The sequence below is a fragment of the Desmodus rotundus genome, chromosome 7 (assembly GCF_022682495.2).
Source record: "Desmodus rotundus isolate HL8 chromosome 7, HLdesRot8A.1, whole genome shotgun sequence".
In the NCBI taxonomy this organism is placed as follows: domain Eukaryota; kingdom Metazoa; phylum Chordata; class Mammalia; order Chiroptera; family Phyllostomidae; genus Desmodus; species Desmodus rotundus.
In genome coordinates this window covers 79,969,571-80,113,749 of record NC_071393.1, presented here as the reverse complement: position 1 = coordinate 80,113,749, position 144,179 = coordinate 79,969,571, and positions in this window count along the sequence as shown.

Below are 144,179 nucleotides of genomic sequence, written 5' to 3'. Positions count from 1 at the left end.
TGTTCAGGCTGAGAGAAACCCCTGGAAGTCCCTCCTCCCTCTTGAACTTAGCAAGAGACCTCGTTCCCCAGGAGACTTTTAGAATTTCAGCAATGGACAACTTTGACTTTGGGGGGTGAGTGGAGATTGTCAAACTTCCAACCAACACTTAGAGTCAATAATATGACCTGCTGCATTTGACGGCTAAATCATCTAAAGAGACTTTGGACTGCCAAGTTTTTAAATTCCTAATACGAGTGAGTTTGGGTTGTCTTCTTAATCCATTGATCATCGACTGTCATCAAGAAAGCACGTTGGAGGTGAGTGAAGAGAAGGTTTCTCTTGTGTTAAGGAAAAATGTTATTTCCCAGTGGGTAAAGGAGAGAATGAAACATGTATACATACATGCACTGTTGTGAATGTGCATGTTCCTTCTTGCAACAAATGCTAGAAAATGTGTCCTAAACGGTCAGTGACCTTATTGTAACAATACCTTACTGAAACCTATGCTTACTGGATATACTGGATATACTGATGACTTACTGGTTACAAAACTGTCAGCTTAGTTTATCACAGATCAATAACTCATTACATGTTCCAGAATATATAGGATCCAATACAAGTCAACTTGCTGTCACATCCAGGCATTCAAATCCCACACCAATATGGACCTTCAGTCATGTGACTCTTTATTTTTACTAGCTTTGGGAATTAAAATACATTTTATATGTTGTTAGGTAGGAAAATAATATATACTAAGTTCAGATTTCATTTGGAAATGTTGACAGGTGAAGGGAAGGCATCGGATGAAGATAAGAATTATGAACTTTATTTAACAAGCCCTATACATTTGTGCGGGGGATTGGGGGTGCAATTGCACGTGTACTCAACTCCTCTCTTTCCTCGTTAGAAGTCATCAGGGCTTCCATAATTCAAATTAGCAAGTCTTTTCCAGCTGATTTTAGCTGAGACCATTCCTGGCATCTGTCAAGGGAATGAAGATATCCAAATTGTCTCTAGATTGTTTACACCATAAGCTATCAGAGGCTGAAGCACAGCTTCGTTGAAGGGAACATGATTTACATGGCTATGGTAGCAAGATTCTTAAAGGCAAACAGGAACGGGAGCATATTACCTTTTTTGTTTCCTTTTCTGCACTTGAAAAAGTAGAATTTGGGTTTGGCCACAGCTTGAGTCCACAGAAGTTTGATTTACAGTTGGATACAGATGAGGACCTTCATTAAGCTGTGCCCACTGAACAAGCATTGACCACCTAGTGGTTAGGCAATCTGCTTGTCTGGGTAACTTAGGTTTTAAGTCCTGAGGGCTTATGCCAGGCACAATGTTGCCATTTAATGAATAAGTAATCTTCATCAATATTAACTTTAATTTTTACCTAAGGCAATGCCCTGTTCAAAAGTCTATCGAGTTCTGGGGCCGTGGATCCTCTCTCTGGTACTGACATACATTACTGCTATCTCAGTAACTGTAACACATACTCTAACCGAATACAGATGTATTTGAATCACCAACCTTATCTGCCATGACTTTTTGTCTTTGTTACTTTCATACAGAAATGACTCCGACTTGAGAAAAGCTGCCGTACTCTTCTCCGGCCCTGCTGACAAACATAACTTGCAGTTGACTGGCCACAACAGACACATGCATTGATCTTTTCACAGCTGGGTTGTTTGTATTCATGTGAGCCTAGGAAAAAATATTGCCATTTGTATCAGGTGAGTGAATGCACAGCTCCACCTCAGGCCTGTAAACCACTACAGGGAAATTGATGGCGACAGCAGGAGGCTTGGGCTTCACCCAAGCAGCCCCTGACTTAGCTGGACAGGCACATGTGAGCAGGACAGGGGAGAGGCCTTCCTTGGAAGTCTGCTTATTTTGTAGTTAAGAAAGGGCAAAAAGCTCTCTTCTAAGTCCATGGTCTTTTGGACTGGAGAGAGACTGGTGTCTTACGTTCTTAAACTGGGATCTTTAGACCCCGAGAGACATGTCCATAGAACAAGGTATAGGCCTTGAACTCCCTGATAGTAAATAAAAAATGTTGTATACATACACTTTTTTTTCAGATTCTGTGAGCTGCCATCGTGTAAAACACCAGTGTACTAGACCAATCTATTTCAAATGTGAGCCTGTGTCAGCGTGATTTGGGGGGCTTGTGACAACACTGACTCCTGAACCCGCCCCAAGAGTTTCTGACTCAGCAGGGCTGATGTGGGGCCCGGGAATTTGCATTTCTAACAAGTTCCCGAGTGACTCAGATGCAGCTGGTCTGGGAACCACAGGTTGTGAAGCACTGACCTAAAATTAGTGCCAGGTTTCCAAACCTATTTTCACCATGGAATCGCTTGAAGAACTTTTAAAAAACACCAGAGGAAAGTGTCTGTTCTAGGTCTTTCTCCTCGGCTTGTAAAGAGCAGTCTTCTTTGTGTGTCTTTCCTCCATGTGAATTTCCCTCTGTGGACATCGCTGTGTCCAAATTTCCCTTTTTTAGAAAGATACCAATCATATTGGACTAGGGCCCACGGTAATGACCTCATTTTAACTTGATTACCTCTGTGAATATCCTGTCTCCGTATAAGTAATATTCTAAGGTTAGGACTTCAACATATGAATTTGGAGGTGGTTGGAGAACAGAATTCAACCTCTAAAACTGCAAATATCTGCGGGTTGGGGAGGGATACTCTCTACTCCTTTCTGCAGATTTCTTATTCAAATGAAAGCCTTTTATAATTACAGAGAATCAATCTTTTGTAAATATTATCTTTTCAGTCTATGATTGCAGATTCCAAGCTTTTCATACGATGCTTTGAGGCAGAACAGCGAGACACCAGAATGAATTCCAGGGTCACTGCTACACAAGTAGAAAATAGATGGTCATTGGTATACACTGAGATAAGCTCATCCAGTTGACACCTGGGTCACATCGAAGACTCCAAGAAAACTTGAACAGCCTTTCCAGTTCAGCTGGCCAAGATTTTTCCAACAGGTTTACATGAGTCTGCTTTGCTCTGAGCATCAGAGAATCAGGTATAATGTGTTTTTAATGTAATATGACAATATTTAAGGTGCTAGACAACCTTGTTTTCACAGTTTAACTCTCTGTGCTGAAGGGGTGCTATGTTTGCAGCATGCTTAGGGATTTTTGAAAGCAGAGCAAATTGTACAATCAGCAAGTGGACCTTAGCAAGATCATTACCAGGGTGGCAGAACAGCAGTTGGCATCGGAGAGTGGGAAAGCACACTGTAAATGGATGCACATTCAATATTCTGATATGTTCACAGGAGAGGAAGGAAAACTGTGGAATAAACAGCACTTTTAACTATGAGCAGAATTGAGATAAGGGCTAGTGGTGGGGTGGAGGGGTGAGAAATCCATTTCTAACACCACCAGTGACTTAGAAAATTGCCTAAAACCGAGCAGGACTCTAGATGGTATTAGTCAAGAGAAGAAAAAATATGTGAATAAGCTCTCCGAAGAGCTTTGGGTATTAAGTACAGGTAGCTCTTAAATTCTTCTCCGTGTTGCAGCCACTTTGCCGTCTTCCATTTCCTCAAACATCTCAAGCTCTTTTTCACTTCAGAGTCTTTGTCTTTGCTATTCCTTCTGCTAGAAACACTTTTCCTTTGGCTCTTTGTATTCAGCAATTCTTGCCATCCTTTGGGTCTCATCATGAATGTCACCTCGTAGGAAAGTTTTCTTTTACCAGCATCTAAATATGTTTCTTCTCCCATTTTTCTTTTATGAGACTTTCACATTTTATATGTTTTCCATGTACTTGTTGGCTTTTCTTTTATTGGAGCATAAGTCCCATAAAGGCAGAGACTATACAACCAGCCTCTGACTTCTGGTAGGCACTCAACCTCATTCACAGAGTTTTTGAATGAGTAAGTGAAACAAGCTAAGAAAAGTTTTATGAACATGGGCAGCTGACACATGTTACACTGGGACAGAAACACCTACCCCATCTCCTATCAGACATGCTTAATACTTGTTATTAAGCAACAATGATGAACCTGGCCCTACATGGAAACCTTATATTTATAGTCTCAAATATTCAAACCAATCCTGCAAGATAGATACCATTATCATTATTTTGTAGAAGAGCAGATTAGTAACCTGTTCAAGACCACAGACTTATGATTCAAACCGAGGATGATCTGACTCATTCATTCTCATTTTATCACGAGCGTAACAATTGTTCCTTCAGTCACTGTAGTCCCCTGCTACCATAGACTAAAGCAGCTGGTGACAGTGGAAAGATGGGAGAAGTATTTACACTGCCTACCACTGCAGTAAATATAGATACAGAAGAGAAAGAGCATGTTTCAGCTCTTTATTTCAAGCACCCTGAGGTGCACAGTGATAACTATAATGGGTTATGGGCTATGTGGGCTACAGGGTATCATCTTGAAACCTTGTCTTTTAAAAATAACAGTTTCAAAGGGAAAAATAGTAACTTTTACAGTGAAGAAACCTGGGAGACACCATCATTGGTAATAAGACGTTGACGTAAGTACCTTCTGATACGCTGCTTTGAGATGGGTTCAGTATTGCTTCTTTGTTACTTTTGAAAAAAATGTATAGACATCCTCACTTTAATCACAACATCGGTAACTCCAAACTGAGGCACACGCTAACATATAACTAGCTGGCACTCTTCAAAAGTTTCATATGGCCGTGAGAAACAGTCCCAATTACAGGGCATGAAAACAATGTGACAACTAACAGCCAGGTGGGTCCTGGGTTGACCCCTGAGCTGGGGGAAGGACACTGGTGGGACAAGTGCTGACACTCAAATGAAGCCTACAGATGGGTTAATATTATGGTATCTATGTCAATTATTGTTCTATGATCATGCAAAATGTTGACATGAGGGGGAACGTTGGGCCAAAGCTGTAATAGAACTGTGTATACTTTTGTAAGTTTTTAAAGTTTAAAATTAATACAAAATGAAATGTCAAAAAGCCTAGTTTCTACAAAAAATATTTCAATTTCTAAGTATTAAAACAAAACAATAATGTACCAGAGTGAGTTTAGAGCAGAGTTTGTTTGTAAGGTGGGAAATCTAAGCCGGGGGTCACGGGGCACCACTGTGCGGTGCCCAAGTTGTTCAGTGAATTCTGAAGGTACGAGGTGGTAATTCTTTCCTATTCTGTGTCTCCTAGAGGGGGAATCAAGAAAAAAACGTGTGGAGTCTACAGGCTTAGGCCCATACCCCGTTGCTTGAGAAAATGAGGACTTCCTTTTGGAAAATTCGGATTAAGTCTGAAATCAAGAAAGGATATGGATACTAATTGCCTATATATAACTATAACCTCTCTTAAGATTTATGGTTCCTTCTTTCTCCATCTTTCATTAAAGATTAATTCAAATGGGACCCCTTCCCTGTCTTTACCATACATATTATACCTGAGACAGACCAGGAAAAGGTTCACAGTAATTTAATTATGAGCCAGCCTCTGGGAGCAGTGACTTCTTAAAGCCACAAGGGAGAGTCACTAGGTTTTGAGGCTTCTGAGCTTTGCAGTTGCTCCAAGTTGGTTCCTATTGTAGCTGACCTATAACTTCAAAAATGGGCAAAACTCCGTGCCTCAAAAGGGCAGCACTGGGTATAATTGATGGAGGGAGCCAGTGCCTCTGTCTTTATGACAGTAACACTCCACTTAATAAAGGAATGGAGACATATGGCCATGGAGGAGCTTTTAAACAGCAGAACGGGCCAGCCTAGGCAGTGTGTTTTGGGGAAATACTTTGCTCTAAATCCCTGCTTTCCCCGCCCCATAGCAAATCTGCTGCTGCCCAGGAAACCCCTGAGGAGCTGTGAATAGGAGAGATGATGATGAGCAAATTCATGCATAGAGAAAAGCCGTGTGACCCAGCAAGCTCATTTCGTCAGACTATTGTGGAAGCTGATGCTTTGAGGAAAGGCATGCCAAGGAGGAGCCAGAATGGAGTCAGGAGCTTGTGCTAAACCCTACCGGCCAGTTCATTTCCCAAGTAAGTTGGCAGTACAGCTGCAGGAGGTGGCAGAGCCAGTAGAAATTCGGCTTTATAGAGGCCAAATATCCCCTTTGCTAGTGCTGTTAGGCTGCCTGGGACTCTACATTAAAGGTTCTGAAGGGAGGAGAGGAGCTTTTTCATTTTATCTGATGCCCAGGGCCAGCCATGACACAGTGACATTCTGGGAAATACACTGCACAAAGCAATGCTAGAGACTACTTATTTTATTATTTTTTAAAATCCTCACCCGAGGACATGTTTTTATTGCTTTTTAGAGAGAGAGGAAGTGGGGGGAGGGTAGAAGAGAGAGAGAGAAACATCCCTGTGAGAAAGAAACATGGATTGGCTGGCTTCTGTTAGTGCCCCAACAGGGGATTGAACCTGCAATGTAGGTATGTGCCCTGACTCGGGATCAAACCTGCGACCTTCTGGTGTTTGGGCCAGCACTCCAACCAACTGAGCCACTTGGCCAGGGCCAGAGACCACTTATTTTCTAATGTTCTTTCCTGTTACCGCTGAACTGGACGCTGACTTTACAAGGCCAGAATCCTTACTCTAAGGTACAACCAATTGGCTAAGCGTGACAGAGTTCTCTGGGAATTGCCATCCGATTGGCGTAATTTTATATGGACTCATTCATGAAGGAACCAAACCAACTTTGACTAGGATTTCAGTTCCATGCTGTCTGTAACTGCCTTCCTATAGCAACTCTTAGGATTTTAGTCCTCTCTGAACAGGTCATCAAAAGCTAGAGATGTTCCAACTATCCATATTAAAATGAAATTCAAAGGAGTTACTAAAATTAGAAGCATACATTTTAAACATCTGAATATAAGTATAATTGTTCAGCTTGACGAGTGTGAACAAGTATCACTGGCATGCACTCTAATGTAAGATCTAAGCTGATATCTGCCCCTGGCCTCCGGACCCTCCTTTCCCTGGGTGGGTCTCGGAGCAATATTAAATCTGTTAAACTCATCATGATTCAAAGTGGCTTATTCATGACGCAGACTTGGCTTACCCTGTCTGCCAACTTGCACAATGAGCCAAGGTTTATTTCCTTTACCTCCCCAGTCCTCTTTTTTTTTTTTTTTAAAGTCCTTCCATCCAACCACAATAGGCATGTGATAAATTTGCATAGTTAAAGTGTATTGGCTATATGTGGGAAATGTGGGAAGAAAGTCTAGCCAGAAATACTAATTAGACAGTATGAAATTTGCCAGAATTTCAGGACCTTAGCAAACATCCTGTCAATCCCTCATCTTTCAGTGAGGGGACTGAAGCAGTCTGTTGAGATCGCCAGGTTATGCTGTTAAAGGGTCAGCTCAGAACCATGAAACAAGTGCCCTTCTGGGTAGTCCACTAAAATTATGTTGCCTCACACATGTTCCTTTCTCATCCGTAGTCAGTGTGAATCGTAGAATCTCAAGGTTGGAAAGTACATTAAAGGTTTGTTAACCTTACCATCTGTCTGATCTTATCACTCTATAAAAAATTTACCAGCTTATGCTTAAATAAATATCTCTGTGGCAAGAAATGTACTACCTTTTTGACTTTAATAAATAATTGTGGATAAGTGAATGCGTAATAATTATAAAGTTTTTTTTTTTTTTTTACTTATTTAGTTTTAGAGAGAGGGAAAGGGAGGAGGAGGGTGAGAGAAACATAGGTGTGAGAGAGAAACATTGATCAGTTGCCTCTTGGACGTGTCCTGACCAGGGACCAAACCTGCAACCCAGGCATGTGTCCTCAACAGGAAGTGGATCAGCGACCCTTTGCTGTGTGACGACACCAGACCAACTGAGCCGCACCAGCCAGGGCAATGCATAACAGTTTTAATATGGCTTCCGACTGCCTTTTTACTATTGGATGAAAAATCATCTTTTATTTAGACTGGACGTTTATGCTTGCTTTAGTAATTCTTAAGCTTCATTTTGATTTTCAGTTTCTTTAACACCTGCACCCTGCCCTGAATCTGCTTCTAGTATCACGTCCAATATGATGCTTAGCATGGTCGATGAGCTCCAAGGAGAACAGGGCTCTCTGCTACCTTATTCAGAGCCAAAAACTCTATTAATACGCACTCTCATCACTTTGCCTTTTCGGTAGTCACATCGTGTTGTTGCCTCCACAAACCTAGTGTATATTCAAATCGTATTTCCTACATAGTCTACCTCTAATTCACTGGATGTATTTACTTTCATGGCTTTAGTTATCACATATATGTTGATTTACAAATATGTGCCTTAACATCTAGATTCTTATGTCCAACTACACCCTGGTTGTCTGTACTTGGATAGCTCATAGATAGGTCAAATTCCACATGACCCAATTTTAGTCCTTTTTTTTTTTTCTCTCCTTAAACCCTCAGTCTGTCCCCTCAACATTTTCTTCTCAGTGAATAGCTTAATCATATAATCAGGTACCTCGCTGGAAATGTTGGAATCATCAGTGAGTTTCCCCATCCCCTCACCTCTCATGTCCAATAACTCACCACACTGAGTTGAGTCAGCCTCGTGACCTCCCCCCACCTCTTTCCATTCTCACTGTTACTGGCTATCAGCCTGGGTTTCTCCTACACATGCTTACACCCCAAATGCTTCCAGGCTAATACTTCAAGACTCATATCTAACCATGTTACTTCCCTGCTTAAAAGTGTTCATTGGGCTTCTGTAGCTTTAATAATAAAACCTAATCACTGAATGTGGCTTTCATGATCTGGCTTTTGCTACATTTTCCAACTCTTTGAATAAGCCATGCCACATAACTGTTCCTTTCTGAAACAGCTCTGCCTCACCTGCCTAACTTCTGACCTTTCTTTAGATTCCAGCCTAAAGGTCACTTCTTGGGGCTAGAAAGACATCCTCCAGGGAGCTTAGGTACCCCAACACTATTGCTACTATCACAGCACGTGGCCACGCATCCTCATTCTGCTAGCTAATGACTTTCCTTCTCTGCTTAGAGGCCCTGCTGAACTCTACATGCTTGGAGGGCAGGGCAGCATCTCAAGGTTGCCCATGACTGTATCTGCGGTGCCTGGCACAGAGGCAGGTGTATAGCAGGTACTCAAAATTATTAATATTTGTAGAAGGTTGAAAGTGCAGGAACTTCTATGTATCTCTGTAAAAGCTTCATTTTCCTAGCCCTGTTCCATTGCTTAAGTCTTTCAAATTCCTTTAGGGTATTCTGTCTGTCATAAGGCATTTGGAGTTTTGATAAGACTATCTTTTGTGTGTTTATTCAAGGAATTTGACACACATGTTGGACTGGTGGTGAGCTCGTATGCTGAAAGATGGCTGTGGCTGGAGAGGTGGAGCAGCTGCAAGCATGGCTGACCAGAAGGATGGGAAAAACAACAGTGGAGCTACCCTAGGGCCTCACCAAGTTTGGCAACAGGGAATTTGTATGATACCTCTTCACGGTTTTGCTCGTCCAAAATGTGAGCAACTTAGGTAAATGTATCATCACTGAGAACATCTTAACCTCTTTGAGACAGCTTGTTCTGCAGAATCTCATTCCATGGAAGCATGTGTATCTTTTCTCTAAACAGTTTTTGAGTCTGTGTAATCATGGTTATATGCCTAACCCTTTATGTCTTGGGGATAAAACTACCATTGAAGCACTTTTAGGAAGTTTCAGAAGGTTGGAACTTAGTTAAATGACATGTCTAAGATGTAAATGCTGAAAACTTTTCCTTTTTGCCCCCAGTTCATGACTTAATTTTAATTTTACTTTTGAACCATTTCAAATGATTTTATAATATAGCTTTTCCTCCTAGAAAAACTGTATTATAGCTTTAACAGGTAGGTTATAAATGAGTGAAGTCTTCTTAACAATATATCTTGCCACTGTGCAAGAAGTCATCACCCACTTCTCCTACCTGGACAGCAGCTCAGAGTAAATGTTCACATTTTCATTTAAATAAATGATACCCAATATTTTCATGTCTCTTTCTCTCTCTCTCAGTCCCTCCCCCATCTCTACCTTGAAGGAGAGGGAGAGGGAGCGAAACATCAACGTGAAACAAACATCGATGGGTTGCTTTCAATAAGCCCCTACTGGCATGAACTCGAAACCTAGGCAAGTGACCTGGCCGGAACCAAACTGTGAGCTTTCCTTTCTTGGAAAAGGCACCACCAATGGAGCCACACCTGTCAGAGCTACTTCTGTTTTTCCCTGTATATCAGACCCAACTGCTGCTAAGTGGACTCTCTCTGCCAGTAATCATACACTGCTCCACTGGCCGATTTCTCAGATTTTCTTTTTTTTTCTCTTTTCAGGAACACTGGAATTTTAATTTTGTAAACCATATATTAAGTAATCAACAACAGACCATTGCCCATAAATAACTGGGGCTTGGGCTGAGACCTAACATTTTTCTTTTACCAAATGCAAGATCATGCTGCACTTCAACAGCTATGGAGAGATCTGGATTCTTCCAGATGACTCAGTGGTAAAAACTGAGGTGCAGCAGCTGCTGGGGTGGGTGCAGGAGCAGGGCAGGGCGGATTGCTCAGCAGGTTGCTCAGCAGCCTGTGGGAGCCTTGGCCTCAGAATGACTTCCTGAAGGTGATCCCTGGCCACACTGTTGCTGCTTCATCATCTCCCCAGCCCCGCCAAAGAGGTGATGGAACTGGGCAGCCCCAAAATGCCAGAAGAGGAAGTCAAGAGCTGGTTCAATAGCTTCTGGAGAAGTCTGATATCATGGCAACTTTTTGCCACAACCTCACAGATATGTTTTATAAAATCAGGCTGTGTCCCGCTCTGTTACAAGTTCTCCTATAGGTGTTGAGTGGAGTTGAAAGGAGATGAAAAGCCACAATAGGAATGTGGTACATCTGGTACATTTGGTGCTCCAGCTCAGGGCCTCAGGAACCTCCCCTCACTTCTGGTCTCAGACAAAGAACTATCTCACCTGTGAGAGTTGTGACTTGCTCTGGGTTCTCGAAAGGTTCATGTGGTCCAAGCCAGAATGTAGGGGAGATAACTCCCTGGGGGGGAGGGGATTTGATAAATATGGAACAGAATCAGCAGATAAATTGCTGCATCTCTTCTCCCATCCCCTCCAATGAATTGTTCAGCAACACAGTGCTCCCCACATGGCCTTCAAAAAGACTTCCGACCAGACCAGACCAGGCAATCAGCCCTGTTTGTTGATGCCCCTCATAGTCCCTGTCCTTCTCTGCCTCCTCCCCTTCTTCCTCCTTCTTACCTGCCTCCCTGGGGTTGTGCTAACCAATGAAGTGTTAGAGTGAGAGCATTTGAGTCAGGCTGGGTTTTCTAGGGATCCTAGGGAAGCTTATTAGATGGTATTGCACAAGAACTTCATGAATGTTATGATAAAACATGACTCTCCAAAGTTATTTAATGCTCACAGGGGGCCCTTTGTGCCATACAACCAGCCTCCTTGGAAAGACAGGCTTGTTCTATTCTTAGGACTTCTTCATCGGGAGCATTTGAGAAGGATTGGAATTAGGTGTCAGTTTTTCAATGTATTATTTAATCTTACATATTAGCCCTCTTTATCTTCCTCTCTTGCTTCTTCTTTCTTTACACTTCATTATTTCACTTTGTTTATCATTGGTTTTTGAATTAAGTTTCCTTATATCTCTGATTTTGGTATTGAGTGTGGCATAGAGAATCCATCCAATGAATATTTTAAAAGTCAATATTTAAGTGTATGAATGTATGAATAAGTGGATGAGTGGAATAACTTTCATTTCTCTATTATGATTAGATTGAATAATTGAAACTGATTATAGTTGGAACAAATCTGCCAGTGCAAATTTTTAAAAACAAAATTCCCACGTTAAAAAGTCTTACAATTTGCTAAATATTTAACTTTCAAGTATAATTGGATAACTCTTGGCATAGTAACCTTAGACAAGTTACAGTCATTCATATATTCAATAGATAATAATAGAGCCCCTGGTATGTGCCAGGCATCATTAGAGAGAGACGCGGGGAAACACAGAATTGCACCAGTGGTCAATGACTGCTGCCTTTGTAGAGTCCATTCTGTGCCACGTCTCTGTGCTTTCATGTTAATTGTAAAATGCATATAGTTCTTACCTCAAACTGTTTAAAAAGAGAAAATGGTGATACAGGATATGGTTTGAAATATATGTTTTTAAGACAGTACTGAACATGGAGTCACCACTCAATAAATACTAGTTTGTTGTTATTGTTGTTTTTTGTTATTAGATCTGGGAATATTCCATAGAAGTGCATAAACCACATAAAAATAGTGAAGCATGACTGCCCTTTAGTGCAGCAGTATTTGATGTAACCTTAGAAAAGCATTAGCATCTTTTAGGGGTAAGGCAATGGACCTAGAATGCTTTTCTCTCTACAAAAACTGCTTAGTGTGAAGACCATTGACTGCCATTCTGAAGAGGACTCTATATTGCTACAACTCATATCCGTCCCTTTAAAGAATCCTGCCTGTTTGTCTGGTTTCAGCACCTCCTGGATTTTGCTATTGCTGGGTATTAAACTTGAGGAAGGTCACTTAATGAATGTCGATAGAGAGAAGTAACCTTAGTTAGACATTGTCAGAACTGAACTCAGTGAAGATTCAATGCATTCTTTTGTGCAGTTGATATTTCATTCAGCCACAGCCTCAATGCCTCGACTCCCAGGGAAGAATGAGTCATTCATGTGCCAGCACAGCCACACTAACTCTTAGGTGCATGATACTAGCACTAGCAATACTTAAGTAACCATTTTGGGCATGCTCGGGTATATGACGCCCCTTTATAAAAATGGAGCAAGTAAGTAACAAAACAAAAATAAAAACAAAACATAAATTAGAAAACAAAACAAATAAAATATTCAAGGTTGACTTTTTTCCTTAGAAGAATACAGACAAGATATACAACTAAACATGTTGCATTCTGCTAAATGGTAAATACTCAACACAAAAAGTGCTGTGCTTTCCAAGTGCAGAATTTATAATATAATTCAAATGTAAGGATTTTGAGATTTTTATAAACTACTAGCTTTTCCATTTTTGGAACTTGGATATCAGTGCTTTTAGGTGATAATCCTGACATAAATATGTGCACAAATTTGTCTCCATGCTCTCCCGTTTGGACTCTCCATGCAGCCATGGGAATTAAACCCAAGCATGTTCACTTGTGCAGGAAATCAGTCAACAACATTTTTAAGCTCTTTTGCTAGGGAAATCTGTCCCCCTCCTCTCACTTGGTGTTTCTGTGGTGCCCAGGGTTTCTATTTTCATTTTTCTCAGTGGACGTTTGTGAGCAGTTTTACGTACTGCTCAGGCAAATGAACTCACATAAAATTGATTGAATTTTCAGCTTAACTAGGATATTATATTATTACTTGGCAGAGTTGTGTTATTCTTAGAGTATAATACCAATTGATTTGCAATCTATTTTAATTTGTCTTGTGGTTGTGCCGGATGGCACGGCTAAGCCATCCTGGTGAAGAAGACTCAACTGCTTAGTCTGTAGGGCGGGCAAACCTAGCCCTGGAATTAGGGGAATCAAGAGAGAAGCCAGTCACTGGAAGACCCCAAGTTTTTACATATTTTCTTTGATATTGGAAGATGTGATTCAGAATGACGTACGTACCGCAGACGTAACTGACACAAAAGTGCATGATTGGGTCAGGCAGTGGCACCTTTGCTTCCTGACATGTTAACTGGTCCTAAGAGACCTAGGAGCTAACTTTACCCTTTGGGGGTCTGTCTGTGTTTCCTAAATCTCTCCTCACTCAGTGACAGCAAGATTAGCTTTGGCTTTTACAAAAATTGAATATTATTTAAAATAACTATGCCATTAGACTCAAAAGCTTTTTGTTAGAGAGTAATTTTTATGGCACATGCATTTAGTACTGATTACACTTGAGAAATTTCACCAACATCAACCTCATATCCCTGTGATGATCTCTTCTCTGAGTGGAGAAGTACTAATACAATTTCTGATAACAATTATAAAGCCGTATTTCATTTCACATGCTTTACAATTAAGGCCACCTTTATGCATTAGAATGCTTTACAGTTAATTATGTCATTGCAATCTCACATTGCCACTGTATAGAAGACATTACTATCTAAAGATTGGACAGGTAAGTATCATGTCCAATGTCATACAGTGATTGAATGATAGAGATTGGTCTGAAGCAGAAATTCATTCATCCATTTGTCCATTCATTCCTCTTTTCTTTTTTGTTGTGATAAATAAAACATAGTAGGGGATCTGCCCAGTACCAAATTTTAAGTGCAGTATTGTTATCTATACATGTAATGTTGTATAGCGGATCTATAGAATTTTTTCATCTTGCATGACTAAAACTCTATACTCATTGATCAGCAAAACCTCATTTCCTCCTCCCCTGACCACTGGCAACCACCATTCTGCTTTTCGCTTCTATGACTTTGACTGCTTTAGATACTTTTTATAAGTGGAATCATGCAGCATCTGTCCATCTGTGACTGGCTTAGTTCACTTAGCTACATGGCCTCAAGGTTCATCCATGTTGTAACATGTCTAAGGCTTTCATTCTTTTTTGTTGCTGAAGGGTATTCTGTCATGTGTAAGTATCATGTTTTTAAAGTTCATTTATTTGTCAATGGGCATTTAGGTTCTTTTTTGTTTGTTACCTCTTGGCTATTGTGAATAATGCTGCAATAAATATGGAAATGCAAAGATATCTCTTTGAGAAGCTGATTTTAATTCTTTGTGATAAATACCCAGACTTGGGATTTCTAGCTCATATGATTATTCTATTTTTAATTTTTAGGAGGTTCCATACTATTTTTCATAGATGCTGCACCATTTTATATTCTCAGTGATATTGTACAAGGATTTTCATCTCTCCATTTCTTTGCCAACACTTATCTTCTTTTCTCTCTCTTTTTTAAAGTAATGGGCATTCTAACAGGCACAAGGTGACATTTCATTGTAATTTTGGTTTGCATTCCTTGATTATTAGGGATGTTGAGCATCTTTTCATACACCTTTTCACCATTGGTATATCCTCTTTGGAGAAATATCTATCAAATTCTTTGTCAATTTTTTAACCATTAGGTTATTTGGGGTTTTTTTTGGTTACTGAGTCATAGGAATTCTTAAGATACTTTAGATATTAACCCCTTGTCAGACATATGGTTTGTGTATATTTTCACTTTATATTATACCATCTAGTAGCTGTCTATATCGACCCATTTGAGCAGTGAGCATGGCTCTACTTTGCATATATATATATATATATATATATATGACTTTTTGATGTGTCAAGGTAACTACTTTCATGTCATTGGCCTCATTTTTTTAAGGGTAAGGACAGAAAGTCCTTTAAATGCGTGAATGTTATCTGGAAGAAGCAATATATTAACCAATCAGTACCCATGCTTTCATATAAAAGTGAATTCATTCTGTGGTCAGAGCAGAATTTGGAAATAATATGACACTGAGTATAAGAACTCCTGTGAGTAGAGAGTGCCAATCAGTTGAAGAGAGAAGCTATATCTAGGAGAGCAGATTTTGGAATGTGGGGATGCACTTCAGGGAGCACCTCTGAATCACAAGAATTAGTATGAAGAACAGTGTGAAGATTCTGGGTATATGCCAGTTGCTGCCACAGGCATTTGGTGAAAAGGGCAACAGAAGCAAATTTTTGCTGTTTTGTCATGGAGAGAGAGCTAATGCCCATCATCTTACCTGTGTGGGCAACACAGGGAGGGGCCTATTTACACTCTGCTGCATTTTATCCAGGGTCTCATGTAGGTGAATTGGGGCAATTCCATGTTGGGCGTATGTCTGGTGATTCTTGGACCCAGGATCCTTGGCATAAACTGAGGCTGAATTCAAGGATGCTATAGGGTCCATTTCTGCCACTTAACAGCTTGGAGACAGAAGACAATCCAGGTAGCCATTCAGGAAAGTCACTTAAACCACCTACATTTTCAGCTCTGTGAATGAAAACCAGGATTGGTTTGAGCCCAAATGAGCCAAGAATTGAGAAAGTGATTTAATATATGCAGAATGTTACAGACATATTATTTGTGATTATTACAATTATTTTTCCTCCAGGTGTTTTATATCTGCGAAATTTGTCAAGGGGAAAATTATTTTAGTTTTTGTAAATTAAAAAATATATATAGCCCATAAAGCACTTTGAGAGAAAGTTTTGAGGCCAAAACAAAAAAGATAGGGTGTTGCCTCTGGCGAGATTGAGAATCAGCAGGATTCTTACATGGGCTTCATTTCCCTCAGTTATAAAATGTGGACGATAGTCTTGGATATATTTAGCAGTGTTATAGGGTTGATGTAAGGGTCAAATAAAATAACTTAGATAGCACTTTCTGATATATAACCTACCCATAAAAAAGAATTGAGAAAGACAGGAAGAATGACAGGAGAGAGGAAGGGAGGAAGGATATGAAAACATTTGAAAATCACAAAGCATTTTTTTGACTGTCAGGAACTAAAAAGGGACTTCTGCTATTCTGTGGCTGAAAGTTGAGAATTTTACCTCCTTGCCACAGCTCAGCTACTAACTCATTGTTTGGTGCTCAGGGCATCATTTAATCTCCAGATTACAATCTCTGTGGGTATATATAATTTATACTCTTCTGCTCTATATTACTGCACCGGATAAGATGACCTTGAGATCCCTTTCAGCTCTAATTTTCTATGATAAAATTATGTTTTCTGTGTCAGTTGTACCTCTTCAATAAAAAAAAAAAGTGAGACCTCAGGCTGGTGAATGTGCCAAATGCTTTGAGATTTGCAGGCAAAAAGCAATGTTCACAGGGCGGTTCTCATTGAGAAGGGATACTCCTTATTTTCACACTCCCTTTTTCTATTGAGGCTTTTTAATTTAGTGGAATGATAATGCTTCTTTGCTGCTCTACAGCTTTCAAATATTGTGTGCTTTTGCAAAAAGTCTTTAATCATCTAATTTCTTACATTCTCTGTCTAAAAGCTACATCATGAGAATTGCTGGCCATTTAAGCTTTTCTTTTGCTACTACTTGGTTTTCAGGACCTATATAACTACATAGATACAGATGTCATTGATCACAAAGGGCCAAACACCAAATGTTTGCAGTGTGAATATACTGTAAAAATAACCTTATTCAATTCTTTCACTTGAGAATTTAATATCCTGTAGCTCAGAGAGGGAAGGCCTCCAAACCAAGGCCACACAGGAGTGGACCTCAATCTCCTGGTTCTTGGTAACTATTTCAAATTGCATTTTCTAAAGGCGATTGTAATATTATTTCCTGTTCCCACGTTTGTCGGCAATGTGATGTTTGCCACTCTCCTATTTAGATATAGAGGCTAATTCTTTTCCCCTTGAAACTGCCTGACCCATAGAATGTGAAAAAGTAACGTCAGAACGTTGTAGGGCTAGGTCATGAGAGACCTCAGCAGCTCTTGCCTGGACCTTTTGGGACACTCTCTTTTAGAACCCAGCCCCTGCGCTGGGAGAGGCCCAGTCCACATGGAGAGGCTACAACACACTCAACAGCCCCAGCTGAGCTCCCAGCCCCTAACCAGCACCTGCTCCTAGCCAAGCATGTGTTTTCTTGGACATCCAGGTGAGCAAACCCTTCAGAAGACTGAAGTCCAGCCACCATCTGTGACCTCACGAGACACCCCAAGAGAGAACTCCCCATCTGAATCTAGCCTATCCACAGAACCATGAGAGATAATGAATATGTTTCAAGATATATGTCTTGGGGCTGCTTTGCAATAAATAACCTGGAGAGTATACGACACTTCGTGGGCTCTCAGAGTCGACCCTACTTCGTTTTGGTACCACACTACTTCTCAGACTATTTGGGATTAGGAGGATAATGTAATTACTGCTCTGGTCTCAGTTGCTGCACAGAATTGAAATTGACAGCCATTAATCTGAGTTTGACTGGAAGAATTTTGAATGTCAGAATTCCTGACGTTGCCCAAATAGTAACTTGCCATCTTTTGCCTGGATGCACACCTTGCCTTGGCCTCTCAGACTGCCGACATTGGAATAGTTGCCTTTAAAAGCATCAGACTTCATAGAGTTTAATATGAAAGGAGTCAGGCATAGAGATATGCAAATCCTTTTTAAAGAAACAGTGGCAGAAACAGATATTTGCCACCCAATATCCTCTTTCCCCATCTTCTTTGAATCCTAATTTATTTATGTCAGTGGACCCAATTAGTAGACTACATTTCTCAGCTTCCTTTGTTGTTAGGAGTAGCCATGTGACTAAATTTTGGCCAATGAGGTACAGGCAAAAATGTTGGATGAAAATTTCAGAAAGATTACTTAAAAGATCTGACTTAGTAGCCAAGAGGCAAGACCTTTTCATTTTTTCTTCCGTTCCCTTCTTCTTTCCTAGAACTAGACATGATGGAGGGAGCTCCTGCAGCTAACTTGGACAATGGGGTGATGCTGAGAATAGAAATTTCATCAGTCAGGGTCCAACCAGGGAGACAAAACCACACTTTATATTTAGCACTAATTGAATTCAAAGCAGGGAATTAGTTGCAGAGATATTGGACTAGCTGAGAAGCCAAAGAGAATGGTGAGAAGACCTATAGATTAGCAACAGTAGGTTGGCACTACCAGCGTCATGCCAGGAGGCAGCGGGAGGGGGCAGTGTTGCTGGAGCCCAAGTGCAGAGTCACCCAATACAAGCTGTGCATAGTGGACCTGTCCTGCTGGAGCTAGAGCCCCAGAGAGACACAGCTGCACCAGAGTGGGGACTCAAGGTCGTTCCTCCTGTCCCCTCAACTCTGGCCATAAACCTCCTACTAGCTTAACTCATTTGGAAGCCAATGATCTCAGGAATTAGGGAAATACAAATGGCAGAGGCCAGTTTCCCGGCATACGGGGCAGATCGGGGGGAAAACGTTAAAAATGATTTTGAGGAGCTAATGATCCAAAGACCACCACAAAAGCCAGTGCTCAGATGGTGAGCCAGAAAGACAGAAGGAGGCTGAGCCCTGATGATCATGGATTGACATACAAGATGAAGACCAACCGTCTGCAAGTAGTCATTATTTTGGATTTTCTCTTATATACAGCAAAGCACAGTACTGATTCATATTAATGCCTCTTAGGGAGGAGAATGTAGTAGTTTGCTAAGGTTACCATAACAAAATAACACAGACTGGGGCGGCTTTAACAACAGAAATTTATTTTCTCACATTTAGGAGGCCGGAAGGCCAACATGAAGGTGTAGGTGGGTTTGGTTTCCTCTGAGACTCTCCCCTTGGCTTGTAGATGGAGAGAGGCTCAGAGGAAACCAAACCTGCCTACACCTTCCTCTTGGCCATGTCCTTCCTGCCATGTCCTTCCATATTCTTTCCTAAGTGTGGGCATGCCCTGCTCTTCCTCTGCGCGTCCATATTTCCTCTTCCTATAAGGACATTTCAATTTAATGACCTCTTAAAAGGCCCTGTCTCCAAATATGGCCACTTTCTGAGGTACTGGGGGTTAGGGCTTAAATATAAATTTTGGGGAGACAATTAAGCTTGTAACACATGGTGAAAAGAAAAATCAGAAAATTAGAAAATTAAGTCAATCTAAATTGTATATGCTAACTAGGAAATACTAGTGTTGATAATGCCAAAAGCAAATAATCTAAGAGACACTTTTATGTGGCTTTATAATACTGTGGTCACGCCTTGATTAGACACCTCTTTATCCTGCTCTGTATTTTACATTGTTGATATTCTGTTGTGTAATCCAGTCTATTTTATTTGCTCATGTACAGGCCCCACCATTAGTTTTTACTTAGCTCACTGAGCCAGGAGTCTTCCAAGAGACCTAGAATTGGCAGGTGCTAATTATTCGCTAACCCCTCAACTAATAGGAATTCCCACTTCTGCTGGGGAAAAGAGGCAGATGCTTTGTGAATCCTCAATAAAGCAGCAGCTGCAAAAAAGGGTGTCACTTCCATAGTTTGCTCCTATAATTAGCTCCACCTTAATCCTCATGTACACAATGCCTTCTGAGATTACAAAAGCCCCAGCCTTGTCCAGCTGCCATCCATCTCCTCTAAGATTGCTTTTGGCTGAACTGGGCTGCTTCTGAAGGTGTCATTTAGTATTTAAAAGGCAAAGTCTAGCTCATCTGGTTAGAGCATTGTCCCAATGTGCCAAGGTTGCGGGTTCGATCCCTCATCAGGGCACCTATAAGAATCAACCAACGAATGCATAAATAAGTGGAACAAGTTAATGTTTCTCTCTCTCTCTCAAAAAAAATCAGTAAATAAAAAAAATTTTAAAAAGAAAAGTCTAATAAGTAATCTTGAGCGGTGATAACAGACTTCTCACCCTTCTTAACAAAATAGCTACAAATAGGAGAAGAGAGTGCAGAGGTGGCAGCGAAGGGGTCAAAAGTGACGCAGTAGGTGGGAACTTCAACTTATCTTCTTAATCAGAGAATAGCTAACTGGTGTTTTCAACATGCATCAGGCTTTCTCAGAACTGTGCTTTATTCAGGTAGAATCACAAGGGTTTAACATGGCCCCGATAGCTTCGGATGACAGTGGTGATGGTGCCTGAAAAATCAGACACTACTGTTTCCACAGTCTGCTTCTTCCATCCCAAATCTTCCTTGCCACTCCTTATTCTACTAGGAGAAAAAGCCAGACTTGAGGATATTTCAGAGATTTGAAAATTACCCCCAAGATGATTTTTGAAATAGACACTGAGTTCTTATTTGGAGATGATTCCGCTACCAACAGCATATTTTCCATATTTCACGTTCTACAGGTTCAAACCAATAGGCTTCTGGGGCACTTTACCCCATGGGGTCCCAGGAACCAGGGCTTCTCCTCCATAGTTTGCACAGTGTGAAGGGAGATCTACAGAGAGTATCTGGGGACAAAGTTAGACGTAACTACCAATAGGACAGGATGCAGCAGATGGGAGACAATAAGATAAGAAGCAGAGGTAGCAAGACACAGAAAAACTAGCTTGAGAAAGTAGTGGGCAGAGGGCACAGCCTGAAGACACATCCTAAGGAATGGAAGCATAGCATTACTCCTCCCATGGAGACTTGTATTAGGCATACATTTCTGTTTTCCTGTGTGGGCAGAGGGGCACTTCTGCAGGCATCAGCATAGTTGGGAAATTAACTCCTTGGTTTCTTTTCATTATTTTTCTTCTCTCAATTATCCCTGTGTGCATCTGGCCCTCTGATTCCCACATGACAGCTCCCTCCTTCTTCCTTTTCCTACCTCACCACAAGTTCCTGAGAAGAACTGGCTTTGCCCCATAGACTGGGCTGGTTTTTGGCTGATTATGAAGCTTACGGTGTTGCCACTGCATTAAAACAACAAGCTTTCCCTGCAAAACTTATCCCCCGGATTGGACATGGCATCTCCCGTGCATACTCTCGGTCCGGCCCAGTCACTGTGTGACAGCCCTGCAGGCAGCATTCCCAGACGTGGGTTCTGGTAGACAGCCGTTTGAAAGCAGGGGTTAAGCTGGAGAGGGAAAGGGGAGGGGAAGAGTGTTCTCGACTCCTGTTGATTTCTGTCAGCTTTCAGTTGCGGTTTGTGAAGAGATAATTGTGTTATATTTTCTCATCCTTCACAGCCCGGTGGTTCCTGTATAATTATATATGCTTGAGCTTAATATTATTTCAGAAGAAGAAAAGTATACAACAGATTTTTAGCCTCAGGCTCCTTATGATTGGGTACAGATTTTTCGCTTGCAAATAATTTAGTTCTTTTTCCCTTTGCAAAGAGTATTTGTAGGGATGCGGCTCAAGTGGATAGTTGGCCAGTGGGGGATTCCCTAGGGGTGAGAAAGATTGCCAGGCTAGGAGCACGTGTCATTCAGGACCCAGTGAAGCGTGCAGAAGTGGTTCTCGCGTGTTTTCGACAGCAGCCAAGGAGATGACGGATCTTTCTGCCTCTGGCCTCAGAAGCGAAAGAAGACGGCTCGCAATAAAAATCCCATTTGAAAAAGTTCCTTGTCGTCCTGATAGCCCAACCAATTCGTTAAAATTGTGGGAACATTTCTGAATATCATTTAATTTTTGCCACTTACAATATTAATATGATTAAGTATTATTAAGTTATATTTATTTGGTTGCACTGAATTATTCTGATCATTATTAATATATTGCCTAGAGTGGGAAAATAAAAAGAAGCAACTGAAGTTGAGTGTAATTTTCATATTGATGTTATATAATTATCATATTTAACCAGAAAGAGAAGCTGATGCAATTAGGAAAATAAAACCTAGTACAAGCATTTTTATTGATGTTATTAATACATGTTCTCAGGATTGGCAATAAACATTTTAATACAACTTGGTGATAGAATAAATTACATCAGTGATATATTTATTTCAAGTTAATTAAAATATTACTGGCATATATTTTTCTTAAAACTCAGGATTTAACCCTATGTTCCTCACTGTTTAAACCATTTTCAGGGTTTGTCTCCATGACTTTTACATATAACTTTGGTTTTGCCTTTTTTCGTAAGCTTTTGTGGTCAATAGTCAAGACAGTAGTTGGCATTTTCCCAAAAATGTCAGTTTCTAAGAGTCGGTTTTCTATACATCAAAGGAGGATAATCAGGAGAGTCGCTTCTCACAACTGTCGCGACCTATTGCGCCGTGATTAGTTAAGGCAGGTTACATGCTCAGCCGCACAGCGTAGCCCTTTAGAGTTCAGACCCTGGAGCCAGGCTACCCAGTTTTTGCATCCTGGCTTTGCATGTGAACTTTGGCAACTCACTTAGCCTCTCCGTGCCTCAGCTGCCTCCCGTGTAAAGTGGAGATGAACATATCACATAAGGGTACTCGAAGAATTATATGTGGTGATAATAATATCAAATACAGATGCTAAAAGTCTTCTATGGGTTCACATGGGTCATGTTTTAAGACTAGTGTCTGACGAATAGTACCCACAAATCCAATGTTTGCTTTTATTATTAGCAGACTACCTGTCATGCAGTACACGATCAATAAATAGGGGTAGCTGTCATTTTTACAAACATACCTACGCACCCTTGTCCTCAGAGCAGGGTGGTCCAACTTCCCATTCTACTATATGCATTGGTACCATATTCCTTCCTGTCATTTAAGTCCTTTCTCTCTTACTTGTCCTTGTACTGATGCAGATACCAAGCCTTAGAGCTTCTTCTTTCACATCTCTTTGATTCCACTTTATTGCTACCGCCACCAGGTTTTCAAACTGGAAATACGGTGACAGCCTCTGAACTGCTATCCCTGCCTCCAGTCTTCTCCCATTCCAACCCATCTTTTGTGGTATTAAAAGGTGTTTTTCCTGCTTAGTTACTACTTGGATCTCCACTGTCTGGACTCCTTACTTTGTCAGCCTAAGCTTTTCATCTCTGGGCCCCAAATATATTATTGCCTTCCATTACCCAGTACTCCAGCCAGGCTTATTTATTCCTAATGCTTTCAAAAAGCTATGGTCAGGATCACTTTTCTTTCGTCTGAAGTCCTCCTACCTATTCAAACCCTGCTTGCTTTCCTGCTTACGTTTCTCTTCCTGAGTCTCAGACATTTCTTATTAAGTCAATTCCTGTAGGTCTCATCTATACCTTTTATCCACTTGCCACAGGAACAAATACTATATTGTATTATTTTGTAGTTTGAACTGTGTCCACATTTTCTGTATACCTTTGAGGGCACAAGCTACACCTGACAGTCCTCTCATACACCCTGCATTGTCTTGTACAGTGACAAGCAAATAATAGGTATTTCAAATATTCTTAGAATAAGCATTGTAGTTGAAACTACTCAGTTTCATTTTTCAACTCAATTCAGCATCATTTTCCAGTTTATATTCACTGTGTATAATGAGATTTGCTTTGAGTTATCAACACTGCAGGGAAATGTTTAAATTAAAAGGAAAAAACCCACCACCAATTTCTCTGAAAATAGAATAAAAGTATGAAGATATTTTTCTATATTCTATTATCAAAATATAATCTAAATCCAAAGCTATCATCTTCACACTATCATTGTTTTCTCCAGAACACAAACTTGATTTACAAAATGTTCTTACTGAAAGTAAACAAATGGAAACCCAAGCCCTTACAAAACACTACTGTGTAACATTTCTTGCTACCAGAGATGGAACTGGCTAACACCTGGTAACCAACAGAGCAGGATGAAGACACAGATGGCAAAAAGGAAGTTACTGGACTGGAGAGTTTAATAGCAGCTCCTCAGAAATGGGTGAGAAAAGAGGGAGGTGAGCCGGCTCAGAAATGTAAAAGTGTCTGTGTGCATACAGGAGGGAGACACAGGGGACCCCTTTTCTTCAACCTTCAGTCTCTTAACTATTTTAATCCCGTAGAGGACTTTTCTGGCACACACGGAAGAGGAAATGTACTAAGCCTTCTTCCAAGGGCGTCCACAATGCGAGGAAGTGTCATCAAAGCAGTGCTTCCCCATGTGCCTTTGTCCCCAGGTCTCCCTGGCTTTTCGCTGTGAGATGACCGAACCCAGAGTCTTTGCTCCGGTTCCCTAGGCAAGCACACCACTAAGCAAGGAAGGACAGACACATGGACACCTGCCCTTCTCACTCAAGACATCTGTGAGGCATAACGGTGTATCGGACAATGCACCACGTCCTCGGTGGCAGATCTGGCACATGAGTGTGTAAGACAAATGAAGACACCGCAGCTCACAGAGTAGTGAGCATGACGGCCCCTCAGCAGGTGTTCGCAATCCTACACAATGAATATTTTGTCACGAGGTGTATTGAGAGTTAAGGGAGCATCGAAAAGGGATTGACTCATTCTGTTTTTTGTTTGTGGGTTCAAGTGGAGAAGGTGATACTGCAGGAATGTGTCACAGTTAGCATGTCGTTTGAACATGATCTTGAAAGATGTGCAAAATTTCTCCATCTGGAGAGCTGCTGGGGACTTTTCAGGCAGGGGCAACCTGCCCAAAGGCACTGAATGAGTGACAGAACTTGATTTCCTTCAGGGAACTGAACAAGGATGGGGACAAATAAAAACTGTCATAGAGTAGTAGTTGCACAAATGCTGAAACTTACAATTGCCTATGATAACAATATGTTTCCCACATTCTGGAAGAAGAGAGGCTGGTAAGAGTAGCAAAATTTTAGAGCAAGGATTCAAGTCCAGGTCAGTTTGTTCTACATCTGATAGAACCGGATGTGATGAATACCAGATGCAAAGGAAGAAAGACATTTCTTTCTCTGAAACAGCTGAGAAAGAATGACAGAGACAGGTGTGGGGAGAAGGACGTTGATGGAGAAAGTGATAGATATGGGCAAAGAGACGGGCGGGTCATCTTTGGATGGTGGAAGGAGCAAGGTTGGGTGAGAGAGTGGTAAGAGTTCTGAACAGTAGCTCTGAAGCATGAGAGAGAAGGGGCACCTGCACAGGGCAGAGGGAGAAGTCTCTGGATTGCCAAGGCAGGCATGGCAGACGGCCAAGGAGCTTCGGAGTTCAGGGACGGGGAAACCACGAGAAGACTAACCTTGTTCAACAATTCATTAATTTGCTTATCAGTTAATAAATATGCATCACCTGCCAGCCACTGGGCCACGCACTGATGACACAGAGAAAAAAAAAGCAAAGGAGCTCTATCCTTAGGTGCTTACAGCCGACCCAGAAGATATAGCCTTATAAACAACTCCATGCACGTATGAGTCACAGACCCTGACTGACGTGTGTACATGAGAAACAGGGGCGGGGAGGCTCCAAGGAAGAGGTAAGGATTCCATTCATGTTCAGGGAAAGGACTGTGAAGGTGGAGCTTTAAACCTGGCCTTGTTCTGAGGAGCTCTGTGCCCGCATAGTCAGCGGGGGAGTGGTCTGATGGCCCTTCCCAACTTACAGTCAAGCCACCCAGCTAAGGGGAAGGGAGACAGAAAGATCTGGATAAAGCCAAAGGCAGCAAAATAATAACTGGTGAATCTATACAGGTGTTCCTTATAATTGTTCCCAATTTTTCTGTAACGTTGAATTTTTAAAAAATAAAAAGTGGTGGAGAACAAAAGGAAATACCCTACCATGAGAATTGAACCATAATTTACTTTCCTGCTAGTGGGGGAGGGCCGAAGTGGAGGAAGAGCTCGAAGATAGAAAGGGATTCCAGCAGCAGAAGTTACCACAGCCCAGAGGCAAGGGAGCCCGGAAGGGAACTTCACACAGAAAGGTCAGAGCTTAGCTGCAAAGGCGGTGGTGGGGCGAGACAGTGGCAGACAGGCCAGTCATGGTCAGGGAAAGGAATTTATCCACTAGGTCAAGAAGCAGTGACATTGAAGTGTTGGAAGGGACTGTTCCTTCCCCATCTGCAGAGGGTCTCACTCTGTAGGTTCAAATAAGTTTTCGGTTTCTTGAAGTGGAGCCTGCAGAGAGAGGTGGATGGAAGGCAGGGTGGCATTTATCTCATTGATTTTGTAATTTCTGAGATGTATGAAACCAGAGCAAGCAGCTTGGAGCAGAATCGAGCCCATATATTACCCAACTCTTTATACACGAGATGTTGAAATAGTGTAAACGTTATGAACGGCAGTGTGGAAATGAGTTGGCCAAGACCAGGCTGGCACAGGTCAGATTTCATTTCAGTCTTAACGCTTGCCGGTGTCAGACCAACTAGGTGTTGAGAGCAGGACACAGAATACACTGACTCCAGTTATTTCAGAGCCATTAATACTGGGCATTGTTTTAGATTATTGTTTTAACAAAATATTTTCGAGCCTACAAAGAGGAAATGTAGTCAGTGGAGTTCAGGATCAGGGATACATCTCGGAGATAAAGAAATATACCACAGTTGTAATGCTAAGGCGTTAACTTCTTTGAAAGAAATTTCAAAAAAATTCTAGTTAATTATGTTTGCTTAAGAGGATTTTAAAACAAAAGATTAAAATGCTCTTATGTAACAATAGAAACAGAGAATAAGCAGCGATGGGAATAAATACAGAGGGAAACACTCTCTTCATCTTGGCATCTGCCCAGGTGTCACCTGGCCACCCCCCCTCAGTGTCGCAGTCCATGGAGCTGTCTGGGCTCCGTGGGGCCCCCCCAGCCTGAGGAATTAGGCCTCTTCATGTGGCTTTGTGTGAAGCGCAAGGTTGGATGTGCTAGGGAATACTGTAGCTCACAGCAAATTAGACTGCATTGCGCTTGAATTGTGTTTTTAAATACCCTTCGTGTTTCGCACAACCATCTAGGGTTTCAGAAAATCCAGACTTCAGAACGACCAGTTCATGAGTGATGATGATGGTGATTGCTCCAGCTGTTCTCGCTTTGTAACAAACCGCCCCAGAACTCAGTGACATAAGATGGCAGACTATGCTCGCAGATCCTGTGGGTCAGGAATTTGGACGGGCACAGTGCGGGTGGCTGCGGGCCATGATTTTTGGTGCTTCAGCTGCAAAGACACGAAGGCTGGGGGTGATGAGACAACTGGATGCTGGGATCATCTGGAAGCTTCTTCGCCCTGTGTTGGACGACTGGGCTGTGGTGACTCCAAGGCTGAGCTCGGTTAGGACTGTTGATTGGATCCCGATTAGTGGCCTCTCCGTGTGGCCTGGGCTCTCTCCCAGCATGACAGCCGCAGGGTAGCTCGCCATCCTTTATTGTGGCTGGTTTAGGGCCACTCAAGGGCCGTGATGACAATGACAGCAATTTAGAAAGCACGTTCCCCCCCCAAACACTTAAAATGCATCACATTGAGAAGCTTCATTTGCTGTTCATGATGGATGAGCACACATTCCCTAAATGCAGATGATGGGGAAGAGGAGCCAAAGGCGCAGGGGATTCTCACAGGTGGCTCCTAGTGGGAGCGATTTAGCTGTGTTTGGAAAACTCTGAGAGTAAAGAATTCTGCAAGGGCCGGGAAATGAGGCGCTGTACTCCGCACACAGCGGGCACAGACTTACGGTCTCTGTCTCTGTTTTACGGCCTCTACACGGTGTCGGTTTCAGAAAGATGCCACTTGCTTTGCTCAAAAGCATTCGCCTTCCCACTTCTCCGTTTAAATAAAAGTAAAGCAGTTGGTTGGGAAGCATGGGATTATCCCTTGAACGTCCCAATTTTGCCCCAGCGAGGCTGGTGTTAAATATCATTGCTGGCACAGTTACTCGGCAGGGGTAGAGTAGGGGTTTTTCTTGGGGTGCCGGCCTTGCCATTACACACAGAGACATGTCTGGGCCCAACTTCCCGAAGCGGGAAGACAGTTCTTTCCTCTCACAGCCTTCTTACGACACAGTGAAGATGCAAACGCTGTTAGAGAAGGACATTTGAGTGCGGATCTGTAGACAAAAGCATTTTTGTAAGTTCACAGAAAGGTGTCATGTCATCCAAAATTTAACCGTGAAATCTAGATTCTCATGCTGCTGGGACCATCCACATATTATTGACAAGGTCCTAATTTTAGGACAGAAGGAGTTTACAATCTAAGAATTGGGAGACATGATCTAACCATAGGAAGAACCCTGAAACTCTGAGTTTATTCTGGATGCTCTTTGCTGTATTGTAGCCGAATGTAATTCCCTAAGGTTGCTTGTTCATCTGTAAAATGTGGTTGCTGAAACCAATCTAATGCTGATGAGCTCTTCTAGGTTAGTCACTAAGGGCGGGAGTTTCTTAAAAAGGGTCTGAATGAATTTTCCCTAGGCAACATCTGTCCACACGCTCTCTGCAGCCATGACCTTACTCTGTGTCCATCTGCTGTCCTGGCTTTCTGAAAAGGACAGAGGATGGGAAAAGAATGGAAGGAAAAATGCAGAAAATAAACACAAAAACTTGAATGAGACAGAAAAAGGGAAAAAAGGCAGGAAGACTGGAAGAAGTAGATAAAAATGTTCCTTCAAAAATTTATAACACTTAACAGTAGAGTAGATGATCTAACGCTGCAAAAAGAATGATGAATTGTTTTCCTTTGACCCTGTTCCTTCCTACTCAAGGACTGAGAATACCAAAAATCATTCAAAACCATGATTTAAATTAAAAAGTTAAATAACAAGCCCCACCACATCAACATGCATTTACTCTGGCTGAGGTGGGGGCTCCTTGACAGAGAAAGACACTATGGTTTGGAGCACAAAGGGCTTCTGAGACGAGAGAGGGTTTTCTAGGTGATGCTCAGACTGGGGGTTTTCACCTACTTCCCCCAGCCAGCGATCTGATACAGTCTTTCCACCACACTTGCAGCAGCAGTTCTGTCTGGATGGTTGCGGAGGTTGACCGCTGATCCTGCCCAACATTTGCATCTGTCTGTCCAGTTGGTGCAAATTCTGTGAACAGCATACAGAGTTGATTGGTGCAATTCAACTCTAAAGATGAGCTTTGAACAACTACAAAAAGAACGCTTGAAAACTTTGCAATTAGGTGTTTAGTTCTGATACTAAGGAGTGGCTAATCACCCCAGATCAACGTGGTTCTAGGACAAGACGTGCCTACTGAGCACAAAGGGTAAGGGACACCAAAAGCAGAACCAAGGAAGGGATCTCATTCCTGCTGAGAAAGTGTCTTCACAGAGATGCCGAATGATCTGCTCAGGGTCACTCTTCCTGAGGAGGAACTGTTCCTGACGTGCTACAAATTGCAATTACTCCTATAATTGTATGCTACTTGTTTTTGAATATTTTATAGCTGGGATACATGATAAATGATACAGTGAATATTTTTTAACTGAGATACATATACTCCCATGACAGTATAGATTTGTGTCTACATAATTATTTTATTGTCTTTCTGAGTTCAGCAGACTTCTTAAGTGAAATTACCGATACCTAACATTTTGCCTGGCACATGTGGTAAGAGCTCACTAAATATAGTATAAACAGGACTTGACTTTCACCAAGGTGTGGAATCTTAAAAAATAACTCAATCAGAGCAAATTCACCTGTGGCTGTGCCTGCATTTGCAAAGCATTAGGTGGGCACCTGTCAATGTTGCAGAAGTGTTGCCGTTCTGTGTGTGTATATGTGGGAATAGTTGTGTGTTGGCAGTAACTGTAAACGAATGGTCCCTGCAGTAGATATAGTACCACGGGCTGAAAATTAGTTTGCTTTGAGGCTCTATTAATAAATCCAGTGTCATTTGTCTTCAGATTTCTTCTAACACTTATCTCTAGATTTTTATTCATAAGAAATATCTACACTGTCAAAATGAAGAAGTTTGACACAGGAAGGTACAGACAGACCCAGAAATTAAAAGACGCAAGTTCTGATCCAGCGAGTACTCCTTACAGTCTGGGCGTCCGTGGCCAACCACTTTGCATTTCCGGAGCTGCATTTCTGCATCTCCAAACAAGAGAGCTGGGTCAGAGGAGGTTAAGTATCATATCCAACGGCCTGAATTCTCAAACATTCTTTCTCTTCTCCCATTCAAACCACTAGAACCTCTTGGAAATCCTAGCAGTTCAGTTTTCAAGTTACACAGGCTGCCCTGACCTTGGAAAAGCACTGAAATCTTCTGGTCAGTTTCATTTCCAGAATTTTGGTGAAGAACTGTGATCACTGTATTCCAGGTGTTCTCTTCCTATGACACTAAATTTCACGGGTTTTTATTTCTGGGCATTAGAAGGTCTAGCACCAGTTTATATGTTAATGTCTCTTTTCAAAGCTCCCAACTACTGTGAAAATGAAACAAAGCAAAATCCTGAATTTGCTATTTCAGGATTAATTCAGGATCTGGAAATAAGATAATTCAGTTCTAGTGACACTGAATTGAATCAGAATGAACAGTTTACTAGCCCTAGTAAACCCTAGGGAGTGAAAGATTTCAATAGCCTTACTAGTTGGAAAAAGGAAGTTTCCATGGCTGCACACGGCTGACCTTTTCCACAGTGAGCAATGGGCTCAGAGCATTCTCTCTGGACATTGTCGGTGGCTGAGTAATCTCTACAAGATCCCACTGCCCACAAAATGAAAAAAACCTTGATGTTTATCAGGCACTTACACTGTACTGGCACTATTACCTGCCTTATGTATATTTCATGTGATGATCGAAATGGCTTTAAATTATGAGCACTTGACTCTGATCTTCAGTGGTTTCTGGAGTGTGGTCTGAACTTACCTTTTGAGCCCACTTCTCCCAGCATGTAGCGTGGCGCTGTTTCATTGCCACTAAGCTATTTGCTATGCCCCAAACACACCCTTGATCTGCTATAGCTATGACTTTTATCATTCCATATGAGTCCATCCTCTTTTTTTGTAAACAATAACTACTTACTTTGAGCTCCAGGTAAAATGCCGTCTGCTTAAAAACAGTCTTTTGTGCTCTACTCAACAAAAAGTTAGCACACAGTGGTACTCAAAATATATGTATTGTGTTGAATTGAAGACCTTTATTCTTTGATTAAAATACAAGTGTAAAAAAATTAAGTGCAAGAAGTGATGTAGATATGTGTGCATAGATAGTGCCTAATGAGGCAGTTACTGCTGAAATGTATTTGGACACATTTAGGGCTCAAATAGAGACAAAGGGAGATAAATTCTAAGAAGGGCAAATAAAGAGTGATGAGCTAGTAACAGAATTTTCTGGCCTTTCCAATTTTACAACACTGTCATCAGCAGATAAAATGGAGATGAATGCTATTTCATAAAGATGTGGCTAATTTTAAGTTTCAGTGGTGCATCCAGACAGAGCGGCGGAAGCACAGCAATGGATCGCTGTCACAGTGCTGCTCCTGCAGAGGTTGGTCAGGCCTGCGGGGACACACGGTCACACGCACGCTCCTCTGATTGCCTGTGTGGGGTAGTGGAAACGCTCCTGGTCCGACACTGCATCTCTTTTGTATTTGTAGCCCACTGGACACTTTGCAAGCTGCCACCTTCTCAAACACTGCAGACGCACCCTGATGCCCTCTAACGCGCAACACTGCTAGCTCTCGAAGGGGCAGTCACCCCAAAATGTACCTTCTGGGATATTGATTTTAAGCTATTTATTAACAGGGGAGGAAGAAGAAACTTTCTTATACCCTCACGGTTCTTTCAGCTGGTGTAATAATCAAATAGACGTGAGATAGGTTAACAAGAGAAAATAACCAAATTTAATACATATGTTTGTATGGGAACCCCCCGCATACATGAGAGTCAGTGACTGCACTTGCACGAGACAATCAGAGACGGAGAGGGAGGGTGAGGTACAGAAAACGTTCTGAGCTGGGGATAAGGTAATACACTTTATGGCTTCAGAAGGTAATTGTGTAACGGTGGGAAATCGTAACCCACCCAACCATTCTTTTGACATTGTTTCCGTAAGTGCTGACTCTGAAAAATACGTGCCTTGTAGATAAACAGCATGCTTGTGTAAGAATCCTAGGAACTAATTTCAAAAGATACAGACTCCAACCTTCAAGCATCCCAGTTCTAGGGGATTTTCTGACCTTTAACTGTGGAGTCAGAATGACGTGAATCCAGGATGACTAAACCAGGATGATGCACACGGGACCATCACCTGCCTTATGAGAATGGACTGTGCTCGTCTGCACGTAGAGAATTTGTCAACCCCCTCCCTAGATCTCTTTGTTCTGTTTCCCCTCTCCTTCCTTATGAAAACCTCTGCCTCATCTGAGATGTGGAGATCGGCTTTGAGACGTGACCCTCCCCAACTTCCAAGGAGATGGGCTTCGTGACAGAAGTCCTCCCACCTTCCAGATGGGGGTGGGCATCTGAATAAGACACTTCCCTTTTCATCAGTACCTGCATCTTGAGTATTGTGCTTTGCAGTGGCAGGCAGTGGGACCTGCTCTCGGTTGCAATTGCAGGGAGAGCATGTAGTCAGTAATTACGGGTGTGTTTTGCCACGTGGATAGCTACAAAGTCATTTCTGTTTTGAACTCTTATCCTAGGCCAGGCTCCTAATTTAAATTCTTCTAGACAGTTAAAGAGAAAAAGCAAAAATTTCTCTTGAGCCCGAAGGGTCTTGCTTGCCTTTAGCTCAAAATAATCCACATACTACTGAGACACATCTTGGGGTGGCTCTTTTCGGGGTCCTACATTAAGAAACAGAAGACTCAGAAGGAAAGTTTGACCCTCTTCCCCCTGCACCGCCTAAGCAGATTCAGATAGGAAACCCTGCTTCACGAAGGGAAGCGCCTATGAATGAGCACATGTTTGACGGGACTGGGAGAAATCCGGCAAAGCCAGTTCCCCTCTGTCCCACTGTTTCTGGAGGGCCCAGCTAGAATTTGCTTACCAGGTGGCTGCTCTTTATCTTACCTGGGAATTGCCTAAGTCCCCTTTGGAATCCCAGACCTTTGTCTCCCGTCTCCTTTGTCCCCAGAGCATAAAGCCTCAGCTGCCCCAAGCGTTTTTGGTTTGTATTCTGAGAGCACTCCGCAACTAGTAAACTCTGGACATTCCCCCCTGGGAATCGTTTCTGTTCTTTTGGTCACTGGCCAGCTAGCACTTAGAAGGTGAGACGAAAGTTATCGGGTCTTTTTTTGCACTCCCACACTGTACTTGTGCTTCCAAGGTGAGGCAAATCACTTACACACCTGGGCTTCGCCTACTCCATTTGTGGTAGGCAGTGACGGGCTGGGAAGGGGCCTAGGGCGAACGCATTGCTGGTGTTAGGAAGACCAGAAGTGAAACGAGCGACTGAGCCGTTTTAACTGAGATTTGTGCGAGGTATGGGGACTGATTGTTTGGCTGGGACAAAAGTGTGTTTGAATTACAAAGTTCTCTATTGGCATCCCTTTTTAAATTTTTGCTTTATTTTAGAGATGCGGGTTCTAATTCTACTCCTGCCTGCAGTTTGGACATTTAGAGCAAAATCTCTCTGTAACCAGGCAACGTGGTTTTGCTTGGAACAAAAGGACTTCAGCATCACCTTCTCAGGACACAAGCTGGTCATTATTCTTCTTGGAAGCACAAACATTATTATCTTCAAAGTCTCCATTTTCCCACAGAGTCAGTTCCTCTGTTCACTTCCTGGAATGAGCTTTTCACTAATGCTGTTTTTCTCTGTGAGTTCCTCCCTTCAGGAGAGAATGCGAAGCCAGCTCTTCATGCAGTTTCCATAGCTTCACCCCTCACCCAGAAAATCGTAAAGGACTGTAGATTTAGCCGGGCAGTGCCAAGGTGTTGACGCCAAAATAGATTTAAAAAATTTTAATTCAGCCTGGTAGGCAGAGATTAGTATGTCATCAGTATTTTCAATATCCATTTTTCTTTTTCTTTTTTTTGTGTTCAAGTAAGAAAAAAAGATGTAAAAGTATACAAGAAGGAGGAATTTAAACAGCCGATCTCAAAAAAAGTCAGGTTTAATCTTCATACACATGCCTTATGAAACAGTTTCTAGGGGAAGCGCACACTGTCATGGAGGAGGGGGTGGGGAAGGGGACTGTCAGGGAGACACTCCTTAAAGAAATGTACAGGGGCGCAGGGAGCGCCTACAGCCGATCAAGAAAGGAAATCTACTCTTCTTTTACTTGGCTTCTTAAAAAAAATTAAATGATTATGAAAAAGAGCTGATATCTGCAACTGAGAGTCCAAACCTGACAGGTTCTTTTTCACTCTAAGGAGATGTTTGGCAAATGTGGCTGTTTCTTTACCCCAGCGTAACTTTATTAGCAGATGAATGCGGCAGACTATGCTTGCTTTTCAAGTTCGTTAAACCAGCTTTTGAAAACATGAGTCTCTCAAACTCTCCAAACAAATGTAAGGAAATACAGTGAAAAATCAACTCTTCAAGATCTTCAGGAAACTTGTGAGTCATTCTGGATACAGAAAAACATCACTTGTAAAGTCAAAACTGTTTTTAAATAAACTAGACATTTTAATTAAAAAGCAGCATTGTAAATTTGGTTATAAAATAAAAAAAAATAACAAAGCAATACATATCTCTGACAAAACTTCAAATACTTCAAAAAGTGTTCACCAAACGGTATGTTTTCTCCTTACCCTGGTCACTGGGCCAACTAGCTCAGAGCAACTGTTAATATAGTTACTTGTTTATCCAGAAACAGGCAAGTAGAGCCCATGCAAGCATGTGTGTCTACATGTGTTTACATGTTACTTTTTCCCACAGCAAACATACATTTTTCTGTACTCTGCTACTATTATTTTTTAAGCTTAGAACAGACCATAGGTCTCTCTCTGTATTTACATGTAAATCCACCCCATTACAACAATAACAAATTATCATAGTGTGTTCATCTCCGTAATTTATTTATTCTGGCCTCCTATTCATACACAAATAGATTCTTTCCAGATGTTTCCTTCAACATTTCAAGAAATTTCTTCCCTTACAAGAAGCATGGCCGCAGGGAGGTTATTTAGTCTATGTCTCAGTTTCCTTCGTTGGGGACGGCGATAGTGCTTATCCACTTCAGATACTTTTGACTGCCCACCGGGCAACTGTATTCTCTCTGTAAAACTTTCTAAAGTTTTAGAATGGCGACTTTGTCTCTGAGGCTACACAACATGCGCAGGTAAGTTGAGTCCCCCTCCCCACCCTTCTGCATCCAGTCTTAGAGGATAAAAAATAATTTCTTAGCAAGATTGGAGATAATGTTCTGCTTTGTTAGTGATCAATTTGAGCACAAGATCTGGCAATATAGTTGATAATTTAAGAGTGTGACTTTGAAGTTAGCTGCCTGGGTCAGAATTCTGGGTCCTGCAGTTATTAGCTGTGTAAATTTGGGCAGGTTACTTAAACTCTTCGCTTCTCAGAGACTGTAATAGTACCTGGTGTGAAGGACATTTTGAAGACCAAATGAATGAATAGGTACAAAGGACTTAGAGTAACGTCTGCTAATTATTAAGTGCTCAATAAAGCTGCAATTAATATTATCTGTCCAATGAAACCTAAGAGAAAGCATGCTCTGGGTGCGGCTTCTGGTTAGATTTTCAATCCTGGACCTGAACTGGACTAAAGAGGCATCAATTGGCTGACTTCCGACTTCTGAGGCTCCACCTGAGTTGTGTGAGACTGTGGCCGCTGCCGCAGCCATCCTGCCACCTGGAGAAAGCTAAGAGGACTGCCAGCCAGCCCAAGCCCAGATCGCTACACACAAGCTTACACTGCAAATGTGCACAAAGGGTAACACCTCCAAACTTCTTGTTTCATTGGGTAACATACTTCTAAACGGCTTAGCCCACTTCAGCGGGCATTCGGTTATTTGCAGCTAAGAGCACTCTTAATCGATGCATAGTTTATAAGGTGTTTGTGTACATTAAATAAATTAATAGTATATGTAAAGCACTTAGAATAATGCTTGGTCTATAATGAATCTTCAATAAGTTATAATTATCATTATTACTTGTTTATTGTATTGGAGCATATATGTAATTACATACTTTACATAAATTGCTGAAAGAGCAACTTCTGGGTCACAGAGCACGTGCATTTCAAATTTTAATATGCATCATCAAGTTACTTTTTAAAGGAGCTTCATCAAATTAAAATGACAGTATCTGTTTCAACACAACCTTGCCAACAGTACAATCAAACTTCTCTAATTTTTAGGTTGAAATTTTACTTCAACTTATGTATTTTTAATTGTTGGTGAGTTTGAGTATCTTACATACATTTTATATATATATATATATACACACTAAATTTTCTACATATATTTGGAAGTGGACTCTCTATCTTATCTTGTTGTTTTACTGTGTATAATGTGCTAGTACCAAATTGCTTACTGTAGAAATATATTTATATAGCAATTAAGTTATATCTCATTATCTCTATTTGTATGAAATTTTCTGGCTATTCCCATGTAGTCATTTTTCCACAAGGACTTCAGATTCTGTTTTTCTAATTTAAACAATTCCATTGGCATTTTAATTTGGATTCCATCAAATTAATTCACTGATTGGAAAGCTGGCATCTCAACAACATTGAGGTCTGCTGTTCAAGGCTAAGGTATGTCCTTTTGTTCCCCAGTGGTTTTCTTCATAGAAGTCATGCTGACTTATTGTTCAGCTTATTCCTAGACTTCGTTGTTTTTGTTACTTAAAATGCTATTGTCTACTATTATATAATCAGAGCTATTGTGTCTATGAATTTAGAGAAGCTGAATGACAGTCCTTACGCCTTCTTGAACAGAATAAGCCTAATATAATTTAACTTTTTCTTTTAGCACAACTTGCTACTGTTATGTTCCTGGGGTGTCTAACCTTTTGGCATCTCTGGGTCTCATTGGAAAAAGAAGAGTTGTCTAAGGCCACACATTAAATACACAAACACTAATGAAAACTGATGAGCAAAAAAAAGGTTTTAAGTAAATTTACAGTTTTGTGTTGGGCCACATTCATAGCCATCCTGGGCTCCATATGGCCCGAAGGCTGCAGGTTGGACACCCCTTGCAGACTATTGTGACTCATGAGAAAAACATTACATGCAGCTGTGTACGACAGCACAACAGATGCCAGAAATGACGGCTCAAGCATTTAGAAGTATTGGGGGTACAGCCTGCATAAGCCAGCACCAAAACTGAGCAAAAATAGCTTTGTCTGGTGTCATTAAAGAATGTCATTGATAAAATTAAAAATAAATTTTTGAAATAAAGATTTAGGAGTCCTCTATCTTATTTATCTTATTTCTTTAAGCTATATATTTTGCACACTTTAATGTTTTTGAAATGGTGAAGCACCTTATAAACCATATATATATCTTACATAATAATGTTCCTTTTTACCATTGAGAAGTTCTTTACCATAATTGATGATGTTCAAGAATTGAGAAGATACTATGACAACACTATAACCATGTCTGTTCCCCTGGTCACTCCAGGAAAGCAAGGACAGTTTCGTGTACTTAGTAATATAATTAATTACATGTGATGTGTGCAGGACAACATCTATGAACTTTTTGAGAGATGTTGAAGGATTTGGATAAATTTAACATTTAATATTTTAAAACAGTCAATAACATTTTAGTTAAACAATAACACTTCTTTAGCATCGTAAAAATGTCTCAAATCAACTACCACCATCTTTCTTAAAATAAACACTACAACCGTTATGTTAAGGTGAGGATAAAGAAAGAAGTCCTCTGTCATTGACGGGATACAGTTCTCTATGAATTCTAAGTTTTGATGGATCAATACAAAAGGTATAAATGTTGCAAAGGAGGAGAATATGAATTGTTTAGACACATTCTTTCTCCTTCTGAATTAAAATTTAAAGTAAATCTAATAAAAATGCAAAAATCAATAACTTTCTTCTATACTTGTAACCCCCTAGTTCAAAATTAAAGTGGGAAAAATATTGTCCATGACAATCGTAATTATGGTAAGAACTTAGGAAATAACTAAGAATGAATAGGGACACATTGAAGAAAATCATAAAACACTGCTAACAGACACAAAAACAAACCCATGGGGAATCATATTGTCTGTTTACACAGAAATCCTAAGTATGTCACTATGTACAATTTCAAGAACTTACAAACATTTAACAGCTTTCCGTCTTTAATTTTGATTTTAGGGCTTAAAAGATTACTACTCAGTTGACTCATTATCATTTGTCTGTGCTCACCCAATTTTGTCTATAAATGTTAGCAATTACTTTTTTGCTTCAGTCTTTTGCCTTTCACTAGAGGACAAATCACACTGTAGTTTCCCCAGTGCTTTGCTCCACTGCAGGGATTGAGCACATTCTATTGTTAAGAAGAGCGTATTTAGGGGAGTTCTAGCATTCGATACAATAGATGACCTGGAGAATACACTTCCTTGGATGACCTGTTTTCAGCACGGCAGCCTGATATCCTCCAGGGTTGGAGGCATTCCACAGGGTATTCTTTGAGCCCTAAAAGTTGTCACTGTTTTCTTTTTTCTATTTTGTTACTCATTATTTTCTACTTTCAAAGTGTTTATTGGTTGCCATGCCTGTTTCTGTTACCAAATGATGTCAGCATGCTGTCCACCACCTTTTTTCTCTGCACGTTCTATAGTTTTTTGCACAAGTTGGGCTTACTCTTTCATCAATGGGCTCTTGCCATCCGTGCAGCAGCTTTTACCAGCTGCATTTGGTGCTGCACTGCCTCTTTGCTGCTAAAAAGTTTCACATGATTTTCCTAACTATTTATTAGTGTGAAGGTTTTCTGGCAGGTTGGCTATTCTAGAAGGCTCAATTCTGGAAAGCAGAGCTCACATGGAATTCTCCTTACTGATAAAGAAATAAGCAACCTTTATTACGAATGAAATCAATGTGTCCATTCACATCTGGATTTAATGAAAAATAATTTTATGATAAAAATTACTAATAATGGGTGACAAGATCATAAAAACTGATATTTTCTATCAAGAATTTTGTGCCAGACCTCATACTGTACACTTTACTCAGTCACTTCTTGCCCTGGCTGGTGTGGCTCAGTGGATTGAGTGCCAGTCTGCAAACCAAAGGGTCACCAGTTTATTTCCCAGTCAGGACACAGGCCTGGGTTGCGGGCCAGGTCCCCAGTAGGGGGTGCTCAAAAGGCAACCACACATTGATGTTTCTCTCTCCCTCTCTTTCTCCTTCCCTTGCCCTCTCTAAAAATTAAAAAGTAAAGTATTTTTAAAAATTCTAATTCATAGCTTTTTAAAACTTTTTAAATGAATTTATTGGGGTGACGGGTTAATAAAATTACACAGGTCTTAGGTTTACAATTCTGATACATCATCTGTATATTGTATTGTGTGTTCCCCACCCCAAGTCATAGTATTTATATTCCATAAAGTCACCACAAAGACTGAATGAGAGAATGCTGAATCATTGCTCCTGGGGAAATACAGGGTTACGTTCCTGTGAGCCTCTGTCACACTTTTTGTCAACTAATCTTCACGTAACTTTGTTTATGAGTCTTCTTATTTCGAGGCACCCTATTTGATACATGTTGTTCATTGATTCATTAGCACTGAACTCATGGCCAACAGCACTATAACTCATGCCTGAGTGAAGCTTGTCTGACACATGCATTTTTTTCTACAATACACATCACAGACTCTTGTCCTTAGAAACACCAGACAGCACTTCAGTTTTACATTGGGAAGCATTTTGTAAAAAAGTGAAATTACAAAAAGAAAAGAAAATGCAAAAAAAATAAAGGTGCTACAGAGGCCATGAAAAGACTAGCTGTTTACAGAAGCAATTTTCAACTGGTGTGCCACAAGAATTTTTAAAACATGTGATACCTGCCAGGGGCACTGGCCCCTTTTCCCTTAGATTGTCGAATAAAAAAAAAAAAATTACAACAGTCCACACAACAACAGTCGTCTGGTGTGAATGAATCAAAATTACATCTAATTCTTTTGTCAGATTGGCAAAAAACACATATCTTTTGGTGTGCTGCATAACTTTAGTAATGAGCTTATGTGAGATGAAAAGGTGGAAAACCGCTGGTTTGCCGTAGGAGGGCTGAAACAAGAAGGGACAGCGTAGCCGTGTTCCACTTCAGCTAGGAACGTGTGCCAAGATTCTCTCTGTTCCGTGCATGTCCACAAACGCCAAGGAAAGTGCCACAAATATTGATTTTGGAGTTACAAATAAATTTTGGCCAAGTAGGCTAATTGGTAATACTGAATCCATGAATAATGAGGATCACTTGTATTTGAATTTTCATGTAACATTTAAAGTAACTCTCAAAGATGAACTTTGGTATCTCCAACTTACAGAAGAGAAAGCTGAGGTAGAGAGCAGCTTTAAAATAGAGAAGCTTCAAACAAAATATAACCAGAGACATTGAAGTTAAGAACAAACAATAGCGGGGGGGGGGGAGTGGGAAGAGGGGATTACAGGAATTACTATAAAGGACACATGGACAAAATCAAGGGGGAGGGTGGAGGTGAGGGAGGGAGGTGGGTTCAGCTGGGGTGGGGTGGAGGGATGGGGAGAAAAGGCATACAACTGTAATTGAATAACAATAAAAATTTAAAAAAATAAAATAGAGAAGCTTCAATGTGTTCATTGGTAATTTGCGGAGCTTTGTTTGTTTAATTCTAAGACCTTCATTCTTTCCGTAACAGGTTTCCAAATATGAAGAATGATCTTTGAACTCATCTTCCTTGAAAAAAACCCTGAATATATTTGTGATATTTAAAATGAAGTGTATGCTCACTTAAAAACAATCGCATATTGATCCAGGTAATGTTTCTGGACTGCTTTTAATCTTTAAAAATATATTTGTAAATATTTATAGCAACAATATAGTGCACATATTATTCCCTCTTAGGTTCCTGACTTTTTGTGCAGAAAGATTTAAGAACATAATTACGGAGAGGCAGAAATTATGACAGTAGTTCTCAACCATAGCTTTATATCAGAATCACCTGGGAAGTTAAATAAGAAAATATGAACGCCCAGATCCCAACCTGGGCCAATTAATCAGCATCTCTGTGTGGGAAGATTTGGCATTTATAATGTATTTAAAGGCACCCGAGGTTATTTGAATGGGGAGCCAGATTGAGATCTATTGAGCTGGGGATATTGAAGCCATCCAACTCCATTCACTTCATCTTCCTCAATGAGGAGTCGTGAAAGGTGTGAAGAGAAGTATAAAGATACATCACATAACTTAAAAACTAGCTAAACAGTTGTAAATGATAATCTAACATCTTAAACTAAGAGGAAGAGTCTCCCAATTCGGGATGGAAAGGTTGTCCTCATCCCTTCTTTCTTCCTTATCTTAGGTTAAGAAATACACTAATCTCGTGGGACCTTGGTGGAAGATTTACGATTCCCTATCTCAATCACATTCAACATGGAAGATAAGATTTACTATCACTATAGATGCCTACAGGCAGGAACAATCCCTGTTTTGCTCATGTCTGAACTTCTAAGCCTAGTACAGTGTGCCTGGAACAATGTAACTCTTATTCAATATGTGACGAGCATATTAATGACAATCCTCACTCATTTGGGAATGTATGAGGCAGGGACTTTCAATCCTTGATTAATTCCCCATTCATTTATTCATGGACAAGCATGCCTTCTGTGCGGCTGTTTGCCGTGCAGCCCACAAATTTTTTTTTTCTTTTTTCTTACCATCAAAAACCGTATAATATGGTTGCATGGACAAGGCATGTGAAATATTAGTAATCCGTATGAAATAATTCTTTTGGGAGCACCTCACCGAATCGCAAAGACAGTAAGTATTGCTGTTGAGATGGTGTTAGGCAAGGTTTCCCAGAAGCTCTGGGTCACTCAGTGGCTCCTGCAGAACCTGCAGACTGTACAGGAAAGAGGAAGTCAGTCAAAGGAACATTCAGCACACGAAGTGGCATCACCTCTTTTCTGTGCAGGCCTGGCTCTGAAGGAGTTTGGGTTTGGAAAGTGTGTGAGTCCTAGGAATTAGCACCAGCAGTCGATTTTCTCTGCTTTTTGAGATTTTTATTTTCCTTGCATATATGAAGAGTCTCTATTATTTCCTGAGGAGTCAAGTTCCTTTTTATGTGCAGATTGCATTGCACATTAAGCATGCTTACATGAGAACAGCTTCAGGTTACAGTTCTATTTGAAGTTTTTCTATGTAAAGAGTGATTCATACTTGATTTAAGAATATTTCTCATCATCGTGCATTTTCCTTGCAAACTGATCTTCCCTCAATTATACTTTGCCAGGTGTATGTGCCCGTTTATCTGCTAAGAAGGCAGAAATATTTCTATCATGCCCTTTCCTAGCCAAGCAAATCTGGAGGAATAAGCATGCATGTAGAGTAAGTCTATCAATGTTCTTGGGTTCTTGGCACCACAAGCTCCATGTACAAGGCGCACCAATGAGCCAATTATAGCACCAGGCCAGTCTGGGAATCTTGGGGCCCTGTTTTCTTTTGAGATGTGTGAAGCAATAGTTTCATGCAAGGTCTTTAAATATTATTATTATTGTTATTATTATTTAAAAATGTATGCCACAGGGACATTGCCTGCACTTGGGAGTAGACCAAAGAATGCCTGGCAAGAACCTCTGTGGGTATATGACTCAAAATTACCCAGCATTATCTAGCTACGTAAGTCCAAAATTGCATTTTTAACACTCCCTGGAAAGCGGAGAGGGGTGTGGGTTTCGAAGAAGAGGAAGGGATAGTTGGGGTGTGGGGTGGGGACTGGGGAATTCCATAGACTTGCACAGACTTCAAAGTGCCATTCCTGCTAATCTCATAATGTCCTCAAGCTCCCCCACAAACAGCTGCAGACATTAATAAAACTTTTCTTAACCCCGAATGGACTAGTCCCATGCAAACCCAAAACCACACAAAGACCAGGTGGCATTTCTCATGAAAACAGTGGACTTGTTTTGTGCTTTTCTCTTTCATTATTTTGTATCTGAGTAAAGCTCCTATGTGCAAAACACTGTTTAAAGAGAGTAGGGAATTCCAAATATAAAGAATTATTTCTTGATCACCAGGAATGATCAGTTCCCAGGGGAGCAGAGCAATATATAATGTATGGCAAGAAATGATTCAAATAATCAGATTACGAATAACAAGAGTAGGATGAGATCACCACCAACTTGGGAAATTAGGGAAGTATCCAGGATTTAAGCAGGCCATTCCTGAAGGACACCCAGGCTTCTCATTGATCGAGGCATGCTCAGGTGGGGCCAGATGCAATGGTTTCAAAGCACAAGGGAGTGACTGGTACAGCTGGGTTCACAGAGGATGGCTGTGCTGAGAAAGCTGAACAGGGAGTTTGGGGCCCAATTGTGTACATGATGAAGCCGTTCTCATTAACAAGCACATAATTGAGGGGATGCTTCAGGAAAACGATCGCCTTGCTGGTGTGTGCTACCGTTTGGAGACAAAAAATGGGCACACTGTAGAATTTAGGGGGTAGGAACAATAATTCTGTACACTTCTATAGAGTTTTACCTTTTTAGGAAGTGCTTCCACATTTATCTCATTTAATACAAGTGGTGGAAACTGGGTCTCAGCGAATTTCACACCTTTCTTGGCAAAGCCGGAAGTCACATACTTCTCTGTGACTCCAAGTAGGCTCCAGGTAGCCTACAGTCCCAGCTGTTCCTTTTAGGGCTTAACTCTGTGAACTGAGATGGTAGTAGTGGAGCGGGCGCCGAAGAAGGGGATGAATATAAGAGGGAATTTAAAGAAAGGAGCCCCAGGCCTTGGTGACTAATCTGCAGGGCGTGGCACTGGGGCGAGAAAATTTAGACTCTATTCAACTCCTGACATTTTTGAAGCCTTAATTAATGGTCTTTCACTTTGCTGCATTCGTAGAACACACTGTCCAAAGCACAGTCAGTTTATTCCTTACCATTGCATTCTGTCTCCTGAGTGCTAGTCTTTTATCTCCAAGACACTGCTTTGTTTATTTTCGTTGGATTCCCTATCTCAACCACATCTGTACTGGGAAAATACAGATAGACTTATGAGATAATGCCTTATGATGGACTTCAAATACATATTCTTTAGGCAATAGTTTGGCAAAATATGTACATCTTGGAAGAGAGGAGAGTACAGAATAACAACACTGATTAACACAATATTGACATATTATGATTTTTCCAGATCTAAGAGGAACTAATGTTTGAACACTGTCCATTTACCTGTCAGCGTCTCACAGTTTCTTTTCCCAGAGGTACTAATGGCGAAGAAGAGCCTTTTGGTTGTTGCTGTTGTCGTTATAAAATGCTTGTGCTAGGATTGCGGTTATATACTCATTAGCAAATACTAATGGATGCCTCCTATGATCCAGGTACTGTCCCAGGGAAATGAACCAGCGCTCTGGAACTCTGGTCCTTCATAGGGGCTGAGGGGTTGGTTGGCTTGGGACGGATTCCAAGGCAAGCGGTCCTACACGGAAACCCTTGGAAATGCCACTGTTAATAGCGTACCAGAAAGTGTGTAGTGTTTGTTCTGGCCAGGGCTTGCTAAGGAACTGTTTATTTGCACTCAGGACAGTGGGGACAGTATGCTGTGTGGCTAAGTCTCTGTGACTGGAGATGCAGCGGAGTGAGAGCAATACCACCCTGGACTTCTGCCTCAGGCTCTGGTGGTGCTAGCTCGTGTGGTTTTGGTGAGTTACGTAAGCTCTCTGAGTCTCATTTTCCTAATCTGAAGAGTGGAGACAAAAAATGATTGTTTTGCTTAAATTCCAATGTTAATATAGAGGTAAAATGACAATAAACACGAGTTTTGAAATAAAAGCTACATGAGATACAAACCACTATATAAATGCATGGTACCTTGATTATTGAGAGGAAATCAGCAATTAATTACTGATTTGGGGGCCAGCTATATGTATTGGTATTTCTGTTGAGCTTCTCTTATGGCAGCATGTCTTCAAATCTGAATTAAGCAAAAATCACTCAGCTGTAAGTTCTCAGTAGCCAGGGTGGTTTCCTGAACTAGATGTTGTCATGCTTTTAGCTCTGTCAGGTGTGGCTCAGTGGATTGAGTGTCGATCTGTGAACCAAAGGGTCGCTGGTTTGATTCCCTGTCAGGGCACAGACCAGGTGCCCAGTAGGGGGCACATGAGAGGCCACCACACATTGATGTTTCTCTCCCTCTCTTTCCTTCTCCCTTTCCCTCGGCCTAAACATAAATAAATAAAATCTTTAAAAAAAGAGGTTGTCATGCTTTTGCATCACAAGTCCCTCCGCAGTGACATTAACATCTTCATCTACAGGCTGGTGCATGGATACCATGAATGAGACTGTGGCACAGCAGTTTGGGCCAGGTCTCCAGAGTGAGACAAGCCTAGGTCTACCTCTGAACCCTGAAGTCAAATAGCACTGCAGCCTTGAACAAGTCAGCTGCCCCAGTGCTAGAAGTCTTTCCATGGTCGCTAGGAGGATGGAAGGCGACCATGCCCATAAGTGCTTAGCACGTGACTCGCATGTCACAGATGCTCAGTAGGTGTTACCTGTGTTGGTGGTGGTGCCTGAGAAAGGACACCAGTGGCCAATAATCTGGCTTCCAACCTCTGTTTTCTTACCTGGGGGTGGTAAGAAGCTATGTTTACAAGAAATACTTTCAGTGTAGACTTTTCCATGCCTATAATTTTTCACATAACGTTTCTTCAGTTGAGACTCTGGAGCTGGTAGGGAAATTTTAGGGATACACTATTAGCCCTCACGCTTTCATTACAGAAACTGCCTATAGGAGCTATTTCGCAGCAATGTCTTTGAAAAGTTGTAGAACTTTGGCTTCCGTGAAAGTGAACTGCCATGTGTTGGTCCTCCAGGCATTTGCACAGGAAAGAGTTGGAGCCCTTCCTTGGATGGCTAGGGGCTGGTACCCTTCCCCTCTCTATTTGGGCGAAGGTCTCGGAGCGAAGGCCCTTCCCGGGCAGGCCACTTTGATTGCTGTTGGGTAGCTCTTCCCTGTCGACTGATAATGTCCCAGTGGCTTGTGCAGTTCAGCGCTGAATGACTCAGTGTCATCTGTGTCAGGCATTTATTTTTGGTACATTTTGCCCCACAGATACATCTCGGAGACGTGTCTCTTCCATCTGTCTGACTCAATGCTTCTGTTTAAGTGACACATAAAGCCTTGTATCCAATTCTTTATACCTAAGCCCTTCTATAGCCTTTTTCTTCCTTACGCCGTTGAAAAAGCCACAGTGAGCTACAGGAATGGCCATTTATTCACATTATGGAATGGGTGCCTTAGGGTTGTGAATTCAATATTATAAATACATATTACACTAGGCCGATTCAAAGCATACCAAGCACATTTACATACAAATGTACACACATATTCATAGATAAAAACAACTATAGATGTATTATATACATATATTTTGTATCATCAACTGACATCAATATATTGATATGTTAAATAGGCACATACAAACACATTATTTATACGTAAATAATTTATACACAAAACAAACAGGTGAATGTATATTATCCATAGATACTTTATATGTTTTGTATCATTAAGTAGGTTTGGATTCTTTTGTTTTCTGTTGGGTTTATAGTCTCCTAATTATCCAGAATATAAACACGTGAGTGTGTAGAAAAGAGTATTCCAGCCGCCATCCCTGGGCCCCTGCTTTGGGACGGAAGGCTAGGCCTCTGCTCCGCCATGGGGAAGTGCGCCACCGCTTCGGAGCCGCACTGTGTAACTCGCTCTCGCCGTCTCACCGTCTGTAGAGTGAGCCGCGCTACTTGGACCCTCCGCCGGATTTGCCTCCATAACGGCTGTCAGGGCCCGGCTCTTCTGTGCGCAGGTGGGTGTGCTCAGTGTGAGTCCCGATCAGGAAAACTTCATTCAGTACAGCTTCCGAGATTCAAAATGTATGAATTTCGTTTCATCTGCAACTGACAATACTGACTTAGGAATGAATGTGTTCCTCTTTTCTCCTGTTTTTAAATGTATGTGCTTTGTTGCCGTGGCCGGTGTGGTTCACTTGGCTGGAGTGTCATCCCCAGAAACTGAAAGGCTGCAGGTTTGATTCCCGGCCAGGGCACATGTTGGGTTGCGGTTGAGGTGTGTATGAGAGGAGACCGATCGATGTGTCCCTGTCACATCGATGTCTCTCTCCCTCTGTCCCTCCCTCCCCTCTCTCTCAAATCAACAAGCATGTCCTCAGGCGAGGATACAAAAACCGCACGTGCTTTGTCATACGTTAACAGAGAACATCACCACGTTTTGTGTTAACTTGGAAATCCATATGCACATTTGCACATGCAAAAAATACTCAATATTCCTTAAGGGAGCCCCCATTCGTCCCCCTGAAAAATACAGACCTTCAGTGAATATAATTCCAATCATGTAATCCTATTAGTTTGGAGTGAGCTTCAATGGCCCTTGACAGAGTCTAGCAGAACTAGCTCACTGCGTGAAAACAAACCACACAATTCTGCTTTTATGTCTACATTGGTACTTGTTGACATATTATTAAATTGTTTTAATAGAGCTTCCTTAGAAAGGTGTATATCTTGGTAGTTAAAACACACTACATTGTAAAGTACACTTTATATCCAAAATATTGCTCTCATAGGAAAATTGTAATTATAGCATTTAAACTACATAGCCAAACTATGCTGCTTTGTCTTGTCTTAGGAAAGCCCATACTAGGCTAATGTTGTACCTGTCATTGAGTCAGCAGTGACAAGAGGAAAAAAGATCACCCAGGGCTTTAGTGGAATATGGAAAGTGTAGGTTGCTGAACAGTTAGCCACAGTTCTGCTTGGTTATTTTTGGTCACAGCTGCAGTCAGGAAGAAACCAAAATGCAGATCTTTTTTAGACTCTGAGAATCCTGTTCTTACACGGAATTTGTTTATCACAACTTGCTCTCAGAGAAGATGGTGATAGATTTTTCAGCTAGGGACCCAGTTTGCCGAAGGGGACACATTTGCCTAGTGGGTAGTGAGTCCGTCCTACCCACACGGCTGTCACTCCCTTTCACTCTCACCCCGAAGTTGACTCCCTGACTGCTTCTATCGTCATGTCTGAGGAAGTGAGTGTGTGGGTCTGAATACGAGTGCGGATCAGTGTACGCTCGGCCCTTTGGGCTTAGAGAGAAATACAGGGGTTCAGAATCATACTGCCCCCAGAACATTTCCAGCTCAGCTATGGCAATTTGATCTTCTTCTTCTCATTCTAACAATCTTGAAAATACCATTGGGAGATTTTCTCTTTCCCCCAAGTGATTCCATTAATATTCCTTTGGGAGCATATTTTTCTTGTTAAAAATGGACATATTTCCGCACTGGTCAGTGTGGCTCAGTTGGTTGGAGCACTCTCCAGCAACTATAAGGTTGCACGTATAAGGTTACACCTGCCCTGGGTGTGTGTGATCCCTGGTCTGGGCACGTATCGGAATCAATCAATGGATGCTTCTCTCTCACATCGATGTCTCCCTCTCCTGTCTTCTCTCTCTATGAGCAATGAAAAAAATATCCTCTGGTGAAGGTTTAAAAAATGGATATTTCCAAGTGTTTTCAGCAATGATCTCAAACATCCTTCTTCAGATGGCCTGGCATACACCTCACACCCATACTGTAACCACCTTGAACCCAAGCTAATCTGCAAATAAATTAGTCTATGTAAAGAGAAGACTGGGAGAGAAGGCCAGGGAGTGGGCGAGACAAGGAGCACTTGTGGAAGGTTTATTGTTTCTCAGATGTTTTGTGAATTGCACATGACAGCATATGCCTGCCCTGTGCCTTCAGAGAAGGAGAAGAGGGTGCTTACGTTGGAAACTCTTATAGCGATGACAATAGCAGTAACACAATAGATGAGAAGAGGAAGAAGATGAAAGGAAGATGCTCATTATCCACAACTTGACTGTTTTCTTAAAGATGTTTCCAATAAGGGGTGAAAGCAACACATAATTTTCCCAAGCTTCCTTTTTCCTTCTTCTCTGAATTATCAAGGCCACCAGCAATGAAACAGATTTGAAACTCAACTAGGTCTCACATACAGTCCCAGCACCCACAGGCTCACTTCACTGTGGACAGGCTGATCTCAACCTCTTCACCAGAGTGGATGCTCTTTTTAAAAAGATTTTATTTATTTATTTTTAGACAGAGGGGAAGGGAGGGAGAAAGAGAGGGAGAGAAACATCAATGGGTGGTTGCCTCTTGCTCACCCCCTACTGGGGACCTGGCCCACAACTCAGGCATGCGCTCGAGACTGGGAATCAAACCCGCGACCCTTTGGTTCGCAGGCTGGCACTCAATCCACAGAGCCACAGCAGCCAGGGCACAGTGGATGTTCTTTTGTTGTCTTGGAAACAGATGTATTTGCCCTTTTAGAGACATGCAGATCGACACATTGCATCCCGAAAAATCTCTAGTATGCTACGTTTAGTCCCTCTCCTAATGTTAGTGAGTTTCATCTGGTCCTTTGAGATTAAACCGGGCTTCCAGAAGAAAACACCTGCAGCTGGTGGGAGCAGGACAGGCCCAAGGGCCACTACAGTTATTTCCATGACCCACCATAAACTACTGGGTGCGGAAAAGGCCTCCTTATTGTAGGTGAGTGGAAAGATAGGATTAATTCCATCAAAATGTATAGTTGATGCAATCCAATTTTACCATAATTAAACAGTTTTGCTTAAATGATATGACATTATCCGTGATACAATGATTTTTAATGCTGACTGTGTAATTGTGTATGCACTTAACATCTGTATGTCATTTTCACTCATTTATCAACCATTCATTAAGGATACACTATATGCCAGAAACTGATGAATTGTTTAATTTTTTTTAATTTTTAGAGAGAGGGAAGGGGAGTGAGAAAGATGGGGAGAGAAACATCGATATGTGAGAGATACATTGATCAGTTGCATTTGCACGCCCCCTCTGGGGACCAAACCCACACCCCAGGCATGTGCCCTGACTGGGAACTGAGCCAGCGGCCTTTTGGTTTGTGGGTCAACACCCAACCCACTGAGCCACACCAGTCAGGGCTAAAAGTATGTAATGTTTGAAGGAGTAAATATTAAGTAGGTGAATAAATAATGGTGCAAATATTTTGATTGTTCAATGTTTTTTATTACAGTAAACACAAGCAGAAAGGCTGGAGGGAGACCTGACATAGTTTTTAAAAGTCGCCCAGGTATACCCAGGAAAGAGGGTCACTTGTCCAGACGAGAGGGGATTAACTGACTGTCCTCAAAGGCATGCTTTGCAATCTTGCTATGACAAGTGTCAGCATCCCTTGGAAGTTTGTTATGAATGCAGAACCTCAAGCCTCTTGACAGAGCAACTCAATCAGAACCTATACTTTAATACGGTCCCCAGGTAATCAGCAAGTGTGTGAAAGTTTGAGAAGACCTGCTGTGCCATGTCACACACAATGGCCGGGTTACAGATTTGAAGCCTGTTGCTGAGTCTTGTCCCTTCCTCCTGCAAACCTGCATCAGGAGCCTTGCTAGAAGCACCAAGAGGCTGCACTGTGCAAGCAAGACACATTTTCTGGCATTTGTCAGACCTTCCAGAGCAGTGAGAATGCAGGCCCTGGATCCTGCACGTGGCAGAGGGAAGCAAGTGCATTCATGGCAATTAGTCCAAAATATGTTCTTCATCAGGGAAGCAGAGATCACATCTGCAAAGTAACAGAGTGAAGCCTGTGCACGCACTGGGTGTGGTGTATCCATCACGAGCTGCCTTCTTGTCAATACAAGTGTCGTGACCACGGAGAAAGACATCTCCCAGATATGACTCAGTAGAGACTCGCACCATCTTGACCTGCTTTTCCTTATGCACTCAGGGAATCCTTCCCAATAGTTGGGTCACAGAATAATCCCTATCCTAGCCCTATTTCTGTCTTTCTTTCTCTTTTGCTATTGCCATTTCTATCTTACTTTCCACTTCGAGTCCTATCTCTGGATCCATCTCCTCCAGCTCTTAACATATCTGGAGAGTCTGCCATTTTCCAAACACTATCTGAACTGCTTCCCAGTAAAAGCACTGGATAAAGGCATACACCGCCCCAGCCCCTCCTGCCTCACTGCTTGCTCTCGCGCTCCTGGAATGGACTTCTCTATTATTACCAATTCAGCTGCACCCTCCTGGAGGTCGTGGTCCTCTCTCTTCCTGTTTCCCTGAATTGTCTCTTTGCTCCCTCTCTCCCCGACTCCTGGCTGCACCACCCCAGTCTTCTGATGCCTTGTGCCTCCGCTTGGATTGCACCTTGCTTTTAGCTAATGTGTGTCTGCCTTGCCTCTCCAACGAAACAGGAAAACCTTTGAGGGTGAGGCCTACAGCTTTAGGTGCCCAAAACGCCATGCCCCCTGCGGCACTCCCAGTGGGCACTCAGCAGCTCTTCACTGAGCCTGTGTTGCTTTCTGTTTCTATCATATGGTGCAGAAGTGTAGAAAGAGCACTGAGTTCTGAATCAAAAATCTACAGGATTCTCTGAATGATCTCTGCCAGCATATTTAAACTCTGCACCAAACTTTGCTCATTTGTAAAAAGAGGTTGCTGAACTAGTCATCTCTGAGTTTCTGTCCAGCTCAGACTTGCTCTGTTTCTGTTAGTGCCCAGCGCTAACACCTCTGCTGGTACTGGCCGCTTTCAAATCCACTTTAATAGGCGTACGACTTATCTGTACACAGAGCAATAATGTCCATCAGTGTCTCTCTAAAATACAGAAAGATCTGATTCTATCATCCTCACCAAGTTGAGTAGGCTGCCTCCATTAAGGAGGCTGGGGAAACAGATCATAATTCATTCAGCAAAAACTGAGTAGCTATCCTGGGTCAGACACTGTGTGGAGCCCTGGCAATACAGCCCTCCCGGCCAGAGGGAAAGGCAGGCAAAGGAACCGACAGAGGTACACACAGAGCACGGTGCCACCGTAGGGGTGCTGGCATTGTCAGGAGGTGACAGTTCCCGTGAGTTTTCTAGCATGAGCATGGTTGGGGAGCACAGTGTTTCACAGCAGAGGGACTCAGAATATAGAAATGAGGTTTGGGGGGACTAAAAACAGCTTGGTGTGGTTGAAGGGCGAGAAGGTGTGAAGGCAGATGTGGGTGGAGAGAAGCAGGGGTTGATGGGCCTGTCAAGCTGGATGCCTGTCTCAGAAATGGGAGTTTAGGTGGGACAGGCCAGGGGAATTCCCTCTTCCTCACAAGAGGATCCTCGTTTTCCACAAACTTCTGGCCAAGAGCTCTTTGGAAGAGCCCAGCCAGCCTGGATGAGCCTCGCCAAGATGCAGACTCCAGGCACCACTCCATGAGGCAGGAATTAGGAATTTTGGAAAGACACAGACACAAAGAGGGAGGGAGAAGGAGAGGAAGAGGAAGACTGGGGGGCAGTGGCTAGAGAGAGAGAGAGAAAGACAGAAATGGAGAGACAGAGACGCTCCAAAGGCTATAGAAACAGCAAGTAACAGAAGTAACAGAACCAGGCAGGATTCACAGCTAGATCCTCTGCCAATGAACGCAAGTCTCACTCCCTCTCAGCTTTATGTCTTGAAGAGTTTCAATGTGTTTTAAAAATCTGCTTAAAGACACGATGTATCTGTAAGTGGCTCCTGATTACTGCTATCCTTGCTGCTCACCACAGCCACTCATTTTGTTTCACCCTGATCCCTAAGCTGCATAAACACGTGGGACATTGGAAGGGATGAAGGAGAGATGGACGCTGGGGGCCAGAAGCCATGCGGACCTGGAGTGACTCCTCCCAGCTCCCCCTCTGCCCCATGTGACTTAGCTCTGAAAAGACAGATCACTGGGGACTGTGTTTTTTTTTGTCTTTTTTCTTTTCTTTTCTTTTTCTTTTCTTTTCTTTCTTTTTTTTTTTTTACCACTGCTGACTTCCTTTTCCCCAGATGTCAACCCTGTGGACATGAAAAAAATAACTGGTCAAGTACTGTGAGGTTTCTTAAATATAAAGGACTGTGTAGGTGTGTAATATTATTAACACTTTCTGTTCAAGAAATGATCTTTAAAAAAAAGGTATGTAATTTTCAGGTTTCCTCCCACACTGGCCTATGGCCATATTTAACATGAGTATCATAGTCCTTTGGGTGCACATAATTAGGATTTTTTTTATGACTAGTTAGCTCCTGACTTCAGAAGTATATTAGGTAATATCTTTGCTCCATTACTGGAGGTGAGGAATCAGTCAGCCAACCCTGATGACCTTTAGTTCTTAAAAAAAGCGAAAGAAACAGAAAGAGAAAGAGAAAAGAGAAAGAAGATCTCATCGAGGTATAAAATTCGTTTTAATTAATTAATACACAACTTCCTTGATGGTGATCCCCTAAGGTACACTGGAAGCTCACTCATGGGTACTGACCTATTTGCGACTCAGTCACCCACTTCACCAGCATATGAGACATTCCTTCGAGCTTCCTCCAGGCTCAGGTAATCTTCCCAGTTCACTCCAAGAGGAAGTTAAGCAGGATTTTAAGGGTGGCTCTAAAGCCCCCGAAAGTGTTTGAAGATAAAACACTTGCATTTGTATCTTAAAGGACAGGCCCGATTCTGTATTTATTTTCTCCCTGAGACCACTGGTTCACCCCTCTGTGGGGCTGTCCCTGCTGATGGAGAGATGATGCGCATGAAAATCCTGCCGTGGTCCCAGCCTGCTCCTCACATTGTGAACTGCCCCTGGCATCCAATTTATTAAAAACAAAAAAACAAAAAAAACAAAAAAAAACCCCAATACAGTAGGGAGTTACTAAAAAAAATAACAATAGACCTTCTATTTTGGAATAGTTTTAGGTATGCAAAAAAATGTAGAAGGTAGTTACAGAGGCTTCATTTATCCTCACACCCAGTTTTCCCATTATTAACAGCTTACGTTAGTATAAACCATTTGTTATATTCATAAGCCAATATTGATAATGTTCTTTTTCTGTTTCCAGATCCTATCCAGGACACCACATTACAGTAATCATCATATCACTTTAGGGTCCTCCTGGCTGTTTCTCAGGCTGTTTTTATGCCCTTGACCGTGTTGAGGAGCTCTCATTGGGCATTTTGAAGAACGTCCAGTACCGAGATTTATATGGTGTTTTTCTTGTGACTATGGGTTCCTGGGAGGAAGACCCCACATTGTCCTGACATCATAGCAAAGGTGCAAATTGTCAACGTGCTTTATGAATGTGGATGTTGGCCTCGATCACCTGGCTGAGGTGGCATGTGTCAGGCTTCCCCAGTGTGATGCTCCCCCCTCCCCCGTTCTGTTCTCTTCGGAAGGGCATCACCCTGTGCAGACAGAGCGAGGGGTGGGGAGTTATGTTCCCTGCCTTGAGGGCGCTGCACCTCCGTACATCACTTGGAATTCTTCTGCATGAGAGAGTTGACTCATTTTCCATTTGTTAATTTATTTATTCATCTATTTAGTGTATCTTCATGGATATTTATTTTCTACTCCAGGTTATAAGTCAGTACTACTTTATTTTGTTCCTCAGTCATTCCAGCTTTGGCCACTGGGAGCTCTCTCAGTTGCTGCCCTTGCCCCTTTCACATACCCCTTAACACGTTGGCTTTAAAACATTATTTTTAAATTAGTTTAAGCAAGTCCTTACTTTCTGGCAATACAGGGTGCTCCAGGCTTCTCCTGTACATGAGCTTACATGGGTGGAAATCATCTGGTCACCCTTGTTTGTTCCTGTAAGGAAATTTGCCCCCAGCTTTTGAATGAACCTGAGAGTAGTAGTTTAAAAGCCCACACTGATGGGTACCGAATGGGAGCAGAGTCATGTCCTTCCACCTAAGGAAGTGGCCCAGGATCCAGGTGCCGCTGTGTGCAGGTGTGAAGGAGTTTGCCACTGACGGACAGGGGATGGGGGACAGAAAAATACCAGACAGAGGCTGCAGCTGAGGGGCGGCCCTCTTGCTGAGACCAAGTCCCACTTTCTCAGGCGAAGGAAGGGGACCTGACAGCAACCAGCCAGCCAGCCTGCTCCATCTGCTCATGGAGCATCTGAGTTGAGGCAGCCAGTTTTAAAAGACATTTGGGGGACTCTTTGGTTTCGACGGGAGAGACATAGGGCGGGAGTGCAGGGAGGGAAGCATTGCCTTGGTGCCATGTGCCAACCCGCATTAACAACTAATGAAAGCAGATTGTATTGAGCAGATTTTAATATAAATTAGGTTAATGATGACACATTCGAAATAGTACACTGAAAAATAAGTCTGTAATAACAAGCTAACAGATGTTGGCATTTTTATTATTAATTATACATTTCATTATCATCTGATTATTGTCAAACATGATTTGACAGAAGAAGATTGTATAAATGATTCATACATACTGTTACGCTGTTAAGGGGTACTAGGGTCTGTTCCATTAATGAAGCGACTTCAGTAGTTTGATATCATTCTAAAACTCTCAAGTTTAATCAAGTCTATTGATCCATACACATGAATAAAAATAATCCTCACTTAATTGTGCTTATCAATAGAGGATCTTGTAGGATTTCACATCCTGCTTCGTCTTACCTTTCTATCCTGTTTGGTGCAAGGCCTACAGAGAGGAGGCTCAGGTTCTTGGGGAATATTACTGAACAAATATAATGGAATCATCGCACATCATATTGTCATTTCTCAAAAAGACCTCACAGAGAAACTGTTAAGAAATTGCTGTTCCAGCATCTGGGGAACTAAGAAATTGGGTTTTTGTCTCATATAAGCAAAATGAAATTAAGAAGTCAGTAGCCTAGATAGCCAGTCACTAGACCAATACAATTTTAAATGAGTTTTCACCCCTCATGTTCTTGGTCAAGTCTGTTAATGCGATCTATATGTTACAGATGATCTGTTTGTGCCAGCAGCATAACTTTGCTACTTGGGTATTATCCTGGTTGTGGTTTGCTGAATGCTTCAGACAGTTTAGGCACCATAACAAAGCCTTGTGATCTATATGTTGTCCGGGGCGTACGTGGGGCTGGTGGCCCCCCAACTGTGTGAGCACGTGGGTCATTGGTGAAGACTGTCAGGGCCGGTACGGAAGCATCAGATGCCCCCTCCATGAAGCATTGGGGATGCTTAGCAGAAAGGGCAGCTAGTATTATTAGGTCAGTGGGCAACTATTTTATTTGCATGATTGAAAGGTTGTAAAAGCCCTTCTGAAAATATCAACTCCCCATGCTTATCGCAGCATCACAACTGTTTGCTAGCTTCCCTGTGATTCCCAACATGAAAGTAACTCCCCTTGGAAAACTGGTAAGATGATGGCAACAGAAGGTGAGTGTGAAATGTTTTCATATCCTCAGCATAGAGGAAGGCCCATGGGTGCTCTGCCACTGATACACTAGGAAAAAATGTCTCTTCTATCATCCAAGTGATAGTACCCTGGGGGCCATAATCAGATTATCGGATGGCGAGTTGCGTGATTCCCAGCCCATAAGGGGTGATGGGGCATGAGCTGAAATGTAACAAGAGTCAAAATACCACATTAGTCATCAGAATCTCTCCCAAGGAGCGTGCTGTTTGGAGTGGAAAGGTGTATTTTACTAGCTTCTTGGGGTAGAAGTCAATGTCTTTCAGTGCATGCTCCAGAATGATAGGTGGTAGTCACACTGGCTTTGTAGAGGATTTGTTCACACCAAAGTGGGCCTTTTATTGTGCTGAGAAGTTGTACAAACTTTATGTCCAGAGCTGCTTGCTGAGAACCATGGACGGACCCCCTTCTCCACCCTCCCTTCAACAGTGTCACACTCACATCTGCTTAAATGCTCGCTCGGCCGCTGTTTTAAGAACACTGATTTAATTGGGTATTGAATTATTACCCTTCTCACTGCATCCATGTAACTCAACCCAATGTACCATAGCCAGGAGCAGGTGTGGGGCTAGTGAAAAAAATTAAGGACCCTCCAACAAGGAGAGACCTGCTAGCAACACTGACAGGAGGTCTGTATTTGCAGGTAGGGTTTGGGGGCCTTCTGTGCTGCAGGTCCCAGTGCCATAGCAGTGCTACTGTGGTACAGAAACTAGTACACTGGCCTCTTCCCTTTGACCCTGGTACAGTGCTCCCCCCTGCCAGGACCAGAAAACTGCACTGGGGTCAAGGGGAGTCTCTTGCCTGGCCATGGGATGTTATTGCTGTTAGGAGGCATCATCTAAGACAGTGAAAGAAGAGGACTGGCCACAAGGCACCACCTGGGGCTGGGGGAGTTGCAGAGGTGGGAAGCCCTGAGAGAGTACCCCAGCCAAGGCCAGCTCTGCTTGATGAGAAATCTGGGGCACGAGAATGCAGGAGATGTTGTAATCTGTGTTGAAAACTAGAGACAGAGACAGAGAGGGAGAGAGACAGAGAGACAGGGAGACAGACAGAGAGACAGAAACACAGACACAGACAGAGACTCACAAACAGCCTGCACTTCCCTCATAACCAGAGTGCCACCAGGGACAAAGAGGTGCATTCTTGTCCCCACTGGGTATCATGGTGGTGCATCCATGACCACCATTAAATATCAAGAATATAACCCAAGTTCAAAAATACTCTTAATTCAGAAAAGAGAAAATTCTATGTGGTGCTCTTAAATTTTATTTTATTACTGTTTTATTTTTTTATAATTGAATGATTTTCCATAAATTTATAGTTGTGCACCGGTACACAATCCAGTTTCAGAACATTTTCATCATCTCTAAAGAATTTCTCCTACCTGTGCAGTCCATGCCGCTCCCCATCTGTGTCAGTTTTGAGAGCAAAGGCAACATATGCATGTTGAATATTCACGATTGCCCTGTGAAAACAACCGTGTACTCAAGGTTCCTAAATAGAATGATCCTCCTCAGTAATAAGATTTTTTTAGCACTTAAGTTGTGTAAATTTTCATTTTCTGGTCAAGGGCAGTGTTCATTGACACTGACAACCAGGGGCGACTTTCTGACTCTCCCCCCGTATATTTAGTTAAAGCATGCGCAGCAGCTGTCACGCATGCCTGCTGGTGCGGCTTCCTGAATGCCGAGAATCAGATCTTCCATTCTGGGTGCACACCCTACCGCCCTGGTGCGGGGTGTTTTCTGCCACCAATAACCAATTCTCTAATTCCCCGGATGCCAGCTGTTTGTTCAACAACACAATTCAATTCTGACATCACTACCCAGAGTTAGCACAGGACTCAAAGCTTAAGGGCGCGGTCCTACAACAGTGCCCCCCACTTCCAACGCCAGTCACAAGTCCTGGGACTCCTGGGATTTTGACTGACTGGCTGTAAACCAAGGGTTCCCACGACCCCTTCCTCAGGTTTGATAATTTGCTGGAACAGTTCACAGAATTCAGAAACACACTATCCTTATTCTCACTAGTTCATCATAAAGGATGTTAGAAAGGACACAAACTAACAACTGGATGAAGAGGTATATACAGGTCCAAAGAGTCCAGAGTGCAGGAGTTTCTTCTGTCCCGTGGAGCCGGGGTGCACCGACCTGCCAGCACACGGACCCGTTCACTTTGTGGAAGCTCTCTGAACCTTGTCGTTTAGGGGTTTTTATGGGGGACTCATCTGATAGACAAGATTGGCTAAATCATTTGCCACTGGAAATTAACTCACTCTCTAGCTACTCTCTCTGAAAGTTCCAAGCTTGTAGTCAAGGCTTGGTCTTTCTGGGGACCAGCCTCCCTCCTGAAGCTATAGAGCAGCTGCCAAGCATCACCTCATTAGAAAAAAGACACCCCTATCAACCCATCACTCAGGGAATTCCAAGAGTTTTATGGGCTCTGTTTAACTTCTAGGTCAAAGATCAGACGTCTTTCTATGACGCATTACCTGGAGACCACCTGTAAAAGTTCTACTTCCTGGGCTCTATTTCTAGATTCTGATCTAGTTGATCTTGGTAGGGTCTGAGTATGGATAATTTTAAAGGCGGTCTAGGTAAGTCACAGGTATAGCTGAAGTTGATAGTCACTGTAACATATCTGTTGAGCCTCTTCTACGGGCTTAGTGGGGCTACTGGACTCTATGGAAATTACAAAGAAAAATAAAACTTATTTCAATACCTCAAGGAGGTTATGATCTAGGGTAGATTGGGGAAGTGGCTGTGTGTATAATAGATGAAAGAAATATGATTAGGATATTCTGTTAAGATAGAATAAAGAAGCAATTGCCTTTGTCCGGAGGGACTGGAGAAGGCTCTACAGAGCTGGGGGCCTATGGGCTGGGCTTTGAAACACAAGCAGAACTGTGACAGGCAGAACAGGCGAAGTAGGCGCCGCAGTCCCAGTGTGTGACTTAACCTCAAATGTCACAGACAACTCTGTCTTGTAATGTTGCTCTGGAGGAAAAAAATAAGTGTTCTATTGAAAAATCTAGTTACATATTTATATGTTTAACAAAGATTTTTTACTCCTTACTTATTCTACATAGAATTTCTGGTGGGCAAATCAGGAATTTATGCAAAAGTCAGAGAGGACCAACATAAATATATACTATGTTCTGGTACACACCATTCTGGCATTTGAGGTGTGTACTTGGTGTACAAGTGCACAAGGACGCTCGACCCATTTCACACCAACCGCCAACCCAAGGTCTGGGGAAGAAATGTGAAGTAGATTCATGGAATGACGTGTATCCTGACGTCAGAACCAATTTGCAATACTGTTTATTTCATTAGTGGAGGGTGCTTGAATCTCAGGCCAACTCTGTGCCTTCTACATCTGCCACGATGTGGTGTAAGTATTTCCTAAAGGGAAGTTGACTGTCTATGAGGTCTGGCTTACACTAGGAAGTTGTAGAGAAAACACAGTGCCCGCGGGGCTTGTCCTGGAGCAACACAATCCGACACTCAAAGTCTGTGGCAATGAGATGACCAAGTGGGCTGGTGCTAACTGGCATTCCTGAAGAATGCTACCAAGCATTTAAAGAAGAATTAACACCAATTTTATGCAACCTCTTCCAGATAATAGATGAAGAGGGAACACATCACAACTCATTTATGAGGCTAATATTATCTCAATACCAAACCCAGGCAAAAATAGCTGCACCCCCCAAAAAAAATTCCAGATCAATATTTCTCATTAAATTAGATGCAAAGTACTTAAAAAAGTCAGCAAGACAAATCTACCAATATAGAAAAAGAATTATATGTCATGACCAAGTGGGATTTAATGCAGGTATGAAAACCTGGTTAAAAGTAAGAGTGGCCAACATAAACAAATCCACAAACAAATGTTGGAGAGGATGCGGAGAAAAGGGAACCCTAGTGCACTGTTGGTGGGAATGCAGACTGGTGAGGCCACTGTGGAAAACAGTATGGAATTTCCTCACAAAACTAAAAATGGAACTGCCCTTTGACCCAGCAATAGCAATTCCGCTGCTGGGATTATACCCTAAGAACCCTGAAACACCAATCCAAAAGAACCTGTGCACCCCAATGTTCATAGCAGCACAATTTACAATAGCCAAGTACTGGAAGCAACCTAAGTGCCCATCAGCAAACGAGTGGATCCAAAAACTATGGTACATTTACACAATGGAATTCTACGCAGCAGAGAGAAAGAAGGAGCTTATACCCTTTGCAACAGCATGGATGAAACTGGAGAGCATTATGCTAAGTGAAATAAGCCAGGAGGTGAGGGACAAATACCATATGATCTCACCTTTAACTGGAACATAATCAATAGAAGAAAAAAGCAAACAAAATATAACCAGAGACATTGAAGTTAAGGACAATCTAACAATAGCCAGGGGGGAGTGGGGTGGGGACAGTGGGAAGAGGGGATTACAGGAACTACTATAAAGGACACATGGACAAATCAAGGGGGAGGTTGGCGGTGGGGGAGGGAGGTGGGTTCAGCTGGGGTGGGGTGGAGGGATGGGGAGAAAAGGCACACAACTGTAATTGAATAACAATAAAAATTTAAAAAAAAGAAAAAAAAAGAAAAGAAAACCTGGTTAAACATTCAAAAATAATCAATTTAGTCCACTATACCAACAGGCTAAAAAAGGAATGATCATATCAATTAATACAGAAAAAGCATTTGTCCAAATGTAAAACACACACACACACATGTGAATTTTTAAAAATCTGGGCAGGGGAGGGACAAAGGGAAACCTGACAAGAAGAATAAAAAAACAACCACTAGGGTCATGTGTGATGGCAAAAGACTGACGCCTCCCGAGGGCTGGGAACCAAGCAAGGGCGCCCACTCTCACTGCTGTCTTTTGCACAGTACTGGGAATCCCAGTCCGTGCCACGGGCAATGAAAAGACAGAAAAGGCACATCGACTGGAAAGGGAGACATAAAACTGTTCCCATTTGCAGATGACATAATTGTCAAAATCTAAAATCTCAAAAAATCTGCATTAAAATATCTCCTAGAGTGAATGACTTCAGCAAGCCGACAGACTATGAGATCAATACCCCACTTTCACATAGTTATAATAAACATGTGGAAATCAAAATTAAAACATTATCATTAAAATCATTCCTAAGGAAATAAACCACTTAGATGAACTTGGCAAAGTATGTGTAGGATCTGTAGGATGAAGAATAAAAATGTTGATGAAAGAAATTAAAGCAAACCTAAATGAATCAAGAGATATACCATGTTCATGAACTGGAAGACTTAATGTCCTAGAAATAGCAGTTGCCTCCAAATTCATCTATTGGTTTACTGCAGTTCCTATCAGCTCCCAGCAATGCTTCTTTGTGTCATCATAGACAAGCTTATTATAAAATTTGTATTAAAGAAGCACAGGCTTTAGACTAGCTAATACAATCCTTAAAATAAAGTAGGAGAAACCACTCTCTCCAAAGTGAGAGCCTCGTAGATAGTGGTAGAAATTACCCTACGAAATCTCATGGTTTATTACAAAAGCTACAATGACCAAGAGTGTGTGGTATTACTGGAGGGATAGACATATAGATTGATGACACAGAATAAAGAACCCAGGAACAGATCCAAATGAATATGCCCAACTGGTTTTTTACAAAGGTATTATACAAAAGCAACTCAACGGAGGAAGGGTAGCCCTTTCAACAAAGGTTCCGGGGCAACTGGATATGCACAGGCAAAAAAAAAAAAATCTTGATCTAAATCTCACAGCTTATTAAGAATTTGGCTCAAAAATGAATCACAGACTTAACTGTGAAATGTAAAACTAAAAACCTTTTAGAAAAAAAGGAGAAAGTCTTCAGGATCTAGGACTTGGCGAAGATTTCATAGACTTGACACTAAAAGTAAATTCCATCAAAGAAGACATCAGATCCTCAGAGCTTTTAAAATTCAAAACTTTTGTTCTGCAAAAGAACACATTGGCTGGATGAAAAGACAAGTTACAGGCTAGGAGAAGGTATTTGCAAACCATATAGCTGACAAGGAATGAGGATCTAAAATATATTTAAAAACCATAAAAAATAAATACTAAAAATTAAATAATACAATTAGGAAATGAGGAAAAATCTCTGAAGAGGATGCGCAGATGGTGAAGAAGCACATGAAGAAATATTCAGTGTCATTAATCAAATCAAAACCACAATGAGATACCACTACCAAGGCTGAAATAAAAATAGTGACAAAGACCAAATGCTGATGAGAAGAAACCGATCACCTGCACTGCTGGCAAGAACGTAAGATGGTGCCGCCATTCTGGAAAATAGTTTGGTGGATTCCTTAAAAAGCTAAACATGCAACTGCCATACAACCTGGCAAGTGCAATCTTGGGCTTTATCCCCGAGAAATGAAGACTTATGTACACACAAAAACCTGTGCACAGATGTTTATAATAATTTTATTTTATATGAACAGTTTTATAATATTTTTATTTGTTATAGCTAAAACTGGAAACAATGTAGATGCCTTTCAGTGGGTGAACGATTAAACAAACTCCGGTGTACCCAGAGTTTATCATGCATATCTGGTATACCATGTAAGCAAGAGTGTGTAATACTAGTGGATGGGTAGACTAATCGATTAGAATAGCTTGTAATAATTAGCAAATACGAAGGAATAATAGGTATTATTGACATGCAGCAATGTAGATGAATGCTCAGGTAATTATTCTGGGTGTAGAAAACCAACCCAAGATTACATATTGCCTAATTCCACTTATTTAACATCTTTGAAATACAAAATTACAGAAATGGAGAGCAAGTGAGTGGCTGCTGGCAGGCAGAGGACAAGGGTAGGGGAGGGTTTCGCTTGGCTCTGAAAGGGCCAGCGGAGGGAGCCCTGTGGTGATGAACTGGGCTCTGTCTTGACCATATCAATGTCTATATCTTGACTGTGATATTGTACCATAGTTTTGTAAGATATTACCAACCACTGGAGGAAATTGGGTAAAGTGTATGGAGAATCTCTCTGTATTACTTCTTACAACCGCAGGTGAATCTACAATTTGGAACACTGAAGTAAAACAGTCAAATGGAGGTGAGAGAAAGCCTTGTGTCATCGATCACTTACTATGTGGCTGACCCTCAGCTGAATGTTTTTCATATACTGCAGCTTTATATCCTCATATATCTTTGACGTAGGTACTGTAGTTCTATTTTACAGATAAGAAACAGTAAGGCTTAGACATGAGAATTAAACTGATTTAGAAACATAATTGATAGAGGCACAGCTAGAATTTTAACCCTGGTCAAGTGAAAAAAGTTGGAACGCAGATCAATGTGATCAGTGAATTATTTCATTCACTTAATTCCATATCTCCGTGACTTTTGCTGATCGGGCATATTTAAATACTCTCAGTGGTGTTCCTTTAAGATCTAGACTGATCTCAAAGCAGCATTTGCTATAAATGGATCTGAGAATAACATTGTCAGAGACAAAGATGAATTTATTTTTGTTTCTTTACACCTTCTTCCCTTCCCTCCAACCCAGACCCACATCACCAAGGCAGAAGGAGGTTGGTAGGAATTGCTAAGCAAGCCAGCGCGGCTACCTGAGGAAGCTGTCTCACTAATCACTTTCATCACGCTGAACAAAGAGAGCTCGGCTGTGGTGAGAAGTCGAGCTCTCTCTCCCACCAGCTTGCTTTTATAGAATTAAACTTTTCTGGTAAGAAACTCTGTCTTTCTTGTTTCAAGTAATGTCCCTACTGTTAGTGTTCCTTTGTGCTGCCTGTACTGTCAGATGATTTTAAATATCAGGAAATTCAATTCTGAACACCCCTTAAACATGAAATTGCATGCATTTTGGAACATCTCCATCAGCCAAAGCATTAATTTTTTTAGTAGATAATTCAAGACTGACTTCCATTTACTTGGTTAACAACCCACCCTCTTGAACAAGGGGACTTGTTATGCATTTCCAAAATTAAAAGAGTACAAAATGAACAAGAAAAAGCACGGAAAAGGTGTATGTAAAAGGGCATATCTGGAAAACATATAATAGCAACAGGAGCTGCCGCAATAACAAACCTATTTTTCCTGAGACCTTGAATTCATTTTTCTTGGTTTCTTGGTTAGGTGAAAATATTGAAAACTCTTATATTTTTTTTTAGGACGACAAATGTAGGGTTTTACTGAATGGCCTCAGTTTTTTTCAAGTCTTTGGGAAGCTGCTGATGACAGTTATGCAGAAAGTCCACACACGTAGTTTCCTGGGTACTTTTGAGCCCTTCTGAGGTGGAGCATCAGTGACGCGCCCACTGGAGGCCAGCCGTGTGCTCAGAGAACCCACCTTCTCTACGTCACAGGACAGAGCGTCAGCACGTCCAGGGGAACTCTGAGTCTGCTCTCTGTCCCCGACGTAGCCTTAGACCCCCGATTTCATGTGCAGCTAGCAAGGCAGTGGCAACACTCTCTGCCATTCCCTCGTGAGCAGGGCATGCGCACTTCCTCGTGCATTCTCATCAGACAGCCTGGCCGCAGAAGTCTCCCAGCCCGGGAACTCCGTTTGCCTGGAAAGGGCTGATGTTCTGGGCACAAGTTACGTATTTAAAAGCTTACTAATGCTCAATCTCTCTTCTGCTCTCTCTCCTCCCTCTTTCTCCTTCTCTCTCTTTCCTTTTCCTACCTCTCTCCTGGATTTTCATAATCTCTTGTCCATTCAAATCCTGAGGAATCTTCAGCTAGTGGGTGTCTTAATGAGTGGTCTCCAAAAAGAGGTGGGGAAATTATTATATTGAGGTATAGGAGGAAAATACATGAAATAAAATTTGTCTATAGTTCCTTTTCTATCCTGTTAAATCCTTTTTTTGCATAAAAGTATAAAATTTAGTAGTACATAATCACACATGTCATTTATAGGTAAATATTCATATTTTTGCATGTATTCTCATCAGGTATTGTACTAATCAAGATGCAAACACCAAAATTGTAGAGCCCACCCATCTAAACCCTGCTTGGCAAATGATGGTCTATCTCCATGTAAAGGAGAAAGATTTTACAGTCCTCAGTCTTGACTCATCTAAATATTTTTATCGCAGTATGTGTTTATGCATTCATTTACTTCAATCATTTAAACATTATTATAGTATGTAACGATTAGGTCATAAGCTAGGTAAATGGCTTTGGTTCAGAATTATTTTTCTTCCCCCTGAGCAAGATATTTCCCCAAAGGAGTCTTTGGGAGAAAAATGATTTGCCAACTACAATTTTAAGCCCATCGGTCTTCCCTGAATGTGTATGTATGTATGTATATATATATATATATATAGTCTGTCTGGGAAAAGTCCAGCCATTTTCTTTAAAAAATTAAGTTTTTTTATTCTTGTTTATTCTATTACAGTTTTGTCCAGTTTTCCCCCCTTTGCCCTCCTCCATCCAGCCCACTCCCCACTTCCACAGTCCATCCCCACCAGCCATTGTTAATATAACAAGACTGGTTTGCACAACCTGGACATAACCTGGCAGCCAAGGAGAGTGGACTGGAATGAGCGTGTGTGAACAATGACAATGTCACTATACTAGTCAGTGGGGGTGGTAGATACTATTAAGTGAGCGTGTGTACTGAGTGGCCGTCACATTCAAAATGACTGAACAAGTAGAGCAATGAATCTGCATCAAATTTTGCGTTAAGCTTGAACATTCCTCTGAGGAAACTATTCAGATGATTCAGAAGACTGCAGCTACGGGCAGCTGGTGATTGGCAGCTTCATTAGGACAAGCGCTCTCTCATGCATCATGCTTCATGCAGAGTTTTTTGGTGAAACATCAAATCACCCAGGTGACTCAGTCCCCTACAGCCTAGATTTGGCACCGTGTGACTTCTGGCTTTTCCCAAAACTAAAATCACCTTTGAAAGGGAAGAGATTTCAGACTGTTGATGTGATTCAGGAAAATACGACGGGGCAGCTGATGGTGACTGGGAGGATTGTGTGAGATTCTAAGGTGCCTACTTTGAAGGGGACTGAGGCATCGTTGTCTTATGTACAATGTTTCTTGTATCTTGTATCTTCTTCAATAAATGTCTCTATTTTTCATAGTACACAGATGAGTACCTTCTGGACAGACTATACATCTATATATCTAAATACACATTTAGATATATAGATGTATATCTATATACATATCTGAAGTGGTGACAAGAATATTTAAACTAAAAGGCTTTCTACAAATTAAATGACACAATGTTCATTAGTGTAGCATGTTGTTAATTGGAATAGTTTAAAAATGTAATGTAGCAGCATTTCTGATTCTCAGAAACAGTAATTCCCTTTTCCAGTCTACACTAAATAACCTCATTTTCTTCAATATCTCCTCAAAATATGTTGCATTAGTTTGTGATTTGGTGACTGAAAGTGGCTGCTTCCCTCTGCTGAAGCCACAGTGGAGGTAAAAATCCCTTCCCTGTCGAATACACCAGACTTCACTTAATGCATCTGGGAAATATGAATTTGTCCTGCATTTTCTTTCTGTAATGGCCCTCATTGCCAACTCACATTTATCTCATGGTTAGTTATGCGTCCTGAGTGTTTCTCTGCTACGTTTATGCTTAGCTGTGCTATGTTCTTATTACCGGACTCGTGTTCTTTGGAGGATGACCTGGCATTTGCCTATTATGTGTCAACTTTATTGATGAAGTTGTTTGGGAATCTTTCAAGAGCACATTCTATTTTTTCTTCTATATCTAGAATTCTGGTAACCCTATCTAATTTAATGTTATGTACAAATTTGATAAATATATTTGTAAGTTCTTTATAGAGGTGATAAAAAAAAGATATATTCCCTACCAGAGGGTATTTGAGAGAGCTTCCCAGGTCAGTGCCTTTAATAACACGTTTTACCTTATCTCACCTTGCGCTAAAAGAAATGTACAAAGCCATGGGAAAAGCGCGGTGATACGGGTAAATGCCCAGGGCAATGGGAGGGTGCACGTATGGTCCCTAATAGTCTTAGGAGATCAAGGAAGTATTCCAAGAACATGTGGCATCTATGTTGAGGCAGGTGAAAAAAATGACCAGGAGAATATGCAAGAGAATAGGTACAAAAGACTGAAGGTGAGGGTAGCAGCTTATATCTCTTCTGGGTACTGAAAGCACTTCTGTATGGCACAGAGGCCCAGGGCTACTGGTAAGAGATGGCGGGTCGGGTTCATGAGGGGCCCAGTCAGTCAGAGGAAGGATGAAATTTGAGGTCACTGGAAAGACACTAAAGGACTCTCAAAGTAGAATCCTTGCACTCTCAGATTGTTTTGTAGAAGAGTAAAACTTACTCTCCCTTCAGTGTGATGAATGGATTAGAGAGAGGGCCAGGTCCGAAGCAGAGCCAGATCGTGTGTCTTATCTTCCCTTCTGGGCTGTGAGTTCTCTGCAACAGGACGTGGGTCTGTTTCTTGTTTCCCTTTCACCACCTGATATAAGCCCTTGAAAATATTTTACTGAGTACGAAGAAGATACATCATATCTATACCTTCTCCGTGGTCAGTCACAGCTACCACTCTGTTATAGGAGGAAATTAAACTGAGCTGGACTACATGCTCTTCATAAAGTGTTGTTTGCATTTTGTATACATTTTGTATACATTTTGTATCAGAGAAGCCTTCGTTCCCTACGCGTTGCTGACTATTTGCTTGGTGATGCATCCTAGGAGACTCCTCAGATGATGGTTCAATGGCTAGCTTATCAGGTAGGATGTATCGGCTGCCACAAAACATGACTTCACTTTGGTTGTCTTATCTTTAAAATGAGGGTGATAATTTTACCTAGACAATGGGGTTATTGTGAGGATTAAATTAATGTAAGCGCATAAACTAGTGCCTTGAAGAAATAAGCACGCAATAAATGCTAGGTATTGTGTTGTGATTATTATCGTTATTTTAGCTACAGATAACAGAAGACCCACCAAACACAGAGGGTGGACACTAAACAGGGCAACAGATGAGTCTTGAGAGGCTGGCCCAGCCGGGTGAGGAAGGGGCTCCTGTGCTATGATGTGGAGCTTGAACAAAACTCTATATGTAAAGCTAAAAGATAGTCAAGCAGATAGAAATGTGATTTGACATAACTCTCTTTGTCTGTCTGTCTGTCTGTCTTTTTTTTTTTTGACTTGAAAAGGGAGTGTCAGAAGAAGAGGAGGGCAGAGAAAGGTAGCTCTGGAACAAAAAGCTGTCACTGTCGTGGGTGGCGGACTTCATCTGAGCTCTGTCTAGCTCCTCTTGGATCCTTTCTACTGTTCCCACACACCCTCCCCCCAGCCTCTGTGTTCTTGTCCTTTGAACAGCCATGCTTGCAACTCTGTCCAGAGGACTGTCCCACAGCTACTGGAGGCCCTGCGCCTGGTCTTGCAGAGTGACAGAGACATCAGAGAATTCACAGCCCCCTAGGGGGCCTTACCTATGATGAGCAGTGCAGGCCTGGGAAAGCTGAGCCTCTCAGCCTTCGGTGGAACAAACCCTAAGGTGTGTTGTGCTCCAGATCTCCCCATGGCCTCAGGCTGGGACTTTGTCTGAACTTGCACACTTGCCAGACTTCTCTGTTCCTGCTCATCTTCCCCGCTCCCTTGCAGGTTTCTCCTGGAACCCTTTCCTGGTAACAACTCACACTCACATGCCTATTTCAGGGTTAGCTCTGCAGGACCTGCTGGGAGCGGGGAGATGGGAACTTGGAGAGAGGCAGGAAAAGGCCAATGATGCTAAAGACAAACCCAGCTCTCTGGGCTTGGGCTGATTCTCCAGTGGTTTCTGCACTGATTTGTTGGGACAGGCTGAATTTCCTGGCTCCAGTACACTCCTCTTTCATTTTCAGGACAGAAGCAACACTAGAGGAAGCCTCTTGGAAAGCAAGCAACAATTTAGCCTCATTCGGAGATGGGGAAGTTGAACTTTGGTTACCCTTAATTCCTGTGAATGAGGGTAGCTGAGTCAGCAATCTTTCCCATAGTTTCAATGGCTGGTTTGACCTGCATAGATTTGAGAGGCTCACTGGTTTCAAGCTTCCACAAAAGGTTTTGGTCAGGAAGTCATTTATAACCTCAACCACTGGCAATCTACCCTGATGATTCTGGGGTGAGGTTTTGGTCCTTTTGAATCAACCCTCCGAGTTGCTACCCCACCTATCGAGGAGGCTGAGGCTCCCAGATTTTACAGTCCCTGGAAACTGGGGGTGGGGTTAAAGTGTTATGCTTGAAGACTAATAATTTCTCGGTTTTCATAAACTCTTCATGCTGCAAAGTGCTTTCATGTATGCTACTTTTGTAACAATGTTGTGAAGAAGGAGAAATAAATTGTGTTCAAGGGACAGGTGGGAAAACTGAAGCAAAGAAAGGTCAAGCGAGGGCCTTAGAGTCACTGAAAGGGAAAATGTGGAGCTGAGAGCCAAATCGAATCAGAATTTTCTGATTGTATGCTCTGTGCAGAGGAGGTGGGGCTGTGGGGAGTAGGACGAGACCTCAACCCGTTCTCTGAGGCCCAGGAGCTTCCAACAGCAGCATGTAAAAGTGAGATAAATTGTGGCTGTGAACTCAGACACCCTGGAGCTCCCAGATATTGCCCACAGTACCAAGCTGGCTCTCTCACCACAGCTGTTCTCTTTGCACAGGTTTAGTCTTCCTTGCAAACAAAGACAGAAAGTGAGTCATTACTGCTGACTCACTGGGCTTACGTATTTAGCTAATTCAGCTAAAATAAAGATTCTGTCCTGGGAGAAGAGTTTGAATGCGTAAAGCTTATAATTCCCACATTTCTATTTCCCGTCCTGATTGTGGTTTATGACAGTAGGTGATCCTTTTGTTCTATTTAGCAAAAAGTAGAGACAAGTACCTATAATGCCAGTGGGCACCGCAGGTGTCTGCCGGTGGCGCTCTCACTTGTTGTCACGTGGGTGCACGAGCTCGCGTGCGCGTGTGATCACCCCAAGGAGGTTTGAGAAAATGCTGCCATCTAGACTGGAACAGGCCCGGTTCTTTCCAGGATATTTTCTCACCGTTGATTGTGAACTAGCGAAGGTATAAGATCCCATCTATTTGAGTTTGTGCGCCTGTTGTGAGTATCACCTGGGTGTCTTTCCGTAAGACCTCCTGTGTTGCTCAGAGTCCTTCTTCCCCTCCCATGAGGTCCCTCCTATTATACACGTTTGGGATTCCGTGTTGACAGAAGCTGGGACACAGGGCGGCATGCAGCATGGATCTCTTTCCAGGAATTGTCATTAGCCATCCAGCCTGGGGTCAGGTTAGAAGTTAGTCTGCCCCAGCTTCCCCTTGCCACATCAGACAGGTGGGTAGCCAACATATATTCCTCAAAAACCCTCCAATGACAACGTAAAAAATGAGCCCATGATGAAATAATATTTTCAAAAAAGAAGATAGTTTTTTTAAAACGGCAGGCACAACCACTGAACGGCAACCAGCACCCTCTATGTATTACCTTTAGAGCCCAGTAGAGCACCGCGCGGACAGCGCGTCGGATGCGCCCGGTGTCGGCACAGCTGGCTGATTTGGCTTTTTAAAATAACCCCGGACTGGATCAATATGTGACCAGAGGCTGTATGTTTATCTTAATTTTGAAACTTTAAATATTAGTTATTCCTTCCCCTGTGCCCTGAAATTAGGGGTCTCCATGGCTTGCTGTTGAGAACAAAGTGGGCAGAGCACTACTGTTCTGAAGCAGATGTTCTCGTCCCAGCCTAGGGATTTCCCCTCAGAGGTCCACCTTTCCCAGCGCACGCATACAGCATGGCTAGGACCTTGGCAAAAGGAAATACCCATTTAAAGAGTTCAGAGACACCAACTGCACATGCCCAGGGTGGGCACACATTCGGCATAAGCCCTGTGAGATGGCTATTTTGCAAGTCAATGCAGCCTTAGATTGCATTGGTAGATGCTTGGTGAACAGGCCCAGGAGATGAGAGTCTCCCTGGGCAGTGACCTGCTGCAGCCGTGTCTCAAGTGTTAAGTTCAGAGGCGGATGCCATATTTTAACCCCCTGGCTTCACTGCGCCCCTCTTCTAGGACATATTGTTCCCTTACATCTTCTATTGATCACCAGATGTAACATGAATGGAGAGACAGAATAAATTAAAATAATAAAATCTGAGTTTGGAAGGTCCTCAAAAGAAATCTGTGTCTTTGGCTTTTGGATTTTCCTGGGAACAAAAATGATGTAATGTTGCTAATCTTATATTTTTCCAAGTAAATGTGTTAAAGACAAAAACTCCATTTTTCTTTCATCATCATTTTATTATTATTTTAAAAGTATTTTAATGCCCCAAATTCAGACTAAAAAGCAGTTTGTTAAGCCAGAGTTTCTCAGACATTAGTGAGCATCGAAATCACTGGGACAACCTTCTGACCCTCACCCCCAGAAATGCTGATTCATAAGGTCTGGGGGCCTGAATTCTACCTTCTTAACAAGTTCACAGATCACGCTGATCCTGCTGGTCTAGGGGCCACCTGTCAGGTACACCTCTATAAAGAAAACAGAATCAGCCTGGTTAGAGCTCAATGACCGACACTTATTTAGTCCACGTCCAAGGGACACTCCCTCCTACATGGGCTCCGGTCCTGCAGACCCCACTCACCAAGTGCAACTTCTCAGCTGATGCCACACCCCTTCCACTGACACTCCCACCCCTGGTGTACGGCTTTAGCTAAAGGTTTGAAGATGGGTACTGTGCTCTCGTCCACCACCCACCCAATGTGCTCATTGAGTTCATGGCTTAATCCCCTCCAAAGGGAGGGGTGGGGAGAGCTGGGAGGGAAGGCCCTGGAGACAGGGAAGTAGTGTCTGTGTAGCCTAAATGGTGACTAAAATAAGTCTTCCCTTAGTGGTTTGGCTGTTTTTGCCAGAGTTTCATGCCTTGGAAACCACCTGGCCTGCAGAAGTGCCTGTGGCTGAATCCAGCGGCACGTCATCCGCTGAGTTCTTCCTGAACTACCTTTACTCAAAAGGGCACCAGCTCACAGTTCCTCTGGCCTCTGGGTCCAACTCCAGAAATGTCTCCTTATCCTACATCCAGGAAGTGACCCAGATGCACAGAGAGAGTTATTTCTATTATATCAGACTATATCATCTATAAGGTATGCTCACACACATTGTCACTTTCAATCTTCAAACTAACCCTTAAAAAAGTTATTATTGCTCATTTTTTTTGGTGAAGAAACTGATATTTACACTCAGCATACTTGTGCACTGTTACCAAGGAGGCTACTCTGTTTGACGGCAGTCATGCCACACTGGCTGCACGACGCGCTTACTTGTGAGATTATTCTCATCCAGTTATCTTACTCTTTCCACACTTTCCAACACAGAGAGATGGCAAAGGTCAAATGTGAAGCTAAATACAGAGTGGAGATTAACTCTACCATTTCTACAATAGGAAAAACACCCCAAATCCCTATACCTGCATCACAGAAAAGAGACCCAATTAATTCACTGACAAGATCAGCCACATTGATCGATTGAAGAGTCAAGTGGACAATACAAGTCATTGATTGAATGTTCTATTTTTCAGAGGTTTGTGTAGACATAGCAATGGTCAAGTCTCTTCTGAAAGTGTTACCATAGCACCATCCAATTGGTTTGCTTGTCCAGCCTCCTCTGTTTCACCTGGCTGTTCTTTCAGAAACTGGGTCAGAGGCCTGCTTGCCTAGGTCAGGATCTGGGCACTTCTCCTTGGATGGGCTTGCTTTTCACACAAATGGGCTTGTCTTTCAGGACAGTCTTATTTCAATTACTAAGGGCCCACTGACTCTTTACGTTAACAAATTGCTATGCTCCTTTTCCGTCAGCCGTCTAAGCACCGAAAGAGACTGAGTAGTGTTACCCCATCTCTCAGACGGGAAGGGCAGCGAAGCCCAGAGAGGTTAGGGCACCCAGTGAGCAACTTTGGGGCCAAAATTGTTTCTCCCAGTTTGAATGTTTTCTGAACTGTCCTCTACCTTCACAGGGATAAATCAATGAAGATGCATTAACCTTGAGAATCAACTCAATTAAGGAAGAACGGACAGGAATTAGAAAAGACATCTTATCAGGACCATACCAAATGGATGCCTAGTGAAGCCTCAACTGGAAGAAATAAACTCAAATGAGAGAGAGATGTTAAGAGCACCTAAGGCTCTACGGTATCTAGCTCATACTTTGTGCCAGGCACTGTTGTAAGTGCTCACATAGATTAACTCAGCTAATCCCTGCTTAGCCCTAAATAGCGCTGAAGAGTTAGGTACCATCCCATTTTACAGATGAAAAATTGAATCTTGCTCAAGGTAGTTTACCCCAGGTCAACAGATCTTGGATCTAAACCAAGTAATTTAACTCTGCAGGGTATGTTTAGACACTGTGGTATATGCATCTCAAAGACAGAGAGAATGTTCTGCAATACTATTTCTTTATATTTTGTTCACATTTAGAAACTGATTTTATTTTATTTTATTTTAATTATTTTATTGGTGTTCAATTACAGTTGTCTGCATTTTCTCCCCACCCCTCCCCCCATCCCATCCACACTCACCTCCCTCCCTTGCTTCCACCCTCCCCCTTGGTTTTGTCCTTGTGTCCTTTATAGTAGTTCCTGAAAACCCTACACCCCACTATCCTCCCCTCCCCTCTGGCTATTGTTAGATTGTTCTTAACTTCAATGACTCTGGAAGAAATGCAGAGACCAAGCCAAACTAAACATATAACTTGGCCATTTTCTTCTTTTCTTAAAGCCCATTTCTATTACAGTGTCACATTCAAAATAAGACAATTTTTTACTGAATCCTCCTAAAGAGACAACAAAGAGGATGAGTTTCATCACCCAATTCGTGGCAAAACTCTGTCCCATTAGCAACCACTTTCCATGGTCCTCTTAGCTAAGGGTGTCCAACCTGTGGCCGGTGGGCTGCATGTAGCCCAGGATGGCTATGAATGTGGCCCAACCCCAAATCATAAATTTACTTAAAGCCTTTTTTTTTGCTCATCAGTTTTTGTTAGTGCTTGTGTATTTAATGTGTGGCCCCAAACAACTCTTCTTCCAGTGTGACCCAGAGATGCCAAAATGTTGGACACCCCTGTGACCCTTTAGTTCTCGTTATCCTATAATCAACTACTAACTGTGATTTTCTCAGCCAGTTTCCTACAAACCTTCAAGCAACAGCCTGGAGTCTGAACAATGAATTTATTCTCTCCTCCAGACTCTAAGTAACCTTGAAGGAGACCTTGGAGAAGCAGTTATAATAAGCTCCAGCTTCTGAGAGCAGTCCTGAACCTAACTAACAATGAGATCAAGGTGGAACAGATGACTTTGGCGGGTGACTCACTGTTGAGCTCATAGGAGGCTCATGCTTGCTAAAGTTCATGCCTGGGAGCTAAGTTTGCTGCTACAAGTCTTGGCCTTGGGCTAAAATGTGACTAGAAATTCAGGTGTAAAAAAGCATGAGTGCCTATACCAGCTGTTTCTTAACAGTGGAGTTGAAGCAGCTGAGGGAATCTGAAATACCTCTCAACATATGGGCAGTGCTGTCTAAAAGTCATGGAAGTCTCTCTGTTGAGAGAAGATGGGAAGGCTGAAGTTTGAATTCCATAAAGCAGGGAGGGAGTTGGGAGTTAAAAAAGAAAAGTGTACAGTTGTCCCTAGGTGTACAGTCTTTTATTTTCAGCATCTACTTTTCCATATGGACACCAAGAGTTCCAACACACAGAAAGAATACACCTACACCCCAACCCAAACCTCTGGCATGCATTATTCACCTGCATAAATATCTACACAGTTAAACAACAACCTCTCCTGGCTCGTCTGTAGTGTTGTGTTCAGGCTTAGTTCTCTACAGAGCAATGACATGCCATCAACAATCCACACGTACTTTTTTTAAGCACCTACATTGTGCCACAGCCAAGCAGGGCACTGGAAATAGAGATTTCTTTTTTTCAGTTAGGGCCTAGATCTTTGAGGAGATCACAGCTGAAAGAGAGTAAGAGATCAGGAAATGACTAACTCAAACATGATATAATCATACGGGACCATGTACCTACAGGCCCCCCTCATGGATATAGCTCATGTATAGGAAGGCTTCAGGGAGGAGGTAATGTATGAATATCTGAGCTGGGCCTTGGCATGTGCCAGGAGTTTATCAGACATTCGAGAAGAAAACTGCACTTTTCAGCAATTGGCCATGCCTGATATTGTACATATTTTGATTGAAAATACAAAGCTCATGTCCACTTCAGATTTTTAATGATCCATCTGAAGTGGTTTTCATATTTTTACTTTATTAATACAAATGCTTGCACAGGGAGAACATTTCTGTACAGTCCTTGCATGAGTGTTAAATAAAATAGAATTTCCCTCTTATGTGCAGAACACTTCCTTTTCCTTTTACTCTCATCATTTGGATTGATGTGGTAATAAAAGACCCTGGAACCAACTATTCAAATATAATAGAATTCATACCCCTTGGGTCTTCCTTATTTGTTCTCTTTCATAAGGATATTTTTTGGAGTAGGTGAAAAAGAAAATCTAAAGCTTCCTCATTTTTGTAAAATAAATACACGAGCAGACACTTTAAGAAAAAATTTTAAAAGTAGGTACATAAATGAAGTCTTCATATTTAAAGGCACAAAAAGAAAAAAACTATGAAGAAGCTGTCATATGGCAGAGTCCTGAAATTTAGCATCTACTGGGCTGAAGGAAACTTTCCTAGGATGCCCCTGGGATTCACCCTGAATTCCGCAGGTTTATTCTATTTTTTTAAAGAATTTTATTTACTTATTTTTAGAGAGAGGGGAGGGGAGAAAGAGTGGGAGAGGAATATCAGTGTGTGGTTGCCTCTCGTGTGCCCCCTACTGGGGACCTGGCCCGCAGCCCAGGCATGTGTCCTGACTGGGAATCAAACCAGTGACCTTTTGGTTCACAGGCTGGTGCTCAGTCCACTGAGCCATACTGGCCAGGGCTCGGGTTTACTCTTAATTGGTTGTAGTTGACATATACCAGGGCGTTGAAAAAAGTATCTCTTGACTGTATTATGCAAATAGTAATAAAAACAATGGTCAGGCACTGGCAAACAATATCCAAAAAAAAAAAAGAGAAAGTCTAATGTTTTATATCTAGCTTCTGCAGGAACACTATACACTATACAGCATGGATTTAAATATGTATTAAACTAAGAGGAATTCTCTCAGATGAGTTTAAGTGCATGTTATTTTTAGACAACCTACATGAGATGCTTTTCTTAAAAATTTCATCATCTCATTTCTTCATTAGCTCAACTATAAAATATGGACCATTATTAATCCTATTTGCATATGAGAAGATGGAGGCTCAAAGATTAAGTCAATTGTTAAGGTCACACATCCCAAATGGCAGAGTCTGAATTTAAACACAGGGAGTACTGACCCCTGAGCCTTGTATTTGGACTCCTGTTTCCCGCACTTTGCCAGATCCTGCACCCGCACAGATTGGGGGCGGTCGGGCGGACGCACTCGAAAGGAGCTTGCACCACGGTGGGGAGTGGATCCTTAGAAAGATCAGGAGGGCGACACGGACAGACATGTGGGAGGCAGAGCATGTGCCAGGACGGGCTTATCAGCTTAGCTCTCCCGGCTCATTCAAGATTCCAGGAACTTTAGACAGGGATCTCTGTTCTTAGAGGAGATCTGGAGGATGAAGAGGGGGGATTTGAGCTAGGAAGAAATTAAATCAGGGTTGTTGACTCAGAAAAGGGGTCTGGCACTTGGCGTGACGCACCGGCAAACAGGAGGCACGCCGATCCTGCTGAACCGGCCAGTGGCCTGCCTGGGGGAGGAGACCGGGCCTGGCGACTGCCGCAGGCGGTGCCTGCAAATAGAAGGCCTGTTTCTTCATCAACAGGAAAAGTGCCCGGGGAAGTGGCTTGGGGACACATTTTGTAACCTTGTTATGACACAGCGTTCTTGCTGTATGTTTTTTACTTCGTTCAGTCTTTTTTTGTTTGTTTTGTTGCATTTTGTTTGGGTTTCGGTAAAGGGGTCTTTCAGGCCTCCACCGTTGAACAAGCTGACATGTTCCAGCATTAAACCGGAATGGGAAAGCTTAACTGCCACTTAATACTGACGGCACTAAGTTATACTAAGTTCAAATATTCCCCCAAATAATAACACCCATTTTAAATAAACTTTAGGGGAGACTCTTAATGGCTCAGATAAACCGCACTGACAAATGTCTTTATTTACAACTTACCCTGTAAGCACCACCATGGCTGAGGCCAAGTGTACCCATCTTAGTGTCTGACCCCACACTGAGCGCTGCCTAGGATCTTTGTGTTACAAATGCATTCTTTTTACCATCTTCCTCCAACAGAATTTGAAGTCCCTGAGAGAGAAGACCTCATCTGTCTGGTTAACCACTTCATCCCCACCTCTGGAAGGGTGCCTGACACATGAAGGAGCTCTGTACGTGTCTGAGGATGAATGAGCGACGTGTTAGTTACAAGAGTGCTAGGCTAGAAAGACAAGAAAAACTTAAGATGTTTCCTAATAACTGAACATATTAAGTTTAAAGACGCCCCCCCAACAATTGAAGGGGCACAAGAGAGTGAGTTGAGATGAAATCTGTTTATTTTGCAAATGTTTGCCTGTGTGGAGGGGACCTGGGGTAAGCATGTCTCAGTGCTGTGCTTGTAGCCAGTTGCTTATCTCTGTGTTCTGTAGATGTACATTTTTAAAATTCCTTAGATTTTAGAATAGTCAGTAGCATTCTTTCTCCCAAAAATAATGGGAAAAAAAATCTGTAGTTTTAAGCTCCATGTAGCTTAAAACTCACTGCCATGAATCAGCTTATTGATGTTTCTCATAAACACGTTTACATAGGTTCTAAATGTGTTTTACATTGTATAATTACGTTAGTATTGTTCAGGTTTTTAGTAACTTCAAGATCTAGAAAAGTTGCAGATTTGTAGCAAGTTGCCAAGAGAACAGGGGTCTGATATCATTTCACTTACAAGAACCCATTTATTTGTCAAGCTCAATTATCCAGAATAAAATTTTTAAAAGTAAAAAAGTAAGGGGGGAAAAGAGCCCTTTGATTTGTCAAAACAGTCTTTATAGGAGTCTGAGTGATAAAGCCAGTGTCCTTGACCCACATGAAAGAGCCTTGGGCCCCTGCTCTCTGGCACATGCTAATCAGGGGTTTGCAAACCTAGACACAATGCAGAGGGTGAGGGAGAAGTGCTTGGGGGCTGCTGGAGACGGTGAGGAGGGATAGCAAAGAGCCAGGAAATTAGAGAAAAGAAGTAATATGCATGAAAAGGAATGCAAAGTGTCCACAAGCTTAGCCTCCCTGGAATTATTTTGAATAAGAGCTTTTTATACCACACCGATTTTTTCAGTGCAAAAATTTATTGTGTTAACTTTTCCTTGAAGGAAGAAATGCACAGAATTTCTTCTGTTTAGGTAGGCAAGGGACTGATGATTGCATTGCATATGTATTTTGTTTTCAAAAATGCTTATTTTCTCAGTGGGGAGTTCTGTCTTACTCACCATGAGCCCTGAGATTTGATCACCATAATTCAATTCACTTTCGCTTGCACTTCTTTAATGGAGTCTATTATAAATGCACACACGCAAAGGGACAATGGTACAGCCACAGGCACAGCATAAGGGTAGTGTTTTAATATAAAACTTATACTCAGTATACTGTTCTCTCAAGAACATACCTTTCCAACGCCTAACCATCAGCTTCAACTCAGCCAGCTAATTCTACATCCACAGACATGATTACCTAGACCCAGGACCATGCCAAGGGCAGAAACTCCTGTCCCTCCTACCTGTTCCCACTAATTTCCTCTGTTCCCTCACACTCTATTTTTGTCTTACATCTCATTTTTGCCTCCTTTTCTTCACTCCACTATTAAGCAGCTCTTACACGTGCTCTCCTGCTTGCTCTGGCTCCCCTGAAATGTGGCTTCTTTAACTCAGCTTAATAAAAAATGTAGCTTCCTCTGAAAACAGTTTTTCACTATTGATTTTTCACCTTAGTCACCTTAGTGGGTTTTATGGGATGAGCCTTCCTTCCTCATAAACTATTTAAGGCTTTTCTAGTGCTCCAAGATTATGACATTTGCAATGATCTTATGGGTCTTCAATATCTATAAACATTGTTCTGAGATTTACTTTCCTACATGTTATCCCATTTTTCTTTTTCTAATTAATATATGCTCATTATAGATCCTACAGAAAAAATAAAAATTCCCTGTAACCACATCAGCCTAACTGTTGCATATTTCATACATATAAACACACACATATTCACAATACATATAGAACATAAGATTTTGCCATTGTTTTTTCATTTAATGTTTTTAGCTTGAGTATTTTCCTATATCCTTAAAAATTTGTTTAAAAGACATTTTTAACACATATGATTCTTTGCCCATAAAATAGATGTCGTTGTCATTGTCAAATCATTTCTGTATGTTAGATATGTGGGATGTGAAAAAAGGCAAGGTATCTCTTCTACGTTTCTGCAGCAGAAACATAGAAAAGAACAAAGCCTATGTTATCTTTTAAATTCAGAGGCAAAGTCCTCGATTCCTCTGTGTGTGTGTGTGTGTGTGTGTGTGTGTGTGTGTGTGTGAAGGTCAGGGTGGGTAAACTAATCAATGATATACTACCTTGCGACAGGTGCTTTGCTGTGGCTTCCATTATGATGGTGTCTCCTGTGCTTTCACTCAGGTGCCTCATACATTAGGGAGACAGAGAACTTCAGTCATCTGAGTGCCACTTGCCCATGAAGGTGTACGTCCTGAGCACGTCTAGCTGTTTTAAAATCTCTTGACCTGCCCCGTAACATGAAGTCATTCCTTTAAATGGAAGCGAGTTATACGAGTATTTGTTTTCTTTGCCTGTCCTGCCTTCTTTCAATCTGCTTTCTACACTGGAATCAATCATATTGGGTGTTTCTACAGTTTATTAACTATATTCTTCAACAGTACAAAAATAAGGATGTGCTGAGAAAATGTCATCTTTAACATTTCAGCACAGAGTATTGCTATTAAGAGTTTGGAAGAAAAATAGTACTAAGAATAAATTATTATACCATGAGTGAATAAGGTAATATATCTAGAAAGGAAGCAGATTATGGAAAAGTATCTTTTAAAAAGAGTAAGAAACTATAAATGTACATTGTGGTGAGATTGTAGCTTGAGCCTCGTCCTGTTGTTCTTCACTGCCGTGGTTCAGACATGTCCACAAATTTCATCACATGTACAGTAACATACATCAGAAAAGCTTATTCCAATAAAAGCCCACCTTTTCTTAGGGGTGAGGATGTGGTCAGAGGTGAATCCTCTGCTGGAGTGCATGTTGAATTTGTGTGGCGGTGCAATAGAAGTCCAGCAGCGGTACGCTGGTGGGGGCAGTGGCACTACATATTTTCCTGAGAAGAACCGAATGCAGGGGAGGAGAATCTCAGCTGAGATGCTCTTGCTCGCGTGAGGCGTGGGGAGTCTGCTCATTGCCTCGTGTCTAAGACTTGAACCGGTCTCTGACCCCGTGGCTTAGAAACACGGCCAGGTCCTGGGGGAAGGGAGGGCTAGCAGCAAAACTAGAGAGCACCTAAAGTAGCTAACTCAGTGGGATTCAAGCAACACTCCTTTAGGACCCCTCTTCAAACGCAGAAGAAATCCATCCTCCTCACTCTGTTGAAGGCTACAGGGACAGTCTGTATATTTTCAATGCACCCACCAGGAGATAATGACTGGGCCAGACAAGGCAGCAAGAAAGACAAGACCATTAGCAGAACAGATGATGTGAACAGTGCCTGGTGGGTGTTACAAAAAGCAATGGGCTGTCCTGGAGAAACTCCTGGACTCTTGGCTGATTTGCCCGAATGAGAAACTTTTATGTGGTAAACCTCGGATATTTTGGCATAGCGTATTACTGCAGTATCGGCTAGCCTATCTTGACAAATAGGACCTGTTCACTAACCTTGCAAGTGTTCAAGGTTTTCACGGCCTTTTGCGCTTTCTATACATCAGATGAATAGTTATGTATAAGTTGTCAGTTTTTCCAATAAGAGAATATTTAATAGGATAAACATTTCAATTAACTTATTTTATTAGTCTCCACCACCAATTTAAGTTCTGAAATTTTTAATCCAAATAAAAAATAATACTTTGAATTATATATATCTTTATTTCAAACATTTATACTTCATATTAATCATTATCAACCAATAAAAAGGAGTCATTAAAAAAAAGCCATGGGGCCATCGAAACAGTAGAGGCAGTGTTAGGGAGCCAGAGCGTGTATAGCCCCTGGGGGAGCTTGGGTAAATACAGGTGCTATGAATGCTGCTCCCGAGCACAGGTGAGACATCACCTGCAGACTCCCAGGACTTGGGGAGGTGGAGCTTGACAGAGCACCTGTGTTCCTGTCAGAGCAGGCAGGGGAGGCCTCTAGGTTAACTGTGTCCTAGGTGCTCAGACTTCGTTAAGTCCCGTGGTTACCTAACCCATTTTAGTGCAGAAAGACTTCAGTTTTAAAGACGTTTTAGAAGGAGTGAACTTCAAAGCCCCCATTGGGGTCAATGACAACATGCATATGAGCATTTAAATGTTTAAGGGGTGGTTCCTCAGCAGAGGGGAACCTAATGTGTACCTCAGCAGGAAGATACTGATGCAATGGCCTCTGACAAGGGTTTCCGTGTTCTGTTTTTTAAACTGGTGAATCCATGTTTGGACTTTCTATCAAAATCCATTGGCACAGAAACAAGATGGTAATGATGAATCAGTTCTGCTCAAAATATAGATCCTGCCATGGATTTTCCTACTGGAGTGTGGTGTACACTCGCCTCCCCTCCACCTATGCCTGGATGTTTTGTTTATTTACAGTTTTATTTATTAAATTCTAGGCGATGGACTGGACTGTCCATTAATATAAATGCATAAGGCACAGTCAGCAGCTTATGGCTATTCCTTTCTTCTCTTCGTTACCCAGTCGGCCTCATCAGAACAACTATTGTGGCCACTGAAATATCTCAAGTCTGATGTCAGTGAAAATTCACAATGTAATTTTAAACTGTTGCATTTAGTGTTTGCGTGAGTTTAATGATTGATAGGAAGATCGCATTAAGCCCTTACCTAGGATAAAACATACGAATACAGAATAACCAGAATAATGTGTGTGAATATAGACTAAATGATGGCAAATGCACGTAATAATCTTAGGAGTGAATGTGTTCATGATTATTTTCATAGAATGTATAGTTTCTCCTCTAGGAGAGTGTTAGGGATTATAATAGAATTCAAAGGGAAAATGATTAGACATACAGATGTACATTTAGTTGTGCCAGAAACACATAAGATGCCGAAAGTATCTTTCATACACATACACACACATACATATATGAAAATATATCAGATAAGTGAAATATTGACTTTTAGGAAGAGGAGATTGAGATATTTTGTTGCAAGTACATCCAGAGAAAATTTTATATAAAAGTTATACATCTATAATTTGTAAATAATATACACTTACAGGTAAAAATAATATACAGTACGCTTATATCTAAATATAAGAGGTTATTTGATGCTTGTAACTTCTTGACACATCATTATTTGATTATGGGAAAATAAATTGTGATGAGAAAGATGAGAAAACACATAAAAAGTGACCTCCTCACTTCCAAATAATCTAGTAACTTCACAATTGTAATAGAAATCTAGTAAATTAGGTATTCGTCTTCCTCCGAAGAGGTGAGGAGAGAGTTCTTATTCTATTGTTAAACTACCAACAAAACTTCCTCTACACATAAAATCAACCCTACTACATGTTCATTAGTCTAGTGCTTAGTCACTAGCAGGTCTTTGAGATTAAGTCAGGAAAGACAATTTCTAATGATAGAGCATATGGGAGAGAAGTTTATGAATCAATAATCTATGGATTAAAGAGTTTTCCACTTTTTAAATCATCTAAGTAAATAAATGACCATGATATCCCTTTAAATGGCAGGGAATCCAAGTCTATCCACTTGGCTTTCAAATACATCATTCTGTAATATTATCTGGACTGCAAAGAGAACACAATCTGTGGTTACATATAAACTGGAAAACTTTTGAATAATAATCTTGAGAGCAGAGAACATACTACACTCTCTGAGGCCAAATTATCACCTCAGTTATGTCAAAAACAGTACAAAAAGCCCTGAAAAAAGTAAGAAATGGACAAAGAGAAGAGACAGAAAAACAAAGTGGCTGGAGAAATGTTGAGCAGAACCCAGTATGAGCCCTGCATCTCCTCCCTAGGCCCCTTCTGAGGCAGGTCAGAAAAGGCATTTCGTTTTCGTCCCTGGCTGCTGGACCACACCTCCTAATTTCCTGGTGAGGATGATAGAGTGCATTTGTTACAGTGAGGTGACTTGTGGCAACCCCTAGATGGCTTCAGGGCAGGGGCTGGTCACCAGAAAGAACAAGACTCATTAGAAGCTTAGAACTTTCAGCACCACCCCCTGAATCCTCCAATCCAAAAAGGGGAGGGGGGCTGGTGACAAGTAGTTGCCAATGGCCAGTGATTTAATCAGCCATGCCCACTAAATGAAACTTGCATAAAATCCCCTAAAGGATGGGTTTTGAGCAGCTTCCACCTTGGTGAGAACAATGATGTTATTGGAGGGAGGTGCCCCTGGAGAGACCAAGGCAGTTCCAAGTCCTGCCACCCTTGTAGCCTACAGGTCCCACCCTAGTCTTTCACATGCTCCTTGTCGGAGACTGCGGCACGTTTTCTTCAGGCCCAAGCTGGGCCGCAGGCTTACACGGGTTGGAGGAAAACCAAAGAGAGAGCAAACACTATGCAACGTTTTAACAAGTCATCCTATCGCAGGAAGTCAGGGAACAAATTAAATGCTAGAGAAAACAGAAAAGAAGTAAGCAACATGGTGCCAGCCTTCAGGTTTCTTAAACACTCAACAGGAAACAGCACAATTATGAAGGACCATTGATAGTGCAAGGGCGGGGGAATCAACCACAGCAGATGGGCTTAATGATAATAAATACATGTATATATAATCCCTCATATTGCATGAAGGACTTTTAGTATATCATGAAGGACTTTTCCACATTTATCATTTTGTTTGAGATACTTGTTAAAATGAGGTTGGCAGGACAGAGGTTAATGACTTCATTTTACAGATGAGCAAACTGGGCCTCGGCAAGCTCTGTTGACTCGTTGAGTGTCACAGAGCTGGTTAGCAGTGGAATATAAAGCAGCCCAGCCCTCCGACCTTGTCCTTTCTCTGCCCCTTCCTCTACTTCTGTGCACTGTTTCCCTGGAAGAGGTAAGTTCTAAGGCAGGACTGGAAGTGTTTACATGGACAAAGAGAACACACATCCAAGAGTGGCAAGGAGTGTGGGGTGGCTGTGGGAAGGAAATGGCCAAGGCACGTGGAAGAGCGCAGATACAGAATGGAAGAGCCAGGGTGTGGAATACTGAAAGAATGCCGAGCAGTGACTAAGGGGGCCACTGATGCTAGAGAGCAAATGCTCCCCTCCGACCCCCTAAGTTTATCTGCTATATGTCTTCACATGTGAGTGGCCATAAAGAAAACACCAGTATCTTCATCCAGGGTAGTCATATGCAATCTCTCCTGGGTCTGTTCTAAATCTCAGTCACAGTGAGTGGCATCATTCTTACTTCTTGTTCTCTGGGTCCTGTGTCCAAGCCTTACATTTTGGTGTGGACTAAAGGTGAACATCTTTAATTCGGCGTGATAATTCATATTGCCAGCCACACTGACCCCACATAGGCCAGTGCAAGGGAGGTGTTGCTCAAGCCCACTTCCCGAATAGAGTGCAGAGACAGGAGATGGTGTGTCGTATTTTGAAGTGGAACAAGATGGAGGCTCTCTGAAGGAATAATGGGGTGGGGAGCCAGATAGGATGAGTTGCTGCCCGGAGCGTACAATGGACCATTATGACGTTGTGATGCTATGTTAACCTTTCCACAGAGATCTTGTGTGGCCTGAAGCTTTGGTATTGAGACTGTACATTGATTTCTGTGCTTAGAAATAAGAAATTTATCACTAAATGGATAACAACAAAAAATCTCTACCAATATTCAATCCCTCCCCACAAGAACCCCCTGACATTATTATCTATCTTAATAAGCAACAATATTTTGGGAAATGAAAATTCTTGAAATCCTCAACCACTCTGTTATCCCAAAGCCTGGACGTAGTTCGAAAGCTTTGCGGCACTGACTCAGTAGAGCTGGTTATCCTGTTTAATTGGACTGATGGAGACAATTGTAATTACCTCAGGTGAGACTGCCTGTACTATAATTGTGCTTCCTTCATCAGCCGGAGCTGGACTTGTGGAACACACACAGAAGATGCCTCCAATTACTGAGAGGTTAAGGACAGCATCATATTGCCTCACCAATCATGTTTGTTACTGTAAAAGATTTTGTAAATTATGTAGGAAACTGAAGGAATTATTCCTGTAAAGCAGCCAATCCAAAGACATTCCTTTCTGTACAGAGCTCTACTATGTAGTGAGATGGCTACATTCCAAAGCTATATTTTAATTTAAATAAAAATATTTTTAAGGACTTAACATGAACTACCAATAGTAAATCTGTATTTTCTCACTATTTAGTTACTGCTTATTATCTATAATAAGTGATTATTATTATTATTATATAAGTGACTGCATCTAAAAGACATTTTTACAAAGCATACAATACATGGTAAAGTTTAACTTGATTTTTCCTATGGTTTGAGAACTTACAGTTTCTAAAAGTAACATAATAAATAACAGAGGACAATTTTAAAATACTAGTCTTTATAATAGATAGAGCCGTAATTAATACCTAAGGAGCCAGCTGCTTTACTACAATGATGCCTCTTTCTATTTTCCAATTAACACGTGGAGAACTTTAAATTTTTTCCACTGCAAGCCCAGCCTCTAAGCAGGACAAGCCTGCCAAATGCACTGCAAACACATGTAGTTGAGGAGAAATGGCACATACTGAAATCCCACCCCAATCTTATTAGCTTTCGCATTGCTCTCATTAAAAATAGAGCTGCTTATGGGTTTTTCCTTCTTAAGCACATGAAACATAGAACTTGGAAATGTGCCCCTTTGAAAACCTTATTCCTGTATTCACAAACCAGATGGTGCACATCAAATGCATCCTGATTTTCTAATGAAATAAAAAAGGGTTCCTATTGTGTCTTTAATGAGATTAACGCATCCTCAATTGCTGGTTTTGACAGATACTCTTGGAGAGTTAAACAACTTGGCCAATGCTGGCCCGCCAGACCTAGACAGGAAGGCTCACTGGAGCTGAAGAGCTGGGGCCGTGCTGAGAGGCGCTCTGCTTTTTAATTCTTGCAGTGAAGGGTTTAGTAGGGGTGCAAGCCCTGCCCCAGCTGCTCACAAAGAAACCTCCCGTCTGTGCACATCAGAGACGGAGAGTCTGCTGGCTCATAAAAGGGCTAATCAAGCAAGAAAAAGAGTCTCAATCTCTTTCTCTCTCTCTCATTGGTGCAGTCCAGTGCTTAGTCCAGCCATCAAGCCATATTCTTAGGGTGCCCTCCTCACTAACACTGCCAATGAACGCCTCACTCTGGGCGCTATGCGAATGCCCCACACGTGACTTTGAGACACCACACAGCAATAATGTATTCAAAGTCAAAAAAATTATGCTGGATTTTTCAACAAATTAGAGAAGAGTATAATATAGTTTACCTTGGAGAAGGTTGGTTTGTGTGGTGAAAAACCTGAAAAAAGAAAAGAGAGACGGATTAATATTCTGTTACTTCTGACCTTTGTCACCAAAATTGTCATTTTCCAATTTGATATCTCTCTCACTTGAAGTAATAAAATGGTTTAAGGCAAGTTGGATTTTAACCTGAATCTCATTTCTCTATTTAAGTCCACTACCTAGTTAAGACTATGTTCAGCTGAGGGAAATAAACTTGAGTCAAAACCTGTGGCAGGTTGGACCTAGTTGTGAAACAATTGTTTTGAACTTTCAACAACCTGAAGATCTCGGTTATGTCTTTTTAAAATCTCTATCCACAGATGAGAAAACATTTTCCTTGTTCTGAGGCACCCAGTTTTATGAAATGCAACATTGTATCTTGTGTTCCTTCCCGAACTGCTCTAATTTAACGGTCGAGCTGGTCGAGCATCACCAACAGGTTTGGCCGTAGAACGCCCAGACCTGGAAATAACAAGTCGGAAACTCACGTCCTACAAAATGAAGCCGGTGCGCCATCAGTCCTGTAAACCGCAGAGTCTGAAAGTTGAAGGAAGGTATTTTGAACAGCGTCGTGCAAAAGCTATTGCTGAGGTAGCTGCTCAGTTAAGCTGGGTACCATGTCTTGTTCCCAGTTTGGTTTGCAGAAGCAGTTATTTTATATTTTAAATATGTGTATCCTCCAACTTCAGCTAGACAAACTTAATTAAAAATACTCCCGCTACCACCAAGTGATGGCATGGTCCATCAATACTCAAGGATTTGAAAAAATTTCCCCAAATGTCACATAATTCCCTGGGAACTGGGAGCTTTCCCTCTCCTTAAGGTGTAAGACAGCTTCTTTTCTTGGTGTTTTGCCATGGGAAAAAACATATTTAGCAAATAGCTACCACATTCATCAAAAGGTTAGGATTCTTTTTATTTGAGTACTTTTTCTTAATGACAAAAATGGATTGATTAGTTTGCCTAGAACATTCTTAGCTTTAGGGCAGAAACAGCACTTGGTACACAATAGTGGCCTGGATTTAAAAAAGAAAAAGAAAATCAACATTCAGCCATATAGGGAACTTCACAAATGGAAGAAAATAGAAAAATCAAGGTCTGAAGGCATTTAAAAATTTTTGTACTTAGCCCTGGCTGGGTGGCTAAATTTGTTGGAGAGTCTTCTCTTACATCAAAAGCTGCGGTTCCATCCCCCATCAGGGGGCCTATGGGAGGCAACTGATCCATGTTTCTCTCTCTCACATCAATGACTCTCTCTCTCTGTCTCTCTGTCTCTCTCCCTCCCCCACTTCCCTCTAAAATGAGTAAACATATCCTCGAGTGAGGATTTAAAAAATCTGGTGTTTGTTTTAAATCTAATGGATGTGTTTTAAGTTGCATTGAATTATGATGTGTGTGCTGGCTCTTTATCTTAGTTGGAAATGTACTTACATTATGACATTTAAGTTCACCTAGTGAACTATATCACCTTAGTTTCCATGAATTCCATATGCTTTTTGAGAAAACAAAGTAAGGCGAGTATTTCTCCAACATATCCACAACCTCTGCTGCTTCCCTCCATCCCCACACCCACACTGACTCTGAGATGACTTTCAGGAAGAGGGTTCTCTACATGGAAAGTTTTATTGACCTTTCAGAAAAGGCATGCAGTGAAAGAGAGAGCAAGCTCATTCCTTGCCACTGGCTAGGATCAAGTGAGGAGCTACCTGAACCCTGGTGATATTAATCCTCTTTGATCTCGCCTCTGACCCCCGTCTACTATTTATTGCTTGGGCATTTGTAACTACCATGCCCCCAGCACAATGATTTGTATTTTAGGGGAAGTGGTTTCTAAATTTAAGCTTGTATGCGAATCCTTTGGGGAGCTTATTGAAACTGCAGATTCCTGAGCTCCAGTCCAGCTCTACTAATTCTGAATCTCTAAAAAGTTGGTACCTGGGAATGTCCATTTTCTTTTCTTTTTAAAAAAGATTGTATTTATTTAGTTTTAGAGAGACGGGAAGGGAAGGACAAAGGGAGAGAAACATTGATGTGGGAGAGAAACATTGGTGGGTTGCCTCTCCTATGCACCCTGACCAGGAACCAGACCGGCAAGGCAGGCAGGCATGTGCCCTGACCAGGAACTGAACTGGCGACACTTCGCTTTGCACCCTGTTGCGCAACCCGCTGAGCCACACCAGTCGGGGGGAATGTGGATTTTCAATAAGCTTCCAGGCGACTACGGTTATGTGGCCATTACACGAAAAGTGACCTTGCGCCGTGCGAAGTGCCAGTGCCAAGCCTTGGGTGGACACTTTATCAAGTTGCTCTCTTATCTCAGAGTATGTACTCAAAAAGTATTTAAGTTTGAAGAAATAGTGGTGTGTACTGCAACTTGTTCATTATTTGCCAATGTCTTTCCTTCTCCTTTATGATTTCCAAACAGATATGTGACTAGCCTTAAGCATGATTTCACTTTGATAAGCTATAAATCACGTAAGAAGGGAGAAAATTTTGGTAATATAGACGCTAATGTGGCCCCTTTTTTACTATTTAACGCCACGTAAGTTATAGACTCCTTGAAATTTATAGCCAGAAGGATTTTGCAAAAAATTTAGTCTCATTTTTTTTTAAGTGAAGAAGCTCTCATGCAGAGAAACTAACGAGAGTTATTTTAGAAACGGGGATGATCTGAAACATCAATGGAGAGTTTTATCTGTGATCTTGAATGATTCCCAGGCTTCTGCTTGATTTTCTCCCCTCCTGAGCTCAGATGGCAATATCCACAAAACAAATGATGTAAATAAATGCTATTAATCATGATTAATTTTGTACTGTCTTGGATTTGCCTAGAACCGAAATACCAAAATGGACATATGACATCCCGCTGGTTTTAACTTCCCACCAATTCATGAGATACTTCGTGCCTTTCTTGTGACAGCGCAAACTTTTCAGCTTCCTACCATGAAAGGCATCAGCATGACTAAATATGTGCCATGGAGTCCTTGAGTGTGTGTTCACGTATTTGCACAAGTGATGATAAACATGTTGTTGTCATTTTTCTTCACTTCCTTAATCTATTAATGTTGGGATTCAAGTAGATGACGTCCAAGTGTCTAAAAGAATGACACAATTAAGCTAAAACCAAAGGACTGGTAGAAAGATGCCAACTTTTAATTTAAAGCATTTTAAAAAAACATTTGAGAAATGATCACCTCTCCCATCACCATCATTTCACTGAGAAGAAAAATTTTAGCACTAAAAACATAGAAAGCACCTAATTTCAAAATAAAGACAATCCTTAAGTTGAAAAAAACCCTTAGTAAAATACTACATTATCCTTATGTTTCCCACACGGTTGTAGATCAGCGATTTTCAACCAGTGTGCCCTGCAATCCCTGACCAGTCAGGGGCACCGACCTCTTTTCCCTTAGATTGTCAAATAAAAAAATGACAACAGCCAACTTAAAGATAGATATCTGGTGTGAATGAATCAAAATTATACCATTTTTTTTGTTAAATTGGCAAAAAATATATTTTTTGGTGTGCTGCAGAATTTTCCAAATTAGTGTATGTGTGCCATGAGATGAAAAAGGTTGAAAATTGCTGCTGTAGATTCATAACCTTGCCGCGGCCTAGCACCAGTCTATGAAGTACCCTTGGGAGGTGCTGCTGTACAGTTCTACCAAGAACCTCCTAGAGGCCTCTAAATAAGGGATTTCAGAACAAAGGGGTGTCTGGTGGGAGCCTGGCAGTATAACCCCCTTTCTGAGATTCTTGGTGAATGATATTATAGATTCAGAGTTCTCTTAAAATGAGGCAAAATGTTAACTTTATTTCATCTATCATTTAAAGAAGTTATTTAGCCCAGGAAACAATTTTTTTGTACATAGCACCTGTGAACATTCTGTAAAACTAGTGTTCTGCCTAGCACCCCTCAGAAAGTATTCTTCAATTCCCTTAAATCAGCTCTATGTCCTAACGTTCCAGTTATAGTTAACAGGCCCATCATTCTCCCACTCCCGGATGGCAACTTTGAAGGACTCTCCAACTTAACGCTCAAGAAATATTGTTTAAGTGGGTTGGAAGTGAGCCTAACATTGCAGGCAGCAGCCACAAGCCCCGAAGAGAGCCCTGGGAGGAAGGCTGGGCCTTTGTGAGGAAGAGACGGTATCCTCCCATCCCCAGAGCAAGCCGCGCAAGCCCTGACCTCCAGGTCTTCTCCCCTCCTGATCATCTTGTAGGTTTAGCTGTGTGTAAGGAGAACAGAATAACAGTGGCTTAAGTAAGATAACTTTCATTTTTCTCTCGTACATGTAATTACTTACATAGTCCCAAATGATAATTCTCAAAGCCCTGGGGAGCAGAATTAGCATCACCTGGAAATTTGTTAGAAGTGCAAATTTTTGAGACTGTCCCCACACCTACGGAATCAGATAGAGGTTCCCCAAGCCTTGAGGGTGAGTCTAAAGCTAAACTTTCAGAACCACTGGTCCAGAGGTCATGGTCCAGGACTGGGATGGGGACTCTGCTCCAAGAAGTCATCCAGGAATCCAGGCTCCTTCTCTCTTAATGTTTCGCTCACTAAACCCTGGGATGTTTCCCTGGTACACACGATCCCAAGTGACCTGCTACCAGCACTTTTTGAAGCTGGCTTCTCCCCCGACTTCTTCAGCCACAGGCCTGGTTCAGACCCCCATCAACTCTACCCGGACTGTACCTAACTGTCCTGTCCACTGATTCCAACCTCATCCATCCCCACGTAACTATCAGAGTTATCTTTTTTTAAAATGTAATTTTTATTTCTTTCTTACTAGACCATCACCTGATTCCCTGGTGGCAAAGGCCAAAGAGCAATGGAGGTCACAGAATCTTTCAATACCTTGCAACCATCTCTTGCTCGATTATCCCTCAGTCCTCTACCTGGGCACCTTCTGGATCCCAGCTGTTGTAAAGATTGTTTCCAGAACCTAGCATGGTACTTTGGCCTCCATGCCTTTGCACCCACTGTTCCTCTTGCTTAGAATGCTTGTGTTCAGACTCCTCTCACCACCACTACCCCAGACACACTTCTTCAAATCTCTTTTTTCCCAACTAATAAACATCTACTCAAAATCTACTCTACCACTAATCTAGGTGGTATTTAATCTAACACCACCTCTGTGGGGCCTTTGTCAACTCACTCACGCTTGGTTACGGGCTTTCTCGTGCTCCCATTATAGATATTCCTATCTATTCTGGAGCACTCATCAAAGTGCATTATGCTTCTCTGTGTACAAGGGTGACTCTCTGATTAGTTGGGGAGCTTCATGGAAGCAGGCAGTGATATCTATCTATTCAATAAACACTGAATGTTGACTTTGCGCCAGGACGTATGTATGCTGAAATGCAGAGCCTCTACCAGTGCTCATGTCCATTGGGCACCCAATAACGGCTGATTAAAGCATGGGTAAAGGAACATTTTCTGTAAGCTCTTTCAAGGATAGAATGATTGCAATTAACAACTACTTCTAATTAACTGTGGGTGTCCCTGAGAAATGTGTGTGGAAGTATTTCAGTTGTTAGTATTGTGTTGGGTTGGCTAAGTTTGGAAATGGGGAAGTATTTTCAGAATAAATATTGGCCTTTGAAAAGTAAAAGAAGAAGGTGAAAAAGAGGAGAAAAGAAAAACCCCATGGGGGTCAGGGCAAAAGAAGTGAAATTTCTAGGCTCAGAGCAAGGAATGTGTTTGTACCTGGGAAAATCGGGCAAAATGAGTCCTGAAACAGCAATTTCAGTTCCACAGAGAAACAAATATTATCCTTCCAAGTTTAATGGCACCTGTCCCTCTCGCTGAGCAGGAGACAGTGAATTATGTTGTCTCCGCACTGATGAGTTTAAATTCCCTCAGGCATAGTTGGCTGTGGTGCCACTTCACCCTGAAATCTTTTCTTTCAATTTTTTGAAAAAAGGAAGAATGTCTTGATGCTTGTAGCTTTTCTTCTGATTATTTAAAAAATGAAAGTCTTTCCAGGAAATTGTCCAAACCCAAAAGCTTAAATTAAAATGCTCACTTTCAGAATTTCCCATGTAATTCCCTATTTGAATTGAGGGTATAGATCTTTACTTGACTAATCATGGGACAAAGAGTAATGAATCCTTCTAAAATTTCAGACCAAATTCGAATCAAGGACACTCAGCGGAGAAGAGTGGTACTGCCGTGGCTCTCAGGAAGAGGCCTCGGGGCAAGCCAATCTGTTCACGATCTGTCCTGTGCCGAGACCTAGCTCCATCAGTAAATCCATTCTGGGAGGTTATGTTCGTTGTCATACTTTGTTACTAATCTGAAAAGGAAGAGTGATTGCCAATATTGTTACTTTTCATAATGAACCAAGTCATAAGCATGTACGTATGCACTTATGATGAATAACTCTTGGATGTGAGTATCATGGGCTATACTTACAATTTGTCAATTACAGAACTAATATACAATGCAAATAAAACATTCCACAACATCTTTTCATAATTATCATGAAGGGTCCTTCTAGATGCAAATTTTTATTTATGTAATTCTCATAGGATGTAATTGGACGTCGTCTCTGTCTCCTAAGCAAGAGGTTTGCTGTGAGCACTCTGGACTGCAGTTACCATGCAGTTAAGTGACTAAGCACAGAAACTCGTCCGCCATCCACAGAAATGGCCACACCTACAGCTGATATTAACACTGAGGAAATGGATCTGCTGCTCACCCATTTCCAGGAAGTCAAGCACAGCAAAATGGCCCAACAGTGACAATATTTCAGTAAGGAGATACAATTAATCGGTGCTGTCTGAGTGGCGAAGGAATTTATTTGTTAGGTCCTGCTTTCCCACTCTAAGGACAGGCGGGTGCAATGAAGAAGAATGGGGAGAATTCATTCACAAGAACAGGGGAAGACGTTCTCTAATGTGCTTGGATGAGGTGTTCGAACACTTCCACATTTTCCTTCCCCACTACCTCTTCTTTGTGGCCTACCAAAGAATACATAGACATTGATTTTTAATGAAATGTACTTGTGAAACAGTGATCACATTTTCCGAACTCCCATCACCTTGATTTCAGAAATAACATCTATTTCTGAAGAGGCTTCCAGAAGGGCTGGAAAACTCAGACAGTGTTACCAAAAATGGTACTGACAGCAGAGAACGACTGCTTCCTTCTGGACTTCACTCCTCTCCCCCGAGTGTATCGTTTCATGCTGACAGGTGCTGCAGTCGGTCGGCATGTATTTACTGTCGTTGACTCTCTCTCCTGACCTCTACTGTGGCTCCCTCACAATGCTACTCTTTCCGAGTCTTCCACGTTTCGTATCAGTGTTAGCAGATAATCCCCCTTTTGAACCCAGAGACACCAGCAGCCACTGCACGGGGACTCTCTCAACACCCTGAAACTTCTGTGCCCGCCTCTACGTCCCATTCTTCATCCACACATTTGCTGCCTTTACCTGTCTTCACCCGCTTCTCTCCCGATACAACGAAAGTGGTATTTCTCTCACAGGGAGGCGGAACCCTCTAAATTCTGGACCCTGTCCTCTCATAGCTCTTCTCTCCTACACTTCCAACGTTTAATACATCTTTCCCATCAATATCTGAAATCAAAAACCAAATGTCAACTTTCTTTCAACCTTTCTATTACTAAAATTAAACTTAAAAAAATTGCTTCCAACTCTTGTTGTTTTCTGTGTTAGCCAGTCTATAAAAATGACCCTACAATGACCCTGGGATGCATGTCCTTGTTTAGTTTCCTCTCTTTGAAGCTAGGCTGCACTAGTGACACACTTTTTGACTGAAAAAAAAATGCAGCAAAATGACATTATCTAACTTTTGAAGTTAGGTCAAAAAAGGTCTTGCACTTTCTACCTGGGTCTCCTGGACCACTCGCCCTTGGGGAAGCTTGTCACCATGTAAAAAGTCCAACTACCCTGAGATTACCGTTAGAAAACCCAAACTGGCTATGTGGAGAGGCGGCATGGAGAGAGGAAATGATCCCTAGCTAGCCCCTAGTAGTTCCTATCACCCAAGGTGAGGGACCTGCCACCGTGAGTGAAGAAGCCCTCTTAGACATTCAACCCAACAGGACCTGCGGTTGATTCCAGCCCCAGTCGTGGTCTGACTGCCACTGCGTGAGACATCCTGTGTTAGTTTCTGGGAGATGCTGTAACAAAGTACCACAAGCTGGGGAGCTTGAAACTGCAGAAATTTATTCTCTCACAGTTCTGGGGGCCAGAACTCTGAAATCAAGGTGTCGGCAGGGCTGTGCACCTTTGAAACCCATAGGGCAGAATCTTTTCTTGCCTCTTCCTAGCTTCTGGTAGTGGCCATCAGCCCTGGGCATTCCTTGGATTGCAACTGTGTCACTTTGATCTTTGCCTGTTTTCACACGGTGTTCTCCCTGTGTCGTTCTCTCATCTTCTTATAAACTCATCAGTCATGTTGGATTAACAGCCCACTCACCTTCCGGGTGATTTCATTTTAACTAATTGTTTCTATAAAGGTCCTATTTCTAAATAAGGTACATTCTGAGATATTATTTTTGAAAGACACAATTCAGCCCGCAACAAAACCCAATCCACCCAGCCCAGTTGAACCCAGTCAACCCACAAAATTGTGAGAGATAATAATAAATGGTGATTTTAAGCCATTAACTTTTAGAACGGTTTGTCTCATGGCAAAAGATGACCAAAATGCCTTTCTTTACCCAAATCCACTTACTGTATGTAGTCTGGTTTCTGCCAACACACTCTTTTGATAAGGTCACCAGTGACCTCCTTGGTGTTAGATCCAATGGACAGAGGTGCTGTTCCAGAAGGGTGACATAACTTATATATCTACCTCTCTTCCTCCCTGAAGTTCATCAAAATGACCAAAGAAATCTGTGTATAAGAGTAGACTCGTCAGGAGTTTGTTGCTGCACTTCAGCCAAGATGGAGGAGTAGGTAGATATGCTTTGCTTCCTCGCACAACCAAATGAAACACAACAACCAATTTAAAAACCAGACACAACAAGAACTGCCAGAAGAATTGAATTGTGTGGAAGTCCGACAACCAAGGAGTTAAAGAAGGAACATTCATCCCGACTGGTAGGGGAGGGGTGGAGACAGGCAGTCAGTGGGGAGAGGTTGCTTGGCAAAGTGACAGATTGGGCCAGGCAAGGCAGCAGCTCGTGGACCGGGCAGTCCCACATTCTTGTGTGGATAAGCCAGGAGGAGCAACTGGGGAGCAAGACAGACAACACAACCCAGGGGTCCAGCATGGGAAGCTAAAACCTCAAAACCTTTAGCTGTAAAAACATGTGGGGGTTGCGGCAGCAGGAGAAACTCCAAGACTCACGGGAAAGTTCATTGGAGAGATCCACAGGGTCCTAGAATGTACACAAAACCATCTAGCTGGGAATCAGCACCAGAAGGGCCCAATTTGCTTGTGGGTAGTGGGAGAAGTGACTGAAAGTGGGCGAGAGCCAAGCAAGCGGCATTGTTCCCTCTTGGGGCCTCCCCTATGTATAGGGCCACAGTGCAGAGAGGTGGGTTACTACATCCTGGAGAATACCTAACGATCCACCCCTTGTAACGTAACAGGCATGCTGAGACAAAGAAATATGGCCCTAATGAAAGAACAGATCAAAGCTCCGGAAAAAATACAACTAAGAGATGAAGAGATAACCAACCTATCAGATGCAGACTTCAAAGCACTGGTAATTAGGATGCTCACAGAATGGTTGAGTATGTTTGTAAAATAGAGGAAAAAGTGAAGGCTATGAAAAGTGAAATAAAGAAAAATATACACGGAACCAACAGTGAAAGGAGGGAAACTGGTACTCAAATCAATGATTTGGAACAGAAGGAAGAAATAAACACTGAACTGAAACAGAATGAAGAAAGAAGAATTCCAAAAAATGAGGAGAGGCTTAGGAATCTCTGGGACAATTTTAAATGTTCCAACAACCAAATCATGGTGCCAGAAGGAGAAGAGGAAGAGTAAGAAATTCAAAGCTTATTTGAAAAAATAATGAAGGAGAACTTTCCCAATTTGGTGAAGGAAATAGACTTCTAGGAAGTGCCGGAAGCTCAGAGAGCCCCAAAGAAGTTGGACTCAAGAAGGAACACACCAAGACATATAAAAATTAAATTACCCAAGATTAAAGATAAGGAGAGAATCTTAAAAGCAGCAAGAGGAAAGGAGACAGTTAAGTACAAAAGAGTTCCCATAAGACCAATAGCTGATTTCTCAAAAGAAACCTTGCAGGCAAGAAGGGGCTGGAAAGAAGTATTCCAACTCATGAAAGGCAAGGACCTACATCCAAGATTGCTCTATCCAGCAAAGCTATCATTTAGAATGGAAGGGCAGATAAAGTGCTTCCCAGATAAAGTAAACTTAAGGGAATTCATCATCACCAAGCCCTTATTATATGAAATGGTAAAGGGACTTACCTAATAAAAAGAAGAAGATCAAAACTATGAACAGTAAAATAACAAGAAACTCACAACTATCAACAACTGAACCTAAAAAACAAAAACAAAAACAAACTAAGCAAACAACTAGAACAGGAACACAGATATGGATATCACATGGAGGATTATCAGCAGGGAGGAGTAGGGGAGAGAATGTGGGGAAGGTACAGGGAATAAGAAGCATAAATGGTAGGTAGAAAATGGACAGGGGGAGGTTAAGAATAGTATAGGAGATGGAGAAGACAAAGAACTTATATGTCCAGCCCATGGACATGAACTAAGGGTGGGTGGGAGTGCTGGTGGGAGGGGGCTGCAGGGCAGAGGAGGATAACAGGGAGAAAAAATGAGACAACTTTAAAAGTATAATCAATAAAATATACTTAAAGAAGAGAATAGATTTGTCAACCCCCTGAAAAAACAAAGAAGAGTGACATTAGCAGAACAGAAAGTCACACTAGTTCTTAAGGATAGAAAGCAAATGGAATTAGATTGAAAGAGGGAGCGAAAACATAGCCAAGGAACCCCTAGCTGAGGAGGGGATCAGTTGCTGCTCCACAGAGCCCAGGAAGGCCCCAAGCTGAGTCGGCAGGATCAGGAGGCTCTGTCAGGGTTGGAGCCAGCCTCCCCTTCTCTCCTCATCTCCTGCTCTGTGCAGGGCAGCTGGGGGAGACATGCTCCCTCACCTGCAGTTGCTACAAAAATAAAGCAAGACCTTTTCTTGGGGGCCTTCTACCATGAGTATTGGAGCCAGAGGGGGAAGGGGTAGTGTCCTTGATAAAGGCAGGCTTTACAGAGAGGGAGGGAACAAATTAGAGAGGAGCACAGAGCTCAGGACAGGAGCAGGAGTCATAGAAGGACTTCCCAGACACCTACCCTTTCCTGCTGCCCCAATCCAGGTGCGCACGGTGCCCTCTGCTGTCCAGCCACCCTCACACCCTGACAGGAGCGGGCCCTCTCGGGACTAATCCAGGCTATCCTCACACGATGGTGCAGCGCAGTTCAGAACAAGAGACAACATTAATTCAGACTTTCTCAGTGTTGGCCCTGCGGACATTTGGAGTCAGACAACTCCCTGGTGAGGGGCCTGCCCTGTGCACTGTAGGAAGTAGGACAGACGGCAGTCTCGTCCTCTCCCCACAAGATGCCATAAGTATTCCTCCTGCCTGGGGTTGTGACAACCAAACATGTCTCCAGATATCTCCAAATTGCTCTCTATTGAGAACCATTACATAGAGTTCATGACTCACAAACCCCCTGTCTGGCTTTCTGCTTATTACCAGGAGACTGTAAAACTCGACTCTCCAGGAAACACTGCTCATGTCTAATTGCAACTGCCTCCTCAGCCACTACTCCCACTCCCCGAGTCCCTCCAGGGACTTGACTCCGCTTCACAGACAGAGCCACGACGGAGGCGCAGGCTTTCCGACAACATCCAGATGTTGGTCTTCACGCTGCACCTCCAAGTGCCTTCAAGGGAGGCTCTCTGCCATCTCACGTGTGTAACTTGTGTTTTCAGATACGAGCGGTTCCTGTGCAGACTGGAACCTTCTCCCAGAGCAATGACGGTTGTGCCAAGCCTGAGGAGTGTGGCTTACAGAGAGGGCGGTGGAAAGGCTGGTACCAAGGAGTCAACTCCCCTAAGTTAATGGAAGGAGTGAAATGTTTTCTGAAGAACTGCGGTAGAGAAGAGAACAGGCTAAACTTCTTCCCTCAAGACAGTTGGCCTTGCCGGAGCTTCACGTGAGTTCATTGCTCCTCTCTGAAAAGGAAATGTTCCCAGGAAAGATAAGCCTGACCTGCGCCTGGGAGGAGATCCTCAGGCTCTCAGGTACCCCAGAGAGAGGGGTGGGGTGGAAGAAACTCTTGGAGAGGAGAGGCTTGGTTGGGGTAGGGGCTGAAGTCCTTTGGGGGATGCTGGGAGCAGGCCAGCTCTCACTGGAGAGACTGGGAGTGTGTGTTGGGGGTCGGGGGCAGGAGCGAGGAGAAGCGGCCCCTTTGGTTCAGTCTTTCCATGGTGGGGTGGGAGGAGGGACTTTTCCACTAGTTAGGCATCCAGTTGTCTTCCTCTGTGCTTTGCTATGGAGGTGGATGTACACATGCAACCTCCAACCACTCTTTTCAGAGAGAACACTTCTGTCCAGGTAACCCAACGACGCCGGCTCAGCTCAGTTCGCCGCACGAGCGAGCTCTGCCAGTGCGAATGGAGAAGGGGCAGGAGATCCAGGTGTTCTGTAGTTTACCAAGTGCCACTGGCACCTCGGTTTTAAAAAGTCATTATTGCTCCAGAACAGTGGTCTGCAGACTGTGAGGTATTGCCTATTTTTATAAACACAGTTTAATTAAAACACAGCCACACTCATATCTAGGGGTGCTTACAATGACAGAGTAGATTAGTGGCCAGAGACCATATGACCTGCACATTTAAAATATTTACTGTCCGTCCTTTACATAAAAAGCTTGCTAACCAAGCTCCAGAGCGTGGAAGGCAGTTGTCTTCATGCCCCCCAGGTGCCTGCTTTTCTTCGCTGTGCTATAGCTGTACTTAAACAGAGAGTGAGATTGTCAATGTAAGACTGACTGTATTTGAAGAATATGCATGTGGGTTTCCTTACTGTTCCAATAAATGGTGGTTTTCAGAGCGGTCTAGAGGGCTGCCGGGAGGGTTGACGTGGTCCTTCAAGTCCACAGGGACGTGAGGTGGAAAGAGGAAGGGGAGATAAGCAACGTGGGGGAGGAAGGAGTGCCGACGAGGTGACGAGTCTGCTTTGAAAACTCAGGACAAAGCCAGGTAGCTGGTGGGATGAGGCAGGGCGGAGGGAGCCTCATCTCCCAGGGTCCTTCTCCCCCCGCCCGCCTTGGTCCTGTCTTCTTCCATCTCTGCTCCTTTCCCGCCAAGGCCCCTCCCGCTGTAGGAAGGGGCTAACTCCCGAGGTCGACCAACCAGAAAAGCCAAAGCCCTTCTCCAGACTGTTGCTCCTGTGTTGTGATCACCTCTGCTCTTCCCCTCCTGGCCCTCACACCCAGACCCCCCAGACTTCTACCTCCAGCCCAGCCGTGGCAGTCTTTCCGACTCCCTGGACAAAACACCCAGGGGAGAAGGGAGGGAACACAGCCACAGGCGGGTCTTGTAAAAAAAAAAAAAAAAAAAAAAAAGCTATCAAATTTCATTTGAAACTCTCATCTGCATTTAAATACAGTTCTAGCCCAAAACAGTTTTCTTTACAATTGATGGCTACAGTGGTGGGGGCTTGTGAATGCATCTGTTTCATTGGATATTTTGTTGAAGAAAATTCATTTAATTTGGCAAAGCACTATTACTCTGCTGTGGCATGAAGGAGGCCATGCTCATAGAGCTCCAATTTAAAGTGGTGTTTGTGTAGCCCTGGCCTATGTGGCTCAGTTGATTGCAGCACTGTCTTGTACACCGAAAGGTCGCAGGTTCAACTCCTGGTCAGGGCATATGCCTAGGTTGCAGGTTCGGTCCCTCGTCCAGGCTTGAACAAGAGCAACAGATCGATGTTTCCCTCTCTCTCTCCCTCCTTTCCTCTCTCTCTAAAAGTCAATAAGCATTTAGGGTAAGGATTAAAAAAGAAAGAAAGAAAGAAAGAAAATGTTGTTTGTTTGAAAGTGATTTACCTCCCCAGAGTAAAATCTTGTGTATGCACTGATTGGAAATCAGATCATCTGAATAATGTGACCACCGAGCCTCTACTTGCCCTCGTCTGATATTTTAAGGAACAAAGCACTTTCACAGCAGGGCCATGTGTAGGCCTCCCAGCCAGTCTGGGAGGTAGATACGATGCTATTCGTTTGGAAAAATGAGTAAGTTAAGGCCCAGTGAGATCAACTGCCTTGCTAACCAAGGCTACACCAGTGTAGTTCTTGGGATCTTCCCCAGCATTTTTGCTGCATTTTCTAAATTAGAAAACACTAGTTCTCGTCTCGTAACGGGCCCCTATATCATTCCTTGCAAGAGGCCCTTGAGTGCTTATGCCCACTCAGTGTGATCTGTACACCCAATAAAGGATATATCACACACGCATCTGAAAAGGCCCTGATAAATAGCATATAATTAACTCATTTCAAAGCCTCCTTTTGTCATTTTTAAAATCAGCGGATATTTAAGATGCTCTTTCTTTTTTAAACTGTAGGAAAGGCTTCTCATTTAAAAAGGCTGAAAAACAAACCCACAGGTGGACCGAAGTGGGTATGGCAGGACTAGGGAGAGCCACAGGGGCCTTGGGTGGGGATGCCACCCTGCAGGAATGCCCCCCACCCCTGGCCCCAGGGCTCCTTCACAGAGTCCGGGAGTCATTGTAACTCCACCCAGGGAGGTTGTGTGCCTGGTGGTTAGGGCTGCAGGCCAGAGCCAGAGAGGTCCTGAGCAAATTTTCTAAACTTTTCTCAACTTGGCATTCTATGCATATAAAATAGTTCCTACTTTACAAGGCTGTTGTAGGCATTGAATAGGATAATTAATTCTCATAAATCAGCACAGTGCATAGCCCGTAGTAAGTATGCATACATTTTGTTATTATTATCAATAGTGCTATTGGTACAAATAACATGTGTTTGCTCTCTCCCCTACCTCAGTCAGTATTCTCCCAGTTTCCATGGAAAGGTGCTGCATGGTGGAGGTGTCGTGCACTCGCAGAAACCTGTTAGGGGACAGGCGGCCTGTCTTTCTCTAATTTCTCGCGACACAGTGTTCTTGCCTCTATTAAACCAGCAACAAGCCCCAGGCAATGTTAACTTTTCAAGATGAGGACGGGCTCCCACATTGGGGCTGTCAGAGAGAATCTGGGGCGTGGGAGCCATTTAAATGAATCAGACCTGACAAATCCGATTTACAGATTTAAATAATGTTGTGATATTTACCAAAAGTATATACCGCAAGTTAAGACACCTCCGACAGGCACACACTGATTGCCTATTTTAATCAGGTGGTATCATTTAGCTACCACCAGCAGCAAAATGCTTAGGAAAGGCAACTCTAATCATAAATAATTCCCGTTTTGATGCATTTAAAAATCACGGAAGACCTTTGCTCGAAGTTTGCTACAAGGTGACACGTCTACTACAGTATGCGAGGTCACATCAGGTTTCATTTGGGTGGTAGGAGAAGATCTGACTTGACATAAATAGATGCCAAACAAAGCGTTACGGCAATTGCCCAGGTGCCGGTGTATGAAGACAGACAGAGGGGTGAGGGAGACTCGCGCCTGCAGGTGCCCACTGAATCTCCGATGCGTGTGGGACTTTACCAAGATTGCTTCGTCAATATCGCCAACATTTCTGAGCAGAATCAAGAATCATAACTTTGAAAGAGACCTCAAGAAGCCACTTGTCTGGCAACCTGGAGCAATGTTATTGTTTAAGAGAAGCGTGGTGTGCTCTGACTTTCAAAACTTCTTTGTTGAATGAATATATGAAGAAAAAAACTATTTTCACCTTCTATCCCCAGAAGGCTGCTTTGCCCTGGGGGCATGAGAGGGGCTGAAAAGTCTTATCCACTCATTTATTAATTATGTACATGCCGCTCACATTTGACAAAGATTTGCAGCAGCTTACAACAAAAGACTGCAACAGTAAGGAGCCTTATCCTCAGTCATCCCTTGCGGGTTTTTTTTTTTTATCACTATCTTGATCATTAAAAAAACAGTATGAAATGGTTTTTTGCATGGAGCGTTATGCCAGGGGCTAAATAAATCAGGCAGAGTCAGGCTCAGACCTCTGTCCATTTCTGTTCAGTTTGCGTTGACAAATATTTACTCAGGACTTTCCACAGGTAAGAGCTGTCAGGCAGCGTAGGGCTGGCAGAAATGAATCACACGTGAACCCTGCCCCGCCCTCACGGAGTTTACACACTAGATGAAGGAGCCTAGGGCAAGGGTATATGGTAGTGATGTGTGTGGACAAGACCCCTAAGTCCCCCCATGCCAGGCAGGAGAGATCAGAGCTGCGGCAGGGCTGCAAAGATGTGCCAAGGAGGACGGTCAGGGGACATCGTGTCTGCTAATAGTGTGTCCTAAGAGAAGCCAGATGAAGCAGATAAAGTTTCAGGCAAATCCGTGAAGGAGATCTCAGCTTTCCCAGACATCTCCCTGCCTTCTTGGCATTTGCTGCCTCCTCTTTCCCCGCCTTCCCTTCCCATCTGGACACCCTAAGCCCTAAGGCTGCCATAGCCGCCTGGCTTCACCTTTCCCAGAAGACTGGCAAGCCATCTTGGTGGCAAGTCCTGGGATAAAAATGTCCATTTCTGTAGGACTCTGTTCTCCGCTGGCTATCACGAGAAACAGTGACTGGCACCTTATCTGTACCAACTCCGGTCTGTGACCAGGCCATGCTGAGGACTCTGATTTTGAAAGATGACCAGGCCTGGGCATGAAGTAACCTTGCAAAATGCGGGCTCCTAGAGGCCTATTGTTGGAGTGAGGGCTTTCTGGAGTGAGAGGTTTCCTCAAATCCAAGACCCAAACAACTTCCAGCCCCGTGTACCTGGAAGGCAAGGGGTCTCCAGAAAACACATCCTTGGAGGGTCTCACCAGCAGAAGAAGTGCACCCTGGCTCCCAAGGCAGACTGTAAGGGGGAGAAAGAACCTCTTCGGCTACAGTCCTTCGTTCCATGGAGCAGCAGTTTTTAAACTTTAGTTTATAAAGAAAATCCCCTGGGAAACTTGAAACAGTGCAGATCCCTAGGCTCTGTCCCTGAAAATTCTGTTTCTTCAGGAGGTCTGGAGTGAGCCCTGGAATTTGAATTTCTAACAAGTGTTACAGCAGCCTCTGAGGAGGTAGTCGTAGAGCCACCCTTGAGAGGTAATGTTGAGGGGGACGTACATTCTACAGGAGGTCTGGAAGAGCAGGACTTGTGTCTGTCTTGGGCACCTCACACCTGTCCTTGCACCCGGAATGGTGCTTAGCTCCCACTAGCCACTCAGTAAGTGTGTGATGATGGGACCTTGCTCTGTTTCCTGGCACCCCGTGGGAATGTTTTTTGGTGAATGGTAGCTTTGGAGAAGGGACAAATGACTACATAAAGAACTCTTGCTTGTGCCGATGTGGAATGGGTGGCAGAGAACTAGTGTAGAAGGGGAGAGGAGAAATCACACATGGATCTTGCCTTTCCCTCAAGAAGTTGATAGGCTGAGGGTGCGGGACCGGATTGGGAAGAAACACTTAACCTGAGAATCACGGATCTGCTTAGCCTGTCACCACTCACCCTCCTCCCCAGCCTCCCAGAGGAAAGGAGGTCCTCAAAGAGGAGTGGAGACTGAGGCAGGACATCAGGACCGAGGAGCAGTGAGCAGCAGGGAGAGCTCCATGCATGCAGGGCCCTCGGCTCCAACCTTCCAGCGACCCTGAGCACACTCAACACAGCAACCTAGAGGCAGCTGCCTCTTCCGCTTAGTGTGGAGCAAACTCCAAACAGGCTGCTTTTGGCCAAGGCATTTACCCTGTGGCATTGAGCCTATTGTCAGGTCAAATTTATTTTTTTTGTCTTCTGACTGGCTTTGATAAAAACACAAGTGTCAATTCATCTAAGAAAAGAAAGTCCTACACATTCTTTCAAGGACTCATTGCTGGGTCTTGTAACCCACTGTCAGAAAATTCTCATGCCTTGTGTCTGATGTCAAGTTAGAAGGAGACCAGAGAGAGCAATCCCTGCACCCCCAGACTGCCCCCAGTGGAGCCTTTCTACAGGCTCCACTCCGGTGGGTGGATCTGTGCTCTGGCAGTTGCTCTCGGCAACACTGGCTGCCTTACAAATCCTGCTAACGTCTGTGATGGCTCCGTTGACGTTTGGCCTTGTCTAGTTTCCTTTCACCAGTGGAATGAAACGGGACATGGGACGTCGGCTGGGTAAACTGGACTTCTTCCCAATATCGTCCTGCTTGAGGAAGTAATAAATGGATCCAGAATCTGTTTTGGACAATCTGGAAAAATTCCTCAATCAATGTCTTCTTCCCCACAGTTTCAAATGAAGGTGTCATCTAGGGATTGCTGCACGTGTGTGCCTATTCCTGTGCAAAAAGCTGTGAGACCTAGATGCTGTCTGATAACGTGACCTTGACATGAGCGGTAAGTCCTCCAGACTTCCGATGTATATCTGTAAGTGGAGTGGGTTCAAATGTGACCTTCTCAGAAGGTTCCCATGGCCACTTGACCTAAGGGAGCGTCTCCCTGTCTCACCCAGACACTCTCAACCACATTCCCTGGTTTAATTTTTTGAAAGAACTTATCATTGCCTGAAATGATCTTGTTTATTGGGTAGTTTGCTTGTTCACAAGTAGTTCTGTTATAACACGTCATGAGATCCTAAAAATAAACATGTATGTGATATTGCACAAAATAAACCTCAAGGCTTTCAGGAAAAATGGGGGTGGTGGGCCTAACATTCAAAAAGTTCATCAGTGAAATATTTAAAAACAAGATGGGAACCATAAAAATGGCACGGGGAGGGCTGCAGCCTGTGAGCTGTTGTGAAGTGACAGGAGAGTTATGTGACATCAGACAGGCAGCTACAGTTCCACATGTGCTCACGCCACATGCAGAGACTCGAGGTCGGTGGCGGGTGCCTGACGGGTGTACACACATCCAGTTCGCATATTCCCATGTGACACAGTTTAGCTGGGTGAAGTTTTCTGGGTTCTACTGTTTCTCATAAACGACATCATGCAAATAAAAACACGAAATTCTCATTGTGCTCGAATTGTTCCCTAAGCTATCAGTTGCTTTGGAATAAATACACATTTTCAAAACAAATTTATTGGACATCTGGTAGCATTTGCTCCATGTACTAGAATTTAAGCTCGATAAAATCAGGGAACTTTTTTATTCATTGCTATATTACCTACATCTGAAGAACCTGGCCCACCGTAGGCTTTCCATCAGTATTTGTTGAATAACAGAATGAATAGACCTTTCTACAACTTTTCATCTCTCTCCAGATACTAGCTAGACCTTTTCAAGGGTGACAGCGCCTCTCACTGGTGTGGTGGGTGCGTATGGTGAAAGCAGTCATAATAGGGTGAGAGGGGTTTCAAGATTGCTGTGCTGGGGGCATGCAGTCTTTGAAGACAAATACAAAAATGAAAAAAACTACTACAAATGATTGTGATGTCCACCTACGTCCTTCTGCCTTTGTAGTCATGAAGCTATCTAAGCCTCCCGCTATGGATCGCAAATATTTGAATCTAATTATGGATTTTTTTTTAAGAGTCAGTGCGGGATTATGGATGGAGGTAGGACGCCGAATACTACACAGACCCCTATGTTGGGCGGGACAGCACCTGCCCTCTATTCTGTGACGATGAAAGAAGGCTGAAGTCTAGCTGTGTGCAGGCAAATTTGCTGGGAAATTCTAGAGTCTGTCTCTGCTCTCCATATAAGTATGTCTCAGATCTAGAATTTAATGACTTTTCTACTAAGTCAGAGGACAAAATTGGAAGTGGCTTTTGAAAGGTCATCCCAGACAGGTGGGTTATGTCATATTCCTAAAGAGTCTGAAATTGTTTAAATTTCAGGGAAATTGTGTATCACTACTAAGTAAAAGGTCAAATTGAAAGCCCCGGAAGATATAGGAAATGCTTTATCTTCTAAATTTTCTCTGATTTAAATTTGGAATCTAAGAAAATGTGCCAGAAAATCCAAATGTGGTTGAATTGCTTTGGTTTATCAGGCAAAACAGGGACTATTTTGTTATGATTCTTTACTTCCTCAGTAACTGCTCAATCTTATGGAGAGTTGAGTGGAGTGGCAAAGTAATTACATGGTGAGTACCATATATTTATGATTATTTATGTTTTCTAGATTGGAGTACAGGGTAATTATTTTTGGTCTTATTAAGTGCAAATTACCAAGTAGTCTTCAGGAACATGTAATTACTATGTACTGTAGTCACATGCCACTTACTAAGCAAAATGAATGCAGTGAAGATTTTCCTTAATACAAGCAAAGTGAGGCATATGGTTTTCTGAAGCAAAGTACAGGAAGCTACCTTCCTGTCTTGGGAGAGGAAACAGAAACAGTCCCTCTTAATTTAGGGCATTTCCGCAATGGACCAGATCAACATTTCTCAAAGGTGGCTGCTCATTAAGAATGCAGATGTCTGGAGCCTGAACCCAGACCCAGAGAGTCCTACCCTGGGCGGGGGAGTCATGGAGTCTGTGTCTTCAGCAAGTCACCGAGGTGCTTCATGTGCTCCCCGCACTGAGAGAGCATCAGCCTGAGACTCACGAAATACTCTGACCAGCGGGATAACCTCTAAACCATAGGATCCTAGATGGTATAAAATGTTCTGCATTTAACTGACCAGTTTGTGCTCTTTCTAGATTGTACTTTGAGAGGTATCTTTAATCCCACTAGATATAGACCTCTTGAGCATTCCATGTTTTCTGTTTTAAGTTTTCTGTTATACATAGACCATCCACGTTCGAGTCAATTTAGATCTTTTAGATTTTAGTGAACACACACACGTACAGTCTGGGGACAGCAGGACAAAGAAGGGCCAGAGGCTGAACAGCAATCTGCCTCCTGGTCAGAACAAGGGCAGGCTTCACTCAGCAGACTTGTCCCCAACACTTACTGCCCAAAATGTGCAGATGGCCCCCAACTCTCAGTGTTTGACTTATGACTTTTTGACTTTATAAAGATGCAAAAGTGATATGCATTCAGTAGAAACTATACTTCAGATTTTGAATTTTGGTCTTTTCCCAGGTTAGTGACGTGTGGTATGATCCTCTCTTGTGTTGCTGGGCATTGTCAGCTGCCGTAGCTCCCTGTTGGCCAAGCAATCAAGGGTAAACAGCCCATCCCCTACGGTGGGCTGAGTGCCTGGCATTTTTTGGATATTGTACTTTTTTTTCTTATCCCATCGTTACTATAAAATGCCCATCTATGTTGTGTTTCTTGCTTCTGGTGAGAAGAGGAAGGCAGTTACTTCGTGAGATAAAACTCAAGACAACCACCCAACTGTAGGCTAATGTAAGCGTTCTGAGCACATTTAAGGTGGGCTAGGCTAAGCCATGCTATTTGGTAGGTTAGTTAGGTTTATTAAATGCACTTTCAACTTAATGATACTTTCAATTTACATAGGTTTATTGGCCACAACCTCATTGGTAAGGAGTATCTGTAATTTAACTTTCTATACCCATTTATATCAATAAGCCTTATTTCCTCAATTGAGACATCAGTGTTTAAGCGCAAGGGACCTGGAGTCAGGGGACCACAACCTCACCATTTCCTACTTAGGAAACCGTGGTGCTATCGTCTGAATGTTTGTGTCCTCCCATCCCCAATGCATATGTTCAAATCTTAATCCCCAAAGGCGGTGATTTAAATAGGTGGGGCCTTTGGGAGGTGATTAGGTCATGAGGGTGGAGCCCTCATGAGTGGAATTAGTGTTCTTATAAAAGAGAACCCAGAAAGATCCCTGGCTCTTCTGCCAGGTGAGGACACCATGAAAAGTCTGCCACCCAACAGAGGGCCCTCTCCCAACTGTGGTGGCACCCGATCGCAAACACCAGACTCCAGAACTGTGGGGAAATAAATTTCTATTGTTTATAAGCCACCCAGTGTGTGGTATTTTGTTACAGCAGCCTGAACAAATTAAGACATTGGGTTAAGTTACCTCTGCGGCTCACTTTCTTCACTGTAAGTTAGGAATAATAATACCTATCTCAGAGGGTTATTTTGAGAAAAAAATACTATAATGCATGCAAGGTGCTTAAAACACTGCTACCATCTAGAAAAGCCTCAAAAATTAGCTATTATCAATGTATTAAACATAAAAATACTGCCATTATATATTTGGTAATTGCATTTTCTCCTTTATTCCCATTTTGAAAAGAAAAATCAATAAGACAATTTTTATACTTATCTTTCCTCTCACATTTTAAAACTCCAAACACACTGATAGGCAAGAGTAGAATATGCTTTGTCCTTGACAAGGAAGAGAAAAGGTTAACTTTTTGACTTCAAAGGAAGCCAGCTGGAGAAGCAGACTGTCTGCTAATGGTCAGGGAGGGGCAGCAAGAACTAATTTTAGCTATCATTCTTCAATCACTGTCCAGTTTCCTCTCACACGCCTCCCTGCCTGCCCCCCCTCCTCCCCTGCTCTGGACACTGAGGTGCAAGACGTTTCCCGGGGGCCCTGTGAATCCCAGGAGGAAGGGAAATAATTCTACAGTAATCCACTGCCCCTTCCAGTGAATTAGTGATGCTTATGCCCCAGTTTAAACAGTATCCTGAGCACTATACATACCAGCTTTCTATCATTTGCAAATGATTACTCTTTTTCTCAGAAACACTCATGCAGCCATGTGCCTTTCCTGCCATCTTTTGTTGAAAATGATTTTTTTTTTAGAAATGTGAAGCATTGCTGTAGAAGAAGTTGAGAAAGTCCAGATACACTTTGACTCAGCTTTCGAGTAAACAGGGATGAGGAGAGCAGAGATTAATGATGATGGTTAGGGTGAACCCATGTGCTCGTATAACTTCTTTCACTCTTGCTATTGAAGTGAAAATATCAGGGGAAAAGGAGTGAATTATGCAAATAAATATTATATTTCATGAGCCTGACGTTTTGCTGTAAAGATTGTGAAATAGGATGTATATTTGTGAAATGGAAACATTTTTCACTTACTAATGTTTATAATGAAGATACAAATTCTTACTTAAACAAAAAAATCCCAGCTCCAGGAATAGAAGCATAAACAGAAACACAGTTAATGCTTTTGCTGACAGCAGGTTTCTTCTGTGGGTAAAAGCAGCATTCCACGTGCGTAAAATACCGAGAGGTATTTTTCTGAGCACACAAACATACGTGCACATAAAATATAATCCCAGACAACGAGAGCTCAGAAACAAAAGGGAACATCTGACTGCTCAGATCGGAAAACTGCGTGGAGCCTGTTTGGTCCTGAATTAATAAGCATTGCAGAAAAGGCTTGGGTGACACAGTTTGGACACAGGAAGAGTTAAAGAGGATTAGTCCTTATACCACGCCAGAGAAAACGCTGCCCGAGAGTATTCTGCCAGTGCCTAGCCCAGGCCCATGGAGTGAGCATTTGAGTAAAAGCCTTAGAATCACAGCTCTGGAAGAGGCCTTCAGAGTCCTCTAACCCAATCCTCGATTTGCCAGCAGAATGAACACTGCAGGCACGGCTGGTCAAGTTGCCTCTGTGTCCAGTGACGGGCAAGGCTCAGCTGGGGCAGTCCTTATTTGGAGCCCTGTGAGGATGTCCCTACGCCTAAGTTCTGAGATAAATTTGTCACAGTAGGGAGCTGATCAAATCACCTCATCTTCCCTCCCTCCACATTCATCATCCACATCTCTAGTTTGTGTCTGAAGCTCCCCTGGGGACGTGCCTTGGTGCTGGGCCTGCATTAGCCCCTATTTGTGGGTATTTGTCCTTTGGCCTCCTTTACCTGTGATGGGAAAATGTGCTGAGTTCAGGGACACTTGGACCATTGTCTTAACAAGTCATTTTGCTCTCCGTTGTTTCCATTGTATGCATATATCTCTATAAGTCTGCATTTAAAAAAGTAAACTCCCAACTAGATTCGAAATATCACAGAAGGTGAGTTTCAGTTAAAATTAAAAATAAATACAGATAATAAACTGGTTCCTGAAAGGTTTTTTTTAAAAAAATAAATCATGGCCAATTAGTAATGCTGTAAAAATATTGCAGCCTAAAGGAATGATATCATGGTGAATCATTTTGATATGTAAAAAAATTGTGATGAAAATGTTTCCTGTAGGGTAATCCAGAATTTTCTCTATCACGGCACCTTATCCAGCTAGAATGAAAAAACTGAGATGTAGAAAAGATGGTAGGTATTTATTTAAATAATATGTATCAAACTCTTACAATATTTCTTTTCTGTTAATTTTTAAATCCTCATGTCCCTTTGCCACTGCTACATCTACAAAGGTGAGAAACACAATATTTATTGACTTCTTTACAAGATCCCCCGGAGGCTGCCTCAAAGCTCTCACTGCTGGAACGCTCCCATCTCATACTGACCCGCTTCCGTCCACCAGTGCCTACCTGTGCTTTTTAGCCTGCGTTCCTGACGCTTGCTTCACTTCTGGATTTTGCTGACGCTTTAGCTAAGACTATCTTGATTCTCTTAATGACCTTATTTCCACCCCCTCCCTGCCCAGCAGCTTTCCAATTTAAGAAAGACTTCATGTTGGGAGAAAGCCATGCATGCTCTGATCTTCTTTCAGTGCCCTCAAAAGAATGAGGAGATTGATTGGAATAGATTGCTACATAATTGATACAATTGATTCTTTTCAATGAATGAAATGGCAATTGTGTCCACAGTGCCCTTGTTTCCATCCGCTCAGTGATCTGATCACCAGATCTGGTTTCAGGTACAGCTCAGCAAACACCATTGGAAAGCCTTCTCCTTTAATGCGCATTCTGGCATCATATTTTTAATGTTATGCTGGCTTGTGAAGAAGCTAAAAATTCTTTGGATTTTATAATTTGAACCAGGGTTTAGCCAAAACTAAAATTGGTTAGTCATTTTCAGGGTAGAGCAGTGTATTCAGATCCAAATAAGACTAAACAAATACCACTTATTGCATAATGAACATTCTTAATATTGTGTGGAAGCAGAAGGAAACCAGAACCCCGAGGAGGAGAACAGTCTCCATCCAAAAGAACTGAGATCTTCCTCCATAACCGTGTGTTTCCGTAACAGTCTGCCACATCCATCAGGCATTTTGCTTAACGATAAAGATAGTTACCAACCACGCAGTGCTAATACATGCCAGGCACCACACTACTGGCTTTACTAGCGTCATCTCACCAATTCACAGCAGCCCGATTGACTGGGTGCTGCTGCTCTTCCCGTCTTTATCGAAACAAAGGTCAAGTGACTTTTTCCAGAGTCAAACAAATCATTGGTGGAGACAAAATTTAAATCTCGTTTCCTTGACACACACTAGAGCCTGAGACCTTGAGTGCTGGGTCTGGAAACCTAAGTGCTTTGAAATGACAGTAGGCTCAGGAGAACAGTATACTCTATGGGAAATGAAAATCCATGAACAGGAGAGCCCCGCGCAGACTGGCTTTGCCACCGAAGACTGGATGGGTTTGCTCTGGGAAGACGGTGGAGTCCAGATGGCGTCAGTGATGAAGGATCCAGTGAAATCCAAAGGATGGAGGAGGAAACGGATAGTGATTTGGATGTCACTTAGATGTCAATGTTAAAAGATTGAGGGCTGATAGTTGGGTAGGTAGGACTGATTCCTGAGGAAATTTAAAACGGGGCTGAGTTCAGACAAGGTTTGTCAGCTGTAAAAAGTCCAGGTGATGGGGAGCCAGGGAGGTGTTTTAACAGTGGCATTTTAGGGAGATTCAGTGCCACGTTAGTGATGAGAGATGGAGGAAGGAAGAGCAGCAAGGATAAACCCCGGTGTCTCAGGGAGACTCCAGAGGGGGACGTGGACCAGGGTGTGGCGGAGGGACTGCACAAGATGGGGCGTTTTCATTCAGTATCTCAAAAGGAGAAATGATAGGGCTTGACAGAGTAATGTGACTCACTTTTAGCAATTAAAAGAACAGATTCTAATTCAACAAAAGTTTGTCATGTTAAAATAATTTCTCTGTACTCGGGGGTTCCACATAATTTCTTTAGCATGCATTTTGTAACTAAACCTTCCTTGTTTTATAAAGTGTATTTTTAATATTTTATTTTCCTGACTTTGTCTTGCAGAATAAAAACTACAAAATGCCAGTTGTTTGAAAACTTTCCTTATTAATCCGTAGTATTTCATTTTTAATTGTGTTGTACAGTTTAGCTGTTGATTTCTGTTACATTAAAACATTTTAATGGTTCTTTGTTTCTTTGACTTAACTTCTAAATTCGTATTTGTCCCCACTATTGCGTGCTGTTTCTTCCTGAGATTAAAGTACGCTGCATGTTATACAGTTTTTGATTTCTTTTTATCACACGCAATGTTTATCAAATAGCTGGGCATGTAAAACATTTAATAATTCAGCGATTGATTTGATTTTACAAACAAGGCTTTTTTTTTGCAGTGCCACAAACGTTTACGTATTGATATTTGATACTCTTTTTCGGATGCTCCGGTTTGACTTCGCTGCGGGAGGTAGCTCCATGAGGGCAGAGTGCGCCGCAGCGACTCCGGGTCTCCCTTTCTATCTGCCACCGTGTCTGACCAAGGCTGAGGAAACATTCGTTGAACAAGTGAGTGATTTATTTACTTGAAAACATGTTTTCTTATTAAAAATAATGAGTACAACACTCCCAAGATCTCATGAGTTCCTGGAAGAGCGATGGTACGTATCTAGTCCTTGTGTCCTCTTGTCCCGGAAAGAACAGCTGCGTGTGCTAGAGTGTCTGTGCACCTGTGTGCACGAGTGCACGTGATTTGATTCTTTCCGTGCCACTGGAGAGGTGCCTGTTTCTGAACATTGATCTTGGCTGTCTAGGAAAACAGGAGATAGAGAGGGCCGTAGGCCTCCTTTGGGAAGATGGTGTCAGTGGGGAGCCATGAAAGAAGCCTCAGGGCCCATACAGCTTCTGTGCCCAACACAGAAGTTACCGTCTAACATAAAGTCTCCTGTAGCAAAACACCAGCCGTGTAAGCAATAAGACACTGATAATACATGTGTGTACTTTTCTGCGTGTATGTTATGCCACAATAAGTTCAAAAAGTGACAGAGATAGTAGCACACAAATGATTTATTTCTAAAGATAGTTGAGGCTTAAAAAGTCTTTTAACAATTAAAAATGACCTATGCCCCTCATTTGATATATATTTGGCCAGAGGAAAATTATAGATTCTTTGTAAGAAACTTCTGGACCTGGCTGTTCCCTGTAGATGCTGTCCGGCCCGGAGATGGTTGTACTGCCTGCGCGGCCTGTGTGGCAGGAAACACGCACAGACTCGGCACCAAGCAGGTGTTTCTCAGGCTGAAGATCTCAACCTAACCTACAGTCAAGAGTGATGCTGTTTCCAACCTATCACAATGTGTAATTTGGCTTCTATTTCTATAATATTTTGTACTAAATGCTGGATGGGAAACTCAACCCCAACCAGAAAATAACAGGCTTTGTTTTGTTCGAGGACTTTTTGCTAGAATAACAAACCATCTTTTTGTTAGTTCCAGGTGAGGATGAACTCAAGGCTGTGCGTGTGCACTTACACACTCACATAACCTGGAATGTCCAATGTTTGAGCCCAAGTTTTCATAATGTAACCAACATTTGGGCATTTCCTGTTCCTCACCAAAAACCCATCTTACAAAACTTTAATATTGCGGGTGTCGTGAGAATTGTCCAATGTCTATGGAACTCTAAATATGCTAAGACGTAGCTGTGAAGTAAAACTACATAACAGAATATTTTCTGCAATGTTTTTTCAGGAAACCATCCCGGCCACAAAATAGTTCTCAGCATCAGAAATTTAGCTTTCTTAACCCCAGATTAAAAATCGGTGATGGTTCTGGGATGTTTCTAAATCACTCTGTAATTACAAATGGTCAGTCAGGTTCATTAATCAGAATGCAGAGGCCTACCCTTTGACTCGATGCAGCGCTGTGGAGTCAGGAATTCCCTAATTAGACAGCAAAAGCAGCTGCAATTGGCCCTCTCGGACCCGTGGCAGCGGCGGCCACTTGTATAAACTCCAGGAACATTAGCCTCTGCAAATATCCTTTGTTTTATTTTCAAATGCTTTCTTCCCAATTGGTCTCTGGGATTTTTTCTATCCTAGTTACAGAGTGAGTATAACAACGCTCTTAAAACTGGCCTCAAATGTATTTCAGATAAGTGGGCTCAGGAGTAACCTGTGACCCTGCCAATTAAACAAAAGGTCCGGTGAAAGGTGCGAGGTAAAGATTGACGTGTTTCTTGTAGACAGGCAGGAGTGGGGAGGGGTGGGAGGGAATTCAGATGGCGGTTGTTGTTCTGTGCTATTTTGGATTGTGTACGGTCTAAAATTTACGGCAGCTTTTGGATCTGTTCATGGAGGCCGAATCTCCCCAGCCCCAGATGTATACTTGGCAGAGCACAAAAGCGTCTGCACCTTGGCGACTCTTTTCTGAGGAGCTGCAGCATTTTAAACCTTTCTCACAGCATCGGGCCACTTCGTCACTGTGACTCCCCTGGCCTCTTCCCACCGGCTGAGCATTAGGTTGGACCTTGCTGTGTCTTTTGGCCACAACTTAATCATTTGGGACGACACAGCCTGGGAAGAGCTACAAAGTACCCCAATTTGTCTTGCACCAGGGGACAGCCTCTTGGACTCAGAACTGAATGGAGCACAACTTTTGTCCGGGGGTTGGGAACATTGGGGAGGGCTTCGCTGACCGGATGAGGCCAGGACTAGGGGTGAGGTGCTGAGGCTGACCAGTGGAGGCTGAGAAGGGGGGCAATGATCAAATTCGAGGTCCAGTCCTTCATGATACAGAGAGCCCTGGGGAAGTCTCAGGAATCTGAGTAAGATACATTAAAAAGTAGACAAAACCAAAATGAGATTTCAAAAACTGTGATGTATTTAAGTATTTACCTTTAAACAGAGCAAAAAAAAAAACAAAACCCAACACAACAAAACAACCCCATTTATACAAAAAATCCACGCAATTGTACCTTTTACAAGGTAATTATAGGATTTACAACAAATATATCATTGCAGAGTTCATTCCATGCAGCGTGATCTGGCGATGGGTCACAAATTAATGTGAAGCCTGAACTATTGCTTTCAGCCCAGTCAATACACCCCTCCCCCAACTGCATGCATCACTGCACTTGAAGATGACATCAAAAGCCTGATCCAGGTGAGTAATGGCTCCATGAGCCACCTGCATGGGGGCAGGGCAGGCAGCACCAGCCAGCCTAAGGGCTCTGTGAATACATAGGTCTCTGCATTTCCCTCACGTAAAGACTCAGCAAGTGACTGCTGCGGCGATTGAGGGGAGGTGAGTAAGTCAGGAAAGGGTTCTGATATTTTTTGATGTTAAAATAAAAGAAGGCCCTGGCTGGTGTGGCTCAGTGGACTGAGTGCTGGCCTGCAAACCAAAAAGGGTCACTGGTTACATTCCCAGTCAGAGCACCTGCCTGGGTTGCAGGCCAGGTCCCCAGTAGGGGGGGCACATGAGAGGCAACCCCATGCTGATGTTTCCCTCCTTTGTCTCCCTCCCTTCCCCTCTCTTTAAAAAGTAAATAAATAAAATCTTTTTTAAAAGGTAAAAAAAAAGAGGCCTTGCACAAAAAAAAAAAAAAAAAAAAAACCCACAAGAGAAAAAAAGAAAAAGAAAGAAAACACAGGGAAATATTGCTCTGGGTCACAAATTTTCAAATCTTTTCCAAAACCTCCACCACAAGAACATTTATTTAACTGATAAAGTGTGTGTATGATTATTTGCCACGTGAGTTTCCCCTCCAGGTATCGTATCACCTGTTTAAGTTTTTGTAGAGTTCTCAGTTTGGTTGTCTTTTTCTTAGGAATTTCTTCCATGACACTCTACAGCCGCTGTAAATACTGGTGGCTGGATAATTCCAAACGGCAAGTTTCGGCTCCCAATAATGATCTCCTCCCAGAGCGTAAAGGGAAGCTAACATGTTTCACACCTTGTTCAAAAGAGCAAAAGGTGAGGGCTATTCCTTTTCCTTTATCTTCTACACCATCTTGTTTTCACCTCAAATGAACAAAAAATATCTTCTATTTTTCTTCAAAACTCAGATTTTTGTCAGGACTAAACTGCCAGCCTTTACTGGACACAATCAGATGTGGGAACTTAGGTTCGGGGGCTGAAATGACTTGCTCACAGTCACAGAGTTTTAAGAGGTACGGCCCAGATTTGAGCCAGGTACTTCTTTCTGATCTCAGACAGGTCCCCACTTAGTGTTAGACAGAATGGCCTTCCTAAGAAGCTTTCTAGAATGCCTGCCTGTCCGTGGGGATGTGGGAGCTTGTCTTGGGCTCTGAATCCTTGATTCACGTACACTTTGCCATTCGATAACCTATAGATTGGTCCAGAGCACATTTAATTCAAGTGACTACACTCAGCCTTCCCTCCTCATGGTCTTTTCCTCTTCCCCATTATCTGCCTCATACCCTTTCCATTCATAGTAATGAAGAGACCCCTCTTCATTGGCAGGAAGAGATCCCTCTCTTACTCAGTGTGGCCTGAATTACACCCATCATAAGGTTAGCAGAGCATATGGAGGCCCAAGCACTGTGACCCAAAGACTTTGGAAATGCCTTCTGTTTCTTGTGGACCCAGAAACTCACAGACTTTACTGCTAGAAGTGCCCTCAAGAGATCACCTCATTCAGCCATCAGCCTTTGTCAGGTGTCAGACGTTGTCTCAGTTTTGATGATGAGTCATCGAGACTGTGCGTTTACATGTTCAGTCAGAGGTCACGGGCTCAGGAAGTGACTGTAAAGGCCTGAAGTCCTGTTATGATAAGCTGCTTCTTTTATTCACTATAAGAATATTTCTTTGGGATTTTGAGATATTTTAAGAAATATTTCAAAGGTTTTATTTATTTATTTTTAGAGAGGGGAAAGTAGGGAGAAGGAGAGGGAAACATCAATGTGTGGTTGCCTCTCAAGCACCCCCACTGGGGACCTGGCCCACAACCCAGGCATGTGCCCTGACTGGGAATCATATCGGTGACCCTTCGGTTCCCAGTCCGGCACTCAATCCACTGAGCCACACGAGCCAGGGCAAAAGCATTTGAACTTTTATAACTCAGTTGAAAACTAGGGAAAGAAAACATATATGTAGTGACAGGGTTGACAGCCAAGAGAGAAACACCAAAAGTGGAGGGAGGGAGTGCCTAACGGGAAGTGAAGAGATGACGAAACAAATTTTGCTGACTTCCTGCTTTGCACTGAGTTAAATATATTTTTCATTTCCAATTGGACTTTTTCTGGAATTTTACAATGATGAAGATAGGAAAAAGGAAAGGAAGGGAACAACATATAATACATTACACATTTGTTATCTCACTTAATTTCTCCCCCCAATAAAGAAAATACCTAAGAAGTAGGGGCAGGGTTCCAAAACTTTATCTAAAACACTTGTGGTGAGATGTCTCCCAGATTCATGATTGCTCAGATTTTAGAAAAGACAACACGGTACATGTATCATAAATTACAAATCATTCCCAACAGCATCTGGGAGAGCATCCTGTAATCAAATACATTTGTATTTCTTCAGCCAAAAGTATGAATGTTCTCATTAAGTGGTATTAAATGAAGACTATAAATAGCCTCTTATCAGTTTAAGTAAGGTTTTTCAGCCAACCAAGTTCAGATCAGGTCAGGTTTTGACATCAAATGAGTTATATATATATATATTTTTTAAAAAAGGCTCTGTTTTGAGAGATTTCTGGGAATTGGAAATTGCTGATAAGGGAATGGGGATCTACATTAATATCCTGTGTTATCATATCACAAATAAAGAGATAGAGGCTTAGAGTTTAAGTAATTGCCTATGTTCCCACAGTTCCATGCCAGAAGTGGGACTGGAAACCAAAACCACCCTCTCCTCTCATCTCTGACTCCTGGGAGGGGGTGTCTTTCTCGAGGAATGGAGGGCAAGCTCACATGGGCAGGCTGACACTTGTGTTTGACTTTTAACATATTCCAGGAGACTCTGCACAGCATTATGTATGTGGTACGCAGAGCGAGGGCCTGTGAATGAATGAGTGCCAGGGATGACAAAGGAGCAGAAAGGAGATGGCTGGAGATGCCATCAGAGGTAAGGTCCGGCTTCTTTAAACTCAGGACTGAGATGGTTGTCAGAACCTCTCAAAGGAGGCATGACATAGGTTGGAAGATGCTGATCATGCATTTATGGAAAAGGAGAGGCTTCTACCTGCCACTCTTGTCATTTTCAAGGAGGGTGACAGAGAAGATGAGGGCAGTTCCTTACCTACTGCCAGAGTCATCATTGGGAAAGGTGCTCATGAAGGATCTTTATGATGGTAAATACGTATGTAAATGTGATACTTTTACTAATTCCATAAATACTGGTTAAGCATCTTCCACATGCCAGTGTAGTGCTAGGAACACAAAAATGTGGAAAGCTTATTTCCTGTTCTCAAGAAGAGAAAAGGCACGCAAAGACAATGTAACACAAAGTAGACAATTGTGAAATAATGGAAAATTTATATAGGTCTCTGACCCTGGTTCCTGACACGAGCACTTCTGAAATCTGTGTAATTTCCTGGGTGATAGGAGTGTCTTCTGTTCTAATGAGGAGACTCTGGGGGTGGCCGGGGGGCGGTGCAGATTCTAGATGGGAATGCCACTGGAAAGATCAAGCTTAGATTATAAGCTTGGCATTTTCAGGCCCACCCCCTCTTCTCTTGAGAAGGGAGACAAGTTGACAATGGAGCTAATGATCGATCATGTCTATGAACTTCATAAAATCCCCAAAGTATGGGGTTGGGAGAGCTTCCAAGTTTGTGAACATGTGGAGATACTGGGGGGGGGGGTAGGGTGCTTGGATAGGGCATGGGAGCTCCATGTTCCTTCCTATGTACCTTAACCCTACTCATCTGTATCACTCATCATATGTTTTTATAATAAACTCAGTAAAAGTAAGTAAAATAGTTCTCTGAGTTCGGTCAGCCACTCTAGCATATTATTCAAAACTGAAGAGGAGTTTGTCGAACCCCTATGAATCAGTTTGGGAACAACTGGTATCATAAAGATACTGAGTCATCAAATTCATAAAAATAAAATATTTCTCCATTTATTTATATCTTCTTTAAATTTCTTAGCAATTTCATGTAGTTTTTACTATATAAATCTGTACTTGTTGAATTTATTCTTAATTTATTTTTCTATTTTTATTTTATTGCAAATAAAAATTTAAATTATTTTTTTCAGTTTCATCTTTGCTGGTATATAGATAAAATTAATTTTTATAGATTGATTTTGCATCCTGTGATCTTGTCAAACTTGTTTATTCATTCTAGAACCTCTTATTCCTGTTATTTTTCAATTAGGGTATCTAATACAATGTTGAATGGAAGTAGCATGAATGAACATTCTGATTTTAGGAAGAAAGCATTCAGTCTTTTAGCATTAAGCATAATGTTAGCCATGGAATTTTGTCCTTTATCACATACAGTAAGTTTTCTTCTATTTTTTGTCTGTTTAGAGTTTTTATCATCAATGAGTGTTGAATTTTGTCAACGCCTTTCCTGTGTCTATTGAAATGATCGTGAGGTTTTTATCCTTTAGTCTGCTAATATGATGTAGTATACTAATTTTTTTGATGTTAACTAGACATACTTTCCTGGGATAGGTTTAACTTGGTCATAAATTTAAAACTTTTTTATATTTTGCAGAAGTCAATTAATTTTGTTAAGGAATTTTGCATCTATGAATGTCCCTCTTTCTCTCTAGCAATATGTATTATCTTAAAGTTTATTTTATCTGCTCTTAAAATAGTCATATCTTTATTATACTTACTGCTTGCCTGCTGTGTCTTTTTCCTTCTTTTACTTTCAACCTATTTGTCTTTGAATCTAAAGCATGTTCCTGTAAATAGCATATACTTCCTTTTTAAAAATCAACACTAATCATCTCTGCCTTTTGAGTAAGATGCTTAGTCTATTCAGAATTATTGTAATTAATAATATGATTTTTCTCCCTGGCTGGTGTGGCTCAGCGGATTGAGTGGCAGCCTGTGAACCAAAGGGTTGTTGGTTCAATTCCCAGTCAGGGCACATGCCTGGGTTTTGGGCCAAGTCCTAATAGGGGGCACGCAAGAGGCAATCACACATTGATGTTTCTCTCTCTCCCTTCCTTCCCTTTTCTCTAAAAATAAATAGATAAAACCTTTAAAAAATAACATGACTTAATTTACATCTGCCATTTTGATATGTTTTCTATTTGGCCCATTTCTTTTTTGTTCCTCTATTCTTCCTTTATGTTAACCAAATGTATTTTGTTGTACTATTTTAATTGTTCTGTTGATAAATATATTTACAGTTATTTCTTTAGTAGTCGCTCCACTAAGATTATAATATGTACCATAACTTATCACGATATGCTTCAGAAGAACACTAACTTAGTTCTGGTAAAATATAGGAACTGGGCTCCAATATATCTTTCCTGTTTTGTGCTCTGGTGTTATGTATAGCATATCAACATGTATTGTAAAATCAGCAATAGTGTTTTAATTATTGCCTTTATAATCTTACCTATTTTAAAGAAATGAAGGAAAAATAAAAAAACACATACATAAAATATTTTTATATTTTCCCACATTTAACATCTCCTATGATCTTCAGTTATTTGAATTTTTGTTCGTCTTTGGTGTCATTTACTTTCAGCCTATATTACTTCCTTTAGTGTTTATTATAAGCCATGTCTTTAAGCAAAACACTTTTTTAGTCTTTGTTTATCTGGAAATGTCTTTATTTCATCTTCATTTTCAAAGAATGGCTTTTGTGGAAACAAAATATGTGGTTGACCAGATGTCTTTCCCCCCCCCTTTCAGTTGAAGGTGTCATTCCACTGCTTTCTGGACTTAATTGTTTTTGGTGATTAAATTGTCTCTTAGCATCTGTTCATCATTCCCGTTTGCAATGAGTCAGTTTTCTCTTGCTGCTTTCAAAGTTTTCTCTCTTTCTTAGACTATAAACAGTTAGCCTGTAATTTGTCTAGGTGTGGATCTCCTTGGGTTTTTCTAAATGAGATTAATTGAGCTTCTTAGACTTGTATTAATGCTTTTTAAAAATTAAATTTGGGGAAATTTTAACCATTTTTTTCAAATATACTTTTCCCTGCTCTGTATTAGTTTCCTGGGCTGCGGTACCATGCTACAAGTGGGGCGGCTGAAACAACAGAAATTTTTCATCTCTCAATTCTGGAGGCTAGCGGTCTGAAATCGAGGAGCTGGCAGGGTTGGTTCCTCTGTAGGGGTGCGAAGGAGAACTGGCTCCATGCCTCTCTGCAGCTTCCGGCAGCCTCACCATGCCTGCCTTGCTGAATCATCACGCTGTCTTCCTTCTGTGCATGTCTTTCTCTTTGTCCAAATTTCCCCCTTTTGTAAGAATAGCAGCCATACTGCACTGGGGCACATCTTAATTAATGACCTCTCTTAACTTGATCGTGTTCAAATTCCCTAGTTACAAAAAAAAGTCACATTCAAAGGTCTTGAGAGTTAGGACTCCATCATCTTTTTGAAAGACACCATTTAATCCTTTCACTCTATCCTTTCTTCTAGGACACTGATTACATATATGACGTCTGCTTTATGTTGTTCCACACGTCTCTGAGTCCTTGTTCATCGTTCTCCAATCTTTTTCCTCTCTTCTTCAGGCTGGGTAATCCCTATTGATGTATCTCCAAGGTCACACTTTTATTTTCCTTCTCCCTTCTCAAATCTGCTCTTGAGCCCTCTAGTGAAATGTTTTCACTTCAGATATGATTTTCAACTCTAGAAATCACTTTAGTCCCCTTTTATAATTTCTATCTTTTTATTGAGATTCCCTAAGTCATCATCATCATGCTTTTCTTTTGTTGTTTAAACACAGATTTCTACAGTTAATTGAACTTATTCCTGGTTTGAAGTCTTTGTTAAATCCCAAACCTGGCGATAATCAAGGACAGTTTATATTGACTGTGGTTTCCCCCCGACTGAATATTGATCATACTTCCTTGTTTCTTTACATAATTGGAAAAGTTTTGAGTACATTTTAGATAATAGGTTGCAGTAAATCTGGATTCTGACTTTTCTCCCCTGAGGGATGTTTCCATTGTCATTTTATTCATTTGTTTATTTAGTAATTTGCATGGATTAAATCTGTGAACTCCATCTCTTTGCAAGTTAAACTCACTGATGTCACTACTCTGTTTTCATTTGTTTTGTTTTTATGTTTAAGCCAACTTCCTAGTTGTCTGCATAACTTAATGTTTAAGCAAAAATTGATCAGAAGTTCTGCTCACACACCCTGGGCCCTTAAGGCTTTCCACCGTCTAATAATGGATTTGAATGCAGGCTGAGGAGTGCTTTCAAATTTTAGGCCATTCTCAGATTTGTTCTGACTTCTGCTTTCTTCCAGGGTCTCTTCTGTTTCCTGCAAGAATGTGTGCATGGTCCATCAACCAGGCATTTGGATGGCTTTAGTCTGTTCTAGTCTTTCCTGTACCTCTGCACAGTTCTAGTTAGTTCAGGATATGTGGAATGCTCATCAGTCCCCCATGCCTATTTCACATCCAAAACTTTCAGCTAAATCTCTAGCCTTTTTGACAGTCCAATCCTTCAATTGCCCTAAATAGGACAGCAACCTCAAGCTATTGGAGCCCCTGGATTTTTCTATTAGTTTGCTACTGAGCTGACCACTTTAACTGTCAATGATCCAATACAAGTGAGCATTCTCCTGCATGGGTAGCAAGGTTGCTGGTTTTCAAGCTAACAAGTTTGAGAGAGAACTGGGAGAAGCTATTGACGAAAATACCACAGACTTATGCTGTTCTTAGCTTAAGTCCAGTATTTTTCAAGAATAAATGCTTTTTAATTTGTTGTATGCCTTTAGTTTATTTCAGTGGCACAAAATGGTTGTCTCTGTTGTTTCTGCCCAGTCTTATAATTGGTTTTTCAGAAGAGGGTTTGTTTACCTTCCCATTCTGTCATGCTCCAAGGGAATCTCTTATTTTAGGAGGTCGTTTGCTTGTTTGTTTGTCTGACAGCCTTATCTTTGATTTCCTCTGCATTGTGTACTAACTCTGCTGCATCCCAGGTGCCTTTTGTCCTAGCAGCTCGGGAGATAGACTAGACCAATTCTGGAGATGACTGAGCCAAACAAAATGGATAGGACCTGCATTTCCAATCTCTTGCTCTGTCTCCAGAAAATAACAAGCTTATTCAAGCACCCAAGAGTTTTCTCATCTATTAGCAGTCCCTGGGATGTATTACCTCCCTCTTTTCAAACTAGTTGCTTCTCTAGGATTCCTCTCAAGAACTTTCTTGTTTTTTAAAGTCATTGCTAATTATTCCAACTCACTCCAATTTTCCTCTTCTTTGAATGCTTTGGCTTCATTTTTGCCATTATTTTTGGAGATTACACAGATCTTATCATATGTTCTTTTCCTAACTATTCTTTTTATGCCTCATTCTTTCTTATCTCCCCAAGGAGACCACATTTATTGAAGGCAGAAGCAAAGCTATTATTATTTTGCATCTCATAGATTTTACTGAAATCCTTGCTAAAACTAGTGCAAAATTCAGGTTTAGTAGGTTGAATGGAATCTAATCAAGTGAATGGTTGCCTGATTGGTGATCTTGTCCTAGACCTTTAGAAAAGTAGGAATCATGAAAAGATGTTTTACACTTCTCTCCACACCATGCACATCTCAGTGTGCTTAATCACCCTGCTTTTCAAAGTCTAGATGAAATATTTCCTTCATGAAGGCCTTCCTGATTCCCTCCTTCCTGAACTTGCAGTGTGTTCTATACTTTGCCAATGGTATTTATCCCTTTGTCCTGTATCATGGCTTCACATGTGTGCCTTTTTTTCTGTTATCCATGAACACCAGCTTCAGGCAAGGACTTATTTCTGTAACCTCTTTGGTAGAATGTCTTGCTATAAAATTGACTTGGTAATTGTATACTAAATGAATAAGTGAATACTTGAATGAGTGAGGCTCAAAATTGGATTTACAAATTATGATCAGGTTTTAGAATACGTTGGTTGAATATGGAGAGTGTGTCCTGTAAAGTCAGAGGAAGTCAGTGCTGGGGAAAAAAAAACCTCATAGATGAATTAAAATAGTTGTTCCTTTTCAGATGGAATCACTGAAGTCTAGTGAGGCAAAATGACTTGATCCAGTGCCTTAGTAGCAGAAGTCTCTGGCTGCTGATGAGACTGCCTCCAGCGCTCTTGCCCGTTCTTTCCTCAGAGATGCAGAGTGAAATGGTGGCTTTGCACATGTTCCAACAACCATTGGCTTCATCAGAATTCCCAGTTTCATTTAGTGTTTCTCTTCATGTCAGTGAATTTATATTCAAATTGTTTCACCAGCAACAGTACAGCTGACCTTGCATTCACTGTAGGGTAACAAATTAACGGGCCCACTCTAATAGCAGAGTTAGCAGGTCTAACTACCAATGCTTTTCCTTTGATCGAAAGATGTTAATAGACCCCAATGTATTGATTGGCCCTTAACAAGGAAGTAAATTCAAAACTAACAAGAAAATGTAAACCTGATGTGATTTCCCTAACCAAAACAGAGCAAATAGACCCTACTCTCTGTGAAGTATACAGCTACTAAACTTTAATGACAATATCAGCTCTGCTTGATGAGGACAATAGTAAGTCCTTGGTTCATCTATTACAGAGATTGGAATTCAGGCTGATTTCACCACACTTGGCGGGTGGCCGAGCATTAGCGAGCTAATGCAGGCCCGTATTCTAGCTGTACTTACTGGAGGCAGCACCCAAAACGTCAACTTCAAGCAAAAATTTATCTACATGTCTGATTCAGACTTAACAGCAGAATATTTTGTTTGGAAGGTTGCTGATGTTTAAGGGGATGTTAACCCCAAATTAAAGAAAGAATAAAATCATAATTGCAGGTTCTTCAAAGTAAATTAGGTAGACAACTGTCAAATTTGTCCTTTTATTTTAATAGGGTGAAGGTACCCTGGGAAAAAGTGCTAAGAGAGTATAACAGGCTCCCCCATAGATAGACACTTCCCTCCTGTCCTTTGAAAACAACCCACATGTACATCTCATAATAAGCTCCTGCAGAATTTTTTCTAGACCCTCCCCCCGGTACCCACCCTGACTCTTCCTATTGTATGCTATAAGACTCTAACTAGAGATAACTGCTTTCACGCATTGAGAATGTAAATACTGCATGCCAGATACCTTACATTGTACCATTTAATCATGACAAGTCTTTTAAGTTAGGCACCGTTACTTTTGTTTTAGAGATCACGCGTGCAAGGCTGAAAGAGGTGAGCTGACATGCCGGGGGTCCCCTAGTCAGTAAGGTGTAAAGACAGGTTTTAAACACCAGATCGCCTTTGCACTGACACCTTGGTTTCATCTCTGATTTTGACTTTGGGCATCCCCAAAACATCACTCCCAGTTACTGTTCTCCTAATCTCGGGGCAAAAAAATGGACCTAGCCATGTTATAGCCACCGAGCACTCTCCTTTTGGGGAAAGGGGACCCACAACAGGGGAAAACTATCTGAAAAGAGGGACTTTGCATGATTTTTCTCATTTAGTTCTGTGTCTAAAATACCTTCGTGGAGCCGCCAGGGCACATACTTCTATAATGTGGCCTCCAGACAGTAGCAACAAAAACATGAGGAGAGCCAAGAAACCTTTTTTCTGTTGGTATACGCACAATGCCAGGCACCAGGCCTCACACATGATGAACGAGCCATACATATGGATTTGCCATTTTCCATATGGAAGTGTTCCCACAGAAACATTTCTTGGTCTATTTTATATGATAATCTTTGCTTAGTTATTACACATAGTTATAATGTTAAGTGGAAGGAGCAGTGAATAAAATCTTATCCAAACTATGAGTACAATGAGGATAAATTGAGTGCATATGAAAAATTATTGGAAGAGGAAATGAAAAAATGGAAACCATAATCTGTTGGTGTGGTGGGATTGTGGGACAATGTTTTTCTTCCATTCCATTCCGATCAAACCTGTTTTGGTGTTGTTTGTGCAATGAATAATTTTTTAAAGTATAACAGTGAATAGCAATTAAAAATAAAACATGTAAGGTGTGTGCCAACACCATCAGGAAGCATAAATGTGGCATTTCTATTTCTGCTGGAATTCTGGCTTTGAGCAAGGTATTTATTTTTGCTGCCACAAAGTACAATCAATCCCCAACCAACTGCATTACTGGAGGGAAGTGCTGATGAGGGTCATCTCAGCATGTGTGCTGAGCAGCCCGGGGCATCCTACCAGCTCCTCTGCTGGAAGTCTTCCTGTTATCTGTGGGCCCAACAGCCTGATAGGCATCTCCTGTAGATCATTTCTAATTTACACTGGCCACCAACAAAGCATCTATATGTGACTCTCCTTAACAGAATTTGACCCAAAGTGTCAGTCACCCCCTATTACATCATGTGATTTGACAATAACCAAAGGTACTGGAAGGTCTATTTTAGTGACTTTCAAAGTGTGACCCCTGAGTAACAACTTTGGGGACTTGTTAGAAATGCAAACACTCTGGCGCTTGGACTTTCTGAATCAGAGACTCTGGGGATGAGCTCCGAAACCTCTTCCTGGGTGGTGGATGATCGATAAAATTTTAGGACCCCCGGACTAAAACATCTATCTCGTCCCTGTCCTCCATCAGCCAAAGGGTCTCAGTGCTGATTACTTACTTCTTATTGCTCACTTTACTCTTTCAGGTTAAAACAATGGAAGTTATTTAAACTCAAGTGTATTCATGTAAGGGGTGATGCTTTACGATGTTACATGCCATTACCATGTTAGATTGAATTAATTTATCAGTTTACCTTGGAAGAACAGGTTCTCTTAGGGTTTGGGAGTGGAGAGTTTAACAACAGAGAGTGGTTATGAGAAGGTGAAACATGACTGTGAGGTAGGATAGGCTGTCAGGGAGGTGGTTAGGGGTGAGCAGCATTAGGACACCTTGGAAGGGGTAAGTCTGTGTCCTTCACACGAAACCTATCTACCTCTCAGAGTACCCAAACGAGTGTTCTGTGCATTCAAACCTGTTCAATGTCCTCCTTGGGAAGTGGCTCCAGTCCACTTCCCTTGTTAAAAGTAAAAGGTTGATGGGTCCATTCTCTGTACATACATCAGGGATTTAGTCCTTAAAAAGAGCCTGCTTCAAAGCCATAGCTCTTGTCCAGAACACATTGCCTCCTTGTGAAGATGCAAAGCTATTTTCAATCAGAGCAAAGATAATGTGTAGTTCAAATCTTGTCTTCACGTGTAATTATGAATCATTTATCCTGGACTGAGCCCTGCTGAGCATAGTTTTATCCTAAGATCACCATAATCCCCCTGAGAACACAGACTTCCTTGCTTCAGCACTTCCCCACCGAGGGCTTGTTAGAGAAAACACACAGAAGTTACACAACCAGAACAAAATCTTCACCTGAGACTATTAAAGATGTCACCTATAGCAGCGACTTACAAGAGAGGACCTCAGGGTCTGTGCGCCCTTCTTGTCACACACCCTTCACTATCTCTGTGTCAATTCAGGTTCGTCTTGGCAGCCACGTGTCATGCTAAAAACGACCAGCAAGATGACAAAAGAGTAAAAATATAAAGCTGCTTTCTTGGGCATTAAGAGAAAACTGAATGTTGAAATCAACACATACGTCCTATCTAAGTGGGGCCATGAAGAAGCCGAGGCAGACTTATCCCGCAACACAGTTTGTTTTCTCCCGTTGCTGCCCCATTTTCTTCCAAAAGACACTGCTTTTCCCAAAGGGCCACCTTTGGTCTACAGCACCACATGGGTTGGCCACCCTCCTTGCCTCCTATAACTTGCATCCTCGCATTGCCCCTGGTCTTCTCTAGGCTAAATATCTGTAGTTTAGTGACTCTTCTCTCCTCACTAAGTAGGGAAGCTGGAGAGAATAATGATTATAAATATAGGATCTTGAGTTGGAATATCTGAGTTCAAATCCTGCCTCCATCACCCAGTAGCTCTGTGACCTTGGGTAAGTAATTCTCTAATAATATATACCTCTTATATTGAACCCTTTTTTAATTTTTGAAATATTTTATTTATTTATTTTTAGAGAGAGGGGAAGGGTGGAAGAGAGGGAGAGAAACATTGATGTGCAACAGAAACACCAGTCGGTTGCCTCTTGCACACACCCTGACCAGGGGCCAAACCTGCAACCCAGGCATGTGCCCTGACTGGGGATCGAATCAGCAACCTTTTGCTCTGAGAGACAACGCCCCGGCCAACTGAGCCGCACTGGTCAGGGCTTAACCTTCAGGTTAGAACAGAGTTGGGGAAAACCCCTCAGATACAGTTTAAATGTCTACAGACATTTTTACCATTCTTTTGCCTTCTTATCAATCAACACTGAAATGGCCTCTGTAAGATGGGAATAATATAGAAAAACGTGCTTTGTCCTCACACAGAGCTGAATGAAGCCTGGGTTTGCACCCCACCCACAACTTCAACTTCACTTGTAATCATGATTTAAAGTCTTTTCCCCTCCCCGGTGTTTTCTCTTTCAAGTCCAATATTCAATGCTACAATACATCAGCAGCTTTAAAATGTCTCTTTCAGGCAGGAAATGTGAGCCATTAGCAAGGCTGTAATGTGCCAGCTAAAAAGAAAGGGGTGACAGGCGTGGGTGTGGGCGAAAGGTGTTTTATGCAACCCCACCGGGACATCATCGCTTTAGAAAACAATTTTACAGCCATATAGTTAAATTAACTAGTAGTTAGAGGCAATTACGTGATACAGTAAAAATATTTATGTTCTTTAGAGCTCCAAAACTGTCATTTGAAGTGTGACAAATTTTTAAGTAATTTCACCTGCAACTTTGAAAAGATTAGTTCTGTGACTGAGGGCATAAAATTGAAACAGGTTGCCACTGTGAAATAAAATCGAGCTTATCGGCTTGTAATTTTGCTTGAATTTAGTGCTTGTGAAATGTCTCTCTGTCATCATTCTCATGCTCAAAGTCTGTATTTTCAAACAACCATAATTTGGAATTGAAGATTCACAAACGCCATTGCCTCCTGAGAAGCCCGAAATACGTGCGTGTGCACATGCTTGCACACGTGCACGTATCTGCACCCACATGTGCCACTTCACGTCTTGCCCTGTAATTCCTTTATTTGACACTTTCTTGATAATAAGCATAAACTCACTCTGCGCTCCTTGTTATTGTTAAAAAGTACACTGGAAGCCATAAGCCATAAAAACCCCACCTACCATCATTTCTTCAGCATGACTATCTTATTGTTGCTCATTACCAATCGCAACTGTAGTGTATATACAATTTTGTGGTTTCCCTCAGTACTTGATATTATGCATGTTTAGTGTTGTTATGTAGTCTTCATAAACATCATTTTTAACAGGCTGCACATGTTTTTTTGAATGGCTGAACCAGAATTCCTTATACTGTTCTTCTGCAGTTGGGTACTTAGATGGTTTCCAGTGTTTCACTATTGTACATGAACGTTTCTGTACAGCCCCCAAAGTGAGATGACAGGTTAAAACATATGCACTTCTTATTTTGATAGCTTTTGATACCTAAGGTCAGATCTCTCCACAAAGTGTTTTATCTATTTCCATGACTTCTTGCAATGTATATCTACACCCTTTGTATATTTCAAATTCATAACAACATTCATTTATATGGTTTCAACATATTATATATAATTCTCAAGCAGTTACTATATTTCTGAATCTTTGGTCTTGGTCGAAGCCCTTTAGTCCCTGCAGTTTCAGTGGGTGTTAGTACAGCAGCACTCAAATGCAAGAGCATACCCAGGCACACGCACACAGCCCCAGACGTTAGACTTGGAGTGCGGTGGGGAGTAGGGAAATCAACCAAATATTTGCCCTTATGTATTAAAAGCACTAAGATGCAAAGGAACATGAAATGTCATATGTAGAGCTCAGTGTCCACACTTTCTCACTTCATCCTCCCCTCTTCTTTCCCTCAGTTCCCTCAGTACTAAACTCCAGCTCCCAAGGAGGTCGTATGCTCATTTATTCCGGACAGGACAGCAGCCTTGGTGTATCACTGTTGGTCCGCCTGGCCTTTTGCCACAGTCTAACTGCCTCTGGAAACCACAGTGAGGACATGTGCATATTCAGTCCATCCTTCTCACAACCGTTCCAACCCCCTCTAACCACATGCACAAAGGGCTGCCTGTGGAGCCGTGCGTGGAGCAGGGCTCTGGACTGCAGAAAAGCACCAGGAATAAGCGTGCTCCTCACTGGCCAAGCAATGGATGACCTCTCTGAGCTCACACCAACACGGGTCATGAGTTGTGGTCATTTACTCACGAGACTGGACCAGAGCCAGCAACTCATTTCACACGAGTCACTCAGGGGCCCAAGACAGGAATGCCTTTGAGTCACTGCAATCGACAGGTGAAAACCTCCGTATAACTGAAGTGCAAGGAGCAAAGCTTCTTGATATCTTGAGTTGTTCTAGCTCTCATAAAAATCACAGCTTTAACCTTTCATATGTGGAGATTCCAGTCTGATTTTTATGTTAATGTCATGAATAGTGTATGTCCTCTTCATAGCAAACATGCACTTTGAAAATGCTAGCACCATATTTACTTTTACATTTTCTTCCACATAGAATTTTGCCCTCATTTTGGAAAATTTTTTTGGGACAGCAGTCACAAGTGTCAGCTCCTTGGTGTTTATAGGGCATCAGTTTTCCAGCCACGAAAGAGTGACTGAGACAGTAATACAGGCACCAAGTACCTCCAGAATAATTCTTGCAAAGGAGCCTTGGGGGTTACTTGGGCTTGAAAAAGGAACTGCTCTGTATGTACGTTTGATGAATATGGTTCTCAGTTGTCCGTTGCAGCCTACGTGGATGGGTGGGTGGAGAAAAGAGGCTTCCGTTAAGCAGTGGACTAGCCCTTCAGTGGAGATGAATTTGGCCAAAGAGGTTCTCATGAGAACACTTCTGCTTTCTTTTGCTGTAGGTGGGTTCTCACATTATGGAATACTTTTTGTGTCCTATAAAAAGGTGTTGTTTCTGTAGAGATCTATGTGTAAAATGAATGCAGGAGAAAATGGCATTGAGCTACTCGTCATTTAATAGAGAGAAGTGAGGGAGGGCATGATATCTGCGAATGATTCTCCTTTGTCCTTTTCCACAATAATTCGGCCTCTCCCACCTCCCCTGCAGTGTTAGAGCACTACTGGAGCTTTGTCTTACTTCACCCCACTAATGTTCAAACACAGATGCAGGAAAGGTGACTGGCCATTCGTCCCCTGGATTGAAACTTCAAATTTGGAAGGAAAGCAAACTCTAGCTTGGAAATGCATTTTTGCTCACTGTCTTTCAGCATTAGATTCCCATGATTTAATAAAAGTAAATTCTCTTGAAAGGTTATGAAGTACCATAACAACATGTTCTCCATTCTCTCAAACAGACCAGCACATGGGTAGTAACACCTCTCCTCTCTATTTTATTTTACTTTTTTAGGAGTAAGATGCCTAAGACAGTGATAACTGCAGAGAGTAGTTTGAAGCTTTAATGAGTGAGGTAACATAAATATAGGATTCTAAAACATTTCTCAATACATTATCTAGTTATAGTATATAGTAAGTGCTCAACAAATATCATTGAATAGGTAATTTAAAAGAAAATACCTTTAGTTCAGGCAGAGAGACAAGATAGAGAGGAAATCCAATACCGAGTACTGGCATGATGAACTTGGAGATTTTAGTGGATCGGGGGTGCTAGACTATTAATAAATGTTATATTAAAGCAGCTCCACAACTAATAACAACTAACATTTACTAAGCCTTTGCTATAAGCCAGGTTGAATGCTAAATACATTACATATATTATCATGTTTAATCCTCCCAACAATCTTATTTACAGATGAGGAAACAGGGTTTTAGAGACACCCAGTGGGCTGCTGAAACTTCATGCCAGTTAAACTGTAGGGCTGGAGTCTAAGTTTAAGCCTGTTGTGGAAGCCACACTCTTAACTACTTCCAACCACTACCTTATTCTGTATCTATAAGATGTGGGTTTTTGAATCCCCACTGAGGTTTCTTCTCCCTTCTTAATGAAAACCTAGATTGCTCACAGAGCACCTTTAGGATGAAAGAAGAGAACACCAAGTGGGAAATCCAGATTTCAATGACCTTTGTCACTATCTGCTGTGCAACTTTAGGCAAGTATTGGCACTTGAGTAAAAAGAGTGAGACTCTCAAGGGTGAATGACACTTGCCCAGGTCTGGAGTGAAGAAAGGCTCACTTTTCATACATCTCATTTTCTTAAAGTTAAAACACCTGCCCTGCCCTGGGAACCAAAAGTTCGCTGGTTTGATCCAGGTCAGGGCACATGCCTGGGTTGCAGGCCGAGGTCCTAGTTGGGAACATGTGACGGGCAACTGGTCGATGTTTCTCTCACACATTGATGTTCCTCTCCCTCTCTTTCTCCCTCCCTTTCCCTTTCTCTAAAAATAAATAAATTAAATCTTTAAAAGATATCTAGGATGGGAATAAGGCAAGATTACACAAATCAGTATTATAAATATTTATAGTGTATCATCTTTGTGTCAATAACTCTAAAACTGACTTTGGTTATGGTTATACTATTTGGTAGCACACAAAATAATTTATTTCCTTACATATGAAACTCACAGTAAAACATCTGTTGATGTTCTAGATTTTTAACAAAATCACATTTCTCCTATTTCCAATAAAATGGAGTTAAATGACTCCCCCCACCCCACCCCAGCTCCAGGGCATGGAATAGCACTGTTGTCACAGAGAATGTGGCATCACAATAGACACATCACGAGTGGCTCTATGCCCTGACAGGAGTTTTACAGAAAACAAGCAGACTGTGCTGGGGAAAGAGGGGGCCCTTGGGGCTACCGAGACCTTGCTGCCAGAAGGTTATGTTATGACCAGAAGGTCGTGCCCCCAGCTGGCACGAAGTTTCCTGGGTTTCCTTTATTAGGGAAGCCTGATAGGCCCTGCTCCCCGCTTCAAGGGCTCACTGCAGGCCCTCCTGCCATGTGTTTCCTTTGCCAGTTGTTGTGGGAAGAAAAGTACATGTTTGGCTCATAGGAGCTGGGGAATACCCTGTGCTACTCATAGCTCAGTGACTATGTGTGTTTTCAGCCCTGAGAATTGGATGAGGGACTCAGATCAAAGTGTAATGATCTTCAGCAGCACGTCCTTATAACTCATGAGGTGACTGGAAAGCATGGATGTCATGTTTGATGCTCTGTGGTTGGTGCTGTTAGTAATATTGATGATCATAATTATACTATAATGATAGTAATAGACAAAAAGTTCTCCCAGGAAAGTTCATTGTAATGTTATGGGATCACACTTTCCTGTATTTTTCTAAATGTTTACAATAAACTCATGTTATTTTGGATCCACACACACACGTATGTATGTGTACATGTGCATAATCTTCACACATGCATGCATGTACACATGCACGTGTGATACATGTGGCATATAAATGGCATGCATGTCTACCTACCTGGATCATCATACTGAAGGGGCCTCTCTCATTATGTCACACATTTTTGGGGGACGCAGTGCACTATCCTAAGAGTGTTCATGCTGTTTTGAGGGATGTCCGAATGGCCAGCGGGATGACCCGGGAGAGCTCTGTGAAGGCTGCATTGAAAGGGCGACGGCTCTTTCCATGTCTTTGCACATGTGCGGATTCCCTTGCCTGCACTTTGTGTACTTCCACATTTCTATGTTTGCTTCCAGAAGGGAGAGGGCCAAGAAAGAGCCGAGCTTGTTCAAAAAGGAGGTGTTTCTGGCAGGTGTGAGGACTTTAGGATAATAAAAAACATGTAGCAACCAGCAAGCAGTCCCTCAGCTGAGCAGCAGCTGCCTTTCCACGCTGCCTACTGAAGCCAGCTTGGGAAGTGTTCTTGGCTTGAGAAACTCAGCGGACTCACTTCTGTGTTTCCAACCATTTGATCTTCTTACCACTTAGCCCATCACTGGGGATTCCCGACTACTAAACTGGTAAAGTTCAAAAAGCTCTGCATTTCGATACCAGTTCCCATCAACTGTGGTAGGCAGAGCACACTTTCATCTTAAGCACATCATTTTCCTCCAAGAATGCATAGTAAATAAAAGGGCATGGGATGAAATTGAATCAAGGGGAAGAATGTGTCAGCAGTTACATATTTTGGGGAAAAACAAGTTTTTACCTTAGAGGTGGGGAATTCCAGAATCTTCTGTGTTCCTGGACTAGTTAGCACAAATGTAGGTGAGAAAATGGAGTCCTTTTCTTCTCTATGTGGTTAAGGTGAATGAGAGTCACAGTGAGCTGACATGAAGTCATTTTTACTGCTTTTGTGTGGGTAGGAGATGGATGTTAATTTTTTAGACATTCATTTTTATAAGGGTTTAGAGGCCTTGGGCCAATGTGACTGGTTTTCGAAGCTTTATGCTTGCTGTCTGCACATTTTTGAGCTTAAAACTAAGATTCTATGAGCTTGCTATTTTCAAGTGCAAATAACAACATGATTGAAACAAATGTATATTAAAGAACAACAAAGATGGATGAACACATTTCCTTCCATTTTATTGGGACTTACCAAATGTTGAAAGTTAAAAAAAATAGTCAAAGGTCAATATAGTATGAAAAGGGGTGCGGACAGAACTATTTGATGTTTAAAATCAAGGGGGAGGGTAGAGGTGGGGGAGGGAGGTGGGACTGGCTAGGGTGGGGTGGAGGGATGGGGAGAAAATGCAGACAATTGTAACTGAATAAAAATTAAAAAATTAAAAAATATTAAAATGAAAAAAAATAAAGGCAGAAAATACAGTTGAAAAAAATAAAAAATAAAATAAAACAAGAACAAAAGCAAAAATTCCAGTCAGGATATTTCACAAAAATTGCAGTAAAGTTGGAAAACAAGGCCTTTGGTGAGGTCTTTCTCAAGCTTTGGGATACATAAAATTAAGCCGTGGTTATGAACTTAGCCCCACCACAATCTTCCTGTGATTAGTGGTAATGGTGCTGTTGCTAATGTTGCTGGAAGCATTTCAGGGGCTTGTGTGGTGAAGATTTATTAAATGGTTGATTTTGGCAGATGAGGTGCATTTTCTTCACTTTCTCCTTGTCTGTTAAGGCTGTCTTAATTCCTTAGCCACATACACCAGGATCCCTTAGAAATAATAATACTCTTCCCAACAAGTAGTTATATATGTATGATTTAATGTACAGGCAAAAATAGTGTCATTTCACAAGTGCACCTAAAGTCAGAGGTATCGGTGTGTGTATTGTTATACGCAATGATCCCACCGCTGACTCTCCCTAGCGCATCGAAGCTAACAGCCTACTTCTATCAGCTAGAATGTCTGGATCTTGATGCACAAGTACTAGACAGAACTGGGTTGGAACGTGGAATGATGGGGCTAAGGTAACAGGCTGGACACCAATTAGCTTTGAACAGAGGCTACAACTGTGTTTTAAGGACACAGATGTCCCCTGGTCATCTGTCGGGGAGCTGAATATGGTTGATCTCAAGGGAAATCCGTGTGTAAATGGTCTAGTATGATCAGTCATGTTCACTGAAATAAATGCCCCACCACAATGAGTTGTTTCCTTCGTGGTCACAGTGTGCTGGTCGCGTGCCTTAACGTAAAGGGCCGGCAGGGGATGGGAGGGTGGTTCCTCTGGGTTCCACGCTTTAATTTCTAGGTCATCCACACTGGGCGCTTTATGCCAAAGTTTGATTGTAATCTGAAACCGTGTTCTGCCCTGACAATCTCATTTGAAAAACTTTAGAGGTGTAATATACTTATAAGTAGATACTTACATCTATCTAATATGGGTTTATTGGCTAGATTTCATTAGTTAAAAAGCCAAGGTAGTGCGGTAAAAAGAAGCTGAACTTTGGAGTCAGACAAATTTAAATTAGAATCCCAATTCCATACGACTTCCAAGTTCTATACCTTGGGAAAGTTGAATAATTTACCAAGCCTCAGTTTCCCAAACCATAAAATGGGATCTATCTGATGCTTGTCTTTTCCCCGTTTGGATTTGGTAATACTCCAAAACTCCTTGTCTTTTCAGTGTGATCAGTCGCACTATTTTCAGTCCATTTCACTTCTGTGGTTTTGGAGTTTTAATCTTCCTTAAATGAAAATTCCTTATGCCAGTTAATAACAATTTAGGAAATTTCCCTATCCCTCCCAGTAGGGTCAGTTCCAACCTCCCCCATTGCCAACACCTCTTCAACTGTAGTAACCGTGTGCACGTGTGTATGTGTTGGGGCTGAGAGGTTCAGGCAGTCCCCTTGCCCCTACACTTTTCCACCTTAAGTTTTATGCAACTTCCTGCTTCCTGCTTCCATCTGAAAGGGGCCTTTCACGTGGCCCGGCTCAGTTGCCACACTTGGAGGGGAAGAAGAAAATGAGGGAGAAGTACTAAAACAGGGTGGTGGCGTAAGCTAAGGACAGAAGACAACGTCTGAATTGAAGTGAAACAGGATGTCCTCAGAGGTTCACTCCACAGCTCCTTCCATCCGTTCTGTCATCTGAATGGCACAAGGTATTTTTCTCATCACCTAGCTCTTTCAAAAAATATAAGTATATGTTAAAAATTGATCATGTTTACTTAAATATTAGAAACTAGACTTAGAGTAACCTATTCATGGACATGCAAAGTAAAAAGGGACTATGTAATTCAATTCCAAAACTGACAAATTGGGCATATGTGTTGATATTAATATCTGTTAATATCAAGAAAGTATGATGTTTTGCTACTGCCCTGTGGTAAGGCTGATGTAGCATGAGGCAGACTCGAATCTGATTATGTATTATAGCCAAAGGATTGTCTTTCAGGACAGACCACCAACAACCTTGGTTACTGAGTAGGTATTGGTAGATAGAGTACAAATTGTTAAGTGTCCACTGTGTTCACCCAGTGATGGATAACTTAGCAGCCTATTTTAATTTACCTTAATTTGCAATTCAATTGGTTACACATTTTCCCCCAAAGTGTTAATCAATTTTCAATCAAAGTAGATTGAGTGTTACCCTGGGTCACCTCAGAAACTTAAAAGCATTATTTATTTTGGAAATAAAAACTCAACTCTTTGGTATTTGTCTACATTTTCCTGGCAAGCTCTGCGTGATAGATTTGTTTACCGACCCAACTGTACAAGTAAAGGTCCATTTCCTCTTCCCCAACCCCATGCCACCTTGCAGAGAAATCAGTTTGTGTACTTAATTTCCCATTATGGCAGCTTTAGATAAATCTACAATTTTAATGTCAACCTGATGTTCTTCAGGTTTATTTTTTTCCATATAGATATCTTTAAAAAGCATCTGTCCATTTATTGTTTGAGAGTATCATTCATGACACTTATGGATTGCTGATCTGAGTTCTTGAGAAAAAAACACTTTCTTCAGGCTTAGGCTGTATTGAATGAAGACCATCCACAGTAAATACAAGTCCTCCACCCATATGCTTCTCTCTCTCTCTTTGATCCTTCTGGCTCTCCTAAAGCTGTTGTCAGTGTTCCCAGAGCCACACATGGGGGCACCCTGCCCTGCTCTGTATTTCTTAAGTCCTTTACATTCTAGCTTTTATTTCCTGCTTCCTTTCTGCATCAGAGTTCAACCACCCTCTGAATTCCATCCTCCCAGAACTTCTTGGAGGCAAACACTAATTTTTATTTATTCATTTTACTATTTTTATTGTATTTTTTCATTACTACTCATCCCCCTTTACCCCCCTCACTCCCAAAATCATGACACTGTAGTCCGTGTCCATGAGTCCTTTTACCTTTTTGCTGGATCCCTCCACTCCCTAACTCCCCATAGCTGTCATCCAGCTCTCTGTCTATGAGTCTGCCTCTGTTTTGCTTAGTTCAGTGTGAATTATTTGACCTTAGAGGTAATGGGCTACAGTGGCCTGATGTACTAATACTTCAATATTTTAGAATATAAGCTTCATAAGAGAACAGACCATAATAATTTTTAACTCACTTTTGAATTCTAGGTTCCCAGCACAATGCCTGACAAATAGTAAGTACTCAATTTTGAGCCCCTAATAAATATTCAATAGCTAATTGTGGTAAATGAAAAAGGGTGCTCGTTTGCATTCTAACAGGGTCTTCAAAATTTTAACTCAAAGATATAAATGATGATAGTGTCATCAAAACTCAGAGCACCCTTCAAAGCGGTATTTTGGGATTAGGTACTCCAGGGGTTATGCCGACTGCTGCATGTTATTGGTTGTCTGACTTATCACAGATAAGGTTAATAAAATTCATTTCACAAAAATAGGTTTTTATATGAAATACTTGGTTACATCCAATTTGTAGGCATTAATATGTTCTAATTGAATTTAAAATATCCAACCTTGGGCCTACATTCTTTTTCTTCTTTTTCTAAAATTTTCATTACAGTTGACATTCAATATTATATTAGTTTCTGGTGTACAACATAGTGGTTAGACATTTATGTAATGTATGTGGTGATTTCCCTGATAAGTCTCGTACCCACCTGACACTACACTTAGTTATTACATTATTGACTATATTCCCTATGCTGTACTTTACATCTCCATGACTATTTTGTAACTACCAATCTGTATTTCTTAATCCCTTCACCTTTTTTATCCAGCCCTTTACTCCCCTTCTGTCTAGAAACCATCAGTTTGTTCTCTGCATCTACGAGTTTGAGTCTACAGTCTTTAGTTTGGTTGATTCCAGTGATCAAAATTAACAAAATACTATTTTATCTACTATATTAGAAATGAATAGGGGAACTTCTGATCAATGGTAGAGTTTTGAATACTCTAAGACAAGTCTATCAACCAACTGTTGTATCTTCATCTGAGTCTGGCAAATTCCTCATTTTTTTAATCTCTGAAATACACCATTTTAACTTTATTATTGTAAGTTTGCTTATGCTCCCTCCCCTTAATTTGGCACTGTAAAGGTACCCAGAATCAATTTTAGGAGGCTAACATCTTACAATAGAACCATAGAACTGAAATAACACTCCAACAGTCATAGAATTCCAGAGATGGAAGAAATCACTAGAAATCACTTAGTCTAAACCCTTTAGTGGCAAAACCAGATTTGACTTAATAATTTGTCCAAGGTTACATAGAAAGTTTAGATGAAAACGTAGGCCCTTTAATTCCTATTCCAGGATTCTTCTGGAGCATGATGATTCATCCTGGGCCATGAAGTTGTTACTTTATTCTAACTCCACTTTTATTGAACATCTATAATGTGCCAGACACTGCTAAAGCATTGGCAATACAGGGATTCGAGAGAGTGCTAGATGCATCGTCCCTACCCTCGGTACTCACAGCTGAATGAGCACAATAGATGTCAGGGATGGGCACCTGGCTGGGCACCTGGCTCAACCTGAGGTCATGTAAAACACTTGAGTTAAAGCTTCTCTTCTAAGCCACATCACTAACCTGAGCAGACACATGGAATCATTGCTGAGAACATCTGACTTACTGGTCATGTTTTCCCCAATATCACACCAGTGCTTTTGTGACATCTAGGGATCTACTTCATGCAGTATTGACTGTAACTACCAGAAGAGATTGACTAAAAAAAATCTTAGAAAAAAATAATAGCACTGCCTTAAGCAAAACAGTGTTCTGAGTTTTTAGAATGGATAAGAAAGAAAAGGAGGATGCCAAAACCTCTAGCTTGGTAACCTTTAAAGCCTAAATAGGTCACATGTTCAGTGGTGTCATTACCAGTGAGTTGGTCACACAGCTGGTCACACAGGCTTGACCAATCACTGTAAATCACCAGGCAAAACAAGCAGCTTCTCAAGGGCTGGAGTCCAAACACTGCACATGCAGAGTCAGGCATAAGAGGCATTTCTATGGTCTGTCTGCTTTAATAGGATTGAAGTTGCAGCAGAAAGGAGATCCTGAGGGTGGTGACTCATTGCCAAGTACAGGAAGCCGTAGAAGTTCTCCAAGGTTTATCACGTTCCAGATGTCACAGGGTTAGCTTTTAGTCTAATCTGTTCCTTGACAAAAAATATTCTTATTAGACCATTGGGTTATTCCACTTTGGAGAGGACCATTTCGTGAACATTATAGTGGAAGCCAGAGGGAAATAGAACATAATATTATAGGAATTTATGACTGACTAATTTTTATAACATATCCATAAACTGAGGTGCACCTGTAGTTCAATTCAGTCTGTGATTGGTCTTCATGAGAATTCTGCTGACTTTAAATGTCTTCATTTTTTCTTGTTATAACAGCAACCTCGCTCTGTATATAGGCATATATAGCAGTTTTTTAAGGGAATGTGAAAATGTTTCGAAGGGTCTTTTTAAAAATCAAATAAGCAGCTGCAAATGGGGAAATAACCATCCCGACTCTGTTTGGGAAACAGCTCTGATCATTCAGGGTATTCAGCAACCACACAGGGAACTTATTTAGAACAGCTTTGAATATACCATGAAAACCAGCTCTAAGCTAATTCATCTGATTGTACTCTTGGCAGCTCTTTTTGGATTGCTAACACTTTGCAGCTGTAAAAATAAAACAAAAACACCCTTGAAATAAGTTAGGTGCATATATGAAAAGCACAGCTGGGCTACTTCCCCAGATCATCTGTAGATACAGGGTTCTGTTTTTAAATGCTGTTTTGCAAAGGGCAAAGTCTTGGCCATCTCTGCAGAAAAGCCAGAATTGCAAAAAGGATTCTCTCTCTCTCTCTTTCTCTCTCTCACTCTCTCTCTTCCTCTTTACCTTTTCTCTCCCATTTCTCTGGCACCATTCTACTGAGCTCCATAGAAATTGCTGTAAGAAACATCAGTTTCGGCTTAGTCCGCATGAAACCAAGTGGAGATCGAGCAATTTTTTTGGAGGCTCAGACTAACAGAGAATCTGGGTAATTCTAGTCACGAAAGTTTCTTATTTACTACAGGGATTCTTTCACCTCAAATTCTTTGGATAATTTTTTTATGTTCACATGGTCTTCAGATGAACACTTTTAGAAGTTATGGGAGAAAAATTACCTTGTTGATTTTGTAGTGTAGTGGAGCTAAAATATCTTTCTGAAAACCTTGCGGCCCATCGCCAGCCCACCTAACAGCACCCTCTCAGCCATATACTTGAATGCTTTTTGTATGCGGTTTACTATGTTGCACATGAATGTTTTGTCATGTCTGAACTTTGGAAGCTCCCTGACAGGAGGATCTAGCTTTCTTTTCACACACAGCGTCTTTGCAGAGTGCTCAGCACAAATTTGATCATGCCGTTAAAATTTTTCCATGGTTCCCTTTTATCTTTGTCCTAAACCTGATAATTTACACAGGATTTTTATTTCATGTTTGGTCTTATCTCCTGCATACTATTCCTTCAGTTTTCTCCTCCCTCACGTACGAATTACTTGTTCTTGCTACACCCACATTTGCTCCACATCTTTGCCTTTGTCAAAGTGTTTCCCTCTGTCTGGCATATGCTCTCCGTTTCTGCCTGGGATGCTCCGTTTACCCTTTCCATTCACTGCCACCTTCCTCTGGAAGCCTCCTTCAGGTTTCCCAGGGCAGCCCTACATGTCCTTTTCCAGCTCTTCCTGGGGATAATGTGAATTATTTCATTATAGGATTGATTATATTGCTTTTCAATGAGATGGAACTCTCTCTGGGACTAGAGCCTTGTCTTTGCATTCTTGTATTCAGGAGAGCTGCACAGGCATTGACCTGTTGTCTAATGAGGACACGAGCCACACACATCCGTCCGTCTGAACTGGCTGAGTGCGGCCTGCTGGGTCGCCAGCCCCGGCAGCTCCATGTTCTCATTCACCTTTCACTGAACACATTGTAAGATTTAATGGATGAAAGAATGAATAAATGCATGATTGTTTTTAATACAAGTACATGAGATAATTTATTAATTTTTCTATTGATAGCAAAAATGCTTTATTAATTTAGAAATATTTTCCATATTTTGAGGTAACACACTGTGGCAACCTGGGAATAATGTTTCCAGACATTTTATCCAGATCCTGTTTAAAGTGGTTCTTTCTAAGCTACAGGCAAATCTCATTTATATGTGGGTGAATTCTCTGATTTATGGTTTATTCACAGTAAACCTTGTTTTAAAGTTCTTATTAAAAATTAGCACCTACTCTAAATTAATTAAGTGTTCACAGTGTGGCTTCATTACATGGGTTGAAGTGTTGTGAATTCCCAGGGCACCAGACACATCCGTATTTAAATGTAAGTGCAAAAATTTTTGGAAAGAGCACTACAGAGCTAAATATAAAAGCTCTTTGGATCATGTTCCTATTCATCTCTTACATGAGTTGAGTCCTTCAGACTCTCCAGAGTATGTTCTCAAACACTTTATGAGACTGGGAATGCTGGTACCAGCCCCCTTTACAGATGAGAAAACTAGTACCGGCAGGATCAATGATTTGCCCATTGAAATGCAACTCAAACACAATAGAGAGGGGCTCAGATTCCATCTCCTGGATCAGACCTGGACCCAAGCTTCCTGTCTGCTATCTTTTTGGCTACACTTCTGTACAATTGCGCCTGTGATTTCAACAGTGTTACATACATAATCAAGAGAGGTCTTTCCTGTGTTTCTGTTTATGTTGTTATTTCTTTGGTATATAATTGAGTCCAAGGTTATATGGTGAATGGCCTTTTCCTCAGAGGCATTTAAAATTACATTATTATAATATTGTTAATCTTTGATTATGTAAGCCCACTTCTTCTGAGAATAAATTTACA